Source organism: Salmo salar, chromosome ssa17, assembly GCF_905237065.1.
Source record: "Salmo salar chromosome ssa17, Ssal_v3.1, whole genome shotgun sequence".
Classification (NCBI taxonomy): Eukaryota; Metazoa; Chordata; class Actinopteri; order Salmoniformes; family Salmonidae; genus Salmo; species Salmo salar.
The window spans coordinates 12,892,268-13,036,446 of record NC_059458.1 but is presented as its reverse complement, the minus strand read 5'-3'; the positions used below and the strand labels follow the sequence as shown (position 1 = coordinate 13,036,446).

Below are 144,179 nucleotides of genomic sequence, written 5' to 3'. Positions count from 1 at the left end.
CCAGGAGCCCACACTACGCTGTGCGACTTTGGCTAACCCTTCCTCCTGGAGTGCTTAGCTACCCTGGATGGAATATGCTCACAACACCCTCACCAACGCCTCATCAGGTATTTCACCCTTTGAGTGTGCTCTGGGTTATCACCCCCCTTATTCCCCGCCCAAGAGGTTGAGGTTCTCTCAGTCCATGACCATATGCGCCATTGTCATCACACCTGGAGGAAGGCCAGGGCTGCCCTTCTTCGTGCCTCCGCCAGGACCCAGTCCCAAGCCAACCGTCGCCGTGCCTCAGCCCCATTCTACACTCCAGGTCCAAAAGGTATGGCTCTCATCGAAGGACCTGCCATTGAGGGTGGCTTCTAAGAAACTTTCCCCCCAATTCATTGGTCCCTTTGAAATTGATAGTATCATTAACCCCTCTGCTGCGCGCCTGAAACTCCCAGCCTCTCTCAAGATCCACCCTACCTTCCACGTATGCCTGATCAAACCTGTCAGTTCCAGTCCCTTGTCTCCTCCTGCAGCAGCTCCTCCACCCCCTCGGCTCATCAATGATCATTCTGCTTATTCCGTCTGGCAGCTTCTGGATGTGAGCAGTCGGTGCTGGCACTACCTGGTGTACTGGGAGGGCTACGGACCTGAGGAGCGCTACTGGGTTCTCCGCCATCATATTCTGGATCCCCATGCTGCAACCTGTTCCATAATCAAGACCTCTACAAATACTCAGCCCTGCCACTTCCATGCTGCCATGTCGTAACCTCTGCTCAGTCAGTCTGCATCTTTTTGCCGTTTGTTCCTGCTTAGATCCTGTTTTCGTGTTATGCCTGTTTTCCCTTGCCTGACGCGGTTTTCCTCTCCACTACAGTTCTGCCCACTGACTTTGGCCCGTCTCGTCAGTCCTGCTACTCTGTGCTGGACCCCCCCCCCCCACACACACTTCACTGCATCTTTGGATTCCTCTCCAGACCTGCTTACCCAGTCCCAACTCTGCTCGCTCCAGCCTCGACCTCCGCTCCGGGCTTCCTGCAACCCACCCGAGCTTCCCCTTGTGTTTCAATAAATACCTTGATTACCACATCCCAGTCTCCTCGTCTGAGTCTGCTCTTGGGTTCACCTGTTCCGCTCCGAATGCCAATTGGATCGCTGAAAAATGTAACTTTTACATTACCATGTAGTTTACCAATAAAATGGTCTGACGAGGATGTGGACATATTCAATATACATATCCGGAAATAAATTATCTTACTCCAATATATTTTTAAAGAACGATGGCAAAAATAGATCTTGCTACCATGGAAAGGAAAATACCTTTCTATTTGTGGTAAAATCACCCTGATAAACTGGGATATGACTAAAGAGTTAAACTATTTGCTTATGTTTTTGCCTAAACCTAGGGACCTGTTTTATTTTTTAACTATATGAGCAAAAAATATTCAATTTAATTTGGAATGGCAAGCCAGACAAAATTAAAAGGGCCAATTTATATAATGAATATGGATTCGGAGGGCAAAAATGATTACATATTAAAGCCTTAGACCTCTCACTAAAGGGGTCAGTCATACAAAAGTTAACCTTAAATCTGAACTGGTTCTCTAGAAAATTAGTAAGAATGTCTCACTCCATGTTCAAGAATGGCCTTTTTCCCTTTATTCAGATAACAACCGCAATTTCAGTTATTCGTCATCGAAATCGTCTCCAAAATATCGTTATTTTTTAAACAAGCCATAGAAAGTTGGTTGCAATTTCGGTTTGATTTCATTTAAAAAAAGGTACAATCTTTGTAAATGATATCATAAATAGGACTGGTGGAGTTATGTCACACATGCAGCTAACACAAATATACGGAAATGTCTGCTCTACCCAAAATTACAACCAACTAATTGCAGCATTACCGCAAAAATGGAAGAGGCAAGTGGAAGGAGGAAAAAGTAAGGAACTTGTCTGTCGGTCCTGCATTAAAAACCAAAATTGATTAAAGAAAATTGTGATGAACAAAAATATATACCAAATAAAATAAAATGTTATTTTTCACCTTACAGAGAAATGCTTATTTACAAGCACTTAACCAACAATGCAGCTTTAAGAAAAATAAGTGGAAAGTAAAAAAGAATTAAAGAGCAGCAGTAAAATAACAATAGCGAGGCTATATACAGGGGGTACCGGTACAGAGTCAATGTGCAGGGGGCACCGGTTAGTCGAGGTAATTGAACTAATATGTACATGGAGGTATAGTTAAAGTGACTATGCATAGATAATTAACAGAGTGGCAGCAGCGTAAAAGAGGGGGGGCAATGCAAATAGTCTGGGTAGCCATTTGATTAACTGTTCAGGAGTACTGCTTGCCATGCAGTAGCAGAGAGAACAGTCTATGACTAGGGTGGCTGGAGTCTCTGACAATTTTTAGGGCCTTCCTCTGACACCGCCTGGTATAGAGGTCCTGGATGGCAGGAAGCTTGGCCCCGGTGGTGTACTGGGCCATACGCACAACCCTCTGTAGCGCTTTGTGGTCAGAGGCCGACCAGTTGCCATACCAGACAGTGATGCAACCAGTCAGGATGCTCTCGACGGTGCAGCTGTAGAACTTTTTGAGGATCTGAGGACCCATGCCAAATCTTTTCAGTCTCCTGAGGGGGAATAGGCTTTGTCGTGCCCTCTTCATGACTGTCTTGGTGTGTTTGGACCATGATAGTTTGTTGGTGATGTGGACACCAAAGAACTTGAAACTCTCAACCTGCTCCACTACAGCCTCATCGATGAGAATGGGGGCGTGCTCGGTCCTCCTTTTCCTGTAGTCCACAATCATCTCCTTTGTCTTGATCACGTTGAGAGAGAGGTTGTCCTGGCACCACACGGCCAGGTCTCTGACTTCATCCCTATAGGCTGTCTCATCGTCGGTGATCAGGGCTACCACTGTTGTGTCATCGGCAAACTTAATGATGGTGTTGGAGTCGAACAGGGAGTACAGGAGGGGACTGAGCACGCACCCCTGAGGGGCCCCCGTGTTGAGGGTCAGGGTGGCGGATGTGTTGTTACCTACCCTTACCACCTGGGGACAGGAAGTGTTTAGTTGCAGAGGGAGGTGTTTAGTCCCAGGGTTCTTAGCTTAATGATGTTCTTTGAGGGCACTATGGTGTTGAACGCTGAGCTGTAGTCAATGAATAGCATTCTTACATAGGTGTTCCTTTTTTCCAGGTGGGAAAGGGCATTGTGGAGTGCAATAGAGATTGCATCATCTGTGGATTTGTTGGGGCGGTATGCAAATTGGACTGGGTCTAGGGTTTCTGGCATAATGTTGTTGATGTGAGCCATGACCAGCCTTTCAAAGCACTTCATGGCTACAGACGTGAGTGCTACGGGTTGGTAGTCATTTAAGCAGGTTACCTTAGTGTTCTTGGGCACAGGGACTATGGTTGTCTACTTGAAGCATGTTAGTATTACAGACTCATCAGTCAGGGACAGGTTGAAAACGTCAGTGAAGATACCTGTTTAAATATTTGCATGGCTTACACGTGTTTTGGAAAAAAGTGTGGACACTCATTCATCCATGTGGAATACATTTTTAATTGACTATGCGTTAATGTAATTTGCTACAGAAAGCTGCCAAAGATTGGACATTTGGATACTAGGATCTATTACATTTTTATGTGACTCGTCCAGAAAGAGAGGTGCTGTGGTGGAGGGACTGAAGACTGATGCACACAGGCCTTAAAACACAAATCCACTTTACCCTGATGTCCCTCTAATACAAACAAATGAGCTGCCAGCGTCGGGAGAGACACTCTGGGTGAACGTTGCCGACAGATTAATTAATCATAATCAATCAACCCACTGATCAATCATCGATTCCAACCAACGCCGCTCCACTCCCGGCTGACGCTTTGCTGTTTAGGTTGGGTGGGTTGGGTGGTGTATAATCTGGGGGAGTCGTGTCTGTAAACGGCACAGTGGTAAATTTAGCCACCAGAGCACGCCATGCATTTACCTAGCAGGCATAACAAGCCTACAGTCAGACACCTAATTCAGCCGTCCTTCAGCATGCCAAGGGGGGGAGAGATGGAGCGAGGGAGCACTAGTTATGTGTTCTAAAGCACAGAAACAGAAGGGGAAGACTGCATCTCTTTCCTCTCTCCAACCATTAATCTTGCCGTCATCCTACGTGACAGGACGACGGCGTGTTCTGTCTAACAGGACTGTGGATAGCATTTTAATATTCTTGTTTAGAAATCACTGTATGATGAAAAAAAAAATGCATGAAATGAAATGTATGCATTCACTACTGTAAGTCGCTCTGGATAAGAGCGTCTCCTAAATGACAAAAAATGTAAATGTAAAATGTAAATGGTTATGAGGGAACTGACAATGAATAAAACCAAGGCCTTAAAAGTATTGGTAATATTTCGGCATGTATCTTGTCAAACATGTTTTGTTCTATGGTTAAATCAAATAACCACAAAGCTTTTGGTTCCACAAAATATTAGAGTTTTTATGATGATGAGCACAGAATGTTGGATAATATTGGATTTTTTATACAGGTAATTTGCCTGGAAATGGTCATGTTTATTTAACCTATTCATTTTTTCTATCTTTCTCTCCTGTTGAGCCAAAAAGTGAAATCTAAAAATGTTACAGTAGTGTAAAAGAAGCTATGTGATTTGCATTGTGAAATTTTGATGTATGATGCTGTAAAGAACCACAAGTGACCGCATAACTGCCCACAAAAATGAGCAAAACCCTCTTAGCCCTCTGTAAAGTTATAGAACAAATCAAAGAGGACTTTAAAAAGGTTGCTCAAAAAACAGAAGTAGTTTGCATGATTCATCTTTAGAAATAATTTTTGTGTTTCTAATTTCTCCAGCTGGGGCCAGACTGCAGTCTAACATGTGTACCTGACAGGGGCTTTTATGAGAACCAATTTCGCTGTCTGTGCCTGTCAAAATGCCAGACAGACACCAACAGGTGGCTAATATAATCTACTCATGAATGAACACGCAACATATATGTGTGTATGTGTGTGTTTTCCTACATGCAAGTATGTTACAATCTTTCTTGTTTTGTACAACAAATATTAAGGCCATTAAAACTGAATTACGCTGACTACCTTCAAAATGGAGTAGGGTAAGAATCCAGGATTTCCCTAAAGCTGCATTTTGACACTTCTCCTTATGTCCATAGCCTGAAAAAAGAATAACAATAACCTTGTCTTTCTCTACAGTTTAGTTTGAGATTAGGCTCATTCTCTTAGCCTTCATTTATTAGTATCCTACCTTCCATACTCTATTCCCTGGGCGAAAACAACAGGTGCAGAGAAGGTTCTTCAATCTGGCCCCTGTAACACGCATCTTTCTTCTATGGATGCTCATCCCTCTTGTGTGCAAATTCTTCTAGTGTTGCCTTGACAACAGTGAGGGGTTTCAGGCTGTGCTCCTACTGCCAGATCATGAATGTAGATGTGACATTCTCTCTCTCTCCATCCCTTTAAAGGTGTTGCTTTACTCAGAGGACGCATCCCTTTAAGTGTGTTTTTCTCACAGGACGTACAGCTAATGCAAAAGGGAGAAAAACAACTTAAGATAAACAGGTACAGATATTTATTTAGCCTGGTAGATCATTCTGTTGGCTACTAATGGTAACAGCAACAGTAGCCTAAGCCAATGAGAGAAGTATTGAGGATACTTTGGTTTACTTCATTTTGGTTATATTTCTTTATATTTTATTTTGGTCACAGTGCTACTAAATTAATTTTTAGGCTCTGTAGAAATGTATATTGTTACTTGCCATGGGCGCATTCAGCAGGACGCAATGTTTTGGAATGTTCAGATAGAAATATGTTATATGGAACAAACGTGCCTCTACGACATGTAGACCAAGGAATTATGTTGGCTTGAATCATTGTGTTTCTCTCTTCAATGTTTGACAACTGAACGTGGCCCTGCATTCTGCCCTGGACTGAAATGGACTTATAACAGCAGTCAGCACTGGATCAGACAACCCTAACATAGTATCTCTATCCTCTCTCAATTCAATACAATTCAAGGCACTTTATTGGCATGGGAAACATATGTTAACATTGCCAAATCAATTGAAGTTGATAATATGCAAAAGTGAAAAAGAACAATAAAAATTAACAGTAAACATTACACTCATAGAAGTTCCAAAAGAATAAAGACATTTCAAATGTCATATTATGTATATATACAGTGTTGTAAGGATATGCAAATGGTCTCTCTCTCTCCTCTCTTGAGTGTAATGGTGGTTGGAATGGGCTAGTGTGATTGACAGGTATTGTTGAAGGCCCAGTCAGCATATCTGATAATTGCCCATTGATGAAAGGGAGCGAAAGGGAGATTCTTGTCGGTGACAGGAGAGAACCCTCTTGATTCCATAGCCTTTATTGTCACCTAGCATGACCTTTTTTTGGGACATGTAGCTTCCCCAGCACAGACACACTGTCATGTGTGTAGTGTGGGGTGTGTGTGCCGGCGCGCGTGTGTGTGTATGTACCTGTGTGTGTCCCGGACGCACACGTGTGTGTGTGTGTGTGTATGGCGTGAGCGACTCACACCCTCATTAGTTTGAATGAAGTCGGCTGGGTAACAGGGTGACTGGGTGTCCTGCCCTTGACTTCACCACTGCCATAACCTCTCAACAACAGTACTGCCAAAGTCTACCATACTTCAGAAATTAACACAACATAAAACCCTTTTTTCCCCAGTAACATAAACAAAAGGATTATTGGGTTATATTGATATCATTACTACTAGAACAAACAGTTGGCTGCCTAGCGTGTTCGTGTTTAACTGTGTCTGTCTGTCATTGAAAAAGCGAAATAGGAACGAATCCACCTCCATCTCTCTCTGTCTGTCTGTTCACCCACTAATTACATTGGCATTAGTATTGTGGACCGCGCCCTCTCTTGAGGTGTGTGTCGCCGCCCACGCATGTGTCCCGCTGCCGACCCCTTTCTCCCTCTCTCTCTCTCTCTCTCTCTCTCTCTCTCTCTCTCCTCACTTTACCTCTCCTCTCTGTCTGAGTGGGTGAGATGACATGCACTAATGACAGGGCCCTTGTTTCCTACTCAAATTACCATGCAAAGGAGGCTGCTGCATCAGCCTGCAGCCCTTGGCTCCCCTCTCCTCCACTTTCCTCTCGATGAGGATGGGATGCCATTTCTGTCTCAGAGATGCAGCCCCGAAGATGGCTCTTCAGTGAAACTCAAACACCAGGGTCGAGTGACACGGTGAAGAGGCATCATCTCGCTCCCTCTCTCTCTCTTCCTCTTTTACCCTCTTTCTCTCCCTGCCTCTCTCGCTTGTCTCTATTTCTTTCTCTCTCTCCCTCTCTCCCCCTTTCCTTCTCTCCTATCTCTTTCCACCTCTCCTTCTCTCTCCCCCTTTCCCCCTCTCCTTCTCTCTCGCTCCCTCTATTTCTCTCTCTCTCCTCCTCTCTCCCCCTCTGTCGAGAGGCTCATTTCAAGGAAATTATTCATGAACCAGCCGATGTACAGTAATCACTTGCTCAGTCCCTCAAAATATACATTTGTTGTAAGTGTCTGTAAATTAATTTCTTAGATGGGTGCTATGAAGTGGCAATATTTGCAAGGAAATTCACATGCAGTATAATCTGGCCACGATGCCTCTTTGCGCACAGTGTAGCCGTGGTCTGAGGGGGGGGGGGGGGGGGCAGGATCCCCGTCTTGTTCCATTGAAGCATTTGATTTGGTTCTATTTCTGGCATTGAAATTATCCCTAGTGCACTGTTTGATTATAAAATATGGGGCTTAGGAGCCCATTTGTGTCTTGACATTTTAATTCCAGTGATGGGCACTTTGCATCAAAGGGAACTGAAGAGTCTATATTCATAAGATCCAAAGGACAGTTCAGATTTATTTGAGCATTTCATATTAGCATGGGGCACTTGTTTGTAGTGCAAAAGATTAGTGTGATCTGTGATCCTTGTTGTTTCAAAGGGTTGTGAACGCAAACACGAAGCACACACATACACACATACACACACACACACACACACACACACAACAAAAAGTAGTTCAAGGTTGATTCAAAATTATTTAATAGATTATAACAACTGTTGACTCAAGCAGCTGACTCACTGAGCTCCTTATCCTACTCCCAATAGCAGTAGCCTCATATTCATCTCTTCATCAGACTCTGATCAGAGTGTGTGGGATGCTGCTGCTTCTTTCGAAAAACTCATGAAGCCGTCTTTGAAAAAAGGAGCGCGAGAGAGCGAGAGGGAGAGAGAGCGCGCGAGAGAGAGAGAGAGAGAGAGAATAATTTATCACATGGAGGAGAGGGAATCTGTAGGTGAGAACTAATGAACTTTAAATGAACAAGAACAGAAATAGAAGCAAGGGAATTTGAAAATAAGAGACGTCTGATGGAGAACGAGGTAAAACAGAGATGAACGTTGAGTCTATTCCCAAAATGGAAACACAAAAGGAAGACCTTACTCAGGTCCCCATGGTAGTATGTGTTCCAGACATATCAGAAAAAACTATATTAACAGAAAAGCACTTTCAGTTCAAAGCCTTTTAAAATGTTACCTACGTACAGACATTGCATTTTTGAAGACGGGTCTGATGGGTGCACTTGAGGTTGACACAGCCATATATGAACTCAGCTAGCCAACATGTTCATCTAAACTGACTAGTGGGTACACCTAAAACGAGCGATTGTAATAATTACACATAAAATTGCCCTTTTGTGCGGTGGATAAACCGTCATTATTTGTAAAGCATTGTGTCATTTTAATGATTCACATCTCACTGAGGTTTATGTCTTTAAGAGAGAGAATTGCTACACTAGTCTCCCAGTAAGATCATCATAATATGATATCTAGGGTCTTCAGAAGAAATATACTGTATGTACACTTGACTGACTCTGAATGGAACTTTAAATGACCAGAATATGCATGGAGTGTTCGAGGGTCATGTACTGTAGAGATGTGGAGGGTATAACATTTTAGTCCTAGGCTATATGACCTTTGCAGTGGCTCATTAAAGTCGAAGGAACTGAGTAGCTGGCACAGTCCGGGAAATCTGTATTTTTGTGGTATTTTTACTTCACTCGCTCTTACCCTATTTGATCTATAGATGTTTATTAGGAAGATATAGTTAAATATGAGTCACTGCACTTCCAGCTGTTTTTAGATGTATTGCTTTTTAATTGTTACCCTCTCCCTCCTCCCCTTTCCTCTTCCTCTTCCCCCTCCTCCCCCTCTCCTGGGATTTACTGAGTAAGAGATGTTAAACCGAAATGACACCAAAGGGAGAGAAGAAAGATAAACGGCCATAATGGAGGTAGGTGTTTGACGAGTTGAATTGCTTTCATGTCCCTCCTCCCATCAACAGCACTGATAAATCTGGCATATTGAGCTGCTATTTATGCCCATGTTCAATGCATCACAACAGAGAAAACAAGACCAAGGAGGAACACTATCCAAGTCACAAAAAGCTAGTTATCAAAAGCGACTGCATGTCTCAGAGTCAACTACGTAGGCTGACTACACACACAAATCACAATTTTCAGTGTGAATAGTATTTTTTTTTTCTTAGGGGGTAAACCAGCGTGAATATTGCTGATAGATTGTAGCTTCCATCAATGTAATTGCCAGCATCATTTCCAAAACCCCATATATTAATTTGGGTAAATATATTTACACATATACACATACAGACACCCATATATACTAGAACAAATATATATATATAGTTGAAGTCGGAAGTTTACATACACCTTAGCCAAATACATTTAAACTCAGTTTTTCACAATTACTGATATTTAATCCTAGTAAAATTCCCTGTCTTAGGTCAGTTAGGATCACCACTTCATTTTAAGAACGTGAAATGTCAGAAAAATATTTGAGAGAATGATTTATTTCAGCTTTTATTTCTTTCAGCACATTCCCAGTGGGTCAGAAGTTTACACTCAATTTGTATTTGGTAGCATTGCCTTTAAATTCTTTAACTTGGGTCAAACATTTCGGGTATCATTCTACAAGCTTCCACAATAAGTTGGGTGAATTTTGGCCCATTCCTCCTGACCCAGCTGGTGTAACTGAATCAGGTTTGTAGGCCTCCTTACTCACACAGGCTTTTTCAGTTCTGCCAACAAATTTTCTATAGGGTTGAGGTCAGGGCTTTGTCATGGCCACTCCAATACCTTGACTTTGTTGTCCTTAAGCCATTTTGCCACAACTTTGGAAGTATGCTTGGGGTCATTGTCCATTTGGAAGGCCCATTTGCGACCAAGCTTTAACTTCCTTACTCATGTCTTGAGATGTTGCTTGATTTCTTTTGATTTTCCCATGATGTCAAGCAAAGAAGCCCTGAGTATGAAGGTAGACCTTGAAATACATCCACAGGTACACTTCCAATTGACTCAAACGATGTCAGTTAGCCTATCAGAAGCTTCTAAAGCCATGACATCATTTTCGGGAATTTTCCAAGCTGTTTAGAGTCAGAGTCAACTGAGCGTATGCAAACTTCTGACCCACTGGAATTGTGATACAGTGAATTATAAGTGAAATAATCTGTCTGTAAACAATTGTTGGAAAATTACTTGTGTCATGCAGAAAGTAGATGTCCTAACCGACTTGCCAAAACTATAGTTTGTTAACAAGAAATGTGTGGATTGGTTGTAAAACGAGTTTATAACTCCAACCTAAGTGTATGTAAACTTCCGACTTCAACTGTATATCGCACAGCTGTACATTTTTTGGTCCATAAAATTTAGATGCTGTTATGTTGGTGAAAGCCATCACCAGACAACAATCAAATTTTAAGACAAAAGTTTCAGCTGCCTGGTCTCGTGAAACCAAAATAGGCTCCTGTTTATCTGACTGTCCAGCAGTAGTATTGAACATTAAAGGTGGATATGATCAGTCAGTGTACGTGTTGATAATGTCAGTCAGATCTGTCGGTTAGAGGAGCTCGATGCCTCCCCAGACTGCTGTACTTTCCTGATATCTGACCTTTATTGTAATCTACCCATCTTTAATTGTCAAAGTGAACGTTATCTGAAATAGATTCATTATTGTACCCCTTCAGTTCTCCAGCCATCTCTTTTCTCTGGCGGTGATGTATATCGATATCTTCAGACGGCACCGGTAACCCTTTTTACAGTTTATTTTTCCAGTAACTAAAAAACTGTCTGAGAGTGAAAATGTTGGTCAATTTCTCTGTAATTATTTGAATTTCAATTCTGTCCTTAAATTGACTGAGTTGACTGAATGTAAGTGAATGCAATGTGTCAGTCATAGTAAAGTTGATAGAGTTGTTTGTAGTATCTTGGTAGTAATACATGAGTTTACCTCTTCGACACTAAGGGCAAACCCCTGACTTGAGATTTACACACACACACACACACACACACACACACACACACACACACACACACACACACACACACACACACACACACACACACACACACACACACACACACACACACACACACACACACACACACTTACCACTTCACGCACTCCTGTACTTGCCAAACACACGCTTATTGACACACACACACACACACACACACATGATCCTGTGCTGACGGTTGAAATCCCATTTGGTTTTTCTTTACCGTTTCCCTGTTGAGCTTCCATATGTAAAGCCTGCAGACATTTCTAATTTAAAACATTTATCTCTCCAGAAATAAGTCTCTCACTGTTGCCGCCTGTTATAGACCCCCCCCCCCCCTCAGCTCCCAGCTGTGCCCTGGACACCATATGCGAATTGATTGCCCCCCATCTATCTTCAGAGTTCGTTCTGTTAGGTGACCTAAACTGGGATATGCTTAACACCCCGGCAGCCCTACAATCTAAGCTAGATGCCCTCAATCTCACACAAATTATCAAGGGACCCACCAGGTATAACCCTAAATCCGTAAACATGGGCACCCTCATAGATATTATCCTGACCAACTTGCCCTCCAAATACACCCCTGCTGTTTTCAAACAGGATCTCAGCGATCACTGCCTCATTGCCTGCATCCGCTATGCGTCCGCGGTCAAACGACCACCCCTCACCACTGTCAAACGCTCCCTAAAACACTTCTGCGAGCAGGCCTTTCTAATCAACCTGGCCAGGGTATCCTTGAAGGATAGTGACCTCATCCCGTCAGTAGAGGATGCCTGGTCGATCTTTAAAAGTAATTTCCTCACCATCTTAAATAAGCATGCCCCTTTCAAAAAATGTAGAACTAAGAACAGATATAGCCCTAGGTTCACTCCAGACCTAAGAGCACAGCCATGAATAAAGAAAGGGTCAACACCTCAAATATTGACTCTTTGCATCAACTTCATGTAATTGTCAATAAAAGCCTTTGACACTTATGAAATGCTTGTAATTATATGTCAGTATTCCATAGTAACATCTGACAAAAATATCTAAAGACACTGAAACAGCAAACTTTGTGAAAATTAATATTTCTGTCCTTCTCAAAACTTTTGGCCACGACTGTACATTTGTTTATTCCATGTGTAACTCTGTGTTGTTGTTGCACTGCTTTGCTTTATCTTGGCCAGGTCGCAGTTGTAAATGAGAACTTGTTCTCAACTGGCCTACCTGGTTAAATAAAGGTTAAATACATTTGAAAAAATGTATATAAAAATTTGTTTTGTTAACACGGCACGGTAAGATGCGGGTCTTTCTCGTGATTCCCCTGTTTGCGTTTTTTTCCCACCCCCTCTGGACATTATGTATACGCCAAGCATGTCAGCCAGTAAATGGAGCATCAAGGTCATCGTTAGATGCAGGAAGCCTACAGTAATGAACCTTACAATCTAGGATCTAGAACCAGAATGCCTCAGAAGGCACTGCATTCTTCTCACTACAGCATGTTAACCTTATAAACAGTCAAAATACAAAATAAGGTAAGACTTTATTTGGGGCTCCCGAGTGGCACAGCGGTCTAAGGCACTGCATCTCAGTGCTAGAGGCATTATTACAGACCCTGGTATGATCCCGGGCTGTGTCACAACCAGCCGTGATCGGGAGTCCCATAGGGCGGCGCGCAATTGGAACAGCGCCGTCCGGGTTAGGGGAGGGTTTGGCCAGGGAAGGGCATCATTGGAAAATAAGAATTTGTTCTTAACTGACTTGCCTAGTTAAATAAATAAAATAACACATTTGGATAGTCCATCTGTAGATGCTCTACAGACGATCAGAAAACATTTCAACTAACCATCTCTAACCCTTATTCTTTACCTAACCCTAACTGTAACCTTAGCAGCCAGTTGCTTATCAAAATATAGTGTGTTGATCGTATGACCATCTGTAGACCATCTCCAGATGGACTATCTGGATTATCCAAATAAAAAGTGTGACCAAATAGCAATTTTACAATGAATAGGAATATTTGTTTTAGCTAGTGAAAACGATGTAAACCATATGCCATGGCCGTCTCAGGCACCAGATCTCAACCTAATTGAACACTTATGGGAGATTCTGGAGAGGCGCCTCAGACATCATTTTCCACCACCATCAACAAAACACTAAATTATGGAATTTCTTGTGTAAGAACAGTATCGCATTCCATTTGTAGAATCTATGCGAAGGTGCATTGTAACTGTTCTGGCTCATGGTGGCCCAACGCCCTATTACAGTTTTTTACAATTGCTAACAAGCGTTTACCTATACTTATGATACTTTTTCTAAGCTCTTAACACAGAAACACACCTACATCACACAATTAGCCAAATAGTTCTCTGCTCAAAACCACATTTTGTTCATTAAATACCAACTCTACATTTCAAAATGCCAAAAAACGTTCTCTGCACACACTAACTCTATCAAAACACAGCAAAACCGACTCAATATCTAATCATTCTGTCAAAACACCAGCACATGTTTTCTATCCAAGAGGAACATATAGTCAGTCATAGCACAACGACTTTCAAAATACTAACGGTTGATGGCCTTACAAAAACTGCACTACTTTTCATGTTTCAGTTCTACCTGCAGACAATAGACAATATGAAATACATTGTTTTTTATAATTCAGTTTCCTTTTACTGTAAACCACTCCAAATGTTTTGGTTGATGTCACGAGTGCTCCCTCTCCGGCCTCTAGGTCACCAGGCTGCTCGTTATGGCGCACACCTGTCACCATCGTTACGTGCATCAGCGCATAATGACACTCACCTGGACTCCATCACCTCCTTGATTACCTGCCCTATATACGTCACTCCCTTTGGTTCCTTCCCCATGTGTCATTTTTTCTGTTCCTGTGTCATGTCTGTGCGTTGTTCGTGTTTTGGATTATGTTACGTTTGTTTATTAAAACACTCACTCCCTGAATTTGCTTCCCCACTCTTAGTGCACACGTTACAGTTGAATGTGTGCATTTTTGGCAACATACTATCTAAAAGTGAATGAGTCATCTTTACTTTATAGAATGTACAGTAGAAAAAAATAGTAAGTGACAGAATTGCTGCAGGAAAATCTTTATTAGCAACATGAAATTGCTACCAGTGATCAACAAAAAATCCAACATACATTGCCCTTGGTTCCAAATGTGTAAAAATGAAACATAATTACAGTAAAAAAGGCACAGAAGGGGAAAAAACACAAAAATGCACAGTCCTGTTCTAATCTATACGATTTTCAGCATTTGGCCACATGTTCTCGTCCACATCACATCTTATGTCGTCTCTCACTATGCACCTTGGATAGAAACGCTTGGTGTGCCTTATCCACCCCTGGCAGTCTTCAGCTGAGATGTCTCTGCAGCTGGCATCCATTGCGTCCATTTGGTCATGTGGCCGATGATCATACACTTTCCACCTCCAGGCAGAACAAAAACTCAATGGGGTTGAGGAAAGGCAGGCTTGGATGGGCTGCAAACCAGTTTGTGATTGCATGTGAATGGTGGAATGCTACATTGTCCCATGCAATCACAAATGTCCTCATGCTTCCTCCCACCTGTTCCCTTTCTGCTTCTGGCACCAGTTGTTGGTGGAGGTCATCTAAAAACAAAAGAAGGAGCTCACTGTTGTAGGGACCAATCTGACATTTCTGCAGGGCCAAACCAGCACTCGAGATTGCTGCACACATTGTGATATTTGCTCCTCTCTGACCCAGCACATCAACGGTGGCCCTTTTCCCAATGACGTTTCTTCCCCGCCTACGTGTTTTTTCCAGGTTAAACCATGCCTCGTCTACATAAAGGATTTCATGTGGGGTCTGATTAGCCTCCAACTCTGTGACTCTCTGAATGAAATCAAACACAGTATGCGTAAATGCTTTTCAGTATGTCCTACTGTATGTACTGTAACTCATTATAGAACGAGACATATTGGATAGACACCATACCTGGACGTATTGGTGCCGAAGTTCCTTGACCCCATAGTTTAAAACTCACTATAGAACAAGACATATTGGATAGACACCATACCTGGACGTATTGGTGCCGAAGTTCCTTGACCCCATAGTTTAAAACTCACTATAGAACAAGACATATTGGTTAGACACCATACCTGGACGTATTGGTGCTGGAGTTCCTTGACCAGCTCACTGTTCCTTTCAAAAGGAACTGTGTACTACTGTTTCATTCGAACTCTGTGTTTGGTCCGAGTCCGAACAATGGTAGTCAGGCTGATGCTTTTTCCACGTTGTGAAATACCAGGTTGTCCTCTACAATTCTGGTCTGAATTTCTCTCAGTATTATTGCATTGTCAGCAATGACCAATCCTACAATGGTCTTGGTCTTCACTGAGGAGCTTTCCTCTTCCCCCACAGGGAGAAAGACATTGCGTCCTTTAGAGGAACAAAAATACAACATATGTATGTGCATTGGGACTGGTGGCCTACAGTTACTGTGGGACAACAGTAATGATAGAAGAAGCCCTTATGAAATGCATTACATACCTGTTGGTTTGTTGAAAATTCCGGATAATGGAAGCCACGGTTAACCGTCTGAGATAAGGATATACCATGGTTTATCACATGGTCTATGGTGGTGGCTCTTATTTCATCAGTGACAACACCTCTTACTCTCCTTTGAACACCACCACTCATTCTTACTCCCCTCCCCCTACCTCTCCTTCTCCCTTGTCATGGTCCAACTACTCCTCTGCCTGGTCCAGCTACTCCTCTGCCTGGTCCAACTACTCCTCTGCCTTGTCCAACTACTCTGCCTGGTCCAGCTACTCCTCTGCCTGGTCCAGCTACTCCTCTGCCTGGTCCAACTACTCCTCGCTCTGGTCCAGCTACTCCTCTGCCTAGTCCAACTACTCCTCTGCCTGGTCCAGCTACTCCTCTGCCTGGTCCAACTACTCCTCGCTCTGGTCCAGCTACTCCTCTCCCTGGTTCAACTACTCCTCTGCCTGGTCCAGCTACTCCTCTCCCTGGTCCAACTATTCCTCTCCCTTGTCCAGACATTATTTTTTCTCTGTCTTCTCCTCTGTGTTGTTCTGGATCCACATTGAACAAAATAAATGCAAAGAGTCCCCTTTTCACTGTGTATGTCCATGTAATTGAAAGATCAACACCTGGCTATGTCACCGATTGAGATTGAAATCAGCTGTGGTTAGCCTATTTTACACAATTTACAGTAAATCAGCTATTTCTTAATGTTTCAATGATCTGTTAATTCAAAAATGCTTATCAGCTGTTTCAATATAGCTTTTGAGCTGATGTTGTTGCTGAAGTAGAGGCTTTATGCTATATTGAAGGTTTTGAACATTAGGTCTTCATTTCTGGCATGCTGTGTGCAAGCATTTGAAAATAAGACAATAAATATCCATAATTTTGGTATTGGGTAAACTTGTATGTAAAGAAAATTTAAGCATTTTAGAAACGTGTTAATTGACTGCATATTCTGTGAAAACAGCACGAATTGTAATGGTATGGTCCACAACAGACGGATGTTGTGCTAATTGTGTTTAGAGTTTTGAAAATGTGACTACAGATTGGACAAAAGGATGTTAGCGATTGTAAAAAAAAACTAACTGTAAGACACTTTATGTTGGTGTTTCCCTTCTTTTGGTAACCCAGCAAAGCAAAATTGGTTCTGTGAAAGTTCCCAGAACATTCGTTAGGTTGCGGCAAATATTCTCATAACAAAAAACCTGTCCAGTTGTGCTGATGATTATACAATGTTTGTATAAAACATTTGCCTGATGTTGCAAGAACTTTACCTGGATACCTAATAAGAATGTTTGGAGAATGGTGGTTACTCTCTGGTGGTTGTTACAGATGTTGCGCACAACATTTTAGTGAATTTTAGGAGAATGTTCCAAGTATATTTAATTTAAAAAAATTCCAGATGTATTTATTTTTTAATCAACATGTCACGGTTATCGTTGGTAATGGAGGCCCAAAACGCAGCAGGTAAGCAGGTAAGCTCATCTTGACGTTTATTTAACTCAGAATGAACATACAAAAATAACAAACAAGAGAACGAACGAACGAATGAACGATCAACAGACAGTCTGGCAAGGCACAAGGCTAAACACAGAACAATCTCCCACAAATACACAGACAAACACACCCAACTAATATAGGACTTCCAATCAAAGGCAACACCACACAGCTGCCTTCAATTGGAAGTCCACCCCAATTAACTCAACATAGAAATAGATCAACATAGACCATAACTCAAAACCCGGAAATAATAAATCAAACGCCCTCCTAACTAACACACCACCCTGAACCACATAAAACAAATACCCTCTGCCACGTCCTGACCAAACTAAAATGACAATTAACCCTTATACTGGCCAGGACGTGACACAACAACGTTATTTGAATGTTTTTAGGATGTTATCATCCTAATATTAGATAAAACCTTAACTTGAACTTAATGGGAACTTAGCTAATTTTCCAGGAATATTCACAGTTTGCTGGAAATACAGTATTCCCAAATGCCTCCTCTGATCTGATTTCTTTCAAGTGTGCCACAGTTACTACAACTACCACTGAGCCTTGAGCGGGTTTACTTGGTTGTTGAGTTGTGTTGCCGCACCAACAGATCAGTCAGGGAGCATTTACATTTCAGGGGAAGATCCCAGACAAGATTGACTTCATGACCAGCCATTCTGGCTCCGCAGCTCCCCAGGCAAAGCCAACATGGCCGTCAGTTTCCACACAGGAAGTGTCAGAACATGCCAGAGGGCAGCGACAGGTTGCCTGTCTGTCTGTTCCTTCTGCACCATTAGAGAGCAATGCTGCTCCCAGGGGCCATTTAACTCACTTTAAGTCTCACTGGCATGTGTGATACTGTGACCATGGTGAGATATCACCAGCAGCACTGCCACTGACTGAAAGAAGTACCACGTCATAGATGTGAGAAGGATTGTGTTGAGAGATCTTGAGAGATCGATCATTCATGTCCAGATTGAAATCATATAGTATGATAACCTGCACTAGTACTAGACATATTGCAACTGCTTTGTAAACCAAATGACAAACATAAATCAAATCAAATTATATTAGTCACATACACATGGTTAGCAGATGTTAATGTGAGTGTAGCGAAATGCTTGTGCTTCTAGTTCCGACCGTGCAGTAATTCTAACAATTAATATAACAATTTCACAACAACTACCTTATACACACAAGTGTAAAGGAATTAATAAGAATATGTACATATAAATATATGGATGAGCGATGGCCGAACGGCATAGTCAAGATGCAGTAGATGGTATAGAGTACAGTGTATATACATATGAGATGAGTAATGTAGGGTATGTAAACATTATATAAAGTGGCATTGTTTAAATTGACTAGTGATACATTTATTACATCCAATTTCTTATTATTAAAGTAGCTAGAGATTTGAGTCAGTATGTTGGCAGCAGCCACTCAATGTTAGTGATGGCTGTTTAACATGATGGCCTTGAGATAGAAGCTGTTTTTCAGTCTCTTGGTCCCAGCTTTGATGCACCCGTACTGACCTCGCATTCTGGATGATAGCGGGGTGAACAGGCAGTGGCTCGGGTGGTTGTTGTCCTTGATCATCTTTTTGGTCCCATCGGGTGCTGTAGGTGTCCTGGAGGGCAGGTAGTTTGTCCCCGGTGATGTGTTGTGCAGACCTCACTACCCTCTGGAGAGCCTTACGGTTGTGGGCAGAGCAGTTGCCGTACCAGGCGGTGATACAGCCCGACAGGATGCTCTCAATTGTGGATCTGTAAAAATTTGTGAGTGTTTTTGGTGACAAGCCAAATTTCTTCAGCCTCCTGAGGTTGAAGAGGCGCTGTTGCACATTCCTCACCATGCTGTCTGTGTGGGTGGACCATTTGTGTTTGTCTGTGATGTGTGTGGTGGCTAATTTCTGCATTACCAAATGAGGAGAGTTACAAACTTTACACACCAGTCAGAGTTATACTTAAACTACATCTTTAATAATTAAGAGCTTTTGCAAAAGCACTTTGACTTTCAATGATGCGCTATCTCTAATGAACCATTGAAAAGTGATTACACAAAAGTACAAAGATCTTTTATAGCCAAGATACACCCCTCTCAACGTACATGACAAACTACAGATACATAGAATGGGTCACAAGGTTAAGTTTTGTATGAAAGATATCTATAAAACATAGCAGACAGCAACTGCTGTGTCAACAGTTTTCATTGTATAGACCAGTGTCTGGTCCTCCTACTCCAAACTGGAACTGTCTCTCCCTGGTACGGTATAGAACAGAACCATTAGCTCATCCAATGGCATAAATCAATTGACAACTCTAGATAGTCCCATCTCAAGTAAACCCCCTCTTGACTCCACTCCTGGACAAGCTCACTGAGGGGAGTAAGCCTCTAGGTCATACACTATCCCAAGATAAGTGCAACATCAGAGGGGACGTACAATACTCCAGACACTGCCATACACCTTCCCCCAATGCCAAAGGAGGGAGTGACTTGCGCACAGACATTGTGGAGACAAGTAATTGGTTCCCCATTAATCACGCCATCCCTTCACATGGTTTAACAGATACATTCACATATGACAAGTATTTCACATAAGCATATTATGCAAATAAAACATCTTAATTATCTATGTTATCCAACTAATTCTGATTCATCCACCACATGTGTACGACAAGGAACTTAAAACTCTCCACCTTCTCCACTACTGTCCCGTCGATGTGGATAGGTGGGGTGCTCCCTCTGCTGTTTCCTGAAGTCCACAATCATCTCCTTTGCTTTGCTGACGTTGAGTGTGAGGTTATTTTCCTGACACCACACTCCGAGGGCCCTCACCTCCTCCCTGTAGGCCGTCTCGTCGTTGTTGGTAATCAAGCCTACCACTGTAGTGTCGTCTGCAAACTTCATGATTGAGTTGGAAGTGTGCATGGCCACGCAGTCATGGGTGAACAGGGAGTACAGGAGAGGGCTGAGAATGCACCCTAGTGTGTCCCCAGTGTTGAGGATCAGCGGGGTGGAGATGTTGTTTCTTACCCTCACCACCTGGGGTGGCCCGTCAGGAAGTCCAGGACTCAGTTGCACAGGACGGGGTCGAGACCCAGGGTCTCAAGCTTAATGACGAGTTTGGAGGGTACTATGGTGTTAAATGCTGAGCTGTAATCGATGAACAGCATTCTTACATAGGTATTCCTCTTGTCCAGATGGGTTAGGGCAGTGTGCAGTGTGGTTGCGATTGCGTCGTCTGTGGACCTATTGGGGTGGTAAGCAAATTGGAGTGGGTCTAGGGTGTCAGGTAGGGTGGAGGTGATATGATCCTTGACTAGTCTCTCAAAGCACTTCATGATGAGGGAAGTGAGTGCTATGGGGCGATAGCCGTTTAGCTCAGTTACCTTAGCTTTCTTGGGAACATAACATAACATTAACATATCAATTCTCATAACATCATGCATATCCATGCCAATACATGATTTTAGTGTTTTTTTTAATTTTGTATATATAATTTGCATCACACTACTCACAGGTATTTGACATAGTGACATGAAAGACTGAATCAAATAACCTCTAGATCTCTAACGTAGAAGGCAATCGTGTGTGACAGATTATTAATGAGATATGGCTTGCGTCCCAAATGGCACCCTACTCCCTGACCTTAACCCCCCGGAATTCGCTAACATTTTACTAAATTACACACGATAAACGTTCACAAAAAGCATAACAATTATTTTAAGAATTATAGATACAGACCTCCTCTATGCACTCGATATGTCCGATTTTAAAATAGCTTTTTGGTGAAAGCACATTTTGCAATATTCTAAGTACATAGCCCAGGCATCACGGGCTCGCTATTTAGACACCCGGCAAGTTTAGCACTCACCATAATCATATTTACTATTATAAAAGTTTGATTACCTTTTGTTGTCTTCGTCAGAATACACACCCAGGACTGCTACTTCAATAACAAATGTTGGTTTGGTCCAAAATAATCCATCGTTATATCCGAATAAGCGGCGTTTTGTTCGATGCGTTCCAGACACTATCCGAAATAGTAAAGAAGTGTCGCGCGCATGGCGCAATTCGTGACAATAAAATTCTAAGTATTCCATTACCGTACTTCGAAGCATGTCAACCGCTGTTTAAAATCAATTTTTACGACATTTTTCTCCTAGAAACAGGTTAACCCTATCGGCCCTGGTTAAAATTAGTGCACTATCAAGGGAATAGGGTGCCTTTTGGGATGCATCTACAGACAGAAGAATCACATGAATTAAGAACATGAGAGCAAAGAAGCTGCTCATTATCATTCAAGAGGAGCTGTAAGACAATGACCTTTCCTCTGTCTGCAAGCTAAAACCATGTTGTATTGCTAAATCACAAGTGGACAATCATTATTCACAGGTCCTTGAATGAAGAAAAACCCCTAGACTTTTACCATTGAGGATTACATTCAAGAAATCGTGGACCTTGTGATGAAGGCTTGTTTAAAGTGTATACTTAACCTAATATAGCGTCTTTTCTTTCTTTTTTTTCCTGATGAGAAAAAAAATCTGTCCAGGGAGGTTCTCTTCAGCGCTTTTCAACCAATTCAGTAAATATCGATGAAGAGTTAAGATGGAGTGTTGCCTTGTTACCGTCCAATAGTGGATGTAATTTCACAGGCTCTCTTTTACATTTCCCCTGAAGACCGGATGCATTCGGTCTCTGACAACCTGCTGAGGGTGGTGCATATGCTACCTAAGATGTTTTTAATTGAATTGGATGTAGGGACGTCAGTGCTGACATATCATTCTCTCCTTCAGAGAACCGAGGTTACTCAAGAGTAACCAATACGCTTTGGTCACCTGTCTGTTCTGTTGTTCTCAACCGTCTGAAACAAGTAACACAAAGCACCAGTGGACAAACTGGACCAGATCCCAGAGGAATTGAGTACAGCTTCAGTTTGGTCATCTCTAAGGCTGCCTGTCTAACCATACATACAGTGCATTCTGAAAGTATTCAGACACCTTCGCTTTTTGCATTTTCTTTTACTTTACAGCCTTATTCTAAAATGGAATAAAAAATAGTATTAATCCTCATCCATCAACATGCAATAGCCCATAATGATGAAGCAAAACAGATATTTTTTTAATTTAGCAAAAAAAAAATACCTTATTTACTTAAGTATTCAGACCCTTTCCTATGAGACTCGAAATTGAGCTCAGGTGCATCCTGTTTCCATTGTTCATCCTTGAGATGTTTCTACAACTTGATTGGAGTCCACCTGTGGTAAATTCAATTGATTGGACATCATTTGGAAAGGCACACACCTGTCTATATAAGGTCCCACAGTTGACAGTGCATGTCAGAGCAGCAAAAACCAAGCCATGAGTTCGAAGGAATTGTCGGTAGAGCTCTGAGACAAGATTGTGTCGAAGCACAGATCTGGGGAAGGGTACCAAAAAATGTCTGCAGTATTGAAGGTCCCCAAGAACAGTGGCCTCCATCATTCTTAAATGGAAGACATTTGGAACCACCAAGACTCTTCCTAGAGCTGGCCGCCCAGCCAAACTGAGCATTCGGGGGAGAAGGGCCTTGGTCAGGGAGGTAACCAAGTACCCGATAGTCCCTTTGACTGAGCTCCAGAATTTGTCTGTGGAGAAGGGAGAACCTTCCAAAAGGACAACCATCTCTGCAGCACTCCACCAATCAGGCCTTTATGATGGAGTGGCCAGACGGAAGCCACACCTCAGTAAAAGGCACATGACAGCCCGCTTGGAGTTTGCCAAAAGGCACCTAAAGGACTCTCAGACCATGAGAAACAAGATTCTCTGGTCTGATGAAACCAAGACTGAACTCTTTAACCTGAATGCCAAGCCATCTGGAGAAATCCTGGCACTATCCCTACGGTGAAGCATGGTGATGGCATCATCATGCTGTGGGGATGTTTTTCAGCGGCAGGGACTGGGAGACTAGTCAGAATCGAGGGAAAGCTGAACGGAGGAAAGTACAGAGTTTTTTTTATGAAAACCTGGGGCGAAGGTTCACCTTCCAACAGAACAACAACCCTAAGCACACAGCCAAGACAATGCAGGAGTGGTTTGGGGACAGGTCTCTGTATGTCCTTGAGTGGCCCAGCCAGAGCCCAGACTTGAACCTGATCGAACATCTCCGGAGAGACCTGAAAATAGCTGTGCATCGACGCTCTCCATCCATCCTGACAGAGCTTGAGAGGATATGCAGAGAATAATGGGATAAACTCCCCAAATAAAGCTGTTCCAAACTTCATACCTAAGAAGACTCGAGGCTGTAAATGCTGCCAAAGGTGCTTCAACAAAGTACTGTAATATTTCAATTTTTTTTATTTTATATACATTTGCAAAAATGTTTTTGCTTTGTCATTATGGGGTATTGTGTGTAGATTGATGAGGCAAATAAACAAATAATACTTTTAGAATAAGGACTAACAAAATGTGGAACAAGTCAAGGGGTCTGAAAACTTTCCGAATGCACTGTACATACAGTAGGCCTACCTTCCCATTCCCAGACTAATAACTCAGCTGTCAAGCAAGAGTTGACCTTTGGGTTACCTCAATTCAACCTATCATAGATTATGTGTGCCCCCTGCTAGCCTCCCCTCAGCCAGTAGACACCAGGGTCTGACGCTCACCCAATTATCCTCATTCTAGTAGTAGAGGTTGCCTGGTTATTTTTTTAAATGCCTTCCTCACCATCTTAACTAAGCATGCCCCATTCAAGAAATGTAGAACCATGAACAGATATAGCCCTTGGTTCTCTCCAGACCTGACTGCCCTTAACCAACACAAAAACATCCTATGGCATTCTGCATTAGCATCGAACAGCCCCCGTGATATGCAACTTTTCAGGGAAGTTAGAAACCAATATACACAGGCAGTTAAAAAAGCCAAGGCTAGCTTTTTCAAGCAGAAATTTGCTTCCTGCAACACAAACTCAAAAAAGTTATTGGACACTGTAAAGTCCTTGGAGAATAAGAGCACCTCCTCCCAACTGCCCACTGCACTGAGGATAGGAAACTCTGTCACCACCGATAAATCCATTATATTTGAGAATTTCAATAAGCATTTTTCTACATCTGGCCATGCTTTCCACCTGGCTACCCCTAATCCGGTCAACAGCACTGCACCCCCCACAGCAACTCGCCCAAGCCTTCCCCATTTCTCCTTCTCCCAAATCCAGTCAGCTGATGTTCTGAAAGAGCTGCAAAATCTGGACCCCAACAAATCAGTCAGGCTAGAAAATCTGGACGCTTTCTTTCTAAAATGATCTGCCAAAATTGTTGCAACCCCTATTACTAGCCTGTTCAACCTCTCTTTCGTGTCGTCTGAGATTCCCAAAGATTGGAAAGCAGCTGCGGTCATCCCCCTCTTCAAAGGGGGGGGACACTCTTGACCCAAACTGCTACAGACCAATATCTATCCTACCCTGCCTTTCTAAAGTCTTCGAAAGCCAAGTCAACAAACAGATGACCGACCATTTCGAATCCCACCGCACCTTCTCTGCTATGCAATCTGGTTTCAGAGCTGGTCATGGGTGCACCTCTGCCATGCTCAAGGTCCTAAACGATATCTTAACCGCCATCGATAAGAAACAATACTGTGCTGCCGTATTCATTGACCTGGCCAAGGCTTTCGACTCTGTCAATCACCACATCCTCATCGGCAGACTCAATGGCCTTGGTTTCTCAAATGATTGCCTCGCCTTGTTCACCAACTACTTCTCTGATAGAGTTCAGTGTGTCAAATCGGAGGGCCTGTTGTCCGGGCCTCTGGCAGTCTCTATGGGGGTGCCACAGGGTTCAATTCTTGGGCCGACTCTTTTCTCTGTATACATCAATGATGTCACTCTTGCTGCTGGTGAGTCTCTGATCCACCTCTATGCTGACGACACCATTCTGTATACTTCTGGCCCTTCTTTGGACACTGTTATCTACCCTCCAGACGAGTTTCAATGCCATACAACTCTCCTTCCGTGGTCTCCAACTGCTCTTAAATACAAGTAAAACTAAATGCATGCTCTTCAACCGATCGCTGCCCGCACCTGCCCGCCCGTCCAGCATCACTACTCTGGACGGTTCTGACTTAGAATATGTGGACAACTACAAATACCTAGGTGTCTGGTTAGACTGTAAACTCTCCTTCCAGACTCACATCAAACATCTCCAATCCAAAGTTAAATCTAGAATTCGCTTCTTATTTTGCAACAAAGCATCTTTCACTCATGCTGCCAAACATATCCTCGTAAAACTGACCATCCTACCGATCCTCGACTTCGGCGGTGTCATTTACAAAATAGACTCCAATACCCTACTCAATAAATTGGATGCATTCTATCACAGTGCCATCCGTTTTGTCACCAAAGCTCCATATACTACCCACCACTGCGACCTGTACGCTCTCGTTGGCTGGCCCTCGCTTCATACTCATCGCCAAACCCACTGGCTCCAGGTCATCTACAAGACCCTGCTAGGTAAAGTTCCCCCTTATCTCAGCTCACTGGTCACCATAGCAGCACCCACCTGTAGCACGCGCTCCAGCAGGTATATCTCTCTGGTCACCCCCAAAGCCAATTCCTCCTTCGGCCACCTCTCCTTCCAGTTCTCTGCTGCCAATGACTGGAACGAACTACAAAAATCTCTAAAACTGGAAACTCTTATCTCCCTCACTAGCTTTAAGCACCAGCTGTCAGAGCAGCTCACAGTTTACTGCGCCTGTACATAGCCCATCTATAATTTAGCCCAAACAACTACCTCTTCCCCTACTGTATTTATTTATTTATTTATGTTGCTCCTTTGCACCCCATTATTTCTATTTCTACTTTGCACTTTCTTCCACTGCAAATCTACCATTCCAGTGTTTTACTTGCTATATTGTATTTACTTCGCCACCATGGCCTTTTTTGCCATTATTTTGCCTTATCTCACTTCATTTGCTCACTTTGTATATAGACTTATTTTTTTAATATATTATTGACTGTATGTTTGTTTTACTCCATGTGTAACTCTGTGTTGTTGTATGTGTCAAACTGCTTGCTTTATCTTGGCCAGGTCGCAATTGTAAATGAGAACTTGTTCTCAACTTGCCTACCTGGTTAAACAAAGGTGAAATAATTACTTTTTTTTTTTATAAAAAATTCTGGAGCTGGCTGGATGATTGCCAGGCAGTAAAAGCACATATTTCTGGTCTTTATGCATATTAAGTACAAGCAACAAAAACATATGCAAAATGTTACAACAACAGAGTAATATCTTTCTAGCAGCCCTGTGTCACGTATTATTGTCCCCCTCAACATCCACATCTGTAATAATATTGGCCGATTGTCAACAAACTCTCACACATAGTGTTGTTGTCATTGATTTGGTGTGTGTGTGTGTGTGTGTGTGTGTGTGTGTGTGTGTGTGTGTGTGTGTGTGTGTGTGTGTGTGTGTGTGTGTGTGTGTGTGTGTATTTAGAACCCAGCCTCAGTACTAAGCCTTAATTTAACAAAAACTACCTCCTGTGGTAAGGGTGGGGTACAGTGTAGACACAGATGAAAGACGCTCTGTCCTACTTTGTTTGTGTTTTTAGTGTACATGTGTGTATTTGTGCCTGCCTGTGTGTGTGTGGCTGTGTGCGTTGTGTGTGCGCGTACATGCGTGAATGTTTGCATGCAAGTGAGTGAGTGTGTGTATTTGCCTGTACCTGTTTTCGCTTGAGTAGCTCAGGCAAGTAAAGTGTTGATTAGGACTCACACTGTGTGTCTCTGTAGCAATTAACCCATACTCAAAATTGCTAATTAGTCTGTTTCTCTCTCTCTCTCTCTCTCTCTCTCTCTCTCTCTCTCTCTCTCTCTCTCTCTCTACACACACACACATTCACTCGCTCTTGCTCTCATTCAGACTGGCAAGGACATCCAAGAGCTCAAGGCAAAAGAAATTGGCCACAAAAAAACAGATACAGTTCCTGAAATCTTTGGTTGAATTTTATTTGTCATGCCATGACTCAAAGGAAGTATATTTTTAAGAAAGGAACATTACTGAATTCTAGGGTACTGAAGACTGTTTCAGGAATCCCATACTCTACCTCTCTACCCTGTATGTTTTCTGCCACTGTTGCTATGGTTTTTGATGAATATCCCTAATGATAACGATATGGCGGTCATCTAAGTCAGAAAATGAAATATTCTCCTCTGCTTTGATTTATCGAGAAAGCACAGAGCATTTACCTACAATCCAAGGAAATATAATTCACTTCTACGGCATTACATGACATACAGCTCTCTTTTAATCAAAGGTCAAATAGGGGGTGCTTATATTTGTCCTGTTCCATACATGTAACACGACTCATGATAAGACCAAAATGCAGACACAGGAGGCAGACAGTTCGAATCTCAGATGTTTATTACAAAACAAGGGGCAGGCAAACGGCAGGTCAAGGGCAGGCAGAGGTCAGTAATCCAAGGCAGCGTCAATCACGGGCAGAACGGTAGGCAGACTCAGGGTAGGCAGAATGGTCAGAACCGGGAAGACTAGAAAACACGACCAGAGATACTGAAAACACGTTGGTAAGAGTAGACAAGACAAGATGAACTGGCAACAGACCAGAAAATGCAGGTATAAGTACACAGGGGATAATGTGGTAAAATTGGAGACACCTGGTGGGGGGTGGAAACAAGCATAAGACAGGTGAAACAGATAGGGGCGCCACCTGGTTTCCTACCCAGGCACATACCTGGTTGACAGAGGTGCCGGGCAGCTGGACTCAGCGATGAGGGTTGGGTCCAGGATGTTCCTAGTGGGGACCCAGCACCTTTTTTCTGGGCCATAACCCTCCCAGTCAACCAGGTACTGGAATCCCCTGCCCTGAGGTCGAACACTCAGGAGGCGCCACACCGTGTCCACCGGATGGCCACCGATGAGACGCGGGAGAGGGGTGGGAGACAAAGGCCTGTGAGACATAGGTTTAATCCTAGACACATGAAAAGTGGAATGTATACGAAGGGTGTGTGGCAACAGAAGAACAGCAAAGGGGCTAAGAATCTCCTTGGCTAAGGGCAACTTGGGAAGGGGAATGAAATTGGCGGCTTTGGAAAACCTATCCACCACCATAGGGATAGTGGTCTTGCCAACTGTTTGAGGGTGATATATGGGAGGGTGATATATGGGACCAGGGACGGTGAGGAACAGGGAGTGGTTGAAGGAGGCCAGCCGTAGCTTGCTGCGAAGTCTTATTCTGAGCACACACAGTGCAGGCGGCGATGAATGCGGAAACATCAGAAACCATGGTGGGCCCCCAACAATGTTGTTGTACAAGGGCCAGGGTCTGACGGAAGCCAGGATGATAGGCAAGTCAAGAGGAATGAGCCCATTCCAGGACCGGGGAACCAAGAAGAGTCTGGGACAAACATCCAGTTAAGGCCACAGTAGTGGATACACGGCGGGGGAGGCAGATGTACCTTTCCACCATGAAAACCTCAAAACCACGGGTACCTGAGGAGATTCGATGAACAAAAACTGCATAGACTCACAGTGGTTCCCTGACACTCGCATGTTGATAGGAACCGTATTGTGGGTGACACTGCCAATAGAGCGCCCATCCAGCGCTCTGACGTCCATGAGAATGAAGAGGGGTTGAGTTGGTATTCCCATCTCTGACACCAGGTAGTGTCCATAAAACTCTTGTCAGCCCCAGAGTCAATGAGTACCCGGAGAGATTTTGACCTGTCACCCCACAGCTGGATGGCATGGAGAGGGGTACGCGTAATGGGAAATTGGAAATCTCCCCATTGCCCACCAGCGTACTTGTACCTACTGATGAGCCTGGTCTTTTAATGGACAGGTAGAAATGTAATGACCTGTAGTTCCACAATACAGACAGCTCTTGTTGTCCAGTCAGCATAAACGTTCGACAGGAGGCAATCTAGCTCTGCCAAGTTCCATAGGCTCCGGAGGAGGCGAGTCGGGGGAACTTGGGGAACCTCGGATTATCTCGGTAATGTAGATGCTGGGGACTTCCGGGATTCCTCGGAGGCGAGGTGGGATCCTTGGACGAGCGAGTGTGACTGGGAACAGACCTCCTCTCCCTCCTACATTCCCGTAGACGCCCATCGATCCGTATGGTCAAGGCAATGAGAATCGAAATGCATGGGGCAGCTACTGGGCTGAGAGCTCTTCTTTAAACCTCTTACATCTAGACGTTCCGCTAGCGGAACACCTGCTCCAATATCCAATGATGGGCGTGGCGCGAAATACAAACTCCTCTAAAATCCGAAAACTTCAATTTTTCAAACATATTACTATTTTACAGCATTTTAAAGACAAGACTCTCGTTAACCTCTTACATCTAGACGTTCCGCTAGCGGAACACCTGCTCCAATATCCAATGATAGGCGTGGCGCGAATTACAAATTCCTCAAAAATACAAAAACTTCAATTTTTCAAACATATGACTATTTCACAGCATTTTAAAGACAAGACTCTCCTTTATCTAACCACACTGTCCGATTTCAAAAAGGCTTTACAGCGAAAGCAAAACATTAGATTATGTCAGCAGAGTACCAAGCCAGAAATAATCAGACACCCGTTTTTCAAGCTAGCATATAATGTCACAAAAACCCAGAAGACAGCTAAATGCAGCACTAACCTTTGATGATCTTCATCAGATGACACACCTAGGACATTATGTTATACAATACATGCATGTTTTGTTCAATCAAGTTCATATTAATATCAAAAAACAGCTTTTTACATTAGCATGTGACGTTCAGAACTAGCATACCCCCCCGCAAACTTCCGGAGGAATTTGCTAACAATTTACTAAATTTCTCACGATAAACGTTCACAAAAAGCATAACAATTATTTTAAGAATTATAGATACAGAACTCCTCTATGCACTCGATATGTCCGATTTTAAAATAGCTTTTTGGTGAAAGCACATTTTGCAATATTCTAAGTACATTGCCCAGCCATCACGGGGTAGCTATTTAGACACCCGGCAAGTTTAGCACTCACCAATATCAGATTTACTATTATAAAAGTTAGATTACCTTTTGTTGTCTTCGTCAGAATGCACTCCCAGGACTTCTACTTCAATAACAAATGTTGGTTTGGTCCAAAATAATCCATCGTTATATCCGAATAGCGGCGTTTTGTTCGTGCGTCCCAGACACTATCCTAAATGGTAAATAAGGGTCGTGCGCATGGCGCAATTCGTGACAAAAAAAATCTAAATATTCCATTACCGTACTTCGAAGCATGTCAACCGCTGTTTAAAATCCATTTTTATGCCATTTTTCTCGTAAAAAAGCGATAATATTCCGACCGGGAATGTCCATTTAGCTAAACAGAGGAAAGTAAACAAAGCTTTCGGTCGACGCGGGCACGAGCCTGAGTCTCACAGTACTGTAACCAGCCACTACCCAAACGCGCTACTTTTTTTCAGCCAGAGCCTGCAAAGCCACGATTCAGCTTTTTACCGCCTTCTGAGACCCTATGGCAGCCGTAGGAAGTGTCACGGGACAGCTAAGATCCTCACTCTTCAATAAACAGAGACAAGAAGAACGACACCTTGTCAGACAGGCCACTTCCTGCATGAAATCTTCTAAGGTTTTTGCCTGCCATATGAGTTCTGTTAACTCACAGACATCATTCAAACAGTTTTAGAAACTTTAGGGTGTTTTCTATCCAAAGCCAATAATTATATGCATATTCTAGTTACTGGGCAGGAGTAGTAACCAGATTAAATCGGGTACGTTTTTTATCCAGCCGTGAAAATACTGCCCCCTAGCCATAACAGGTTAATCTAACCACACTGTCCGATTTCAAAAAGGCTTTACAGCGAAAGCAAAACATTATATTATGTCAGCAGAGTACCCAGCCAGAAATAATCAGACACCCATTTTTCAAGCTAGCATATAATGTCACAAAAAACAAAACCACAGCTAAATGCAGCACTAACATTTGATGATCTTCATCAGATGACACACCTAGGACATTATGTTATACAATGTATGCATGTTTTGTTCAATCAAGTTCATATTTATATCAAAAACCAGCTTTTTTACATTAGCATGTGACGTTCAGGACTAGCATACCCCCCGCAAACATCCGGTGAATTTACTAAATTACTCACGATAAACGTTCACAAAAAACATAACAATTATTTTAAGAATTATAGATACAGAACTCCTCTATGCACTCGATATGTCCGATTTTAAAATAGCTTTTCGGTGAAAGCACATTTTGCAATATTCTCAGTAGATAGCCCAGCCATCACGGCTAGCCATTTAGACACCGACCAAGTTTAGCCCTGACCAAACTCCGATTTACTATTACAAAAGTTTGATTACCTTTGTTGTCTTCGTCAGAATGCACTCCCAGGACAGCTACTTCAATAACAAATGTTGGTTTGGTCCAAAATAATCCATCGTTATATCCAAATAGCGGCGTTTTGTTCGTGCGTTCTAGACACTATCCGAAGTGTAAATAAGGGTTACGAGCATGGCGCAATTCGTGACAAAAGATTTCTAAATATTCCATTACTGTACTTCGAAGCATGTCAACCGCTGTTTAAAATCAATATTTATGCCATTTTTCTCGTAAAAAAGCGATAATATTCCGACCGGGAATCTGCATTTAGGTAAACAGAGGAAAGAAAACAAAGCATTCGGTCGACGCGGGCACGCACCTGAGTCTCACAGTACTGTAACCAGCCACTACCCAAACGCGCTACTAAGATCTGGAATGCTTCCATAAGATTTCTAAGTAACTCCTCGTGTCTTCCGATGGTGACAGTGTTGCGGAGCTGGTCCGAGTCTGCTGGGTCAGTCATGCTAACACAACACAGAATAAGACCCAGATGCAAACACAGGCAGCAGACATTTAGAATCTCAGATGTTTATTACAAAACAGGGGGCAGGCAAATGGCAGGTCAAGGGCAGGCAGTGGTCAGTAATCCAAGGCAGCGTTTATCAAGGGCAGAACGGCAGGAAGGCTCAGGGCAGGCAGAATGATCAGAACTGGGAAGACTTGAAAACATAAACTAGAGATACTGGAAAACGTGAAAACAAGCTGGTAAGACTTGAAAAGACAAGTACACAGGGGATAATGGGGGAAAATCGGAGACACCTGGAGACAAGCACAAGACAGGTGAAACAGATTAGGGTGTGACAACATGTACAAATATGTAACCTGTACAAGTGTGTGGTGTGAAATGGAAATATGTGTCTAGCATATCCCACTCCCCCTGAGACACCCTCAGAGAGGGGTAATGCCTCTTTATCAGTGAGTGGTATTTATGCTGAACTGAAAGAATTGTGGGAAAGGATATTAGTGATTATAGTTATTACATACAGGCATGTAGGCTTTGTATGGTTATGATTGTAGAACATTTAAGATTTTAAAACATTTGCTGGGGGAAATATGGTCACAGATTTTTCAATGAATACTGTGAATTCAGAGGAGGCTGGTGGGAGGAGCTATAGGAGGACTGGCTCATTGTAATTGCTGGAATGTAATGACTCCGTTCCATTGATTCCATTCCAGCCATTACAATGAGCCTGTCCACCTATAGCTCCTCCCACCAGCCTCCTCCATGTGAATTGTAGGCCATTTCTGTCATACTGCAGTGTGACAAAGTCAACAAAGCTCCCAAGCTGCATATCCTTACACTGTGTGCTGAACTCCCCAGACATTTTCAGTGGGTACATGTAAGCCTTGGTGAGGGTACTCACACACCTATCTCTCAATCAATCGTAGGTCTAAGAGTACCATTCATGAACTACATTTTAAATGTACGTTATTTAGCAGACACTCTTATCCAGAGCGCATACATTTTCATAATGGTTCCCCGTGGGAATGGAGCCCACCACCCTGCCATTGCAAGTGCCATGCTCTACCAAGACTACTAACTTAAAATTGGCTAAACAAAATATCGGAAATTTAACAGCAAATCATATTCACCATATGGCCTGAAATCATAGCATGTAATTTTCCCTTCTTACTTTCCCAATCAACAGAATCTAGTGGAACTTTAAAGGGCATTCCATTCTGTGGTGCTATACAGCTGGAACAGGAGCTGGGAATGCAACGTCTTGATTTTAGTTGACAGGTTTCCTTCGCACTGCGGCGTGCTTTCCTTGTGAGCTGCCGTGGATCCCATGTTTATAGACCAGAGGTCTCTCTCCGAGCAGCTCAAGGACATTAGTTGGAGTTACAGCCGTTTATTCTGCTACACTGCTCCTCGATGGGTTCACTGGCGAGAAAAGCAGGCGCTGTGCTAAAGAGAAATCCTTTCTGGGAATTGTGTGTTATACTATGATTGGTTAAACGTTATACTACTACGGTGTCAGAGACATTAACGTTTGTGAACCAAATCAGGAGAGTTGTAAATCATATATATTAATATAGTACAATAAAATATTGTATAATTATACAGTATATAGCATATACAACCCATAATTATCCTTCCCTCTGCCATAAATAGAGCGTTTGACAAATACATTTACAAATAATGGAGATAATAGATCAAAAATAGATAATGAGTTAAAAGTGATCATATCAATGGAGCATCTGCTATTTGTTTAATCAACTGGGTCGGCTACATCCAAACCAGCTCATTCATATTTACACGTTATCCGTGGAGGGAAACCACATGATTGTAAACGTCCTGGTGTTATCATTTTCCTTCAGCAGATACACAAGAGGTGTATCTCGCACGGGGTGTGAAAATTTGATGGTGATGGTGAAGATGGTGCTGGGGGTTGATTCCTGACATACATTCATACATCTACCACTTTCAATTCATGTTGGGTTAGCACTTTTAATTTATTGGGTATACCTGTGAGACAGTGTTGTTTATTGCCTTCGCACGTCTCTTCGCTGCCATTTGTTTCCTACTGCATAATACAGGAGCTTTGTGTACATTAAACACGTAGAGGGATGTGGTGAACTGAAAATCAATACAATCTCCTCCGGCTGTCACTACCTCCCTGTCTTCCTCCCACTTTGACAGGTCTTTACCTGGCCCTGATTAGATCCCTTGGCATCCTAAGGGCGATGCTCGCTTGCATGATAATGTTGTCCACTTAGAATAGAGAACAGGGGCCTCAGGTGAAGAGAGAGTGAGAAAGAAAGAGAGAAAGAGAGAGACAACAACTTTGTCCTCTGTTAAGAACCTTTCAAATCATTTTGTTGGATTGCTGCTTGCTTCCATCTTCTCTCTTTATCTGGAGTCACAGGAAGGGGCACGGCGTTATATTAATGGCATGATAATTACGGGTGACCCCATTAACCAGAGGATAGTTCTATGGGAGAGAAGAAGAGCTCTAGATGATAATGTCCTTGCTAAGGGTTTTCAATGCGCTCATTAACCAATCCTAAAACTCCTAAACTTTAATTCGTAATGAAAAGGAGGAAATTAACATTACGTTTTAGGGGGATTTAATAAAGCATGTATTCCTCCACCTTTGACATAGCAATGCAAAATATTTCCCCCAATCCTAATTTTTGTTCAGTATCAATATTAAAACCAACTTAGTGTTCAATAAATATATCGGTCTGCATGTACTCCTGCAATTGGAACGCTGAAATATCAGTTGGGTATACACTATACTCTGCGACTAGAATACCAATTGTATTAGACTATCCATAAACCAAGCAAAAGCTGTAAACATGTGAACATGTAGCTTTCAATTACTGTGATAGAATTTAGAACATAGAACTGTTGAATGGAAGCCCTAGAACACAGGTATCAAACTCATTCCAAGGAAGGCCAAGTGTCTGTGGGTTTCCACTCCTCCCTTGTACTTGATTGATGAATTAAGGTGACTAATTAGTAAGGAACACCCCACACCTGGTTGTTTAGGGCTTATTAACTGAAAGGAAAAAACTCAAACCTGCAGTCACTAGGCCCTCCATGGAATGAGTTTGACACCCCAGCCCTAGAAAATAATCGAATCCCCTAAACATAACAGAGTATAATGGAACAACTGTAGCGAATGTAACTTGCATGATACAGCCTCTTATTTACAAAACCTATTTTACAGTAATAGAATTGGCCCTTTGAAATGAAAGAAAAGTATTCTAATCTCACAAACACACTACTCCCTCTATGGAGAGAGAGAGAGATAGAGACAGAGAAACAGAGCGAAAGAGAGAGAGAGAGCGAAAGAGAGAGAGAGAGGCTGCTGTGTGTAGTATAGACTGCGTGCAGCATAATCTTTAAGAACCCTAAGAGGATCGAAGTCAGGTAATTACAGATTTCTGATCCTGCAAATTGAAGTCAGTCACTGAGAGCACGGTCTATCAGATTTGATCAAAATATAGCAAATACGGTGTGAAAATAAGTGCCATATCATTCATTCACACCCAAGCCTCACACACAGAGAGGAGAGATTTGTTAGCCTGTAAGACCATGACAAATACTATTGTAATACCTGCAAATTTGGCGTTTCCCCTTCATCGGAACAATGAGGTGTGTTCATACAGAATTATGAAGCTAATCCACTACAGGCATTTGACTACCACAGTAACCTACTAGGGTTGATGCTGAGTTTCTGTGAAGGAGCTGTCCCTTGCTGCGGAAGCCTACATTAAGCAAATGTTGAAGTGGCCAGAATTCTAAATTACACAAGAGGAATTTAAACACCTCTCGAGGCCAAAGATACAGTAATACATGGTTAACGTTAGCTAGGCTAGGGGTTAGGTTTAAGGTTAGGGTTCATTTTAGGAGTTAGGTTAAAGGGTTAAGGTTAGTGTTAGGGGAAGGGTTAGCTAAAAGGGTCAAGACTAGGATTAGGGGAAGGGTTAGCTAACATGCTAGGTAGTTGCAAAGTTGTTAAAATTTGTTAATTAGATCACTCATCAAGACCAGTAACATAGGGCTGCTTGGAATCCATGTAGCTGTTTGATCTGTGAGATAAGCCCTTGGACAGATGATCACTGACTGCCTTGCATTTGCTCATGTCCATGTTACATTTGAGCAAAATGAACAGATATTGACATTTGAATGGAGAAAATAGTACAATAAATACCCATAACTTAATATTTTTATGGAGAGGATACTATAGTGAAGGTTAGAATTAATACGCTCGTCATTGTCGGTAATATGTTTTTCAATATGTGAAAGAAACGCCTCAATTTAACACCAATACCCAGCAACAAGCATTGTCCACAGATTACACACCAGCAAGGGCAAAAAAAATCATGTTTTTGAATTCCCGAAAGAGGCAGAGGAAAGATTACATTTTGTGTGGCCAGAGAGCTCCATGTCATCCCGCATTATTAAAATGACCTCGCGGGAAGGAGTGACTGATTGAATTTGTTAGCCTGAGACAGAACCCTTTGCATTTTGTGAGTAACCCAATTTTCTGTTGCATTTGCTAGGCCACTGAAAAGTTGTTCGCCGTGGTCTTGTCATCCTGAGATACAACATAAATCATTCTCACTGTGGAAAGCGATAGGGCAAAAAATAGTCCCTGGCGACCCTTTTGTCATTCAGTGTGTGCATTTTATGTGCACTTATACAGGTACTTGATTTTTATCACATCAGTATTGATTTGAATGTTTCCATCAAAATTAAACCTATATTAAGACACATTTGACTGATGTGTTAAGTTAAATGGTTATTGTTTAAAGGGCTAAGCATAATCTGTTTCGAAAAACTGCTGTGTCTAAGAATCAAATGGGACACACAAAACATCAACGAGAGCTCATCTGATGAGTGACATTCTTAGTCTCAGACAAACCTAGTCTCAGAGCATTTCGTATTATTCAGTAAGGAAATCCGAAAAAAAACCAATTTAGAATGATATGTTACGTTTCTTATGGCATGTATTAATTTGTGGATCCATTTCGTATGATATGTTATGAATTGTAATTCATACAATATGTTGTGAATTTGCAAAACATACAATATGTTATGAATTGGCAAGCGTATGATATGTTACTGATTCCAATTTGTTGTGGCTAACGTTAGCTAGGTGGCTAATGCTAACGTTAGCTGGCTGGCTAACGTTAGCTAGGCTAGAGGTTAGGGGTTAGGCTTAAGGTTAGGTTTAAGGTTAGGAGTTAGCTAAAAGGGTTAGGATTAGCTTTAGGGGAAGGGTTCGCTAACATGCCAAGTTGTTGCAAAGTAGCTAAAAAGTAGTAAGTCATTGAAAAGTTGCTAATTAGCTCAAATGCTAACGTAGTCCATGATGAGATTCGAACAACATTTTCATTATACTGCCACCCATTCACCCCGACCAACCACCCTAATTTCAATTTTGCCATAAGTAACCTTCTATCTTATGTAACATACCAAACATAACATATCATACACTGAATAAAAATATAAACGCAACATGCAACAATTTCAAAGATTTTCCTGAGTTACAGTTCATATAAGGAAATCAGTCAATTGAAATAAATTCATTAGGCCCTAATCTATGGATTTCACATGACTGGGAATATAGATATGCATCTGTTGATCACAGATACCTTTAAAAAAGGAGGGGCGTGGATCAGAAAGCCAGTCAGTATCTGGTGTGATTACCATTTGCCTCATACAGCACGACACATCTCCTTCACATAGAGTTGATCATGCTGTTGATCGTGGCCTGTGGAATGTTGTCGCACTCCTCTTCAATGGCTGTGCCAAGTTGCTAGATATTGGCGGGAACTGGAATACGCTGTCGTACACGTCAATCCAGAGCATCCCAAACATGCTTAATGGCTGACATGTCTGGTGAGTATGCAGGCCGTGGAAGAACTTTGACATTTTCAGCTTGTTTTGTATAGATCCTTGCGACAGGGGCCGTGCATTATCATGCTGAAACCATGAGGTGATGGCAGCGGATAAATGGCATGACAATGGGCCTCAAGATCACGGTATCTCTGTGCATTGAAATTGCCATCGTTAAAATGCAATTGTGTTTGTTTTCCATAGCTTATGCCTGCCCATTCCATAACCCCACTGCCACCATGGGGCACTCTGGTCACAACATTGACATCAGAAAACCGCTCGTCCACACGACGCCATCTGCCCGGTACAGTTGAAACTAGGAGTCATCTGTGAAGAGCACACTTCTCCAATGTCCCAGTGACCATCGAAGGTGAGCATTTGCCCGCTGTAATCGGTTACAATGCCAAACTGCAGTCAGGTCAATACCCAGGTGACCCTGGTGAGGACGACAATCACGCAGATGAGCTTCCCTGAGACGGTTTCTGACAGATTGTGCAGAAACTCTTTGGTTGTGCACATTTTCATCAGCTGTCCGGGTGGCTGGTCTCAGACAATCCCGCAGGTGAAGAAGCCCGGATGTGGGCTGGCGTTGTTACACGTGGTCTGCGGTTGTGAGGCCGTCTGGACGTACTGCCAAATTTTCTAAAACAACGTTGGAGGCAGCTTATAGTAGAGAAATTAACATTCAATTCTCTGGCAACAGCTCTGATGGACATTCCTACAGTCAGCATGCCAATTGCACGCTCCCTCAAAACTTGGGACATCTGTGGCACTGTGTTGTGTGACAAAACTGCATATTTTAGGGTGGCCTTTTATTGTCCCCAGCACAAGGTGCACCTGTGTAATGATCTTGCTGTTTAATCAGCTTCTTGATATGCCACACCTGTCAGGTGGATGGATTATTTTAGCAAAGGAGAACTGCTCACTAACAGGGATGTAAACAAATTTGTGCACCAAAAAATGCATAAATACGCTTTTTGTGTGTATGGAAAATTTGTGGGATCTTTTATTTCAGCTCATGAAAACATGCGTTTATAGTTTTATTCAGTACAATTAAGCGTCTCGGATTTAGTTTACTATGTTACGTCTAGTTTATGAGACCAGGCTGCTCAGACAGATATCCTCAAGAGCAGATGCAATTCTCCCGACTATAGAAATGCAAGAGCAAACCATAATAATACAGTCTATCTCTCTTTAACGCCTCACACATGTCTGCCATCCGCTAAGGCGAAAAGTTGGATCAGATCCATGACAGAGCTGCTTAGCACACAAGATGGCACTGCATCTGTGCTGTGAAGTCACACACTTCCAATTATGTAATTATGTTTCACCCCCCCTGAAAAAACGTTTCTCATTAATTCTCTCTCTCTCTCTCTCTCTCTCTCTCTCTCTATCTCATTATTTAATTGACTGGTATTAGTTGAATGTTGCTGTGATGTGACGGTGGGAAAGTTAAACATTGAGAGAAACGAGCTACATTAAGGAGGCACTGCTGTATGTCCAGATGCCCAGCGCTATAAGTCCCAAATGGCACCATATTCCCACTCCGTTTGAACAAGACCCACAAGGCTCTCATCAAAAGTAGCGCACTGTATAGGGAATAGGATGCCATTTGAGATGCATGCTCAATCTCTCAATCTTTCAGCAAAATGTCCTGCAAAAAGTATTTGCTCAACCTCACTACTTCCTACCAAGCAAATCAATACAACTGGAAATAAGAAGCTACTGCGTAGTCATGATAGTATACTTTCAGTAACAATGCTGTGAATAACAAGCGAAATCCTTGACCCAAAGCTCAAATATATTGTTTGTAAAGGAAATACAGTACTAGACACAAACAGGACTTGTTTTATTCACTTGTGAGTGTACAGTCACACTACTGTATAGAAACATACAGTATATACAGTGCATTTGGAAAGTATTCAGACCCCTTGACTTTTTCCACATTACAGCCTTATTCTAAAATGGATTAAATTGTTTGTTTTCCCTCATCAATCTACACACAATGCCTCATAATGACAAAACCCCAAAACGTTTTTGGGACATTTGTGCAACTGTATAAACAAAAAAAAGCGGAAATATATCATTTACATATGTATTCAGACCCTTTACTCAGTACTTTGTTGAAGCACCTTTGGTAGCGATTACAGCTTCATATCTTCTTGGGTATGACGCTACAAGCTTGGCACACCTGTATTTGGGGAGTTTCTACCATTCTTCTATGCAGATCCTCTCAAGCTCTGTCAGGTTGGATGGGGAGCATCGCTGCACAGCTATTTTCAGGTCTCTCCAGAGATGTTAGATCGGGTTCAAGTCTGGATTCTGGCTAGTTCACTCAAGGACATTCAGATACGTGTCTTGACTGTGTGCTTAGGGTTGTTGTCCTGTTGGAGATGAACCAGTCTGAGGTCCTGAGTGCTCTGGAGCAGGTTTTCATCTCTCTGTACTTTGCTCTGTTCATCTTTCCCTCGATCCTGACTATCCTCCCAGTTCCTGCCGCTGAAAAACATCCACACAACATGATGCTGCCACCACCATGCTTCATCGTAGGGAGGGTGTCAGGTTTTCTCCAGACGTGACGCTTGGCATTCAGGCCAACTTGGTTTCATCGCTTGGCATTCAGGCCATCTTGGTTTCAAGATGGCCTGAACTCTGGAGCTCTGTCAAACTCTGGAGCTCTGTCAGAGTGACCATCGGGTTCTTGGTCACCTCCCTGACCAAGGCACTTTTCCCCAATTGCTCAGTTTTGCCGGGCGGCCAGCTCTAGGAAGAGTCTTGGTGGTTCCAAACTTCTTCCATTTAAGAATGATGGAGGCCACTGTGTTCTTGGGGACCTTCAATGCTGCAGACATTTTTTGGTACCCTTCCCCAGATCTGTGCTTCGACACAATCCTGTTTCAGAGCTCTACGGACAATTCCTTCAACATTATGGCTTGGTTTTTGCTGCTCTGACATGCACTGTCAACTGTGGGATGTTATATAGACAGGTGTGTGCCTTTCCAAATTATGTCCAATCAATTGAATTTACCACAGATGGACTCCAATCAAGTTGTAGAAACATCTCAAGGATGATCAATGGAAACAGGAAGTACCTGAACTCAAATTTGAGTCTCATCAAATGTTCTGAATACTTATGCAAATGAATTTATTTCTGTTTTTTATTTATAATACATTTTTGAAAATGTCTAATAACCTGTTTTTGCTTTGTCATTATGGGCTATTGTGTGTAGATTGATGAGGAAAACAATTAATTTAATACATTTTAGAATAAGGCTGTCCCGTAACAAAATGTGGAAAAGGTCAAGGGGTCTGAATACTTTCAGAATGCACTGTATAATGGTGAATGATGGCAAACCAAAGAGAGAACATAAAGGCCTATAGGTATTTCGATATCACTTGGATTGACAGCACATCCAGTCACATCAACGTCTACGTCAGTGTAGTGCATTCTGTGTTACTCAGAGGCCTGTCAGCTAGGACGACAACAACAGGCAAGCTGGAAGGCCTCAATGAGACAGACAAAGCTATCAGGGTGTGTCATTAGTTTGCAATGCTGCAGATTTTAAAATAAAGACAACATACCAGTCAGAAACAGATGCGAATGCCAATGAAAAATCTTGCACACCCACGCACCATGCACATGCCTGCGCACGCACATCCACACATACACATACACACACTTACACTTGCACACGCACACACACACACACACACACACACACACACACACACACACACACACACACACACACACACACACACACACAGGTACCTGATGTATTACCATCTGCGTCATCAAACAGCACTCAGATCGCTAATGGTTATTCTGTGAGGGTGTGAGTGTGTTTGTTATGACAAAAGCTGCATTGATAGAATAAAGAAAAATCAAGAATAAAGAAAAATCTATTTACTTAAGGAAAGAAATTGGTAACAATTTACTTGACACCCAGCGTCATAACACGTTATGACACGGTCTTAACCATGTCATAATATGTCATAACAGCTGACATAACTTGTGATAACCAATTATAATATGGTCATGACACTGTCATGACACATATACTTAGACCTGTTCTAACAGAAATGGTTTTCTTTTATGACTGGTTATGACACCTCCAAAAAAGTGTCACAACCCATTAAACCTATCACACAAGGCAAAACATTCCATTACACCATAGCCTACGTGTCAACAGTATGTAAATTGACCATATTCAATTATCATTGTAATTGTGCACATATTGATGTTAGACATGGACCTACCCCAATGCTCTGTTGCTGATGACTGGGATGAATGCAGGAGCAGATTTCAGGAGCAGGACAAGACACCCTCTTTTTGACTGATGACTGATATGTACGTACGTGAAAGGCCTATCTGGCATTTAGATGGTCTTAATGCTTCTTGACAGTTTCATAAAGTGTATTTTCTTAGTCCAAGTAAAGTGACACAGGATGGTCAAAATGCTGCATGACAGTGTCAGAACAAAGAAAAGGAACTTGGCTGGAAAAAAACGAATTGGAATAAATGTCATAACCAGCCATAAAATAGCACAATATACGTCACAACAGGTGTAAATATATGTCATGACAATGTTATGACCATATTATGAAAGGTTATGACAAGTTATGTCAATTGCAATGACATATTATGACATGGTTATCAGGGGCGAAAATCTGATATCAACTTTGGAGGGGACAATTACATGACATTTTCTCAAGAGCAATTCCTGAGGGGGACACCAAAAGTAATGCTGTAACACATAGCCTACATTGTAATATGGTAAATGTATATTGAGGAACCAAAGAAATAAGGTGTTTGCCGTACTCCTAACTACCGGTACCCAAAACTACACAACTAATCACAACAGCAATACCATTGCCTTTAACAAATCTTAGTTCAGTCACCAGTTTAAGTTGAGAGTGGGGGTATCGATGGCATTTTCCAATTATGTTCCTATTTTACAAGTCAAAAAAATGGAGAACCTTTCATAATGTTGCCAAACAAAGACTCAACAAACTTACCTGAGACTCCCTGTCTCTGCCAGTCTGTCCCTGCATATCTGTCCCCAACTCTGCTGTCTGTGTGCCATCTGTTGCCTGCTCTGCCTAATGACATCATTGTGAAACATTTCCATTAGTATTTCACTTCTTTCTTACGAACATTTTATCAACTAGTCTTTGCGATATTATGCTACTGAGGTTCTTACTTTGCGTTTTGGTCAGGGGCGGAAATCCCGGGGGGGACGGGGGGGGACACGACCCCCCCATCCTGGGAAAAATATGATTTGTCCCCCCCAATATATCACTGAAACATAACTATGTAATTTAAATAATATTAATAATACGCAATGAAAGCAATTGTGCTGATTATAGACACTTAATAGCGCGTTTTTAAGTTTCAAAAGATTGCGACCCCCCCACCCTTTGCCTCACAATGGTTTGATCCACTGCCAGTTCCTTAGTTGGCAAGGTAACAGAGGGGTGGTATCCACTGTCTGAAAGGCACTCAATGAACGTAACTGATGTGAGGTTAATCCAGTCAATCGCGCACACACACTAGCTGAATATGCAGAGCTAGCGTGCAAATATTAACTATTAAGCTAGCTAGTACCTATTCCATTTATGTGGCCTCGTCAAAGATGGAATCTTTGCTATCGTCAATTTATTCCAAGATCAGCATGCAGATGATGTAAGTTAGTGCTTCAAAGTCCCTGTGATAAGGTTAGCGATAAACTGGAGTCCAAACTGAACAGAACTACACTCTCTTCTACCATTGTCTTAAATATATTTAATGGTCTCGTTGCAAAAGCTAAATTGTCGCAAGGGAACTTTTATTTATTTTATTTCAACTTTATTTAACCCGGGTAGCAAAGATTATAGCAAACACCACTGAAACAGAATTGGTGCTCGCTAGCTTTGCAAATTCAGCTATTGTTGGAAGCCAGCCAATATGAAACAAACTATTAAAATTACAAAAGGTTGCAGCATATGTTGTGTAAATGGTGAACTCATACAGCTGTCAACTCTTGTCATTTTAATCCGTTTCACATTTGCTAGCTACCTTTTAGATTGAAGCCCAAATAGAATGATAAAAGATAAGATGATAGAAGCCCATCTCCTACTGTAAATAACCTACACACTGTGTGTGTGTGTGTGTAGCCAGCCAGCCAGGTAGAAAAATGGCAGAAAAATAAAAGACGGACATCAGAGTATTATTCAGTACACCAAAACGCAAAGTAAGAACCCTAGTAGCCTAATATCTCAAAGACTAGTTGATAAAATGTTCATAAGAAAGAAATGAAATTCTAATGGAAATGTTTCACAATGATGTCATTAGGCAGAGCAGGCAACAGATGGCACACAGACAGCAGAGTTGGGGACAGATATGCAGGGACAGACTGGCAGAGACAGGGAGTCTCAGGTAAGTTTGTTGAGTCTTTGTTTGGCAACATTATGAAAGGTTCTCCATTTTTTTGACTTGTAAAATAGGAACATAATTGGAAAATGCCATGGATACCCCCACTCTCAACTTAAACTGGTGACTGAACTAAGATTTGTTAAAGGCAATGGTATTGCTGTTGTGATTAGTTGTGTAGTTTTGGGTACCAGTAGTTAGGAGTACGGCAAACACCTTATTTCTTTGGTTCCTCAATTTACATTTACCCTATTACAATGTAGGCTATGTGTTACAGCACTACTTTTGGTGTCCCCCTCAGGAATTGCTCTTGAGAAAATGTCATGTAATTGTCCCCTCCAAAGTTGATATCAGATTTTCGCCCCTGGTTTTGGTATACTGAAAAATACTCTGATGTCCGTCTTTTCTCTGCCATTTTTCTACCTGGCTGGCTACACACACACACACACACACACACACACACACACACACACACACACACACACACACACACACACACACACACACACACACACACACACACACACACACACACACACACACACACACAGTGTGCAGGTTATTTACAGTAGGAGATGGGCTTCTACCATCTTATCTTCTATCATTCTATATGGGCTTCGATCTAAAATGGATTGCAGTGACAAGAGTTGACAGCTGTATGAGTTCACCATTTACACAACATATGCTGCAACCTTTTGTCATTTTAATCATTTGTTTCATATTGGCTAGCTTCCAACAATAGCTGAATTTGCAAAGCTAGCGAGCACCAATTCCGTTTCAGTGGTGTTTGCTATAATCTTTGCTACCCGGGTTAAATAAAGGTGAAATAAAATAAATAAATAAAAGTTCCCTTGCGACAATTTAGCTTTTGCAACGAGACCATTAAATATATTTAAGACAATGGTAGAACAGAGTGTAGTTCTGTTCAGTTTGGACTTCAGTTTATCACTAACCTTATCACAGGGACTTTGAAGCACTAATTTACAGTAGATACGAACCCTCTGTTACCTTGCCAACCAAGGAACTGGCAGTGGATCAAACCATTGTGAGGCAAAGGGTGGGGGGGCGCAATCTTTTGAAACTTAAAAATGAGCTATTAAGTGTCTATAATCAGCACAATTGCTTTCATTGCGTATTAGTAATATTATTTAAATTACATAGTTATGTTTACAGTGATATATTGGGGGGGACAAATCATATTTTTCCCAGGATGGGGGGGTCGTGTCCCCCCCGTCCCCCCTGGGATTTCCGCCCCTGATGGTTATGACAGTGTCATAATGTGTCATGACACTAAAAGTGTCAAGTAAAGTTTTACAGAGAAATGAATTCTGCAAATTCCCCTCTCTCTCTCTGTGTCCCACAGTCATAGACTCTCTCTCTCTCACTCTCACTCTCTCTCTCGCTCTCTCTCTCTCTTTCCCTCTTTCCCTCTCTCTCACTCTCTCTCTCTCTCTTTCCCTCTCTCGCTCTCTCTCTCTCTCTTTCCCTCTCTCTCTCTATCTCACTCTCTCGCTCTCTCTTGCTCTCTCTTTCCCTCTCTCTCTTGCTCTCTGAATCATTGAAATCATAAATTGAACTTGCATTTCATTATTTGAAACTGAACTGAATGAATATTGCATTAAGTTTAAAAATAAAATTTACATTTAATTGAATATTTAAATGTAATATTTATATATTCAGTGTGCATTTAAAGTTTATCAACCTTTTATATTTTCAACTTCTCAGTTGCGTTCAGATTCAGTTTTCAAATTCAGTTCTCCAAATTCAGATTCAAAACCAGAGACAACATCCTGGTACTTTACCAGCTGGAAAGTCAAAATTAAGCTTCTGGTGGTGTCTGAAGCTAATGTAGCATGTACATTTTTTTCTTCCTATTAATTTGGCTCTAGTGTTTGCACCATTATGGCTATAAGATTTGATGTGTTTACCCCATTCCTGAATGCTACGACTCTCTAGAACGCGGACATTCCTTCTGTTCCCCGCTAAGATGATCACAGGTCACGCAGGACAGGTTGGAAGGGAGTGTCACAAAAAAAATTACGTAGCCTTTCCACTCCCTATTTAATATTTGAACTGACTGGATTGGAACCAGGTCTCCTGCATGTCACAAGATTGTGTTAGCCCACTTAGCTAAAGCCTATAAGGATAAGTTCAGGAAGTTCATGTAAAGGACGACATGCTGCTTGATTATCGAGTCACGCTTCCCCCTGATTCAGCTCATATCGAGGCTCGAACTCAGGACATCTGCCTCGCAAACACACGGCTGACCGCCCTCCTGAAGAGATCCAACCCACCGCGCTGTTGAAAAAGGCCTTCGTCAATTGCATAAGGGGCGACAGTTCAGGCTGATGATTTTCACAGATCCCATCTTCTACATTCACCCCCCCAAACTCACTCCACAGCAGTTCCAGGGGTTGAGCTGAGCGCAGTTGTAGATCCGAGTCCAGTGGCACCATTGTAAAGGACATCACACTGCCTGCTTATAGAGTACCGCTCCCCCTGCTTCAGCTCAAACGGAGACTCAAACTCAGGACTTCTGCCTTGAAAACACGTGACTGCCCTGCTGAAGTATTCCAACGCATCGTGCTATTTAAAAAGGCCTTCTGCAATTGCGTAAGGGGGGACACTTCAGTCTAAGGAGGGAGTTTCACAGATCCCCATCTGCTACATTAACAGTCCTCAAGATCCAGCAGGGTTATTCATCAAAAGAGCGCTGTTTGGTGATACGTACTTATGTGATGAGCAACCGGAAGACATAGTTTCAAGTCACCGTCAAGGGTAGTCATTATAAGGGTAACATGTTGTAAGGGACATTTTTATGTTTGTGCTATTCTTAGAACTACTAATATTCTTACAACTCATTTCTGTGTTATGTTCATGTGCCAGACTTATTATGGACCGAGTGCAACATCTGCTGTGGATGAGTCAGTGCCAACCCAGTTAATACATATTGATCCCTCCAAAGCATTACATATGAATCTTAAAATAATAAACATTTCATAAATATTGAAGAATATCCAACAGAGATTGGTAATAAAAATATTGAGTAACTTTTTGAAGGTGTACTAAAATGAAAACAATGCTTTACAATATGGAGACAGCTATCATTTTTGCTTTGTTTTGTTTTAAACCTTGCAGTAGGGAAAAAAAGCCAAATGTGGTTTGAGAGTGATCCGTGCGTATTAGGAGTATTGATTGAGAATGTTTTTTTTTCTACTGGAAAGAGTAGAAGGGTTTTAGTTGAAGGAAACAGATTATGGAGACTAGTGAATGTAACAAAGTGAATGATAATTGGCTTTCAGATAACAATCTAATAATACAATATCTTAGACATTTGAAGGAGTAAGACAGAGGGATTGAGCATTGGGACTGATATTAAATTAGAGGCTGCTCACTCTTCAAGGCCTGGTCTACTGCTCTCTTGTTTATGTCATCTGTTGTTTGGATTAGAGATAACCTTCCTGTGGAACAATAGATCGCCGCCAGTACACACTGAACTCAAACAGGCTGTGAGAGACACAGTGGGGAAATTTGGGACAGTTCGCACAGAATTGTATGTCAATGCAAAAGGTCAAAAAGATTAAGATTACAAGTGTTTACGTTAGAAGGTGCCCAATTCAGCTATACGGGGCACCGTATAGTTAGAGGAGAGACACTAGATTGTAGCTTGCGCTAACCTTGCAACAATCTCATTCTTAGCAAGTTTGGTGTGAAACTGTTATAACGTGTTCCCTTTCTCTTCCCTGTGAAATGTTATTAACATGCTGTAAGGCGATGTGCCTCTCTAGCTGATAAGATTTCAGCAGCTATTTTGTTTTCTACTCCTCCAGAGGATGGTGAAACAGTTAGATTGAAGTTTGTTTTCTTTTAATAAATTGAGGGTAAGGTCATCTAAACCCTTAACCTGTTTACATTATGTGGAACACTGAGCTGATGACCCAGCACCAACCTTTTGAAGGTCTTAGCAGAATTGTTAAACAACTGGGTTTTCTATTTGACTAGGTGGATGTCTCAGGGACAGTTACTGAAAACATAGGTTAATGCAACCCGAGAAATATGGAAACAATAGTTAACATCGAGAGATTTATTCACTTCTGAATCTACAGATCTGTTGTGTATTTTTGATACTCACTCCTATTAATAAAGTATAACCTTTATTATGAGTATAGTATTACCCTACTACGTGGATTGTACAACCCAGAATGAAGTGTTATAAATTATGTCTGTTTTTTTTCTGTGTTGATTTCCTTTACTTTAATGGAGTGTAGAATATTTTGATATAGAAGCTAAAATCTAAATTGAATGACTATTATCAAACCGAGTGATAAGCAGAGGGAATGTAAGGGAAATGTTCATGTTTGTTCTATTCTTATAACTAATAATATTCTTATAACTAATTTCTGTGTTCTTTTCATGTGCTATTCTATTAACCAATTTCTGTGTTCATGCAAGTGGCTGACTGTACAAATCACACCTATCAGTAGCTGCAATTTTGCAGTACGCCCAGACCGTGTTTTGAGAACGAATGACCGTGTTTTGAGAACAAAAGAAAGATATATCAGTTTCAAGGTCTCAGCGTAGAGAGAAGAAGCCTCGTGAGGTGTTGGTCTGTCACATGTTATGAAACAGTATTGGTTGGTCACATGAATGAAACAAAATGGTAATGAATCATTAATTATGCTAAATCATGCAAATATAACTTGTCTGTGTATAGCCATATTTTATTTATTTATTTATTTTTATTTCACCTTTATTTAACCAGGTAGGCTAGTTGAGAACAAGTTCTCATTTACAACTGCGACCTGGCCATGATAAAGCAAAGCAGTTCGACACATACAACAACACAGAGTTACACATGGAATAAACAAACATACAGTCAATAATACAGTAGAAAAAGTCTATATACAGTGTGTGCAAATGAAGTAGGATAAGGGAGGTAAGGCAATTAATAGGCCATGGTGGCGAAGTAATTACAATATAGCAATTAAACACTGGAATGGTAGATATATAAGACAACTGTTGGGACTGCCCCGACAGAGTGCATTGAGTTGGGTCTCCAGCATGCAGACAAATAAACAATGATTCATTTAAAATTGACTTTCAGTGTTCCTGTGTAAGAATTTCCACAACAATGTGATTGACTGGGTTAAGACTGTGTTAGCCTGCTGATCTAAAGCCGAGGCATTGGTCCTGTGACTTGGATGGGTCTCTTCAAGGAGGTCAAAGGGGAGTGAAATGTGAAACAGGTGGTTCGGTGACCACACTCGCGCGATGAGTTACTTTTCTGAGACCTGAAAAGTTGCATTGTCTGGCGAACAGGAGACCTGGGTTAGAACCCCATCAGTCAAACTAACACTTGTCCTCAGGTCTCAGGTATAGTTGCCCATTAAATGGGCTGCGCAGATCCTTCTGCTTCTGTTTGCCACAGAAAGTCATGTTGTTGGCCTGATTTCGAACCCAGTCAGTTATATATGGTGCCGTGATCTCGGAGTATGACGTGAAAAAGTGGTGAAATGTGGCCGAGATGGTTCGATGAACCACAATCTTTCATTAGTAACTTTGCTGGACACTTGAAGACATGTGTTACGTTCCTGAGCTCCTCCCCATGGGCTTTAGCTAAGTGTGCGAACACAGTCTTGTGACATGCAGGAGACCTGGTTCAAACCCAGTCAGTCACAAGAGCAAGATAAAATAGGGAGTGGAAAGGCTATCCTTAGAATGGCTATGACAGAGCTATTCAATTAAATTCTTATTGAGGCCAAATTAAATTTTGGGGGGGACATTTCCTTCTAACATGTCTTGCATGGCCTGTGATCATCATAGAGGGAAACAGAAGGCACGTCCATGTTCCAGAGAAGCTTAGCTTTCATAAATTGGGCCATATTAGCTTATACCCAAAACGGTTCAAACACTAAAACCAAATTCATAGGAAGAAAATCAATTCTACATGCCACATTGGCTTCAAAAGCTGCCAGGAGCTTCTGTTTACAACAGAGAGCATTTAATGCTATCTGTTCTCTACCTTTCCTGGTTGGAAAAGTACCCGGATTTTGTCTCTGGCTTTGAATCTGAATTTAGAGAGCTACATTTGTGATCTGAAACTGAATGCATCTGAGAAGTTGAATATATGGATTTTTGTTTTCTTTATATTACCAGGTAAGTTGACTGATGAACTTTAAATGATTGTTTGTAAACTTGATACACAGGTAATGAATGCAATATATACCATTTTGAAACAGACTATATAAATAATGATTTTGAATACTCAATTAAATGTGACCGACCGCATCGATTCGGTCTTATGTAGCAAAATTTGAAGTTGTGTTTTTTACATTGGATATTAGCCCCACTTTTGAGAAAATACCCCTTGAATGTTTTGGTACACCTACTGGAGAGCTCTTTTTTTATCTACACCTATTCCAAATCATTTACACCCTCTTAAGCCTTAGCTCCACACATCTCTTTAAGGATTTACATGTGAGGCCAAGTGCTAAACAGAGTGAGTAAGGTAATGTAGTAAGCAAACAACGTGGTGAAAGTAGTAGCCTACAATAAGGAAAAACTGCAGGTAAAAATACACTTTATCTAGTCCTTGGCCTATATTCCAATCTGACTTTGAAATTGTCCAGATACAAATAGATGGCCGTAATCACCCCCAGACACACCTGGCTATCTTGATGAGTCATGTAATCATTTGGCAAAGTAGACTATTTTGTTTATACTTGTAGCTAACTAGCTAGCTAAACAATGAACCATAATCCCAACCCATAGCTACAGTACAAACGGATTGTCATAGCTAGCCACCATGCATGAAATGCTGGAGTATGAATCCGCAGGTAGCTGAAGCTAACCAACCAGGTTCAATGTTAGCTAACTGCCTAACATTAGTCTATAACTAGGAATGCAAATGAGATACAAATAATATTACTACACAGATCATACACGTAACATTAGCTAGCGAGCCAGCAAGCAAACATTTGCTAGCTAGCTAACAGTACTCTTTAACTTTCAATGAAAATTACTTTTTGACAAAATTAGAAACATATAATATCTGAAAATGTTGTTAGACTTACCCGTATACATGGGTGAACACTTCAAGGCAGCGTGTCTTTTACGTTTGGTTTGTAGCTAGCTACAGCTTGCTTGGCCAGTTGTTGTGTCAAGGCACCCCGGTTCACACTGACCGTGTACAGAAAGTAGTCCATCTCAACTTTTTCCCACTGATCTTTGTCAATAGCGCCTGCTAAATTCTGGGCAGAAATGTTGTTGAGAGCAATAGCAACACTTTTGAGGTTCCCCATGGCAAACGTTATATCTTTCAAAAATGATACGGTAGCAAAGATTATCTACACATACAGAGAAGCTCACATTATAGACAGAAGCGTGCTACATGGCAGACCAATCTGAACTCATCTCTTGACATTATCTCAGCCAATCATGGCTAGCTGGAAGAGTCTTGTCTTTTTTCATGGCTAAACCAACTAGGCTCGTAATTTAACAATTTTATTCATATTTACAGATGGCATACAAGTTTGTTATTAAGGCACATGAAAGTCCACATGTTCCAGAAGGCATTTCTGCCTAAAAAAATTAAATACGTGCGACATACGCCTAGCTTCTTGAAACGGGACACACGTTTTTATTTCATTTTAAAACGAATTGCAATATTCATTCAAGCTTAATTTATGAATTCAATTATTACATTTGTGCATTACAAATTAAAAAGTCTTACATTCAAATGTAATACCCTAATACAAATTTAAAATTATGGAATTCTAATTCAATATCCTAATACAAATACTAAATTGTGGAATTCAAATGTAATATCCTAATATGAGATCGACATTATGGAATTCAAATACAATTTTTGTTGCCACTGAAATAGCTCCATATCTCTTTCTCTTTCTCTCTGCACAACTGATTTGAAAACTATTGACAAGCACTGAGAAGGAGAAAAGAGGACAATATTTTTCTCAAAGTAAAAATCATGAAAAAAGTAAAAGGGGAATTTTCTCTAGGCCATTATTATTACCTTGGCAGCCAGTCAGGTCTTCACCACACACAGATGAGAGTTCCTCTCCACTTAACTGTTCAGCATATATATTGGCTTAGAAGATTTCATATTCATCTATTAGGGTCCTGCCACCTAGGGAGGGAATGCAATCAACTGACTTCGATGCAAGAGGTATTTACCTGCATCTTAATTCATCGTTGAAAGAAAAACACCACACACAGCAATAATGTGAAGGGAGGGTGTAGTAGCAGCAATGGCCGTGTACTAGCGAGCTATAAGCTGGTTACAGTGGACTTTATGCCTTTATGGGCCCTTCCCCAATGGTAGTGAGTCAGACTCCTCCCTCATTCCTGCCCACTCTTTATTTGGTTTGCTACCTTTTCACCATGGCGATCGATATCACTCGGTAATGGCTGCTTGGAGAGCCGAGGGACTTGAATGACAGACGGTGGTGGGACCGAGCTGAGCATGTCCCAGGCTGAGCTGCCTGACTCTGAGCTGAGTGACGGAACGCTGTAGCCGGCTTAATTAACTTCCAGTCGAGTCTGGAGTATTCATGCTCAGTGAACCCCACCCCATTACCCCTAGCATAAACAACATGCCAATTAAGAAGAAGTGCTGTTTGCACTTCCAAAATGACACCCTACTCACTTTATAGGACCATAGGGCTCTTGTCAAAAGTAGTGCACTGTAAAGGGAATAGGGTCCAATTTGGGACGGAGCCCTGGTCTACTTTACAGACACACTCCATGCATGGTCCTGTGTTTTCACTGGTTGTCTTAAGATACATATTTTAACATGTAATTTGAGACATAACCAGACTAGACAGATCATGTAGCTAATGAAGACAACATATTAAATGATCTTGGCACTTTGCCAAAGTTTTTTTTATGCCTCATAATGACAGCAATTTTCTTTGCCCCCAACCTCTTGCATCATACACTGTAGGTCAACAAATGTCAAAGAGATTGTATAGAGACATCTACTTCACCCCAGGAACTGCAAAAAAAAATATTACAAATGTAGATTTTCCTTCTGTCAAGTTAGTTTGACGAGAGATCAATACATTGACCCGTGGGAAGGAAGGAGGGACAGTATTGCAAGGCAATGTTACGCCATACAGGATGCAAACCCTTGTATGCAAATACCACTAGAGACCCTGCAAACCCAATGCAGCTACACACTTGGCTATTCAGCTCATATGTGTGTCAATATTTTCTTTCCCCTTACTGAGCAAAGTGGCAATTTATCAAGTCTGCAAGTCAATGGATTTGGCTCGGCTAAACTATTTACAAATTCCAATATAACATTTTAAAAGTTTTGGTTGTTAAATTGCCAGCGTTGATAAACTCTAAATTGATAACTTCACGAGGATCATGAAGAGTGCATCTGCACAAAGTGAATAGGAGTAGAGGACGGAATTGCAACAAGACACAAGTATATCCATTTATATGGAAACGCATGTCTTCATTGTGTTAGACAGCAAATGAAGAAGGCGTCTTATTCAATAGCACGTGTTCCAAATCCTGCGTATCATCCAACATTTCTTACACAGACCGGCACACTCACATTTAAAAAAAATGTCCATGAAGCTTTTCTTTAGAAAATACTGTGATATTTTATTAAAAATGCTGCAGAAAATCTTTATACAGGTGTCCAGCCAGAAATATCATCTATCACTTAAGGCAAAACTGCAAACAATATCAGACAAACTAAATCATTTCAAATCCTACATCAAAAGCCTTGGTATCTTGACAGTTGATGGACCAATGGTAAGGATATATCTTTCATTGAATTTACAAACGTAGCATTATTATAAACCTTTTTATATGTACTTGCTTTACTTTTTTTCTGTAATAGGATGCAGAACGGAAATAATTTGGGTTAATGTTGACTTTATATTGTACTTATAATTGTTATTATTAATAATATCAATATCATTTATCATTATTATTATTTACACTCATTCACTTGTGTTGTAGTAACCCAACATATCAAAAGCCTGGCACAATACTTTACATATTGCTAGCATATGACAATTTGAAATATCTAACATATACTACTTTACAAACATATCCAACTAATATAGATACCAAAAACCACTGCCTTTTTTCTAAATAATACATTTCTGGTCACATTTGAAGCTCAGGCAGTGGTGAGATTGCAGCTAGACATAAAAAGCCTACAAACAAAACGATTAAAAGCAGAACAAGATGAATCAGGTGACAAAAAAATGGACTCAAGCTATCAAACCTCATTTTGAGACAGAATCAGAATGCTGTCGGAAAATGTAGATTATAAAGCAGTTCTCAGACATGCGCTGTGTCAGAAATGGATACAAAGGATACACAGGACAATATAATGGTTGTCTAGGCGATGCACAGTATTCTCCCAAAATGGATAGTGTTTTTTTTATCTGCTGCTGTGAAAACAATGAAACAAAGATTTTAATACAAAAAAATTAATAATGACTGATACTGTTTATTTACACGCACCTCAACAGAAAGAACACGCTTGGAAAAGCCATAGTTAAACTTAAACAACAATAGAAGTTCTTTAAATTTCTCTTTTTTGTTTATTTTCACTCACAACTATATACTGTTTTTAGTTTTTTTACAAAGTTTTCATAAATACATTTCAGGCTGGGGGGAGTTTTAAATTCAGTGCCCATGACTAGTCTGTCATACTTTACCAATGCAGTAGAGTGGTATTTCACTGTACAATTGTGTGTTATTGTCCTCTGATGTACTTAATGGCACAAAAAGCTTTTTGAGGAATCCTTGTCATCACTGTAACCCTTCATGTTTTGTATTGTTTATTCAAGCATTCTACAGCCGATTATTCCACTTGTCTTCAGGTGTTGCTCTTTTGGTAAAACTCTCTTCGATTCATTTGAGAAGCTTCACTCCGAAAACAGTATTACTATAGTAACATTCACTTTTCAAACATGTCATTAGAAGTTCATATTTGACTTTGATATACTGTTCAAGAAGGCATGGTAGCAAAATAACATCTCATCCACTGAGATGAGTTGTGTGTGAAACACAGTCAGTCACTCTTCTCTCTCTTCTTAGTGTTTGTCCAACATAGGCCAGGCCACATGGACGTCTGACTTCTCCACATTGAGCTATACCCTGGTGGTGGAGTGTCCATGGGGCAGGTTGGTACTGTTCTGACTGCCGCCAAAAGTGTTGAAGTTGTGAAGTGGCTGCATGGCGGCCAGCGAGTTGGGGATCATGGTTATGGTGCTGGGCGTCATGAGCGGGATGTCATCTGGCGACCTACGCAGCGTGAGGGTGTAGTCGGGCGGGCAGGTGAGGCGCAGTGTGTCGTGGGCCTGGAGCGACTCACACTCGTGGTGGTGCTCGTGGTCCATCTGCTGCTGCTGCTTCATCTGCAGGGACATCAGCTCCTCGCTCTGCAGGTGGGCGATGTCATTGGCATTGGCCGCTGCGTTGGCTGGCCCGGCGGAGATACGCTGTGGGCTTGGCCCGCGCCGGTTTGACTCATGTCGCCGCTTGTCCTTCTTGTAGTAGAGCGCCGCGAACGCCAGGATGTTGAGGAAGAGCAGTGAGGCTCCCACGGCGATGGTGACGCTCAGCTCCGTGGAATAGTCCCGTTTAGTCTCGATAACCACGGCTGATTCGTCGGTGAGGTCCTCACCTTTCCGCTGGTCGGTGGTCTGCTTGGTGTTAGCAGAGGGAACCCCAGGGTGGCGGGTGGTAGAAGGCCGATTCCCCGGGAAACGCTTGGTGTAAGGAAATGGAGTGGTGTCCTGCGGCGGTATCTTGGTCGTTGTGGATACATACTGGAACAACTCGTTTATGTTGTGGAGGTGTGGAACTAGTTCCAGCCAGAAGGCTACTTTGGTGGCGCGGTAGTGGTCCCTGACCCTGGGTTTCAGGCCGATGTGCAGGTAGAGCTGGTCCTTGGGGTTGTACTTCGACCAGGCAACCTCTTCAAAGCGGTTGGGTTTTGTATGGATGAACTTGGTGTCCTGAGGAACGGGCTGGTTTGGATCTCTGAAATAGAGAAGATTTAAAAAAAACATTTGTAATTATGAAATCATTATACAATTGTCCTTTTCAGGACAGTATTCTACAAAATGTTTAAAAAAGAGAGAAGAGAAGAGAGAAAAAAGGGAAGCATTCTGAATAATGGCCACCAAAGCACTATTTTATCTCCAGGCTTGTGAGTCAATGCTCGTGAAATTGAAAATTATAGACCCAAAATATTAAAATATACTAGAAATAAATGTTATGATATATTCCTCCCAAGTGAGTCAATGCGGTCATTATTACCTCTGTAATATATATTTTTTTATTTACTTTAAGCCCACTGAAGGGAATCTTCAGATAAAGTCACAAATGGCCACTAAAACGACCCATTAGATTCACTTTAGTGTCATCCTACTGTACACTTACAAGACTCAAATAATTGATTAATACAAAGCATATCCTGTGCCCCCATTTTTAACATTCATAACAAACACCTCTGTTATTCATAGAAAAAATCTGCAATAGTATGAAATGTCCCAATGTCCTAGATCATGTTAATATTTTACTGTAGTGTAGCCATTTTATTCTCCCATTGACATTTTAAACTAGACATTATAGTGCACTGCCTCAGAGTTCGAATCGAGCAAATCTCCTGTGACATTGTGACTGTGATTTCATTAACTTTCAAAGGGAGAGTACAAGGAGTACAGTCAAGACGACAACCTTGGAGCCTGACACTGTTGAGTGAGTGGAAGGGTAAGAGGAATGGAATGGGAAGTGGGAATGTCCAGCTGAATGCTGAACAGAAATGAAGGCCTCATCTTGAGTCATACACTGCACTCAGGCACCAGGGGACACTCAGTACCCATCAGACCATTCAAGATGACCTCGGATGCAGACATGGGTTCAAATACTATTTAAAATAACTGAAAATACTTTAGCTGGATTTGATTTAGTTTGCTTGACCCAATGAAACCGATTGAACGGGCGGAAAACAGCAAAACCCGCCCACCTGGCACTCCAGGCAGACTAGAGCCAACGCTAAAATATATTTGATGGACGTCAAAATAGCTATGTACCCAGAGGTCTGCTCTGCTTCCAAAACGAGCTCTTAGAGTACAGAGAGCCTGTGAGACTGGGAGAAGGCTGCTTTTATCACAGTTCCATCCATCCATCAGCCGGCCTACTAGATAACAGTGGTCTCAGGGGATCAGGATACATTTAACTGGCTAATCCAGCATGACAGTATCTCCGGTTGATGGAGCACTGTTTAATCCTGTCCTTACCGATCACAGCAGGATCTAAGTATGTCACCAACTGGTAAATGGAAGCATGGACAGAGAGAGAAAAAAATTGAAAATATGTCTGTGCATCCCTGGAGAGTGGGATTCAATTAGATCTGATGCAATATGCTATTGTTCAGTACAAAGCTAATCTTGTGTCATTTTGCTAAGTCATTCTATTTGAGAGAACTTGTATATTTGGTTGTATCACTCTTTGAACGTCATGGGCCACATTCACTATTATACAACTGCAAAGATGTAACCAAAATGGCTATATTGCTCACATTACTTTGTGTCAAACCCTAGTGCCTTGCTGACTATTTTTTGAACACTACATTCTTTGTTAGTAACATCTTCTCATTTGACATGTTTTACACTGTCAAAATGTCACTTCTGGGTAAATTAAGATAATCTCCCTGAAATGGATTCAGTGACTGTCTAGTAATAGTTACATACATAGTGTATGTGCATATGTTCCAGCTAGCATGTGGATCCCAGTACAATATCACTTTAAGGCCCGTAGCCCTGATAAAATCATATGGAAGCGCCTGCTGTGACAATATGCCATTTTCTCCAACACAAAAGACTTGGAATAAAGACAACACTCCAGCCATCCTGTGCCCATCAGGCTGATAAATACTTAGCAAGCTATTCACATGTATCTCAGAAGGTCCATAAAACATATGCTTCCACCATGCAGTCAATCTGTTTTGAGTGATAACAAGTACATTCAGATGGAAGGCTAGTCCACACCTCCTAAGAGACTTGTCGTCGCAGGTTTATGGAAATAGCAAAGTCACAGATATAAATAAACCGCATGTCGGTCTACCCAGATTCAGCTTTTTCACCAGAGGGAGGTGGCTTGCACATAATACTTTCATGTATCTACTCAGATACTCACAAATGTATTCAATCCTATCTCCCTCTGCTTGACACAAAGCCTCTCTTTGCAGAGGAAAAAAATTATTCTGCTTTTCCAGTCTGCCATGTGTTCCCAGCTGTCTTCATTTTTAGTTTTGGCTATAGCCTGTATAGCCTGTATAGTGTATACTAAGAAACAACATGCACGCACGCAACCATGCACGCATGGATACACACACGCCTCACTCATTGTTCAGGCCTCTATCCACTACGAATAAGAAGAAGGCTTACCTGTGTATTGTACTTTTCTATTTTGTATTTCACTCCATTTCAAAGGACTGAGATGCGTAGTTAATGATATGCCTCTCATCCCTCCGAATCCCCTGTCTATTGTTGGGAGCCTTTTTTTCTGAAAAACCCTCAATCTAGCGAGGAAATTGAGGATCGCAACGGGAGTGTTTGCCTGCAGTTGGAGAGACTCTTGTGAAAAACGGGCACCCTCGAAGCGATGAATTTGCTTTTGGTTCCTACTTTGTTTGAAGCAGCACTATGGGAAAGCAAAAAGCACTCAGAGTAAAAGAGCCTCCCCATGCCAATAACGTTGCCAATCTATCCCCTGCTGAACTGGCATCAGTTGGACACTAGCCAAGCCGGAGAGCTGGGGGAGGGAATTCTACAGCCTATGAAGCTTTTCAAGAATGTATTTATTCACCTAAAAATTTATTTTCAGTGTGACTGGGTCGCAAACATCCTGCTACCTGGCTAATCCCAGGGTTCAGGAAACAAAGACGTGATCCAAATATCAAGTGATATTTGCAAACTGCAATGCCTTAATGAAAACCAAAGCCTCTATAAGACTAGAAACACTGATTTGCTCAGTTTAGGTGAAGCTATGCTCCCATAACTTGCTACGTGTCTTCTCATCCATGACGGATATTTATCCACTTCAAATAAACAATCTGACAGACAGTAGTAAAAATAGAATTGGACAACCTACCCTGTCTTGGCGAAGTTAGTCCAGTAGGTCATAACAACCGCGCTGAGCATGACGTCGTTCTTGGAAAAGTTGCAATTGAACAGGTCCGTGGGTCCAATCATGGGGATCCCGAACACATAGGGAACCTCGTCCCCATGTGCCGAGTCAGCCCAGCTAGGCTTCATGTCGCTCTGGCAGTGGTGGTAGAAGGCGTAGAAATACGTTGGAGAACCATACTGGGCATGGAGGTCCGCTGTGGCTACGGCCGGCGCCACCCACTGGTGGTCGGTGAAGAGCGCAACTAACGTCTTCCTCCTTGTCTCAGGGTTCTCCTTGTCGGCCCAGTCAGTGTACATGAACTTAATGGTCTCCCTTAGCGTGTCCTTGCCCTCTGGGTAGCCGTAGAGGTGATCCACAAAGTCCGACACGGCAAAGTCGAAGTCGTTGGCCGAGACGCCATCCTCACTGTCCACGCTGCCCTCCACAAACTTGAACCCTTCGCCTTGGTTGACCCCCAGCATGATGTCGTAGTTGAGGAACTCGCCCTGCTCCATGAGGATCTGGGGGTCATCCGGGATGACGTCGCCGTCGATAACGGGGCCGAAGGCGATGTGGTACTTTGCGGGTAAGATGTTCTGTTCGATCAGCTCCTTGTAGTTCTTGCTCTGGAGGCACTCCACCAGGTCAATGGTGTCCAGCATGTTGCAGCCCACCTTCTCAGCCAGCATCCGTGTGTACTTGGCAGGCTGGTAGTTAACCGCCCAGCTGGACAGAGCTGTTCCACTCTGGATGATGGCTTTCTGGAAAAGATCTGAAAGGGTGAAAACTGATGTCAGACACAAGTCTAAATCTAATCTCACACATGGTGTTTGGTGTTTTTCACAAATGTAAAACATTTTTTGCAATAAAACTACTAAAAGAATACACACACCTGGAACAACCACATTGGTATTAACTCAGTATAGAAATAACTGGTATTTTCTGGTATTATTTAAGTAATTCTGATGTAACATCTTCAGTGAGTGCTATAGTCAGTAAAAAATGTTTTGCAAGATTATGCCTGTAACATCCACACAGATCCATCAGACAGAGATACATCTATACTGCATATTCTCCTATACTGACACAATATGCAGCAAAAGGATGATTAAGGACATGGACAGGGACACCACATCTCGTCAACGCTGGTCATAATAAATGAATCAGACTGAAAATAAAAGACACATTTGTTTATTCTGCAATGAGGCTTCGGGCCACTTATTCATCTTGAATTATGTTTACGATCTGTCTGCCACTGCCACTCTGCGAATAGGCCACAGCGCACTAGGAACACTTCTTGTATGCTACATTTCTTCCAGTATTTTCGAAGTTATTTTTATATCCTTGTGATGGTGACTCAAAAAGGACGACTTGAAAAGTATGTTTCCGAGCCACAGAAGATGTCTCCCGCAAGGCCTAGTTAGCAACAGAGGTTTATTTAGCTTTTCCTCTGGATGAAGAATATCAGTTTAAAGCCTGACTCACCAGAAGTGAATTTAAATATGTTGCATATGCCTCCTGTGTTTACCTCAGTCTGCTTGCTGAGGCGTGCCTGTGGAGCCGTGAAAGAGAAACATATCATGTCCTACAAAGGGAGCAGCGATGAGGGGCTACGGCTTCCATGCCACCTGGGTCTGGCTAAAGGGAGTGATGCAAGAACATAGCTGCCTGACTAACAACAGCCCTAGAAAATCCGATTCTATCACAACACCAATCCAGATGATAGGATACTGGGCTAACCTCGGTAACCCAGAACCAAATCTCATGAGAGGGATTATATTCCGGGGGGTATTAGTAAAATGTTTGGCCTAGTGTGAGTGATGGAACCAGGGTGGCAGATGTTAAAGTTATGATCCACTCAAAAACTATCTTTTATATTTGTTTCATTATTCCACTGATGATACAGTCCCAAAATGTTTTGCATGTCAGCGATCAAGTCTTCAAGATATAGAACTTTCAAAACGCGGTGTCACTTACTACATCATAAAGATGATGCAAAATGCATCACAAAATGCAAAACACATCATCATGACGATGTGGAAATTAGGATTTTGAAAGTTCTATATCTTGAAAAATTGATTGCTGACATGCATAACATTTTGGGACAGGATCAAAAGTGTACTAATGAAAAAAATATTCATTTAAGGAAAGACAACTACTGGGCTAAAAGGGACAAGAAGATCCCTGACTGTCTGGTAACATCTCTTCCCAACTTGAGTGTCTTTTTCCGTCCCTATAATCTCATATACTATATATATAAATATACAGTTGAAGTCGGAAGTTTACATACACCTTAGCCAAATACATTTAAACTCATTTTTTCACAATTCCTGACATTTAATCTGAGTAAAAAAATCCTGTTTTAGGTCAGTTAGGATCACCACTTTATTTTAAGAATGTGAAATGTCAGCATAATAGTAGAGAGAGTGATTTATTTCAGCTTTTATTCCTTTCATCACATTCCCAGTGGGCCAGAAGTTTATATACATTCAATTAGTATTTGGTAGCATTGCCTTTAAATGGTTTAACTTGGGTCAAACATTTCAGGTAGCCTTCCACAATAAATTGGGTGAAATTTGGCCCATTCCTCCTGACAGAGCTAGTGTAACTGAGTCAGGTTTGTAGGCCTTCTTGCTCGCAAACACTTTTTCAGTTCTGCCCACACATTTTCTATAAGATTGAGGTCAGGGCTTTGTGATGGCCACTCCAATACCGTGACATTGTTTTCCACAACTTTGGAAGTATGCTTGGGGTCAAAGTCCATTTGGAAGGCCCATTTGCGACCAAGCTTTAACTTCCTGACTGATGTCTTGAGATGTTGCTTCAATATATCCACATAATTTTCCTTCCTCATGGTGCCATGTATTTTGTGAAGTGCACCAGTCCCTCCTGCAGCAAAGCACCCCCACAACATGATGCTGCCACCCCCCGTGCTTCAAGGTTGGGATGGTGTTCTTCGGCTTGCAAGCCTCACCCTTTTTCCTCCAAACATAATGATGGTCATTATGGCCAAACAGTTATATTTTTGTTTCATCAGACCAGAGGACATTTCTCCAAAAAGTATGATCTTTGTCCCCATGTGCAGTTGCAAACCGTAGTGTGGCTTTTTTTACTTTTGTACCTATTTCCTCCAGCATCTTCACAAGGTCCTTTGCTGTTGTTCTGTGATTGATTTGCACTTTTCGCACCAAAGTACTTTCATCTCTAGGAGACAGAACGCGTCTCCTTCCTAAGCGGTATGATGGCTGTGCGGTCCCATGGTGTTTATACTTGCATATTATTGTTTGTACAGATGAACGTGGCACCTTCAGGAGTTTGTAAATTGCTCCCAAGGATGAACCAGACTTGTGGAGGTCTACAATGTATTTTCTGAGGTCTTGGCTGATTTCTTTTGATTTTCCCATGATGTCAAGCAAAGAGGCACTGGGTTTGAAGGTAGGCCTTGAAATACATCCACAGGTACACCTCCAATTGACTCAAATGATGTCAATTAGCCTATCAACAGCTTTTAAAGCCATGACATCATTTTCTGGAATTTTCCAAGCTGTTTAAAGGCACAGTCAACTTAGTATATGTAAACTTCTGACCCACTGGAATTGTGATACAGTGAATAATAAGTGAAATAATCTGTATTTAAACAATTGTTGGAAAAATGACTTGTGTCATATCCTAACCAACTTGACAAAACTAAAATTTGTGGAGTGGTTGAAAAACGAGTTTTAATGACACCAACCTAAGTGTATGTAATCTTCCAACTTCAACTGTGTGTATATATATATATATATATATATACATATATATATATATATATATATATATATATATATATATATATATATATATATAGTGTGTCTATATATTTTATGTGTATATATATATACAGTTGAATTCGGAAGTTTACATGCACTAAGTTGACTGTGCCTTTAAACTGCTTGGAAAATTCCAGAAAATGGTGTCATGGCTTTAGAAGCTTCTGATAGAATAATTGACACCAGTTGAGTCAATTGGAGGTGTTTCCAAACGCCTGAAGGTACCACGTTCATCTGTACAAACAATAGTACGCAAGTATAAACACCATGGGACCACGCAGCCGTCATAGCGCTCAGGAAAGAGACGTGTTCTGTCTCCTAGAGATGAATGTGCTTTGGTGCAAAAAGTGCAAATCAATCCCAGAACAACAGCAAAGGACCTTGTGAAGATGCTGGAGGAAACAGGTACAAAAGTATCTATATCCACAGTAAAATGAGTCCTATATCGACATAACTTGAAAGGCAGCTCAGCAAGGAAGAAGCCACTGCTCCAAAATCACCATAAAAAGCCAATCTAGGGTTTGCAACTGCACATGGGGACAAAGATCGTACTTTTTGGAGAAATGTCCTCTGGTCTGATGAAACAAAAATAGAACTATTTGGCCATAATGACCATCATTATGTTTGGAGGAAAAAGGGGGGGTCTTGCAAGCCAAAGAACACCATCCCAACCGTGAAGCATGGGGGTGGCAGCATCATGTTGTGGGGGTGCTTTGCTGCAGGAGGGACTGGTGCACTTCACAAAATAGATGGCTTCATGAGGAAGGAACATTATGTGGATATATTGAAGCAACATCTCAAGACATCAGTCAGGAAGTTAAAGCTTGGTCGCAAATGGGCCTTCCAAATCGACCCCAAGCATACTTCCAAAGTTGTGGAAAAATGATTTAAGGACAACAATGTCAAGGTATTGGAGTGGCCATCACAAAGCCCTGACCTCAATCCTATAGAAAATGTGTGGGCAGAACTGAAAAAGCGTGTGCGAGCAAGGAGGCCTACACATCTGACTCAGTTACACCAGCTCTGTCAGGAGGAATGGGCCAAAATTCACCCAACTTATTGTGGGAAGCTTGTGGAAGGCTACCCGAAATGTTTGACCCAAGCTAAACAATTTAAAGGTAATGCTAACAAATACTAATTGAGTGTATGTAAACTTCTGACCCACTGGGAATGTGATGAAAGATAAATAATTATCTCTACTATTACTCTGACATTTCACATTCTTAAAATAAAGTGGTGATCCTAACTGACCTAAGAGAGGCAATTTTTTACTAGGATTAAATGTCAGAAATTGTGAAAAACTGAGTTTAAATGTATTTGGCTAAGGTGTATGTAAACTTCCGACTTCAACTGTACATACTGTACCAGTCAAGGGTTTTTCTTTATTTTTACTCTTTTCTACATTGTAGACATCACAACTATGAAATAACACATATGGAATCATGTAGGAACCCAAAAAGTGTTAAACAAATCAAAATATATTTTATATTTCAGACTCTTCAAAGTAGCCACCCTTTGCCTTGATGACAGCTTTGCACACTCTTGGCATTCAATGTTTGAATTGGACTTCTGAGAGAATGACGATGAAAGAAAAATTCATCGTGGTATGTTTTTTATTGGACATAATTCAGAACTAGATGTTTTCCCCTGAGGCTACTCTCGCTGTTGTCACTCAGTAGCAACAGCGGACATGGAGAGGAATTAAAAGTCCATTGACGAGTGCAAGACATGTCCATTTCCTGCCATAACTGATATTGATTGATATTGACGGAAATAAAGTCTGAAGTTGCGAGATGTGCCGGTTAAGATCTATCTGGGATTTTGCCCTATGGAGACTAATTAGGTAATGCTGTTTTCACAGCCATTTACTCAAACAGCTCCTGGTGAGATTCAGCTGCAGAGAAAGAGAGCGAGAAAGAGTACAGCTAGCTATTCAATCGTCTATCTCTGGGTGCGTCCCAAATGACATCCTATTCCCTATATATTGCACTACTTTTGACCAGAAAAATGAAGTGCACTATAAGGAATATGATAATATTTGGGACGCAGACTCTGTTTTGCCTTTCTACAATGAGAGGTGCACTGGGCTGTAGGAGAACAACAATGACACTTAATGACACTCACATTTCTAGGATACTACTTTCGAATGGTAATAAAAAAAACTACGAGATATAAATGTACTATAATGTTACGGCGGTGAGCCATTCTAACATTCTTGATACCCACCTACCACTTTTCTCTGGCTGGTCACACAAATATCTAGTGACTGAGGTAGGCAATATTTGACACTTGAGTGAACCTGTGAACACACTCTAGTTGTTATCCCTGCCATGTGGCAATGAAATGTGACGCTACATGTTCTCTGAAAAGTCATGATGGTGTATTCTGACTGTTGAAATAAATCATAGGATGCGTCCCAAATTGAACCGTATTCCCTACGTAATGCGGTATGTTTGATCAGGCGCCATAGGACTCTGGTCAAAAGCAGTGCACTATGTAGGGAATAGGGTGCTATTTGGGACACCACCATACCCTCCCAGCGAGAGAGATATTGCTGTTTTAAACAAAATCCCTCTGAAGATATCTATCAAATAAAGCAATACATATAATAAAACATTTCCCCACAGGTATTTATTTCATTACTACATTCTAAAATGATAGCTGAAGTTCATAAGACTATATGAATTGAATGAATAATAATTCATTGCAGTGTATAAATCTCACAGTGGATGCCGAGAATGATTCATTTTATGATTCATTAAACATTAAAAAGGAATTGTATTCACTGACTTTAAGTACTTAAAAAATATAGCCTAATCTCAATGATTTCCAAGGAGGTAAGGGAACATTTGTGGGGACTAAAAATACCCTATACATACCTTCTGAGTAGTGAGAGAGTGTGAGCAAGCTAACACACGATGCCCCTGCACCAGAGCCGAAGATTGTCACTCTCTTTGGATCTCCTTTGAAGGCCTGAATGTTCTCTTTGATCCACCTCAGGGCTTGGATCTGGTCCAGCAGTCCATAGTTCCCCTTGGCTGCCTGGTCCCCTGTGCTTAGGAAGCCTGTGTGAACAACAAGAGACAAAACAAACTCATTAATCACCTCCTTCTTGATCTCCCTCTAAAAACAGCTTGTCATTGAAACAGAGGGGAGACAGGCGGAAAATTCATATTGGACAATATTCTGTACCTGGTGGTGATTTAGAAATGTATCATAAAGCAAATTACATAAATAAATAAAGCATAACGTGTAAATACAAGCACATTTAATTGAAATGAATACATTATTGCACCTGCTAACACTTTTCATTGTTGATATTGTTGTCTTTGGGACCATGGGACAAGGAAACACAGTACAGTTACCGTCACACACACACACACACACACACACACACACACACACACACCCAAAGAACAGTACTTACACCCCTAGGAGGTGACTCAAAACATACAGTGATAGCCCGTCTTACACTATATTTCTCACCCCAACGGATGGAGGTAAATGTGACGTGAATGCATTGACGTAAGTTCCAACGATCAGTGAAATAATGGATGACCTCATCCAGGTAGAAATAGCCTGTACAACACAACACAAAGGGACCGGAACCCTCCTCATGGAACCAATTGTTACTGTTCTATTGATAAGAACTGAAGCCCTCAGCGAGTCAGCAACACCTGCGTGCTTCCAGTCTTATTATCCAGTCAAATAGCAAAACTCTTCAGTAAGTCGCAGTAGTTCCTAATGACCTGGGAATCATCACTTGCTGTTAAGATCAAGAGAATAATGTAGGATAATGTAGGGTTGTACTCCCTCAGTCATTCAACCTGAGATGGCTGGAGTGCTTCTAACCGAACCACCATTATACTGAGAAGACAGAGCGGAAGAGACAGAGAGAGGCGAAGCTCCTTTTCATAGTCAACATTTACTTGGTTTGGCTTCAACTATACAGTCGAATATGCAGATAGAGAGACAGACAGAGAGAGAAGGCAAGTTCCTTTTTCATAGTCTGAATTCAACCACATGGCTTTGACTTGGATTTGACTCTATACAGCCGAGTGTCAGGCCAGACAGACAAGCTTGTTGATATGCTTGTCAAAATCAGAAACTTGTTGACAAATTAGCTGATTTGTCTAAACCCATTAGGTGGTGGGCCTTTAGAGCCTGCGAGGGACGGCCACCGGGGTGTCTGGTCCTTGCAAGCGCCAGGCCTTGGATCTCTAAGCCGAGCCCCTGGCACAGACAGCCCCCGGGCAGTGTCGCAAATGGTTCCCTATTCCCTACATAGTGCACTACTTTTGACCAGAGCCCTGGTCAAAAGTAGTGCACTATGTAGGGAATATGGTGTCCTTTGAGACACATGCTCAGCTCTCCGCTTCCATCACAGGGGGGAGAGACCAGACAGAGCAGTCTACAGGCTACAGGACAAATCGGATGAAAGGATGGAGAGAAGGAGGAAAAGGAGGAGGAGGGAGAAAAGGAAAGATGTCCTGTGGCCCTGTGATAGGGAGCAGATCGAGTTAGTCATGGTCTGACTGTGAGGTGGAGGGGATAGAGGCATGGAGGGATGAGGAGGGGTGGAAGGGTTGGAGGAGAGGTAGAGGGGATAGAGGCATGGAGGGATGAGGAGGGGTGGAAGGGATGGAGGAGGGGTAGAAGGGATGGAGGGATTGAGGAGGGGTAGAAGGGATGGAGGGATTGAGGAGGGGTAGAAGGGATGGAGGGATAGAGGGATAGAGGAGGTGTTGAGGGGATAGAGGGATAGAGGAATGGAGGAGGGGTAGAAGGGATGGAGGAAGGGTAGAAGGGATGGAGGGATTGAGGAGGGGTTGAGGGGATATTATTAATAGAGGGATGGAGGAGGGGTAGAAGGGATGGAGGGCTTGAGGAGGGGTTTAGGAGATAGAGGGAGGGAGGAGGGGTGGAAGGGATGGAGGAAGGGTAGAAGGGAGGGAGGAGGGGTAGAAGGCATACAGGGATGGAGGAGGGGTGGAAGGGATAGAGAGATGGAGGAGGGGTGGAGGGGATAGCGGGATGGAGGGGGTAGAAGGGATGGAGGAGGGTGGAGGGGATAGGGGGATGGAGGGATGGAGGAGGGGTGGAGGGGATAGGGGGGATGGAGGGTGGTAGAAGGGATGGGGAGGGTGGAGGGGATAGGCGGGTGGAGGGATGGAGAAGGGGTGGAGGGGATAGGGGGGATGGAGGGGTAGAAGGGATGGAGGAGGGGCGGAGGGGATAGGGGGATGGAGGGATTGAGGAGGGTGGAGGGGATAGGGGGATGGATGGAGGGAGGAGTGGTGGAGGGCATAGGGAGATGGAGGGATGGAGGGGATAGGGAGATGGAGGGATGGAGGAGAGTGGAGGGGATAGGGAGATGGAGGGGATGGAGGAGGGGTGGAGGGGATAGGGAGATGGAGGGATGGAGGAGGGTGGAGGGGATAGGGCGATGGAGGGATGGAGGAGGATGGAGGGGATAGGGAGATGGAGGGATGGAGGAGGGTGGAGGGGATAGGGGGATGGAGGGATGGAGGAGGGTGGAGGGGATAGGGAGATGGAGGAGGGTGGAGGGGATAGGGAGATGGAGGGATGGAGGAGGGTGGATGGGATAGGGGGATGTAGGGATGGAGGAGGATGGAGGGGATAGGGAGATGGAGGGATGGAGGAGGGTGGAGGGGATAGGGGGATGGAGGGGGAGGACAGACAGACAGGTGGTGGAGGTGATAGCAGCAGAGGGTGTTGAGGGATTACAAGGCCCCTGGCAGGACTCACACTCCTGACTTCCAGGCCTTAGCTTGCTCCTCTCTCTCTCTCTCTCTCTCTCTCTCTCTCTTTCTCCTCTCTCCCCCTCAATCTCTTTCTCTCCTCAGTCTCCACTCACCATGTCTGTCTGAGAAGAGGAGCTGGGGCGAAGGGGAGCGGAGCAGAGAGGATAGCCCACCAGTAACTCCTCAGGGTGTGTGAAAAGATTAGTGAAAGCTTCCATGTCAAGAAGCTGCTGCGGATATTACCGAGGAGAACATTGCATTAAGATGTATTATGGACATGAGCTTTGAAGATATTTCTACTATTTGAACAGATATTGATAACTGCTATAACTGCTATTGCAAAGCTTGTAAAAACACACTATGCTAGTATATTTAACATCAATATCAAGGGTTTGCATGGAAGAAACTATCTTCATCTGTATCAAAAGAAGTGCAACACAATGCCTGATTAAATTCACTGTCACAGACAACACATCTTAAACCTCCATAAAAATGTAGCTAATCAAACATGCTCTTCAGAAATAAAATATTCCTTCCGCAATATATTTCACAAAGTATTTTAGTATTGATCTTACTCTGCCTGGGAATGCATCTGAGTAAAATGTTATTTGCTGAATGTTAATATTGTAACAACAATATCACAGGGTCGACGCAGAAATGACAATGTCCTTCCAATGCATTTTTTACGTCTCAGGCTTAAGGCATCCACATGCTTCCTAGCCGAAACAGTTCGGAAGAGTTTGCATATATTATGACGACATTGTGTGACGTTTTTGTTCGTTTTGGACTTCGGTGAGGGATTTTTCGGCTGTTCGGGCACACAACGTTTTTTCTCGAGGCCAGCCGAAGTTCAGGAACCGAACATCTTAGTTAGATGTAAAGTTGCGTGACTTAGATCTCGACAAAAACGTAACAATGTATGACAGATTTCTTGAGTTATCTTCGATTAATTCAGACTATTTTGAGAAAGTGTATACCGGCTACGGTGTCTCAAAATGGCCAAAGAGTACTATTGACACTTTTTAAAATTGTTTTTCAAGCAAAGGTCTTTTAAGAGAGTATGCAAGCACACTAGTTTGGTTTGCCTAGCTGCCAGCCGGGTTTGAATGGCAGCTGTGACATAAGAGGTCTGCTTGGCCACACTGTCATTTAATGCCACTTGGAACGGCAAGGAAAGGGCTCCGTCCGTGTTACCAAGCATGTAGCGGCTTTGATACTGTGTGTGCAAAAGGCCTACAGTATGATACAGGACTATGACAAATGCATGTACTCTCATTGAAATGTCAAGATACTGTAGTCAGACACACACATCCCTTCCATGTCCAGGCCATTTGGAGGCTGCTGAGGGGAGAACGGCTTTTAATAATAGCTGGAACGGAGAGAATGGAATGGCATCAAACCATGTGTTTGATGTATTTGATGCCATTCCACTGATTCCGCCCCAGTCATTACCACGAGCCAGTCCTCCCCAACTAGGGTGCCACCAACCTCCTGTGGTGGACACTTTACTTAAATGGTATTGATCCTGTGGAACCATGCTGTACATTGACAGGACGACTCCACCGATTACACACCATGGGTCTGCAAGAGATTTTCCACATAATGTGCTAGCCTATTGGTAGGCTAAGAGCACAACATACACTGAGTGGACAAAACATTAAGGACCCCTGCTCTTTCCATGGCTTAGACTGACCAGGTGAGTCCAGGTGAAAGCTATGATTCCTTATTGATGTCACTTGTTAAATCCACTTCATTCAGTGTAGATGAACGGGAGGATTTGTAAGCCTTGGAACAATTGACACATGGATTGTGTACAGCATATGTGCCATTCAGAGGGTGAATGGGCAAGACAATATATTTAACTGTAACGCTGCTGGGTTTTTCACGCTCAACAGTTTCCTGTGTGTATCAAGAATGGTCCACCACCCAAAGGACATCCAGCAACTTGACACAACTGTGGGAAGCATTGGAGTCAACATGGGCCAGCATCCCTATGGAATGGTTACAACGCCTTGCAGAGTCCATGCCCGGACGAATTGAGGCTATTCTGAGGGCAAAAGGAGGTGCAACGCAATATTAGGAAGGTGTTCTTAATGTTTTGTACACTCAATGTATAGTACACTGCTGTATCACGTCTGTAAACGCATGGAAGTCAATGCACAGAGAATATGAAGTAGCTATATTTCTGGAGCAATATATTTCGATTTGACACCAAACATTACAGTGTTTTTTTCAAGCTTCTTGCCACCAGCTGGTGCTTGCCTCATAGCCTGTATCTACAACTTGATCTGACCAATTAATAGCAACGGCCTTTCCTATTGTACGCCTCTCTTAATAGAGAGAGACAAGTCTTTTCATTTTCCCAAGCCTTGTCTTTCACCAAGACAAAACAAACCATAGTTGGTATTGAATTGACAAGCCTGACTTTCTTTGTATCAACAGAACACACAGGAGCAAGGAAGAAAAAGCTCTGACCGGCGTCTATCCATCTATCCAGACATTCATTGTAATAGTGTCTAACTGTGCTCTCTGTCCAGGGAATAATCTGCCCCGTGGCTCTCAGATGAAATGGTAATTATCAAAGGGAGAGATGTGAGGGGTAATGTTTGGAATTAGCTGCTCAAGAAGGTCAGGTCACAGCTACAGCTAGCTCAGTGAAAGCCAGTGATTGGCTAGCATCCCAAATGGCACCCTATTCCTTTTATCTCACAGGGCTCTGGTGAAAAGTAGTGCACTATATAGGGAATAGGGTGCCATTAGGGATGCTGACATTGAATCTCAACCTCTGTCTGTATGTCTGTCAAAAATGATTTCCTCTGGCGAGTCCCGGGGAGCTGGGAACTCTCACAACTTTGTTGTCACTGGCCAGTCTGTCATATCAACCCTCAATATGTAAATGGTTTATAATCCTTTATAGATGTACGTTTGCAAGCCACCAAATAACCCCATCACAATGAAAGACATTGCATCCACTATAGACAAATGTAGCCTATCTTGTTAAGTGGGTATGTTGAAGTAGAGCCTGTATCTGTTCGTTTGATATAGCAACGGAATAATGTGTGTGAAAATGTGGACTTGTGCAAAATGGGGACATAATAGATGAATCCATACAAAGGAAACAGGCGTTGTCCTGCTATCTATCTCATTCAGTTTGAGTCTATAATCATGGTACAGAATTAGAGTACATCAGAGGCAGGTGAGCTGGTTACCCATAATCCTCAGTGATTGACAGACAGCGACCCGGGGAAGCAAAACATAGCAGCTGTCAAAGTGCATTCACTGATGCTGGTAAATTTGGCCATATTAGTGGTGGCGGATTTAAAATGACAGCAGAGCGATTACTTACACTCCAAATGGCATTATAATTATGAGTGAAAAAGACACATTTCCTCCCAGTTCTTTTTTCTCTTCTCCTCCCTGGCCGTCATAGTTTGCACATTCAGCAGGCTGTGCCCTAATGTGGTTGCTGCTGCGCACGTGCACGCGCACGTGTGTGTGTGATCTGTGTGCGCAGGCAGGCCAGGGGCTATACATAATCATTTGGTTTAAAGCTGACTTATTAGAGGTTTGTGATGAGGGGGAAAAGTACAGGTCACTCTGGGTTGTCAAATCAGTAGCTAAGTAAACAATTCATACTATTAACAATAAATGACCAAAAAAACATCCTGTCATGGTGTTCTGCTTTGATGGAAAGTTGGGATTGATGATTGATTCATTAACCTGGAAAACTCTCTTCCTAAGAGTTACATTATTATTGTGACATGTGGATGTGGTTATTTCCGGGAAGCAATTTGATGTTGCTGAACAATGCATACCTGATATGGGTTTTTGAAGAAACATCTTTTGATGAGAGCTGGCTTCTCTCTCAGTATGAAGCCACGTGGTCAAAACAGCAGCATTTCTGTTACCTTCGTGAAAATATATGGATTTGGCAACATCAAAGAATGCCGCAACATTAGGTTCACGGCGTTCAAATGGGAAATTAACATTTTGATTAGCTTTTTGACTGAATTAATAATATTAATTCATTTGTACTTCTTAATGAACATTCATTCAATTCAAATGTGACAATAACTCTTGCAGTACAATCTCTCTCTCTCTCTCCTCTCTCCTCTCTCCTCTTTCTCTTTCTCTTTCTCTTTCTACCTTATTAGAAAGTTACCGATGTAGGATCTTGTTTGTTGCTGAGAATTTCCCTGCACGGCAGGAAATGCAAATTTGTAGTGTATTCAAGGTTTAAAAAGGCTTCTAAAGTTTCTAATTTCCACTTTAAAATGTCAGACTTGATTTGCCCTAATGAAAAATGTGTCAACCCCTACAAAAATCTTCCATTAATTATAATAAACATAAGAATTCACATTTCCTGTTGCTGCAGGATTATATCCCTGCTGTAGCAAACTGGCTCAAATTAAGATCCTACATATGTACCATTAGAACAGCTCATTTGAAATAACTCAGAATATCAATGAGATTTGAGCACCTTTCCTCCCGCCAACAATCAATTAAGTTCCATGAGAGAGAGAGAGAGAGAGAGAGAGAGAGAGAGAGAGAGAGAGAGAGAGAGAGAGAGAGAGAGAGAGAGAGAGAGAGAGAGAGAGAGAGAGAGAGAGAGAGGGGGAGACAGACAGACAGACAGACAGACAGACAGACAGACAGACAGACAGACAGACAGACAGACAGACAGACAGACAGACAGACAGACAGACAGACAGACAGACAGACAGACAGACAGACAGACAGACAGACAGACGTTTCTCCCAACCGCGAAGAGTGCAATTGGTTCCATCCACGGAGTTAGGGTACAACCCCTGTGATCCACCAGCGTATGTTCATTAAATCGTGCGGAGGTAATTAAAATCTATCGGACACCATACCAGAGACATTTGCACCGCTTGCAGAGTTCATAACTGCACAGACATTCCCCAGGCCCCACAGCGCTGAACTGCATTACAGTAGCAACTGTTTTACAGGAAATGCTGTAGTATGAGGTACGACACAAGAATAGTGTTAAGTACTTCTTTCTGTACGCCTACTGTGAATTTATTTTAAAAAATAACAGTATGCCACCCCTGACGATTTGACACGTCTGTCTGTTTCCAAGTTATATGACTTTTCAAGTGTTGCCCACTCTAAAAACAGCCATGTAAAACAAGTATTGACCACCCTGCTGCTATTTGCCTGAGTCAATGCCACGTCCTACTTATGGCTTGTCATTCTGCGGCTGCATGGCATCTATGACACATCCATTACCCCCTCAGCCTGAGGCAGGGCTGTTGCTCTCCTCCAACTCTGACTCACATCATATCATTAAGTCTTGTGAGATCATCAGTCTCAGAAATGCACTCCATGTGACAACATTCTGGAATCATCCGAGTCACAGCACCCCACGTGACTGATGATATTCTGCCGGGAGACCCGAGAGCATGAAGTATGTAGTATCTCTGACAAACCTCCATACATCCAAACACGATCACTGAAGAGGAAGGAATGGCCTCCTTCACCCACCCACTTGTCCGACTGACTCTACCCTGTTACGGAAGCCCTGGCCCTGGCCCTCTAACATGCTAGCCCTGTCTCTTTTCCATAACATCGGGGGTATGATGCTAGCTGGTTAGTCATATAGATAGAAGGACATTTTGGACCTTCCACAAGGACACAGAGATGATTGTGATGATTTGGACGGTACCATACCATGCATATCTGTGCTATGAGTTTTGCATGGGTAATGGCCCCAAAGTCTAATAAAATGATAATCTCTATCTAGCTGTTATTAATCCCTCAGTAAAAACAATCCCAAACAGATCTCAATACTTAGTGTCATTTTTAATCTAGTGTACATAGATGATGGTAGATAATGAATAGTTAATGACATGCATGAAAACATGGAAAGGGTTTACAATATAAATCTCCATTGGCATCTGTTTCGTTTAGTTTATTGTGCTTGTCCTTGTGACATGATAAAGGTTATCAACCATTCTGGCCAGGTGATGCGCTCCATGAACACACTGTGACTGAACACAGCTTCTCCACGTGTTCAGTACATGTTGTCTTAGGCTGTAGCTACAGATGGCATGTACTGTATGACAAAACAGTAGTGTAGTATGACAAAACAGTAGTGTAGTATGACAAAACAGTAGTAGTGTAGTATGACAAATCAGCACTGTAGTATGACAAAACAGTAGTGTAGTATGACAAAACAGTACTGTAGTATGACAAAACAGTACTGTAGAATGACAAAACAGTTCTGTAGTATGACAAAACAGTACTGTAGTATGACAAAACAGTACTGTAGTATGACAAAACAGTACTGTAGTATGACAAAACAGTACTGTGGAATGACAAAACAGTTCTGTAGTATGACAAAACAGTAGTGTAGTATGACAAAACAGTACTGTAGTATGACAAAACAGTACTGTAGTATGACAAAACAGTACTGTAGTATGACAAAACAGTAGTGTAGTATGACAAAACAGTAGTGTAGTATTACAAAACAGTAGTGTAGTATTACAAAACAGTAGTGTAGTATGACAAAACAGTAGTGTAGTATGACAAAACAGTACTGTAGTATGACAAAACAGTACTGTAGTATGACAAAACAGTTCTGTAGTATGACAAAACAGTACTGTAGTATAACAGAGGTGCTAAAGGTATCAAGCCTCTGGGCGTGTTTTGGGGTGGGGAGTACAGTCGTGGCCAAATGTACTGTGAATGACACAAATATTAATTTCCACAAAGTTTGCTGCTTCAGTGTCTTTAGATATTTTTGTCAGATGTTACTATGGAATACTGAAGTATAATTATAAGCATTTCATAAGTGTCAAAGGCTTTTATTGACAATTACATGAAGTTGATGCAAAGTGTCAATATTTGCAGTGTTGACCCTTCTTTTTCAAGACCTCTGCAGTCCGCCCTGGCATGCTGTCAATTAACTTCTGGGCCACATCCTGACTGATGGCAACCCATTCTTGCATAATCAATGCTTGGAGTTTGTCAGAATTTGTGGCCTTTTGTTTGTCCACCCGCAGATGCACTCACACCTGCCTGCTGCCATTCCTGAGCAAGCTCTGTATTGGTGGTGCCCCGATCCTGCAGCTGAATCAACTTTAGGAGACGGTCCCCCGCTTGCTGGACTTTCTTGGGCACCCTGAAGCCTTCTTCACAAAAATTGAACCGCTCTCCTTGAAGTTCTTGATGATCCGATAAATGGTTGATTTAGGTGCAATCTTACTGGCAGCAACATCCTTGCCTGTGAAGCCCTTTTTGTGCAAAGCAATTATGACGGCACGTGTTTCCTTGCAGGTAACCATGATTGACAGAGGAAGAACAATGATTCCAAGCAACACCCTCCTTTTGAAGCTTCCAGTCTGTTATTCGAACTCAATCAGCATGACAGAGTGATCTCCAGCCTTGTCCTCGTCAACACACACACCTGTGTTAACGAGAGAATCACTGACATGATGTCAGCTGGTCCTTTTGTGGCAGGGCTGAAATGCAGTGGAAATGTTTTATGGGGATTCAGTTCATTTGCATGGCAAAGAGGGACTTTGCAATTAATTGCAATTCATCTGATCACTCTTCATAACATTCTGGAGTATATGCAAATTGCCATCATACAAACTGAGGCAGCAGACTTTGTGAAAATGAGTATTTGTGTCATTCTCAAAACTTTTGGCCACGACTGTACATAGAGAGAGAGAGTGAGAGAGAGAGAGAAATAGAGAGAGAGAGCGATAGTGAGAGAGGATGACAGACTCTGTGGAGTGACATGTCGTCCAGGTAGGGGACAGCTGTGTGACAGTGATGGAGGAGGACGGATACAGAGCAGCTCAAGCACACAGACACTCTGCCACACTTCCCAGATGTCACACACCCACATGCACAAATACACACACAAACACAAACACACTCACAGCTGTCCCAGTCACTCCTCCCTTCAGCTTCACCATTTCATGCACACACACAATGTCTATGTCACTCTTCATTCACATTAATTTGAGCCTCACCACACACACACACACACACATGCTGGAGAAACATCACTGCTCAGTGCAGATCTGGGTCATGAAGCATTAAATCCCCTTGTTTATCAAGTACCGCCCTTCCACCACACACACCACAGCACAGCCACAGCCTATCACCTCCATGCACACCATCTGTCCTCCAAAGCTGGGCTACCAAATCCAATAGGGCTTCATGCCACGTTCACAACATTTCGGAAACTTGGACATTTCCGAATTGCTTACTCGTTGTAGAAAGAAAGATAATACCATGTTTCCCACTTAAGAAGCATCAGAATCAACCAATAGGAAGCTCTACGCAAATGACTTACTTTAATTTTAACTTGGAAGGTCCGGGTTTCCAACATGACGTGAAGGCTGCATCACAGACAGGTCTCTCTCCCTCTACAGGAACGGACCACATGAACCAGCCATCTGACAGACACCCTGGGCTCTCTGGTAGCCATGCTACGGCTAAAACGACTCGGAACTATCTGTTAGCCGCAGTGGTGCAGTGGTGCCTGGAGAAGTGGGTATACTCTAATTTGGAAAAAATTATCCAAACGGACCGCCTGGTGAAGGAAAGGTGCCCTCTGTGAAACATTCTATGACAAACAGTGACATACACTCTGAATGAATGTAAATGATAAATCCCATATATTGGTCTGGTCTGGGTACAGCTAAAACTCCCTGACCCCTCTGTTAGCCATGCTACAGCTTAAACTATCCTGACCCGTCTGTTAGCCATGCTACAGCTTAAACTATCCTGACCCGTCTGTTAGCCATGCTACAGCTAAAACTCCCTGACCCCTCTGTTAGCCATGCTACAGCTAAAACTATCCTGACCTCTCTGTTAGCCATGCTACAATATACAATGCCAAAATAGTCCACTTTCCCAGTTATAGGTACAATTTGCAATATTTCGAGCGGTGCAATAGTCAGTTCAATAGGATATACACCCACTGAGTGTTGAAGAAAACGAATTAAAGAGCATCATAAGGAGAATCCACAGCTCTATTAGCCATCCTATTGCTTTCCATTTAAAGATCAATAACTACATAGTGGAAACCATCACACTCTCCCAGGCTTGTACATAGGAAGTCTCTTAGTTGGTATAAGTTAAACTATTTAATCCAGAAATACAAAAACACAGTAAGTCCACACTCAAAAAGCATTGCAAAAAGTGAACTTAAATGTACAATTTGTGTAATGTTTTTTTTCTGCATCATATTGAGAACCAGCACAGCCTCATTATCTTGCAGCTCAAGCTCAACAGCATGGGGGAGTTCAGTGTCTCTGTCACCCTTCAAAGCTAACAGGTTTGCAAGCCAACCAGCAGAGTAAGATGGTTAATGATTTAGCGGCACATAAACACATCGGAGGAACTCCTATGGATTGTCACCCCGCCTCAGCTCAAAGAGAGATAAGGGATTCCAAATGTCCTTCCTTGGGAATTGAAAATGGAGTATATAGGGTACAGCAGTTAAACATCTATTTGTTTGAGTCAGGATGAGGCGAGTGAGTTTTAGAAAACATAAAACAACAGTGATCACTATCTTTTCTATACAGACAAGACTATAAGACGACACAGTTTTGTCTGCAACCAAATTATACATTTGCTGTACATAAAATGCTGTTTGACAATGGCGTACTGCCAGTTAGCTGTGACTGGTCCATCCATCCAAACCCTTAACACAGAAATACATCTGCTTTTCCTCAACCAGGCATTGGCCCAAGTACTGTAGATGCGTAGCCCCAAGCAGCATGCTGCCAAATAATGTGTTATAGCACTATTACAGCACCTTCTGAGTGGTTCGCCAAGACCCACACTGAGCATGATTTACCCCAAATAGTGTAACCAATAAAAAACATCAAGACACCCCTGTATTAACTAACTGTCTGCAAAACATAAAGAAATACGACCAAACTGTTTATCTAAAATGGGAATCGTTAAGGATAACACAGTCAAAGGACCCCAAAGTGGCAGTGATCGAAGAGTGTACGTGTCATTGGTTGTTGCAGTATTTTTTTATTGGCTTGCCTGGCAACACATAGGGTGCTACTCCACACATCCTCTCCACCAATGTTTAGTCAACAGAAGTAGGTGCCTGGGATCGAGGCAGAGAACACATTACACAGGGAATCGATACTAAGCAAATACGTAACCATGTCAAGAAGTGGATAATCCTTTTTGTCTACAAGAGGCACAGCTCTTACAGTAACTCAATCCAACAACAACACTGTCTGATGGCTGACTTGCATCCCAAATGGCACCATATTCCCTACGAAGTGCATTACTTTTGACCATAGCCCTATTGAACCTGGTAAAAAGTAGTGCACTAGGGACTAGGGTGCCATTTGGAACGGAACGAGCGCTGTGTGTAAATGAGGTGAAGAGGAGGCTTCCAAAAACCCTCTCTAGAAAATCAATGTGCCACAGTGCTCTAATTGGGTGATAAAAAAGCCTGTCATACAGTAATTGCATAGATTGTTATTTGTTTATTTTGTTGTTTGTCCTTGGTTTCCCCTTATGACATGTTTAAAAAATAGTAATTGCCCTTCAATAATCAAACCATAATTTGTCAGAAAAAACACCCTGTCTTCTCTTGCTGTCAGTTAGATGTTGCCATGGTGACATTCCAGTTTTCTTTGAACACCTCATTCTCTCCTCCATACAACCTTTGCACTGTTTTGACTGTTGCTTTTGACAACCTTTGCCTTGTATATGACAACTGATGAATTCTAGGCTCACTTATTGCTATGACTAACTCGCTGTCTGTGAATAAGAACATGTTATTACGTTGAGTAATAATAATAATTTATTCAACTTTTATAGCACTTTCCATTGCAGACAGAATCTCAAAGCGCTTGTTAAGCAAAATAAACAACAAGTAGCAATTTCAAAATAAATATAGGCTACAACAGTAGCTAGATCTGCTAGATCAAGTCTGTTTGGCTGAGCATAGATGCCTTTCCTACAGTCACATGACCAAATTGCCCTCTAGTGGCCTCATGGATGGAATGTTATTAATATTTTTCTTAATTTCATCATTAATAAACATTCTCTTTTTTTAAACGTTGAAAATCTGGTGGTTTTTTTTTCAAACGGTTTTGTTATATTTCAGTCTTCTGTGATGTATAGAAAGTGTAATATTGGGATGCAAACTCAAAATGTAATACATTTCAGCTCTATATCTGACATGGTACAGGTGTCTTCTTTTATTAAGCCCATAACCATGTGTGTGAGGTGTAAACTTCTGTTTCAAAGTAGATTTATTAAAGACCACCAGGAAACACTCTGTGACCCTGATTTAGCCCACTGCAGTGAAAAGATAAATACAATTTTAGAAATATGCTTTGTTTGTAAAAGAGCAGATTTACATGAGTTCCTAACCAAATTTGTACATACTATGTATGTATGCGCATTCATTTGGATTCAGTCTGGTTAATTAGGGAAAGTACAAACAGTCTCTGAACATCAAAGACTCCACGTTTGGTGGTTAGCCTCCCTTTCTCTCTCTCTCTCTCTCTATCTATCCTCCCTTTCTCTATTGCTCTCTCTCTCTCTGTATCTTCCCTCCAGTTGTTGAACAACATTACATTTTAATAAGCTTTTCATCTGGGGAGGAGAATTCTACCCTAAAGAAATCTGATGCAAATGAACCCAACCCAAAACTCTCTGCTTCATTGATTCCTTAATCTGAGGAATCACTGTGGCAAAGACTGTAGTGGATTGGTACTCAAAGTTTCATAGTTTCAGGTTATATCTTTGTCATACAGTATTGCTAAATATACATACTGTATATACTATATCCAGCTGTGTGAGGACACTATATCATAGGTTGGTTGCACAGGTTAAGTTGACCAATAAGAGAGTTCTTGTGTTATTCCCCAGCCTTAGAGGAACAGAATTGTACCCCTTAACCCACCAATTCAGCTCTGGGCACAGTGTGGTGGCCTGTTTGAGCTTCCAGCTGGATGGAGCGAAAGTGATCCGACGCTCCTCTCCAGAGAGGTGTCTGGCGGGTGGACACACACACACACACACACTCACATGCACACACACGCACACAAACACAGTGTGGGTGGCCACCTGGGTCAGTGAGCACGCTCACATTGGTTTGTTGTGCCTCCCCCTTGTCTATTCTCAAGTCTTAGTGGTGTGTCTACGGCCAATAATAGCCAGCCCCAGCAGAATGTACTGGCTAATGCTCCAGACAGAATAAAGCCATGACCTCCTAGACATTCCTATCCTTATAGGAAGAGCCTGAAGAAATACAATATAATGTCCTTTCTGAAGACATTATAAGACAAAATGGCCCTGAAATTTCAGAGCAGTATGAGGCAAAGAGAATTGTGTAGCCTATGGTTGTTTAACTGTAGGGGACAGTGTGGACCATTAGATGTTATTTTACAATGTATTCAAAGGTTTATTTGGGGGACATACTGTATATACATATTTTTAAGACCTTTCTTTCAGATTATACACATCTTGTACTGTTTGTGCCCAGTTCATGATCACATTTTACTCATTGAATACAGTGGTAAAGGAAGGAACAGACTAGCAGAGATAACATTTACAAGGAAAGACTGGAAAGCCATAAACACACAGTTGATTCATGTTGATTTATTGCAGTAAACTAGCATCTGTATTTAGCTGTCAGAAAAATACAGTTTGTTCCATACTGGGGTTAAAATGTTGTTGCTTTTTATTTCCAAGAGAGATAACTGGTAAATGTATATTTTTCAAAGTGAAATAAAAACAGTAGGCATATCTAAAGCGTCTGCAGTATATCATTGAGTTAGTGCCCAAATGCTATGCTAAAATCTGTCACCTGAAGTAAACAACATAGCATTTGGAATATTTTTAAAGCGTGCAAAGAGAATATCTCAAGTGTTCTTAATTAGCAATGTAACGTGGTCCTTTAGCAACCAGACATAAATCCATGTTCTTAAACTTTGTCTTAAATCATCTTTTCATTATGTTCTTCATTAAAAAAAAATGTGTACCTAATCTAAAGTGTTCTCCCTCCATCTCAACAAGTAGCTTCTTTGAACAATACTTAAAAGCCTGCAGGATCAATATTTTCCAGCATGCATCCAGGAAAAGTGCTAATCGGATTCCAGCTCATGAAATTAAAATGACTCAGCAGGCTGTAATTAGTGTCAAGCTATTAAATTTCTTTTATATGTCTGTTAACTGAATACTTAAACACTGACTTTACTTTAATCATGAACATCATACACAAACTGTATAGCAATATAGACTTCATTTTAATCAGTGTACCATACATGTCCTGCATCGATATGTGTTATGAGAACACATAAGGCACATCAACTATAATCCCCTGACATGGGAATACCACTGCTCATCAACAAATCAAACACATCTTTAACCAAGCACGATCTAGAAAAATCAATTTTCTGCAAAACAGTGAATGTTCGACACAAAGCTGAAGTGCCTGTTGCATCTCCCTGGTATTTAAGTGTCATAAAATTTCATATATCAAGAATAATCAATTCTCTCCTCATTTCCAGAGTTATACAGCCTGGCCGTACTGCGTGTGGCTTTGCTGTCATTAAAGTGCTCATCTAGGTGGTATTGTACTGTCATAATTCAAAATGTCTTCATCCCTTACTTGTGTAGAACATCACAGCAACGTTGACAACACTCTTAGAAAAAAAGGTGCTATCTAGAACCTTAAAGGGTTATTTGGCTGTCCCCGTAGGTACAAGTACAGTTGACAACATGATCAAATAATCCCTGTGGCTATATGGCTATGGCAGGAAACATCCCTTCTTTCCTGTTTCTCTCTCGCTCACGCTACCTACCTCTCATTTCCATACTACTTTCGCCTGAGTGTAGGAATAAGCGTGAACAGATAAGAGCATTTTCGTAATATCCTCTAAAAGAAGCTTAAGAAGTCTACACTGGATGAAGTGCTGTGTCTCTGATGTTACCAGGGGCACAAGTGGGGGGGACATAATTGTAATTTTTCTTATCTAGTCGGATAAACACTCCAAACAGCCTACCCGACCGCTCGGAGGCGTCCGCATGGTCCTAAAGCACACCGTTGCCTCGTTTTATATCACATTCCAATTATAAAACAGGTGGGGGACAAAATTGAAATTTCTGAATGTGGGGGGGACATGTCCCCCACCATCCCCAGTGAAAGTTACGCCCCTGCATGTTACGGAAGAAGGAGACTATTTGAAGGACTTTTGTGTAAAATTACATTATCTAGTCTTGCTCAATTCCTTTCCTCAGTATTATACATTGCCAGTCTGTTACTGTTAAAGTGAGTCTTCATCACCACCTCAGGAACTGAAGCATATTAACACCTTGAGCTTTGCAAATAAACAAACTCTGAACATGAATATGCAAAACATTTGACTAAATCGTGACGCTTAGAGGCTCCCAAAACCTTTAAAAACAGAATACTGTGTAAGAGAAGGTCAAACACTTTTACAATAAGACTACAGCACCGCTGAGCAGAAATGAACAGCATCAGTGCTGGTACTACACTGCGAGTTGACATCATCATAATAATAATAATAATAATAATAATAATAATGATGATGATGATGATGATGATAATCATCATCATAATATAAAATAACAAAAATATGACCACTTTTCTTCGCTATTCATCTATATTCAGTGGGGGGGAAAGTATTTCATCCCCTGCTGATTTTGTACGTTTGCCCACTGACAAAGAAAGGATTGTAATAATTTTAATGGTAGATTTATTTGAACAGTGAGAGACAGAATAACAACAAAAATATCCAGAAAAACGCAATGTCAAAAATGTTATAAATTGATTTGCATTTTAAAGAGGGAAATAAGTATTTGACCCCCTCTCAATCAGAAAGATTTCTGGCCTCCCAGGTGTCTTTTATACAGGTAACAAGCTGAGATTAGGAGCACACTCTTAAAGGGAGTGCTCCTAACCGCAGCTTGTTACCTGTAAAAAAGACACCTGTCCACAGAAGCAATCAATCAATCAGATTCCAAACTCTCCACCATGGCCAAGACCAAAGAGCTCTCCAAGTATGTCAGGGACAAGATTGTAGACCTACACAAGGCTGGAATGGGCTACAAGACCATCGCCAAGCAGCTTGGTGAGAAGGTGACAACATTTGGTGCGATTATTCGCAAACGGAAGAAACACAAAAGAACTGTCAATATCCCTCGGCCTGGGGCTCCATGCAAGATCTCACCTCGTGGAGTTGCAATGATCATGAGAATGGCGAGGAATCAGCCCAGAACTACACGGGAGGATCTTGTCAATGATCTCAAGGCAGCTGGGACCATAGTCACCAAGAAAACAATTGGTAACACACTACTCCGTGAAGGACTGAAATCCTGCAGCGCCCGCAAGGTCTCCCTGCTCAAGAATACATATACAGGCCCGTCTGAAGTCTACCAATAAACATCTGAATGACTCAGAGGACAACTGGTGAAAGTGTTGTGGTCAGATGAGACCAAAATGGAGCTCTTTGACATCAACTCAACTCGCCGTGTTTGGAGGAGGAGGAATGCTGCCTATGACCCCAAGAACACCATCTCCACCGTCAAACATGGAGATGGAAACATTATGCTTTGGGGGTGTTTTTCTGCTAAGGGGACAGGACAACTTCACCGCATCAAAGGGACGAAGGACAAGGCCATGTGCCGTTAAATCTTGGGTGAGAACCTCCTTCCCTCAGCCAGGGCATTGAAAATGGGTCGTGGATGGGTATTCCAGCATGACAATGACCCAAAACACACGACCAAGGCAACAAAGGAGTGGCTCAAGAAGAAGTACATTAAGGTCCTGGAGTGGCCTAGCCAGTCTACAGACCTTAATCCCATAGAAAATCTGTGGAGGGAGCTGAAGGTTCGAGTTGCCAAACGTCAGCCTCGAAAGCTTAATGACTTGGAGAAGATCTGCAAAGAGGAGTGGGACAAAATCCCTCCTGAGATGTGTGCAAACCTGGTGGCCAACTACAAGAAACGTCTGACCTCTGTGATTTCCAACAAGGGCTTTGCCATCAAGTACTAAGTCATGTTTTGCAGAGGGGTCAAATACTTATTTCTCTCATTAAAATGCAAATCATTTTATAACATTTTTGACATGCGTTTTTCTGGATTTTGTTGTTGTTATTCTGTCTCTCACTGTTCAAATAAACCTACTATTAAAATTATAGACTGATAATTTCTTTGTAAGTGGGCAAACGTACAAAAGCAGCAGGGGATCAAATACTTTTTTCCCCCACTGTATACAAGTGTATGGCCATATTTCAGTAAACTGCAACAGGAAATCATATCTGGGTTGCAACTCATGTGGCTTAATATACCTGTAATGTCACAGATATTTTGAATCTGTATTCGTATTCAATTCAGAGCCACTCCAATAAAGAAAGTCAAAAAGCCTGGCTCTACAGTAAAGTCCCATACCGTGGAAACATAACATTGAGCGATACAAGTTTATTGTTGCTTGGTTGGGTGGGTTTTGATTAAATCTGTCTCTTGATGTCTTCTAAACCTCAACAGACTCACTGTAATCTCAGAATAATAGTGATCGTCAACTGATGTCAGATGACGTGTTTGCTATGTTAAGTCCTTCTTGTGTTTTTTTAAGCAATTTTTGTTACTATCTGACAATTATGTTCATATATAAAACTGTAAGAGATAAACTATATATATATATATATTTGGCAACTATAGCAAACAGTATCCACAAGAAACAGGCAGGCACACCCACCCACCACACTCTCCTAGGCTTCTACTGCTTCACATTACAGCTGGTATAATAAGCAATTGAACCTGAAAAGTGTGGGTCGTGAAATGTGCGACCTCCAAACATGGAGGGAGTCACGGGGAGAAATAGACTGTGATGACCTGGTGTTGTTCAGCCACACAGTCCGCCAAACTGGTTAACCCAGAGGTGGAAACATTGCCACCATCCTTACCCGTTCACTAGCCCCCAGCAGAATCAAATCAACTCCCCCATTGTGTAGTGACTGTCAAAACTAAACAGTTATTATGGCCACCATGCCACTCTACTTAGCCATTTGCAAATCAGTCATTTTTCGGCAGTCTGAGTCTCATTGATTAATGTTTACCGTGGCTTTTCCATCCTGTCTCATTATCCACCAGACTGGATAGCGGAGGCTGAGGCTTTCTTAAACCATGGGGGGAGATGAGCGTGCGATGCTCGGTCATCTCAACCGCTTGTAATTGCCAAAATTCAATGCAGCGTGCAATTACATTCACTATACTCTGTGTACCAGGCCACTTACTTAAAACAAACTCTACAGGATAAACAATGCATTAGGGAGAGGAGAGGAAGACAGAGAGGGTGAGAGAGGAGGGCATCATTTGCCGTTTGCAGTCATCCTCTGGCGTAAATATAGGATGCTTTCAGTAACATGGAGATTTACTGAGCCACTGACCAAATCCATTTAAAATTCCACCCAGCTTTCTTTCTTTTTATCATCCCTCGATCTTTCTACTCTTCTGAGATTCAGTATTTGCTGTTATCAGTACATCACACACACATATAGACACACACACACACACAGAGACTCTTTTGTCTTTGTGTGTGTGTCCTGTGTGTGTGTGTGTGTGTGTGTGTGTGTGTGTGTGTGTGTGTGTGTGTGTGTGCGTGCGTGCGTGCGTGCGTGTGTGTGCTGTGTGAGGTGTGGTGTGGTGTGTGTGTGTGTGTGTGCCGTTTGTTTGTGCGTGAGTGTGGACGTGTGTTGATCCACACACTGATGATGTCCAAGTCCCCTCTCCTCTCCATCTGGGCCTGTGTGGCACTACCCAAATCTCTCCAGTGCATCTAGTGTACTGTAGCTTTGCTTGACACAACTGTGTCAGCTCTGTGTGTAGCTCAAGCAGCTCAAAAGCTAATAAAACACTTAAAGGTGAATGAATGTGAATGTGATAAAATATATCTATAAGGTGGTCTTGGAGAGAGCCTACAGTACATGCCTTCTTCCAGAAAAACATAGCTGGCTTGTGTGTTTAGATACTGTCCATTTTCATATTTACAGTATGTGCCTTATGAGGACATGAAAATAATGGCCACTATTTTTGGCCAAGTACTTTTTTCCCTGAAAGGAACATTTACAAACCACAGAGAAGAGAAAGAATACATCAATACCAATATCAATATATTTCAGTGTTTTGTTTACAATTACAATGGGTGCTCTTCTACCGAACCATCATGACAACAATGACCTTTAAAAGTTAGCCTGTCTGCTATCAGCCTTGTTTTGCTAAATATTGTTACAAAAAGCAGGACGTGAAAAGCTCAATCACATCCCTCCTCTAAAGGTCTTCCAAACCAAAACGAGCTATTCATATTCACGATAAAAGCCAACTTTAATCCATAATGATCTGACAATTTCTCAACAGAAATTACTAGTAATTTGTTTCGTTTCTGATTTGCAAAGTCATTTTTAACAACACCTTTGTTGTTATAGTCATATGCTTTTCTCATTCTTATCTAAAAGGTAACTGTTCCAAAAAAATTGTCATAATGAATTGTTATACAAGGATCTGAATCAACCATGAAATAATAAACAAACAGTCAACATGACGTCCATGCCATTTTTATTGACACTTATTTTACCAGGTAAGTTGACTGAGAATGTACTCTCTTTTACAATTATTTACCACTACTACAGTTTAAGTCCAAATCAACCAGTGTGAAATAAAGAAAGAACTAGCCTAGTGGAACACTAAGTCAAACACTAAGTCCTGTGTGGCTCAGTTGGTAGAGCATGGTGTTTGCAACGCCAGGGTTGTGGGTTCGATTCCCACAGGGGACCAGTACGGGGGAAAAAAATGTATGAAATGTATGCATTCACTACTGGAAGTCGCTCTGGATAAGAGTGTCTGCTAAATGATTAAAATGTAAATGTAAAATAGCTCAATGTCATCTATAACACACCATAAGAGAGGAAAAACTCTCACTCACTGAAATATTAAGTTTGAATGTCTTCAGAATGTTCCGACCTATGCTGCTGCAAAAAAAAAATACATTGCAACGTAAAGAATATTTAACTGAGTGAAGGTTTTGACTTTCTTCCAGGATGTTCCTTTTGAACCCGGCACACAAGGACTTGTTACGACAAACTTTTGAGCTGAGCACGTCAACTCCTCTTTCTATCTATCACACACCGCCATCTTCCCTGAGACACATCAGAGCTGAATCTGATATTAAGGCTTTGTGTGGAATAAAGGGTAGCTAATAGCAGTCAGAGTGGCGACTGTTCATTCGTCAAAGTAGGCATGAGACCGGCGCACATCGTCAAAAGGAGCAGAGTGAGAGAGGACCATTTGTCATGCTAATGAATGCTTTGCTCTCGTTTTCTTGCCCCGGCCCATTCCTTGCGTGTACAGGCCTAAAGGAAATGTATGTTTGTTTGTTAGTTGTTCTACATTTTAAATGAGCTGGGGCTATTTGAAAGAGAGCTGACCAGGCATCAACACTGGGGCATTGGGCTGACTGTGTTCTCTTCTCATCTCTGTCACGTCAAAGCGGCCTCTCCTCTCTCCTTTCCGTGACTCAGAATAAGTGTGTTTATTGTACAGTATATGTCATGAACAGCCTCTCAGCCTTCCAGTCCCTCCAGTTTACACATATATTCTCTTCCCAAACAAGGGTGATACGGCCGACATGTCTCCACCCCTCACTAGCTGGGGGAAATCAACAGGGAGTTCAGATCTGACCTCCTCCTGGCACTAGCTGTCCTTGGCCCAGTGTGAGTGGAGTCAAGCAGGGTCCCCTTTAGGCCCTCTGGGGGCCCCTAGGGCCACCACCAAAGACTAACAATAGCCCTAATAAAACATAACAGCATAGAAAAAAAAACACAAAAAACACAGCAGTATATCTGTAGACAGTAGAAACACAAATACTATGACATGTTGTTGTGAGACACATCATTCACTGTCTCTCTCAATTGTTGATGTGGCCAGTGGTGTCTGGTACGCAAATGCTTCTTTACGTTCACAAACAAACTGAATAAATGACAGAATCTCAGGACATTGAAATTCTGCTTTGTCAATATTAAGAAACCAGGAACTGACCAGCATCTTTCTTATGTGTCTGTCTCAATATCACTGATGCCATGGCCACACTAATACAGCAGCCTATAGACTATTGAAATCTACAACCTACAGTAAAACCTTCATTATTGCTTAATCTTGTTTTGATTAATTGATGAATAGAAGCAGTCAATACTGGTGGTCTGTATCCAAATCACCATTTTACATACATTTAAAACATTAACATAGACATTACAGACTTACAGTGCATTCGGAAAGTATTCAGACGCCCACATTTTGTTAGGTTACAGACTTATTCTAAAATGGATTAAATAAAAACAAAATCTACACACAATAACCCTGTCGTAACGCTCCCGTGACGATGTAAAGTGTGGGTCACAGAGAGACCCGTGGACATCAAAAGTTTGAATAATTAAACAATATTTATATTTTTGAGAACGTGGGAGTGGTCCGTGGACACTTAAGGGACAGTCATGACGAGTGTGTTTCATTTGGTGATCTCATGAATGACAGAAAACACTCATTACTGTGTCTTTGGTTGTGTACACTTCTTAATTATGGGGTTTACATCTAAATATTGTGACACGTATGTGATTAAACATGAAACTAACCTTCTAAATGAGAAAAAAATGGGTTTTCTTATAAAGTTAACCAAATCAGTGGCCATGCCCACGTGAGCGTAGACATTACACCGGCGTCATGGACCGCCCTTTTCTCAGAAGTGTATAAAACCCACTCTTGACGAAATTAACATTAGACTAGAAAACATGCAGCTGGCGCTACATGTTGAAATGGTTAGGAAGTACAACTCTATAGGCCCAGGAGACCAGACAGCGTGTAGTGTTGGCTACACGGCTGGAAATGGTTAAACTCTGAGACTATCGATCACTACAGAATAAGAGCAAATCCTAGACGTAGAATTACTAGTCTGCAGCTGGAAATTACGTAAGTCTAGTACGAGAATACCAACAATCGCTGAAGCATACTATGGAACAACCATCTGTAAGCCTGACGTATCCATTACAACAGATACTATCCAGAGCCGCGGAGAAAGCTACAACCATGAAAGACATTGTGACTTCTGGGGAAGTTAACCAGAGACTCTCTGATGAACTGACTCTCCAGCAGACAGACTGGCGATTCCAATAGAGAAGACAATAACGGCATACGGGCGTAAATATATACATTGCAATTATTTTCAAATGAGCGACCGTTCATGTGCAAAGGATTAGCATTTCAATTAATATAATTATCAACTCTGTGTAGTGAATCCATTTAGTCATTCCCGCTTTTTTATCTGTCCCCACCCCTTTCCAATGTCTACCAAGCCGTCATACCGGTTTAACCCATTAGGGACTTATCAATGCATTGTGTTAGTAACCAATAACTATATTGTTTGATTATGTATTTCTGTGATTTGTTTAGTTAGTAAATAAATAATTACGCCAATTTGTATATCGCTGATTCATTTTGGAGACTAGGGTTCGTTCAGTAATGAGAACTGATGAGGTAATAATACATTAATGAGAATGACTAATCGATATGACATGAAAATATTTGAAGAGTCAATTCGGGAAATAGAGACTCTAGAAATATTTTCCTGTGGTGCCCCAACTTCCTAGTTTTTAAAGTTTACATGACTAGTTGAATCACGTAATATCACGTAATTATTACACATAGAGTATTGATTTGATAAAATAACAGTCTTCACATGTAATGATAGTCACAGACACGACACCCCATAATGACAAAGTGAAAACAGGTTTTTAGAAATTTTGGCAAATGTATATAAATATCTACATAAATATTCAGAACCTTTACTATGAGACTCGAAATTGAGCTCAGGTGTATGCTGTTTCCATTGATCATCCTTGATATTTTTCTACAACTTCATTGGAGTCCACCTGTGGTAAATTCAATTGATTGGACATGGCTCAAAAGGCCCACACCTGTCTATATAACATCCCGCAGTTGAAAATGCATGTCAGAGCAAAAACCAAGCCATGAGGTCGAAGGAATTGTCTGTATGGCTCCAAGACAGGATTGTGTCGAGGCACAGATCTGGGGAAGGGTACCAAAACATTTCTGCAGCATTGAAGGTCCCCAAGAACACAGTGGCCATCATTCTTAAATGTCAGACGTTTGGAACCACCAAGACTCTTCCTAGAGCTGGCTACCCGGCAAACTGAGCAATCTGGGTTGAAGGGCCTTGGTCAGGGAGGTGACCAAGAACCCAATGGTCACTCTGACAGAGCACCAGAGTTCCTCTGTGGAGATGGGAGAACCTTCCAGAAGAACAACCATCTCTGCAGCACTCCACTCCTCAGTAAAAGGCACATGACAGCCCGCTTGGAGTTTGCCAAAAGGCACCTAAAGGACTCTTAGACCATGAGAAACAAGATTCTCTGGTCTGGTGAAACCAAGATTGAACTCTTTGGCCTGAATGCCAAGCATCACATTTGGAGGAAACCTGACACCATCCCTACGGTGAAGCATGGTGGTGGCAGCATCATGCTGTGGAGATGTTTTTCAGCGGCAGGGACTGAGCGACTAGTCAGGATCGAGGGAAAGATGAACGAAGCACTGTATAGAGAGATCCTTGATGAAAACCTGCTCCAGAGCTCTCAGGACCTCAGACTGGTTCATCTCCAACAGGACAATGACTCTGACAATGACTCACAGCCAAGACAACGCAGGAGTGGCTTCGGGACAAATCTTTGAATATCCTTGAATGGCTCAGCCAGAGCCCGAACTTGAACCCGATCGAACATACTGTATCTGGAGAGACCTGAAAATAGCTGTTCTGCGACGCTCCCCATCCAACCTGACAGAGAGGATTTGCAGAGAGGATTTGCAGAGAAGAATGGGAGAAACTCCCCAAATACACGTGTGCCAAACTTGTAGCGTCATACCAAGGAAGACTTGAGGCTGTAATCGCTGCCAAAGGTGCTTCAATAAAGTACTGAGTAAAGGGTCTGAATACTTTGTAAATATGATATTTCAATTTTTTTATTTTAATATATTTGCTAAAATTTCTAAAAACCCGTTTTGGATTTGTCATTATTGGGTATCATGTGTAGATTGACGATGGAAAAAATACAATGGGATCCATTTTAGAATAAGGCTGTAATGTAACAAAATGTGGGAAAAGTCAAGGGGTCTGAATACTTCCGAATGTACGATACAGTATATACATAAAAAGAATACAACAATAGACACAATTTTACATTACATTTCCTTTGATATAATAGTATTGAATAAATGTAATGCTCTCTCTCGTAAACCTCTTCAGAGTGCAGGAAACTGCAGTTAAATATGTGTCTGCTGACAAAATCAGCAGGGGCAGGGAGGAATAGAGGCTTCAAGCTGTTTAAGATCCACGGACACTGACAGGTCAGGCTGAGGCAGAGTCTATCCTAATATGGACACTGTATCAAGATCAATCAGCTAAAATACTATTGTACTAAAATTGTTCTACTCATCTGACTGAATAGGCCAAGAATGTGGGACATATCGTGTTCCGAAAACAACATTTCCATTCCATTACAGATTCACCAGTAAAACAAACTTTTGGTAATCCCCGTTATATTTCCAGACCTTGTAAGGGTGTAAAAACCCTTATCTGGACCTATATCTGGACTGGATTAAGTTGGTATCAAATTGTATTTTAAGACCTAGATGCCAAACACTCAGAACCTGCGTTTACCAGGCAGAGAGAGAGCAAGAGAGAGAGAGTGAGAACAAGAGAGAGAGAGAGAGAGAGAGAGAGAGAGAGAGAGAGAGAGAGAACGAGAGAGAGAGAACGAGAGACAGAAATAGAGAGAGAGAGATAGGCAGAGAAGGTGTGGGGGAAGGTAAGAATGGGAAGGGTTAAGTGAAGGCAGACAAGACACATGCGTCTGTATCAGGGAGACATCAGCAGGCCCCTCACGTCTCGCCATAATAGGATGGAGAGAGGAGGAGAGGAGCGGAGTGCCATGTGGCTCTGACACATCCCAGCTCAGAGTAATGGAGCTCAGGGAGAGCTCGTCACACAGATCGGCCCATGTGGCGCTTGGACACAGATGGTGCAGTGTTACGAAAGCAGCGTGGAGGCATGGCATGGTACCAATGCGGCCACAGCCAGGGCCAGCCACTGGATACAGAGCCGGAGATGCTGCAGACACATACACGCACATGCACACACACACACACACACACACACACACACATGCACACTGCACAGATGACCCACTGACTGCTTTTGATTCCATCTCACACACACTCTGTTGCACGGACACCATGCCATCCTTCTGTGCGTTTGTGAGATTAAGAGGCTAAAGATACCATCCGTCACCATGATAGATGGTTACATAATATAGCACTGGTTGGTTACATAATATAACACTTCTCTTGTTTATAAAATGAATTGAATCTTCAAACCCAGCGGAGTCATGAGTTAGTTTGAATTAATGAATCAATACAGTGTGAAAGTGCATTGAGTTCACAAAATGAGGACGTTTTCTTTTCATATTTCAAAATGCAAAGCTTTGCTGTTTACTCCTGGTAAATGTGACCTTACAGGAACCCAACACACCGTTATGACCTGAGATTATCTGATCACACTATTCAGACATTAGACTACCTGAATAAACTAGTCAGACATCAGACTACCTGAATAAACTATTCAGACATTAACCTACCTCAATAACGTTATCAGACATCAGACTACCTGAATAAACTATTCAGACATCAGACTACCTGAACAAACTATTCAGACATTAGACTCCCTGAACACACTATTCAGACATTAGACTCCCTGAATACACTATTCAGACATTAAACTACCTGAACACACTATTCAGACATTAAACTACCTGAACACACTATTCAGACATTAGATTACCTGAACACACTATTCAGACATTAAACTACCTGAACACACTATTCAGACATTAGACTCCCTGAACACACTATTCAGACATTAAACTACCTGAACACACTATTCAGACATTAGACTCCCTGAACACACTATTCAGACATTAAACTACCTGAACACACTATTCAGACATTAGATTACCTGAACACACTATTCAGACATTAAACTACCTGAACACACTATTCAGACATTAAACTACCTGAATAAACTATTCAGACATCAGACTACCTGAACACACTATTCAGACATCAGACTACCTGAATAAACTATTCAGACATCAGACTACCTGAATAAACTATTCAGACATCAGACTACCTGAACACACTATTCAGACATTAGACTACCTGAATAAACTATTCAGACATCAGACTACCTGAATAAACTATTCAGACATTAAACTACCTGAATAAACTATTCAGACATTAAACTACCTGAATAAACTATTCAGACATCAGACTACCTGAACACACTATTCAGACGTTAGACTACCTGAATAAACTATTCAGACATTAGACTACCTGAATAAACTATTCAGACATTAGACTACCTGAATAAACTATTCAGACATTAGACTACCTGAATAAACTATTCAGACATTAGACTACCTGAATAAACTATTCAGACATTAGACTACCTGAATAAACTATTCAGACATCAGACTACCTGAACACACTATTCAGACATTAGACTACCTGAATAAACTATTCAGACATTAGACTACCTGAATAAACTATTCAGACATTAGACTACCTGAATAAACTATTCAGACATTAGACTACCTGAATAAACTATTCAGACATTAGACTACCTGAATAAACTATTCAGACATCAGACTACCTGAATAAACTATTCAGACATTAGACTACCTGAATAAACTATTCAGACATCAGACTACCTGAACAAACTATTCAGACATTAGACTACCTGAATAAACTATTCAGACATTAAACTACCTGAATAAACTATTCAGACATCAGACTACCTGAACACACTATTCAGACATCAGACTACCTGAACACACTATTCAGACATCAGACTACCTGAATAAACTATTCAGACATTAGACTATCTGATCACACTGTTCAGACATTAGACTACCTGAATAAACTATTCAGACACTAGCCTATCTTGCAGAGACTGTCCAATGTTCTGGGAGAGGAAGGTGGTGAGTGTCTGAGGAGAATTAACCTCCTGGTCCTTATCTTTACCTGGGATGAATATATTTCTATTTACATGGGAGAATAGAGACCATGTAGATGAGGGATGCTCTAGCCTGAACCTCTACTCTGCGAGACACACAAACACGCGTGCATGTATAGGTACGCACAAATATGTACACGCACACACACACACACACACACACACACACACACACACACACACACACACACACACACACACACACACACACACACACACACACACACACACACACACACACACACACACACACACACACACACACACACACACACACACACACACCCCTCATCTCTCTCCTCAACCAGTCTATCAAAGAAGCAGAGATACAGACTCAAGGAGGGCCTCCTTTCTCCTCTCTCTACGTTTTTTCCCCTTTCTTCCGCAGTGCACACTTTTCCAGAACACCTTTTCCCCCTGGCTCTCAATCGCGAAACTAAATATAGCGAGTGGTGCAGACAGCTCAGTTTCATAACAAATGGAAAGCAGAGCAGCAGTGGATACCGGGGTGTGAATATGAATTGAACACCCTGGACGTAGCTTTTTATTTTCTTATGGGCTTAGCAACACTTCAGCATCTTGGTCTCCATGAAACTGCCAGGTATAGTCTCAGCTCGTCCCCAGGCTCAATTATTACCGTGTATAGACAGTGAGGTGTTGTACTTATAGACAGAGAGGTGTGAAAGAGACAGAGCCAGCTGGTGGATGAGATTAGGAGTCTATTTGAACACTGCAGAAAGAACAACGAAATGCACTGTACAGTGGATTTAGAAAATAGACATGGATAAATCTTCCAGATGCTTCTAACTAATATAGCTGTTGGTAAAAATAGATACAGGGACCAAGCATAATGTGGCACATATGAACTGGGATGACAAAGCCTATCAGGTTGATAACCTCTCCGACTCCATTATCCCCAAAGTTCATACTGGAGTTACAGGAGTTGATATGCTGGGGGAAAATTGCTTAATTCCATGTCTGAACATTTAACGTTGTTTTACCAGAAACCTCTCCTATTGTAAATATTCTCTCCTACTATCGCATTCTCCTCTCTTGTACTATTAGAGCAATGATATTTGAGATGTAAACTTCTGCCAAATCAGGTAGAAGTAAAAGAAAAATCTTAAAATCCTCATCTTATTTACTCCCCATTCAATTTGTATGGGTTTATTTCCTGCTGTGCCATCGGTTGAGAAAATACTGAATGAAAAATACAAATTATACCCCATAAACCTCCCAATTTGAATCGCCAGCATTTACAGTACTACAGCCAACCAAAACACACATCAAACACACAACATGGATGAATCCACCAATCCATAGAAAACACATCACAAAGCGCCAAGAAGACCCAAATGGTATGCTGTGACATACCTAACACTCCGAGCCTGTAGTTTATGGTGATTACGATGACGTTTCCGTAGCTCGCCAGGATACTCCCATCGATCATGTTCCCCGTTCCCTCCATGTAGGATCCACCATGGATGTACACCATGACCGGCTTCAGCCCGTTCTCATCGTGGATGTCTGGAAAGAAGAGCAACAAGCATGAGCACCTGTAGATAACACTGAGTCTGGTAGTACGTCCCAAATGGCATCCTATTCCCTATATAGTGCACTACTTTGGACCATCGCCCTATGGACCTCCTACATATGGAATAGGGCGTCATTTTGGGTGGTTAGGAAGGAGCCAGCCACATCCTTTACTTTAGATGCTTACGTTTTTTACATTTTAAAAATTAGCAGCCAATGGAATATGGGTAGTTCAATGTGGTTGTCATATGTAAACGCTTTTGGATGCGATATGTTCACTGTAAGTACTGTAGTATTGGAGACACTGTAAGAGGAAAAACTTGCTCTCTTTAAATATGTGATAGCGCCATCATTCTGCAGATATCTGTACAGGGACTATGTTCTTGGAATAACACCAACACACAAGGACTGTTTCCCAAATGGCACCATGTTTCCTGTATAGTGCACCACTTTTGACCAGAGTCTGTATAAAGGGAATAGGGTGTAATTTGTGACGCAGACAAACATGACTGCTACAGTACAATTAGGTAGAATGAATACCTTATTATGGAGCTTCCCTACTCTGATTAGTACATGTGCAGTTGTTCATTATAAATTAAGAGGGTAGATTCTTAGTATGAGAGAAGATTGGAGAGGGATGTCATGTTCCATGAACAACAGCCTGCTAGCAGGATAAATCAACACTCAGTTCAGTCAGCAGTCACAGGCCTCATTAGGGTGTTGTTCATTGACTTACAGTTGATTCCTATGGGTCCATCATTTCAGAAGTCATAGCTCAGCATTCTACCACTGCTTTCCACATTCTACCTCCTTAGGACATGGTGGAGAAGCAATGAGTTTGGAATCAGTGATTTGGGGAAGGAGGGATTTTTCAAGGATTTCATTACTTAAATAAAAAATAGAAGGTGTTCTTCTAGCCTCTGGGTAGAAACACTATACAGTGCATTCGGAAAGTATTCAGACCCCTTGACTTGTTCCACATTTTGTTAGGTTATAGCCTTATTCTAAAATGTATTAAATTGTTTTTTCCCCTCATCAATCTATGCACAATACCCCACAATGACAAAGAAAAAACTGGTTTTTAGAAATGTTTGCAAATTTATTTAAAATTAAAATGGAAATATCACATTTACATAAGTATTCAGACTTTTACTCAGTAGTTTGTTGTGGCACCTTTGGCAGTGATTACAGCCTCGAGTCTTCTTGGCTATGACGCTACAAGCTTTGAACACCTATATTTGGGGAGTTTCTCCCATTCTTCTCTGCAGATCCTCTCAAACTCTGTCAGGTTGGATGGGGAGCGTCGCTGCACAGATATTTCAGGTCTCTCCAGAGATGTTTGATCAGGTTCAAGTCTGGGCTCTGGCTGGACCACTCAAGGATATTCAGAAACTTGTCTTTGTGATTGTCTCCACCCCCTCCAGGTGTCGCCCATCTTCCCCATTATCCCCTGTATATTTATACCTGTGTTCTCTGTTTGTCTGTAGACAAGTCAACCAGCATTTTTGTGTCAGCTCCTGCTTTTCCCCAGTCTCTCTTTTGTCATCATCCTGGTTTTTGACCCTTGCCTGTCCTAACCCTGTACCTGCCCGCCTGACCACTCTGCATGTCCCTGACCCTGAGCCTGCCTGCCGTCCTGTACCTTTGCCCCACCTCTGGATTACCAACCTCTGCCTGACCGGACCCTGACTGCCATCTTGTACCTTTGCCCCTGTTGCTGTAATAAACATTGTTACTTTGACACGGTCTGCATCTGGGTCTTACCTTGATACCTGATAGTGACGTAACAAAATGTGGAACAGGGAAGAGGTCTGAATACTTTCCAAATGCACTGTATATACAAAAGTATGTGGACACCCCTTCAAATTAGTGGATTCGGCTATATCAGCCACACCCGCTGCTGACAGGTGTATAAAATCGAGCATACCGCCATGCAATCTCCATAGACAAACATTGGCAGTAAAATGGCATTACTGAAGAGCTCAGTGACTTTCAACGTGGCACCGTCACAGGATGCCACCTATCCAACAAGTCAGTTCATAAAATTTCTGCCATGCAAAAGCTGGTCAACTGTAAGTGCTGCTATTGTGAAGTGGAAACGTCTAGGAGCAACCGTTGAGCCACGTATTGGTAGGCCACACAAGCTAACAGAATGTGACCACCGAATGCTGAAGCATGTAGCGAGGAAAAATAATGTGTCCTCGATTGCAACACTCCCTACAGAGTTCCAAACTGTCTCTGGAAGCAATGTCAGCACAATAACTGTTTGTCGGGAGCTTCATGAAATGGGTTTCCATGGTCGAGCAGCCTCACACAAGCTTAAGATCACCATGTGCAATGCCAAGCGTCAGCTAGAATGATGTAAAGCATGCCGCCATTGGACTCTGGAGCAGTGGAAACGCGTTCTCGGTAGTGATTAATCATGCTTCACCATCTGGCAGTCCGACGGACGAATTTGGGTTTGGTGGATGCCAGGAGCACGCTACCTGCCCGAATGCATAGTGCTAACTGTAAAGTTTGGTGGAGGAGGAATAATGGTCTGGGGCTGTTTTTCATGGTTCGGGCTAGGCCCCTTAGTTCCAGTGAAGATGTAAAGAGCCCTCACCTCAACCCAATCGAACACATTTGGGATGAACTGGAACGCCGACTGTTAGCCAGGCCTAATTGCTTAACATCAGTGACCGGCATCACTAATGCTCTTGTGGCTGAATGGAAGCAAGTCCCCTCAGCAATGTTCCAACATCTAGTAGACAGCCTTTTCAGAAGAGAGGAGGCTGATGTAGGGGGGACCAACTCCATATTAATGCCCATGATTTTGGAATGAGATGTTCGATGAGCAGATATCATCAGACCACATCATCAGGGCTCTATGGAATTCTTTAAAATATCGCCAAGGATGAGAGCATCAACGAGGGAAAATCAAACCCCTCTACAGGTTTGGATAACAGCCAATGTGAGTGTGCGTATGTGTGACTCACCAATGTATTTTTGAGTATGTATGATGATCCTCAATGTGAGTATATGTGAGATAATGTTTGTCAGCGTGTACAGCAATGTAAATGTGTGTGAGCTGCAATGCTATTTCAAATCATGGAATTCCAAATAAATAAGATTCCACTTGGTCTAGCGTTGCAGGGACCAAAGCATTGGTCATAGCAGGCAGCGTGCTAAACGAGTCAGGGTTTACCCAGCCATGACCCGAACTATGTAATTGGTATTCAACCAAGGCTCTCTCAGTACACTCCGATTATTGGTTTCTGTTGCATCCGCCGTTGGCTGCTGCTGAAAAGGGGGCGGGCCAGCTGCCTGGCTGGCCTCTAGGTCACATTGCTTCTGCCTCCGCAGGCTTGGCAGTGAGTAGCAGGGCCTAAGGGCAGACAGACGACTGCCTTGCATTGGAGCTCAGCTGTGTGTGTGTGCGTGTTTGTGTGTAAGCTTGTGTGCGTGCGTGTGTGTATATCGCTTCCCCTCCTACGCAAAAAAAACAACAATATATAGAAAGGAGAGGTGGAAAACAACCCACAGTGGTTATTAATCTCTGCTGTGCTCTGAGTGGGCGCCTAGTGCTGCGATAATGTGAATGTATCTATTTCACAACTCCTCACATGTTAGCACCAGCCTAGCCTATACAGTGTGTAGCCTGCAGTCTGCTGTTGTGGCCGAGGCCGTCTTGAGAAGGACCCCCTCTTCACCTCTGCCACGCTCCTCTTGGGCAGACAGCCAAATACATTGCACTTCACAGATAGACTGGGTCGACGAGATGAGTTGGAGGAAGGGTAACTAACTCATATCTTCTAACTTATTTAATGGGCCACTTTCAACATTCCATGCTAAGGTTCTTATTTGAATTTATTAGTAGGATAGGAGCTGCTGAAACCAGGTGGAAAATTCCAGATGCCCATTAAACAGAGGGGCAGTACATGAAGTTGTCAGGCTCACAGAATAAATTAGAGGAAAAACAAAATGGAAGAACTTATTCAAGAAAGATCCAGTGTAATATATTATAAAAATAAAGCGAACTGGATGGAATATGGGGAACAATGCACCAAATTCTTTTTCTATCTTTAATATAGAAATGCTACCAAAAAAAATGTATTGAAACTTGTTACAAATGATGGAGTCACGCATGATTCAGAATATGTTTTCGTTTCAGTCTCCACCATCTTCACTAACCAAAGCTAATTGTATGGATTTTTTTCCTAATAATAATGTAAAATTAACATCTGTACAGAAAGACTTATTTGAAGGCCAAATTACAGAGGAGGAATTTCTTGATGCAACTAAACTCCAGGGCTGGGTGGCATACCAGTGGAAGTACACCAAACTTTTTTTGATACACTCAGAGGACCATTATTAGCATGTTTTAACCACTCCTATATAAATGGTAGATTATTGGACACGCAACAAGAAGGTCTGATATCATTATTACTGAAACAGGACCCATATAAAGATCGAGTCCATAAAAGAAATTGGAGGCCTCTTACACTTCAGTGTTGTGATGCAAAAATCCTAGCTAAATGCTTGGCGCATAGAATTTAAAAAGTATTGTCAGATATAATTCCTCCTAATCAGACAGTTTTTTTTACATAGACGATACATTGGAGATAATATAAGACAAGTACTGGAAACAATAGAATACTATGAAATATCGGGAACACCAGGCCTGGTTTTCATAGCTGATTTTGAAAAGGCTTTTGATAAAGTACGACTGGAGTTTATATATAAATGCCTAGAATATTTCAATTTTGGGGAATCTCTTATAAAATGGGTTGAAGTTATGTATAGTAACCCTAGGTGTAAAATAGTAACTAATGGCTACATCTCAGAAAGTTTTAAAATGTCTAGAGGAGTAAAACAAGGTTGTCCACTATCGGCATATATATTTATTATTGCCATCAAAACGTTAGCTGTTAAAATTAGATCCAACAATAATATTAAGGGATTAGAAATCCGTGGCTTAAAAACAAAGGTGTCATTGTATGCAGATGATTCATGTTTTCTTTTAAAACCACAATTAGAATCCCTCCGCAGCCTCATAGAGGATCTAGATACTTTTGCTAACCTCTCTGGATTAAAACCAAAACCAAAAACCAAAAAAATGCACATTTTACATTACCGTGTCTGACAGGGATGTGGACATACTCGGTATACAAATCCCAAAAGAAAGAAAGGATCTTACCCCAATACATTTTTATAGAAAGTTAGCAAAAATACATAAGAACTTGCTACCATGGAAAGGAAAATACCTGTCTATTTGTGGAAAATTCACCCTTATTAACTCTTTAGTCATATCACAGTTTATCTATTTGCTTATGGTTTTGCCTACACCTAGTGTAGTGTTTAAATTATATGAACAAAAAATATTCAATTTTATTTGGAATGGCAAGACAGACAAAATTAAAAGGGCCTATTTATATAATGAATATGAATTCGGAGGGCAGAAATTATAAAATATTAAAGCATTAGACCTCTCACTAAAGGCATCAGTAATACAAAAGTTATACTTAAATCCAAACTGGTTCTCTAGTAAATTGGTAGGAATGTCTCACCCCATGTTCAGGAATGGCCTTTTTCCCTTTATTCAGATTACAACTGCTCACTTTCAGTTGTTTGAAAAGGAAATAATCTCCAAAATATAGTTATTTTTTAAACAAGCCTTAGAAAGTTGGTTGCAATTTCAGTTGAATCCACCTGAAAAGACAGAACAATTGATTTCGATGAAATGTTTCAAAAAGGTATAATTTTAGTGAATGATATCATAAATAGGACTGGTGGAGTTATGTCACACACGTAGCTAACACAGACATATGGAAATGTCTGCTCTACCCAAAATTACAACCAACTAATTGCAGCATTACCACAAAAATGGAAAAGGCAAGTAGAAGGGGAAAAAAGTAAAGAACTTGTCTGTCGGCCCTGCATTAAAGAACATAAATGGTTAAAGAAAAGTGTGATAAATTAAAACATATCTAGAAAAAAGAAACGCACACCTTTAAAGGCGAGGTGCTGGCTAGCGGAGTAGAACACTAGAAAATAAAGGAAAGCCGCACACTCTAAGAGCTCAGATGCAAAAATTTAATCACCAACGTTTCGACAGCGAAGCTGTCTTCATCAGGGTATCATCAAATACTGCGAGATGAGTCATTTATATAGTGTCAAGAGACACACAGGTGTTTGTAATCATGGCCAAGTATGGCCTAATATCATTGGTTAACTCAAATACACTCTGATTTACCACCCCAAGATATTCCTGAACAACGTCTATTTGCGCCCATACTGAATGGAAATTACAAGTGTAATGGCTGTGCTCAATGCAATGGCACTTATAAATGTAGATCCTTCAAACACCCCCAAACAGGGAAATCTATCCCAATTAAAGGTGTTATTACGTGTTCCACTAAGGCAGTTATTTATCTTATAACTTGTCCTTGTGGTAAAAAATGATGTGGGTAAAACAAAGCGTGAATTAAAAGTACGTATCTCAGAGCATCGTAGCACCATTAGGTGCAAAAACTTAACTTACCCAGTTGCGGCCCACTTTTTGGAAGCAAACCATCCGATTTCGTCTCTGCGTTATATTGGTATCGAACATGTCACCCTCCCGAGGAGAGGGGGTGACCTTGATAATTTATTGTTGAAACGAGAGGCTGCCTGGATCTTTAATTTAAAGACCCTTGCTCCCTTCGGTCTCAACATAGACTTTGATCTGAAGCCATTCTTGTGATAATTGTGATTTTGCCATTGGAATTGTTTGTTAGATACATTTTAGACTACAAATGCTATGATCGTATGCTATCCATTTGTTTGTCTTTTTGTATGTTCTTTGTATGCCATTTTTTTAAATATTTGAGTTAACCAATGATATTATATTTATATAGTGTCAAGAGACACACAGGTGTTTGTAATCATGGCCAAGTATGGCCATGATTACAAACACCTGTGTGTCTCTTGACACTATATAAATGACTCATCTCGCAGTGTTTGATGATACCCTGATGAAGACAGCTTCGCTGTCGAAACGTTGGTGATTAAATTTTTGCATCTGAGCTCTTAGAGTGTGCGGCTTTCCTTTATTTTCTAAAATTAAAACATATACCAATTTTATTTAAGGACCAAAAAATTGACAGCTGTGTCATATAAATTGCTTAATAGTTGGGAAGAGATTTTTGATGATGAATTGTGAATTGACACGCAAAACAACGCCGGATTTAAAACCAATAGAATGTTATATATATATATGGGGGATACAATCTTCCCAGCTCCGCAGATTTTGCTGTGAGGAGGCAGAGTCATTAGATAATTTATTTTGGTACTGTCCATATGTAGCTCGTTTTTTGTCACAGGTCCAGGAATGACTGAAGAATTGTAACATTTGCCTAGAACTAACGATGCAGATAGCAATACTGGATGATTTGAAAAGCCATAGTCAATCAATCAATAATATAATATTTATTTTAGCAAAAACGTTTACCTTTAATTTACAATCTGTAGAAGCTATGAGAATAGAAAGGTTCAATACTTTTGTGAAACATCACAGCACAGTTGAAAAATATATGGCAAATAGAAATCCAAAGTGGATGGTATTAAGAGAAAGATGGGAGGGGTAGAATGGAGCTGAAGGGTGGGACTAATAAGATAACCAATGTAAAACATACGGGTCTATCAAATGGATTTAGGTTAAAACATTTTGTGAAATAACACAGTTACAAATAGAAATCAAACTGGGTGGACATCAGAAATAGAGGAAGGACTAAAAACAAACAAAATATAACTATTGTAAAATAGATTGCGTCTGTAAAATGTGTCTGTATGTGTCACAACGTCCACAGACGGTGGCGCCTCTCCCCAGTCGGGCGGTGCTCGGCGGTCGTCGTCGCCGGCCTACTATCTGCCACCGATCCATGTTTCGGTGTGTTTTGATTATGTCTGTTTTAGTCTGCACCTGTTCATTGTTTGTCATTAGTGGGGGGTATTTAGTTTGTCTATTTCGTTTGGGATTCATGCGGGATTGTTGCTTGTCATGTTTCTGAGGTGGGCAGGATTTTTTCATGTATTGTGTTACGCCGCGTATCTTGTTAGGCATTAGGGTTGCCGGGCTGCGCCCCATCAGTTTGGATTTTGGAGTTGTCCTCCTGCCTTATTTTGATTGTGTACCCTGCCTTGTTGCGGCATTTGCTCTTTGGATTATTAAACGTCTGTTCAACGGACCTCAGTCTCCTGCGCTTGACTTTACCCCTTTCCTGCTATCAAAGGATAACGTGACAGAATCCCGCACCAAAACCAGATGGAGTCAGCAGGAGCAGAAGCGCCATCCATGGCTGAACAGGTGTCCCAACATGCCAGCCTCCTCCACCACGGCCATGGATCAGGTGCTAGCCCGTTTAGAGAGCTGGAAGAGAGTTGCTCCCCCACCCACATCAGCGCCTATTCACCACCCTGCGCCCCTACCGGCACCCACAGAACCCAGCACGAGTGGGATCAGGATCAGCCTCCCAGGGAGTTCGATGGGGCGGCCGCTGGGTGCAAGTTTTTTTTTTCCTCCAGTTAGATCTGTACCTGGCGACCGTCCGCCCCCCTCCCTCTGATGAAGAGAAGGTGAGCGTCCTCGTCTCATGCCTCATGGGTAGAGCCCTAGAATGGGCCAACGCAGTCTGGGAGGGCCCAGACTCGGCTAGGGGCGACTACCCGGAGTTCACCCGCCACTTCCAGGCGGTATTCGATCATCCCCCGGACGGCAAGGCGGCGGGTGAGTGATTATTCCACCTGAGGCAGGAGATGAGTAGAGCTCAGGACTTTGCCCTGGAATTCCGGACTCTCGCCGCAGGATCAGGGTGGAATGAGCGGGCCCTGATCGACCACTACAGATGTAGTCTTCGTGAGGACATCCGCTGGGAGCTGGCTTGCCGGGACAATACTACCACCCTGGACCAGCTCAGGCTGGACAACCTGCTGGCTGCCCAGGGGCATTCCAGTCGGGGCCTGTTTGTTCCACCTCCCAGCCCTCCTGCTCCAACGCCCATGGAGATAGGAGGGGCTGCAGCTAGGAGGACCGGAGGGGGGGCCTTCATGGAGGCAGAGGGCTCTTAAGGGGTGGTCGAGGGAGTGCTCAGGCAGGTGTATAGGAGTTTCCATCGGTGCGACCATGGTGGAAAGTCCAGACCCAGTCTCCACCGTGCACATTCCCTCAGAATATGCCGATTTGGCGACTCAATTACCCCCTCATTGACGAGGGGATTGTGCGATAAACCTCCAGGCTGACGCGGCCCATCCTAGGAGTCACGTGTATCCTCTGTCTCAGGAGGAGACAGCGGCTATGGAGACATACGTCGCTGAGTCCTTGAGACAGGGACACATTCGGCCATCTAAGTCACCCGTCTCCTCAAGTTTTTTTGTGAAGAAGAAGGAGGGAGGTCTGCGCCCGTGCATTGATTATAGAGGTCTAAATTCCATCACGGTGGGTTTCAGTTACCTGCTACCTCTCATCGCTACGGCAGTGGAGTCATTTCACGGGGCGCGCTTCTTCACAAAACTAGATCTCAGGAGCCTGGTGCTTATCCGAGCTGGAGACGAGTGGAAAACCGAGTGGAAAACCGCATTTAGTGTTCACGATCGTCTGATCCGGTGGTCGCACACTCTACCCTCCTTGGGTCATCCTGGTGTTGAACGGACAGTGCGGGGCCTGAAAGGGAAGTACTGGTGGCCCACTTTGGTTAAGGATGTCAGGCGCTATGTCTCTTCCTGTTTGGTGTGCGCCCAGTGTAAGGCTCCTAGGTACCTGTCTCGAGGGAAACTACAGCCCCTCCCCGTTCCACAGAGACCGTGGTCCCACCTGTCGGTGGATTTCCTCACGGATCTCCTGCCTTCTCAGGGGAACACCACGATCCTGGTCGTTGTGGATCGGTTCTCAAAGTCCTGCCGTCTAATCCCTTTGCCCGGTCTTCCTACGGCCCTACAGACCGCGGAGGCCCTGTTTACGCATGTCTTCCGGCACTACGGCGTGCCCGAAGACATCATCTCTGATCGGGGTCCCCAGTTCACGTCCAGGGTGTGGAGGTCGTTTATGGAGAGGCTGGGGGTCTCGGTCAGTTTGACTTCGGGTTTTCACCCTGAGAGTAATGGGCAGGTGGAACATCTTAACCAGGATGTGGTCCTATTGCCAGGACCGGCCAGGGGAGTGGGCGAGGTTCGTGCCATGGGCCGAGATTCTGCGCCACTCCTCTACTAACCTGTCGCCCTTCCAGGTGGTGTTAGGGTATCAGCCGGTCCTGGTGCCATGGCATCAGAGCCAGACGGAGGCTCCTGCGGTGGAGGAATGGGTCCAGCGCTCGAAGGAGACCTGGAGTGCCGTCCAGGAGTGCCTTAAACGAGCTGTAGGACGGCACAAGGAGACCCCTTACCGCCGCCGCAGTGAGGCCCCCGTGTTCAACCCGGGGGACAGAGTCTGGCTCTCGACCCGGAACCTGTCCCTCCGCCTACCCTGCCGGAAGCTGGGTACGCGATTTGTGGGGCCGTTCAAAGTCCTGAGGAGAATGAACGAGGTGTGTTATAGATTACAACTTCCTTCATATTACCGTATTAACCCCTCGTTTCATGTGTTTCTGCTCAGGCCGGTGGTAGCTGGTCCACTGCAGGACGCTGAGGTGCGGAAGGTCCCTCCGCCTCCCCTGGACATCGGGGGGGGGGGGGCCTGGCGTACACAGTCCGGTCCATCTTGGACTCCCGACGTCGGGTAGGGGGCCTGCAGTACCTCGTGGACTGGGAGGGGTATGGCCCGGAGGAGAGGTGCTGGGTCCCGGTGGGGGACATTCTGGATCCAGCCCTGCTGCAGGGATTCCACAGCCTCCAACCGGATCGCCCTGCGCCTCGCCCTTCGGGTCGTCCCCGAGGCCGGCGTCAGCACGCTGCGGGAGTCGTGCGTTGGGGGGGGAAGGGGGGTACTGTCACAACGTCCACAGAAGGTGGCGCCTCTCCCCATTCGGGCGGTGCTCGGCGGTCGTCGTCGCCGGCCTACTAGCTGTCACCGATCATGTTTCGGTGTCTTTTGGTTATGTCTGTTTTAGTCTGCACTTGTTCATTGTTTGTCATTAGTGTGGGGGGGTTTTAGTTTGTCTGTTTCGTTTGGGATTCGTGCGGGATTGTTGCTTGTTTTTGTGGTGGGCAGGATTTTTTCATGTATTGTGTTACGCCGCGTATCTTGTTAGGCATTAGGGTTGCCGGGCTGCGCCCCGTCAGTTTGGATTTTGGAGTTGTCCTCCTGCCTTATTTTGATTGTGCACCCTGCCTTGTTGCGGCATTTGCTCTTTGGATTATTAAACGTCTGTTCAACGGACCTCAGTCTCCTGCGCTTGACTTTACCCCTTTCCTGCTATCAAAGGATAACGTGACAGTATGTGTATAAACTGAAGGTAGAAGCCTAAGTGTTACTGTTTATTAGTTTACTCCAATAGGGGGAAGGGTGGTAGGGTTTGTGGGGAATAATAAAGGTATATTCTAAAAAAAAGTATGTATGTCTATATACAGTTGAAGTCGGATATTTACATACACTTATGTTGGAGTCATTAAAACTCGTTTTTCAACCACTCCAAAAATGTCTTGTTCATTAACAAACGATAGTTTTGGTAAGTTTGTTAGGACATCTACTTTGTGCATGACACAAGTCATTTTTCCAACAATTGTCTACAGACAGATTATTTCACTGTATCACAATTCCAGTGGGTCAGAAGATTACATACACTAAGTTGACTGTGCCTTTAAACAGCTTGGAAAATTCCAGAAAATTATGTCATGGGTTTAGAAGCTTCTGATAGGCTAATTGACATCATTTGAGTCAATTGGAGGTGTACCTGTGGATGTATTTCAAGGCCTATCTTCAAACTCAGTGCCTCTTTGCTTGACATCATGGGAAAATCAAAAGAAATCAGCCAAGACCTCAGAAAAAAAAATTGTACACCTCCACAAGTCTGGTTCATCCTTGGGAGCAATTTCCAAATGCCTGAAGGTACCACGTTCATCTGTACAAACAATAGTACGCAACTATAAACACCATGGGTGTCACGTCCTGACCAGTAAAAGGAGGTTATTTGTTATTGTAGTTTGGTCAGGGCGTGGCAGGGGGTGTTTTTCTGTGTGTTTTGGGGTTATATTCTATGTCCTTTTTTCTCTGTTTTGTATTTCTTTGTTTTGGCCTGGTATGGCTCTCAATCAGGGACAGCTGTACTTCGTTGTCGCTGATTGGGAGCCATACTTAGGTAGCCTGTTTTCCTTTGGGTTTTGTGGGTGGTTAATTTCTGTTTAGTGTTGTTACCTGACAGAACTGTTTTGGCTGTCGTTCGTTTCTTGTTTTGTTTAAAGTGTTCCATTAAAATATTACGATGAGCACTAACCATGCTGCGCCTTGGTCTACTCCATTCAACAGCCATTACAATGGGACCACGCAGCTGTCATACCGCTCAGGAAGGAGACGCGTTCTGTCTCCTAGAGATGAACGTACTTTGGTGAGAAAAGTGCAAATCAATCCCAGAACAACAGCAACGGACCGTGTGAAGATGCTGGAGGAAGCAGGTACAAAAGTATCTATATCCACAGTAAAACAAGTCCTATATCGACATAACCTTAAAGGCCGCTCAGTAAGGAAGAAGCCACTGCTCAAAAACCGATATGAAAAAGCCAGACTACGGTTTGCAACTGCACATGGGGACAAAGATCGTATTTTTGGAGAAATGTCCTCTGGTCTGATGAAACAAAAATAGAACTGTTTGGCCATAATGACCATCGTTATGTTTGGAGGAAAAAGGGGGAGGCTTGCAAGCCAAAGAACACCATCCCAACCGTAAAGCACGGGAGTGGCAGCATCATGTTGTGGGGGTGCTTTGCTGCAGGAGGGACTGGTGCACTTCACAAAATAGATGGCATCATGAGGAATTATGTGGATATATTGAAGAAACATCTCAAGACATCAGTCAGAAAGTTAAATGGATCTTCCAAATGGACAATGACCCCAAGTATACTTCCAAAGTTGTGGCAAAATGGCTTAAGGACAACAAAGTCAAGGTTGCCATCACAAAGCCCTGACCTCAAGCCTATATAAAATCTGTGGGCAGAACCAATTTGTAAGTCGCTCTGGATAAGAGCGTCTGCTAAATGACTTAAATGTAAATGTTAAATGTAAACTGAAAAAGCGTGTGCGAGCAAGGAGGCCTACAAACCTGACTCGGTTACAACAGCTATGTCAGGAGGAATGGGCCAAAATTCACCCAACTTATTGTGGAAAGCTTGTAGAAGGCTACCCGAAACATTTGACCCAAGTTAAACAATTTAAAGGCAATGCTACCAAATACTAATTGAGTGTATGTAAACTTCTGACCCACTGGGAATGTGATGAAAGAAATAAAAGCTGAAATAAATCATTCTCTCTAATATTATTCTGACATTTCACATTCTTAAAATAAAGTGGTGATCCTAACTGATCTAAGACAGGGAATTCTTACTCAGATTAAATGTCAGGAAAAGTGAAAAACGGAGTTTAAATGTATTTGGCTAAGGTGTATGTAAACTTCCGACTTCAACTGTATATGGATATATATATTTAGTAAAAAAATATATGGGGGATTGGAAATGATGCAGACAATTACATTGATGGAAGCAACAATCTTTCCACAATATTAAGCTGATCCACCCCTAAAAATGTTTTTACAAATGTGAAGTTTTCAGGCTCTTCTTTAAAGCTAGGCTCTGAGTTCTATGTTCTGAGATGGAATTTGGCTGGCCTTCGATCAAACATAGAAGGCAAATTGGCTGTCACTCTACATCTCTAATGTTGACTTGCTCTGGGGATGTTGAACTGGAGGAGACTAAGACAGATAAGCAACTTTGATCCAATTCTAAAAAACCATGGCAGATTTTAGGAGCATGGATTTTATTTTTAATATTTTCGGAAGGGGTCGTCTTAGGTTCTCCTTGTCCCAGCGTGTCCCCACCCGGTCACTGCAGAGCACTTAAAACAGAAATCGAGAGAGGGAGAGGGAAGAGAGTGGAGACAGAGATAAAGGAGAGAGAGCGACACAAAAGAGAGATAGAAGATAGTGGAGAAGAGTAGAGAACACTTTTCTCGCTTTCTCTTCCCTCTACCTATCTCTCTTCTCATCCCTCTTACCCCTCCCCCACTTTCTCTCTCTCTCTCTCTCTCTCTCTATTCTCTCTGTGCTCTGTCTCTGTCTCTGTCTCTGTAAAGGAGCTGCATGGAGCTGCCTAGCAGAGAGGTCCCTGGCTGGGTGACTCCGCAGTGAGCATGCCCTAGATATTCATCACTGCCATACCGGGCTGGGGGGATAATATATTCCTCCATGGGCACAGCGGCGCCGCACACATTACTCATCTCTATATGGAGCGGGAGAGGGAGAGAGGAGGGAAAGAAGAGGGAGAGGTAAGAGGGAGCGAGAGAGAGAAGGGAGAGAGGGAGAGTAGGGAGAGAGGGAGAGGAGAGAGAAAGGGGGAGAAGGGAGGGAGCGAGTAGGGAAGGGTGGGTCATCAGAATTTTCCATTGGTTTCAGCATTTTCCAAGTGTTAGTAATGGGATAGAGGGATGAAAGGGAGGGATGGAAGGGATGGAGGGATGGGAGATGGCAGTTAATGACCATACAGGGGGAACAGTGAGCTCCTCCAAACCCACAGTCAGACAGGAAGTAGCTGGTCACACTTCCTGTTCCTGTTTGATAGAGCTGGGTCGTAATCATTAGAGCACATCGTAGCAAAATGTTTCGCAACCGTAAACTGGTGTTTCTTATTGGACAAGTTGAGGTAATCCCTCCCCGTTTCAGTAAAAAAAAAAATCTCCAGTTTGGCGTCGATCTGGATACAATCTTGCTTTAACATAATCTCTACACACGTCTTTATGTGCCATACAGAGACCTGTCAAGGAAAACAGAAGAGCAATTAACAAAAATAAAATTGTGCAGAGCTTAGTGTCAGATGTCTCAAAGGCATTATATTAGCTACCACACTATAGTTTTGAAGTACGGACGTATACACTCCACACCTCTAATGTACTTAGACATGGTCTCAATTACAGAGACATTTCAAATAATACCCTTTCTTTCTTACTCCAAACTAAGTCATGAAATAATAAGGATATATTTGATCGCTCATTTCAAAGTTTCCTTGAGGCCAAAGGGGGAAAAAAATGGTTTTCAAATGCAGCCATTTAAAACTTCCAAGAGAACAGGAATACGCCTCTATCTCATTTAAGCCTTAGGTGAGTGTTTTTAGTGAGGGAACTGCAGCAGAGAAGGTAGTAGTTAGAGGAAGGAGGGACTCAGTGAGCTGTGTTGTGTTGTGAGCGAAGTGCGCATGCGTGCGTGTGTGTGTGTGTGCGTCCCTTCCGTGCGTCAGTGTGTCTGTGTGCGCATGTGTGTGTGCGTCCTTTCCGTGCGCCAGTGTGTGTGCTCGCGTGCACGGGAATGCGTGCATGTGTGCGGGAGGTGTCTCTGTACTCTATGGCAGCAGAGTTATAACCTCAGGGGGACGGGGGTGGGAGGGGGGGGGAGTAATTCATTGCCAGTTCAGATGTTCAAACAGTCAGTGAGCATCGATCCTGCACTGGTAGTAGCACTCTTGAAAACACAGGCGTGGGTTTGACACGACACGGCAGTACTTCTTAAATTGAGGTACTGCCGTGTACTTTTGAAATGGCTGGATGGATAAAATGTTTTGTCCAGGCATTTCAAAATCTGAGTGCTGCTTTCTTCAACAGAAACAGTCTGAACATTTAGTTAAACTTGTGCATCTGTACACACAGAGAGAGAGATTCTTACCCAGCTGATCAGACAATACACACTGAGAAAACAGTAAAGGCATTCATGGCAATTACCGGTTGATTCTAAAGGGGACAATATATACTTGAAAAACGTTTGACGATTTCTGAGGGGTACAAAAAGAACAAATAAACATGTCTGATAATGACATGAGAAAAAGGTTATGAAGAAAAGTTAATGCACACAGCATGGCCTTTAGCAATCTCCGCTAATAGGGATTGAAGGTGAACCTTATTTCACAGCTTTCACTCCTACCTACCTATGCCTATTACCTTTTCACATTATCAAGACGGCTATAAGGCGGCAATCTGAATTTTCTACAGTACGTCATTGAGAGGTAGAAAATGCCTGGATAAAGCCTGGTATGTTCTGAGGAGATAAAAACAACACGTTCTAGTGTTGCAGCTTTTGAGAAAGAGAATGCCAACCGTTGTAGCACAGTGATCTAAAAATGTCAGAGCTCTGCCCTTTGATTTTAAAACCATGAAGACAACCTGTGCCTTATCGTCACTGAAACATTTCCCCAGTGCTTTCACTCATCTCCTAGCCATCCCCAGATCTTTAGAGAAACACAATCGAACCACCATTTTGGGTTAATAGTACCAAGCACAAGAAAGCGAACAGAAAACATATGACAGAGACTTTGACAGAGTTACAAATGAACAAGGTTTCCAACTGTCAAAACTGAACAAACGTGGGTTAGTGTAGTGTTCATGCTTCACCGAGCAATGAAGGAAAAGAAAGAAGAAAATAAACTAAAGGGAAAACATGACTGTTTAATAACTTCACCTCCGAGGAGGCCAGAGAAAATACATGCAGAGTTTCAATTTAACATCTTTCACTTTGCAGCAAGTTGGGAGTGAGGCGGGAGATTCTTGTAAGTGGTGACTATTGGAGCGTACACCTCATTCCCCATATATAGGTGACCTTTCACCCTTAGTACACAACCTTCTGATTCGCTGTAAATTATGATCTGCATCTCCAAAGAGGAAAGAGGTTGTTAAAAAAAAGGAAGATCCAAGATGTGCCCATTGATATGCACTTCAAGGGATAAAAAGGGAAAAAACAAAACAAAAAACTTCACAAAAAATGTATCTAAAAATAGTTTTGTACATGCATGAATATCAGGCTTTTCTTTTTGGGGGGTCAAAAAGAGAAAAAGACGGAAAAATACCTTTGTCTTCGTCACCATCATTATTGGTGAAATCACCTCCTTGACTGTTTGAGTTGGCTCCTACGGTCAACAACAGGAGGGAGAAAAGTAGAGGGGATGAGGGGAGACAGATATGTAAAAAAAAATAATACAAAAACAGGCTCTTGGAAAAAAAAACTAAAACAAATACTAAAAATGCATTGAAAACTTTCCATATCTTTGGCGTTTGTGTTGAGAATAAAATTATTGTGGAAACATATTCATTCTAACAGTAAGTGGTTCAACCAATTGGATAGCATGACACAGAAAATTAGAAGCACCAACACAGCATTCTGATAAGAACAGTTCACAAAACACAGCTGTTTAGTACAGGTAAGAACAGTTGAAGTCGGAAGTTTACGTAGACCTAAGCCAAATACATTTAAACTCAGTTTTCACAATTCCTGACATTTAATCCTAGTAAAAAGTCCCTGTCTTAGGTCAGTTAGGATCACCACTTTATTTTAAGAATGTGAAATGTCAGAATAATATTAGAGAGAATTATTTATTTCAGCTTTTAATTCTTTCATCACAATCCCAGTGGGACAGAAGTTTACATACACTCAATTCGTTTTTGGTAGCATTGCCTTTAAGTTGTTTAACTTGGGTCAAACGTTTCGGGTAGCCTTCCACAAGTTTCCCACAATAAGTTGGGTGAATTTTGTCCCATTCCTCCTGACGGAGCTGGTGTAACTGAGTCAGGTTTGTAGGCCTCCTTGCTCGCACACGCTTTTTCAGTTCTGCCCACAAATGTTCCATAGGATTGAGGTCAGGGCTTTGTGATGGCCACTCCAATACCTTGCCTTTGTTGTCCTTAAGCCATTTTGCCACAACTTTGGAAGTATGCTTGGGGTCATTGTCCATTTGGAAGACCCATTTGCGACCAAGCTTTAACTTACTGACTGATGTCTTGAGATGTTGCCTCAATATATCCACATAATTGTCCTGCCTCATGATGCCATCTATTTTGTGAAGTGCACCAGTCCCTCCTGCAGCAAAGCATCCCCACAACATGATGCTGCCACCCACGTGCTTGCGGTTGGGATGGTGTTCTTCGGTTTGCAAGCCTCCCCCTTTTTCCTACAAACATAACGATGGTCATTATGGCCAAACAGTTCTATTTTTGTTTCATCAGACCAGAAGACATTTCTCCAAAAGTACGATCTTTGTCCCCATGTGCAGTTGCAAACCGTAGTCTGGCTTTTTCATAGCGGTTTTGGAGCAGTGGCTTCTTCCTTACTGAGCGGCCTTTCAGGTTATGTCGATATAGGACTTGTTTTACTGTGGATATAGATACTTTTGTACCTGCTTCCTCCAGCATCTTCACAGGGTCCTTTGCTGTTGTTCTGGGATTGATTTGCACGTTTTGATCCAAAGCACGTTCATCTCTAGGAGACAGAACGCTTCTCCTTCCTGAGCAGTATGACGGCTGCGCGGTCCCATGGTGTTTATACTTGCGTACTATTGTTTGTACAGATGAACGTGGTACCTTCAGCATTTGGAAATTGCTCCCAAGGATGAACCAGACTTGTGGAGGTCTACAATTTTTTTTCTGAGGTCTTAGCTGATTTCTTTTGATTTTCCCATGATGTCAAGCAAAGAGGCACTGAGTTTGAAGGTAGGCCTTGAAATACATTCACAGGTACACCTCCAATTGACTCAAATGATGTCAATTAGCCTATCAGAAGCTTCTAAAGCCATGACATCATTTTCTGGAATTTTCCAAGCTGTTTAAAGGCACAGTCAACTTAGTGTATATAAACTTCTGACCCACTGGAATTGTGATACAGTGAATTATATGTGAAATAATCTGTCTGTAAACAATTTTTGGAAAATGTACTTATGTCATGCACAAAGTAGATGTCCTAACCGACTTGCCAAAACTATAGTTTGTTAACAAGAATTTTGTGGAGTGGTTGAAAAACCAGTTATAATGACTCCAACCTAAGTGTATGTGAACTTCCGACTTCAACTGTATGTACACATTATTAAAGTGGCATTATTTAAAGTGACTAGAGATCCATTCATTGAAGTGACAGTGATTGGGTCTCAATGTAGGCAGCAGCCTCTCTGAGTTAGTGATTGCTGTTTAGCAGTCTGATGGCCTTGAGATAGAAGCTGTTTTTCAGTCTCTCGGTCCCAGCTTTGATGCCCCTATACTGACCTCGCCTTCTGGATGGTAGTGGTGTGAACAGGCAGTGGTGTGGGTGGTTGTTGTCCTTGATGATCTTCTTGGCCTTCCTGTGACATCAGGTGCCGTAGGTGTCATGGAGGGCAGGTAGTTTGCCCCCGGTGATGCGTTGTGCAGACCGCACCACCCTCTGGAGAGCCTTGCATTTGAGGGTGGTGCAGTTTCCCTACCAGGCTGTGATACAGCCCGGCAGGATGCTCTCGATTGTGCATCTATTAAAGTTTGTCAGGGTTTTGGGTGACAAGCCAAATTTCTTCAGCCTCCTGAGGTTGAAGAGACGCTGTTGTGCCTTCTTCACTACACTGTCTGTGTGGGTGGACCACTTCAGTTTGTCTGTGATGTGTACGCTGAGGAACTTAAAACGTTCCACCTTCTCCACTGCTCTCCCTTTGATGTGGATAAGGGGTTGCTCCCTCTGCTGTTTCCTGAATTCCACGATCATCTCCTTTGTTTTGTTGACGTTGAGTGAGAGGTTGTTTTCCTGACACCACACTCCGAGTGCCCTCACCTCCTCCCTGTAGGCTGTGTCGTCATTGTTGGTAATCAAGCCCACTACTGTTGTGTCGTCTGCAAACTTGAATGCTGAGCTGTAGTCAATGGACTACATTCTTACATAGGTATTCCTCTTGTCCAGATGGGATAGGGCAGTGTGCAGTGTGATGACGATTGCATCGTCTGTGGACCTGTTGGGGCGGTATGCAAACTGAAGTGGGTCTAGGGTGGCCGGAAAGGTGGAGGCGATATGATCCTTGACTAGTCTCTCAAAGCACTTCATGATGACAGAAGTGAGTGCTACGGGGCGGTTGTCATTTAGTTCAGTTATCTTTGCCTTCTTGGGTACAGGAACAAGCATGTGGGGACAGTAGACTGGGATAGGGAGCGATTGAATATGTCCGTAAACACACCAGCCAGCTGGTCTGCGCATGCTCTGAAGACGCGGCTAGGGATGCCGTCTGGGAGGGTTAGCAGTCGGCCATGGAGAAGGAGAGGTGAGGGGGGGCGCAGTCCTTGTTAGCAGGCCGTGACGGTGGCACTGTATTATCCTCAAAGCGGGCAGAAGGTGTTTAGTTTGTCTGGAAGCGTGACTTCGGTGTCCGTGATGTGGCTGGTTTTCTTTTTGTAGTCCGTGATTTCCTGTAGACCCTGCCACATACGTCTCGTGTCTGAGCCGTTGAATTGCGACTCCACTTTGTCCCTGTACCGGCATTTCGCTTGTTCGATTGCCTTGTGACAAATAACATTTGATTTGATTTGATTTAGTAGTGTTATGACCTCAAGGCATTAGAGACACTGAGGTGATTTCCATCGCCAGCCCAGTAACAGTGTGTGATTTATGAATACAGGGGCTGTATGGGTTGTAATAGTGTCTGTACTGTACTGTGCAGGTAGTGTTAGACCCGTTCTCTACAGGGGTCTGATTTGGGTCTTATGTTATTTGAGATGGACGTGTTGTTAAGATGATGTGATTAGCCATTGCTAGATCTACAACTGGACCGTTAGCCTGCTGTGGTGTGAGAATACCTGGTTGATTATAGACTTCATTCTCAGATAGGCACTGCAGATTGACTCACTGACAGACCCATCAGAGTAATAACGATGATCATTAAGATTACGACAGCTGAGACAGGAGTAGCATCCTGTAACATTGAGTAGCCACTTTGCTGGTCTTAGACTGTGGTTGCATCCCACCTGCCTTCAAGAGAAACCACGATTAGACATGTGGAAGATCATATGATTTCGCATGTGAAATCGTGTGAAAACGTCTTTTTGGAACACTTTGCGTTCCACTGGGCACGCACTGGTTGAATCAATGTTGTTTCCATGTCTTTTCAATGAAATGACGTGGAACCAAGATGGAATAGATGTTGAATTGACGTCTGTGCCCAGTGGGATGCAATCACATGTTTTCACGTGTAGTTTCATGTGATCACATGTTGCTTTACACGTTATCACATTAACTTCACATGAGATCACGTGATCACATGAAAACATGTGTTTTTGGAACACTTCACGTGTTCACGTGAAATTCATGTGATCTTTCCATAAGGGCCTATCCTCTATATAGTCCACTATATTTGACCAAAGCCCTATGAGCCCTGGTGACAAGTAGTTAACTATACAATGTATAGGGTGCCATTTTGATTGCATTCTAGTTCCAATTAAAATATTATCTCATTTAAAGAAAGCAAGAAACATTGCTATGATAACTGTTTGTTTTGACACTATGTTGGTCTGGTGTCTCTGAGCCACTTGATCGCTAGCTGGTTAGTACATAATGAGGCCTAAGGCTTGACACACACACACGCACACACAACTGAACAGGCCTGTAATCTCACAGTTAACGGTATCTCAAGCTGTACAAACAAAGGCAAGTGGCATGTCAGTTTAACGCAGCAAAGCATAAACTCCCACATCTGTCCTGTACAGAATGTCCATACACACACCCACACGTGTGCACGCACACATGCATGCGCTCGTGCACACACTCACTGCATGACCATCAGACAGACACCCAGCACATCTGTCAGACCAGATAAAAGAAGAATCCCGTCTCTGTGTTTGACTGAGTCTTGATTTGTTTGTTGCCCTTGAAAAAGTCAAAGGGAAAACTGAGAGCATGCAGGGTTGTCCAAGGTTTGTAGTGATGCACGTCGTTGGAGGTTGCATCCCAAATGGCACCCCATTCCCTATAGTGCGCCACTTTTGACCAGAGCCCTCTTCCTCTTCCCTAAAAAGGTACCCTAGTCCCTATAGTGTACCAACTTTTCAACAGAGCCTTCTGGGTGCCATTTGTGCTGTCTCATGACCTAGCCTGGAGATATTGTCCTCTCTCTGCCTGCCTGGCCTTGCCTGCCTCTCCATGCGTATGACTGGCTGTCTGAATCACACACTCACCACAGACAGACTGGCAGCTAATAGCTCAGGCTCCAGTGCTGTGAACCCAACTGGGATTGGCAGGCTACTTATGCTCAGAGAAGGGCCTGCGTCCCAAATGGCTCCCCATTCCCTTTTAGTGGACATTCCCTATAGGCCCTGGTAAAAGTAGAGCAATATATAGGGAGTAGGGTGCCATTTGGGAAGGGTCCAAAGAGCACGGCTCTCTCTTACACAAGCCACTCACACAAGAAAAAGCACTAGGGCAAGGTAAACCTACTATAATACTGTATTGAGCTGTCATTCAAGCCCTGTCAATGTATTTGTTCTCTTTCTTCCATGTACTGTAGATTTTCTCCCTCTTGTGTTTCTATGCAAAGGAGAATTTGATTCATAATGAAATACAAGAATACAGGTTATCTGCTGCACTATGCCATTGATGAGTGTGAGTCTGAAATGGCACCCTATTCCCTATAAAACGCACTACTTTTGACCAGAGCCTCATGAACAGGGGGCCCTTTTGCATGTGCTGTAGCCAAGGTGTGGGCCACAGCCATACACCCCTATAACCAACAAAGATCTGATAAATCACAGCTCGCCATTGAATTGTAGAGGCCATTACCTCTGGGAGCACACATGTAGGTAACAAGCAATACATTTATTGTAATTTCTGCTTTCTATTTCTGTTCCAGTGTTGAATAGTAAAACAGAACTAATGTAGGAGGGTGTTCATAATTAAAGACGGAGAGAGAAAGAGATGAGGCCTGGGATGTATCCCAAATTGCACCCAATTCTCTGCATAGTGCACTACTTTTGACCAGAGACCTATGGGCCCTGGTCAAAAGTAGTGCACTGCATAGGGAAAAGGGTACCATTTGGGACACGGTCCTGGTGTGGTATTGTCTTCTCACCCAGAAGAGCCCTCAAGAGGCTCCATATTCACTCTGATTAATTCACAATAAAACAGGTTTACCTCCCGGGTCTCTGCAGTAGTACCCAGTCTGCAGCCACTGCGGAGGCTGATAAAGCCAGCTCCAGCAAAAGCTCCAGGAGCTATCATGCACACACACACACACACACACACACACAGACACAGACATACAAAAACACACAGACAATGCAGCTTTTTGTCTGCACAGACAAACCTAGCACCTAAAATTAAAGGAGCTCTGGCATTAAAATACAATACCAAATGTACCACTTTTCACAAGCCAACCCTTGCTAGTCAAAACAGAATTCCCCACCCACACTGCACAATCAAAAAGGATACAAAAGAACAGAACTTGTGCAGGTTATCAATATTTAACTATATATGGCGAAGTCTTATGTACTTAAATCAGACGACACAATGGAAGGCCGTTCTTAATCTGTCAGTCCATTTCAAGAGGAGAACTATAAAACTATAAGCCTTCTTTTCTGGTCCCGGGCTGTCAGGAAGTCTCCACATTACACAGGATTTGAAAAGGCCAACTCTGAGGGCGTCTGTAAGGATGACGGGCAGCCGGCAGTATGGAGGAGAAGGTGATGAACAGAACAGGGAGAGAGAGTTGTCTTCCATGAAGCACTGACTGACTCCTCAAGAGGAGACAGAGGCTGTGTCCCAAATGGCAAACGTGGTGCACTATGTAGTAGGGAATAGTGCCCTGGTCAAAAGTAGTGCAGTATGTAGGGAATAGGGTGCCATTTGGGATGCACTCAAAAAGAATATGGAGAGAGTTGTCTTCTTGACTCCTGTTGAGTTTTTCCTTCAGGCCAATTTTGCCTTAAGCTAAGAACTGTAGCGTTAGTTCAGGAGATTTTTAATACATCAACATTCATGGCCTGCATTCATACATTTTAATGCCAGCAAACGTATCGTAATATACTGATACTGAAATTGCCTTCTAACGGTAATTGACATCTATGAATTCAGGTTAAAAGGCATAATGTATCCAAATGAAAGATACCTGAGGCTAGTTATATTACCTGAGGGTCTAATATTACCAATACACAGACCAAGGAGTTCAGAGGCCTCTGCTAAACCAGCAACTGTCTGTCCACCAGAATTCTAACCCTTGATCCATCCACTCCACTTCTACAACCATATCTTTCCTATCACATCATTGGTAAAGCCACACTACAACAGAAATGACTGGATAGAATGGATACACTTGGACATCCTACTTATTTGAGTCCAGTTGCCTACATGTAAATGAAAAATTGCACACAGGGAATAGAGATTTCAGTGCACGCCAGTGATTATAAGAACTGTTCTTATAATTCTCTGGAGATTGTGGAATAGCACGTCAGAGTAATGACCCAGGCTGTGCATCCGGACTGGGATTGTCAGATTATCTATCGCTTTCTGTGGTATTTAATCTCGCAAGAGCTCAGACTAAATGTAGCATAGAGAGGTGTAGAGTTCAGTATGAATACATTGGAGAATTCTCCTCACATTGACCTTCATAGACCGGAAAGAGTCTGTCTCTTCAGAAGAGACAGCGACAGCCCAGCGACAGTTCATGGTTGACCAGTTGCACTGTTAACCAACTCTTTATTTTCTTTTATCTTCCTGTAGGAGTCTGACAGTGGGGCCTGAAGGGGGTAAGTGCATTACATCAGTGTTGTAAGTGTCAGGACTACTCCGAGTCAGGAGTGCTCACTCAAACCTCAAACGGTACCTCTGCACTGAACCCAATCAACAGGAGAGAAGGTTGACTGCTACAGAACAGACAGGAGTGGGACATCCTACGCCCTCAGACAGTAGGGAGGTCTTAATATCTATTTTCTCTCTCTATTACACCACATACAGTAGTCCACATTCATTTCAAGCCTTCAGTCAAAAAAAGCATTGTGCCCTTTGGTAAAAGTATTGCACTTTGATCAAAAGTACACCACTGTTTCTGGTTCAAGGAGTTATCCCGGCCACTTTGAACTGCTTCAGAACAAAGTGAAATGCCAAAACAAACAAAAAGGCAAACAGAGGATAACAAGATATTTGTGTTAATCAAGGTGTGACATACCATCCTCAGTTGGCACGTAAATGTTTAGGTACAGGCAGTCCTCGTTCTGATCCTGCATATAGGTTACCACTGTATCCAAGTTGGCTGTGAACCACACCGGCAGCATATCGTTGAGTAACTTTTCCTCCAGGTACTGTGGACACACAGGGGCGAACTGGGTAGCATTCCTGATCCCAGGCCATGACATGGGTGGCTCTGGGGGCTGGAAGCGTCTCTCCCCTGTAGGGGCCAAAGCGTATGGGATCCCCAAGTACTGCTCCACGGGCCCTAGGATCTCATTGGGCAGCGTCGTCTTTAACCCCCGCAGCTTCCCGTAATTTGTGGTGACAACAGGGTGGACTGGGGTCTGAGCCACGACCGGCAGACACACAGACGCTAACAGGAAGCCAATCCATAAGAGAAGGCAGACCTTGGATAAGTAGACCATCCCCAATCCATGGGCTATAGTGGCTCCTCCAGAGCTCAATGGAGAGGTACTGGTTCCCCCTGGCCTGGCTCCCCTCAACATGCTCCTGCTGCACTCAGCCAAGCAGATTGCGGTCCTGGAAATTCCGGAACTCCTCTCCCACCCCCCACAGCAGCCCAGACCAATAATCTGCTCCTCAGGCTGTGATTGACAGCTGACAGACAGAGCTCCAGCCAATCAGAGCAGTTTTGTGCAACTCGGTGCCCCCCATCCCAAGAGAGTGGGTCTACGTGTAGGTCATTGGTCGGGGGTGCAGTGCCTGTATTTGTCTCCAGATGTCTTTGCTCGTCGACCCAGTTCCAGCTTGGTTGGTTACCCTGCAGGGAAGACAGAATGAGACATGGAAGTTAATCCTCGACACATCAAAGGCTACATACAGTATGATGTCCAAATCCCTTCCAATAGTTGAAATTGTATCTTTCTAACAAATCAATAGCATGGAATAGACAACAACATAAAAGTGTGGTTTCGAGTGGAATCAACAACAGAGATATTATATTGGCAAACTGCTTTATTACCTTGTGTGACATCATCATTATGGTCAGGATAATGTTGCACATAGCGGCAGTTTCAATAAAAGAAAACTCCAAGGCTGCATCCCGATGATTCTCCCTAAAGTGTGCACTTGCACACTTGCCATTATGGAGTTAACAATGGTGGAAACTCTCTAGTCAATGATTACACCAATCCAATGCTTGTAAATTCATGACAGGAAGTGCGCAAGTACACACTTCTGGAAAAGGGGGGAGAAAAAGGATGCAACCCAAAATTTGACATCACACAAAAAAATACTACAGTTTACTATAGAATGCTACAGTACTTACTATAGAATTATGTAGTTAACTGTAGGATACTGTAGAATACTATACTACACAATGTAGTATCTGTTGATCATGTGTACTGTAGTACTTAGTATTTTTTGTGTATTGTTGAATACTATAGTAAATACTACTGTCACGACTTGATCTATTTCACCGGTCCATGTGCTTGTCTCCACCCCCCTCCAGATGTCGCTTATTATCCCCAGTGTATTTATCCCTGTGTTTCCTGTCTCTCTGTGCCAATTCGTCTTGTTTTGCCAAGTCAACCAGCGGTTTTTCCTAGCTCCTTTTCCAGGTCTCTGTTTTTCCTAGCCCTCCTGGTTTTGACCCTTGCCTGTCCTGACACCTAACCCGCCTGCCTGACCACTCTGCCTGTTCTGATCTCGAGCCTGCCTATCCCCTTGTACTGTTTTGGACTCAGACCTGATTACTGAACCCCTGCCTGTCCTGACCTCAAGCCTGCCTATTGCTGCCAAACTAAACCTGATTCAGATGACGATCCTACCCATGCTAGATTACGGAGACATCATTTATAGATCGGCAGGTAAGGGTGCTCTCGAGTGCTAGAAGTTCTTTACCATTCGGTCATCAGATTTGCCACCAATGCTCCTTATAGGACTGCACTCTATGCTCCTCTGTAAACTGGTCATCTCTGTATACCCGTTGCAAGTCCCACTGGTTGAGGCTTATTCATAAAACCCTCTTAGGCCCCACTCCCTCCTATCTGAGTTATCTACTGCAGCCCTCATCCTCCACATACAACACCGTTCTGTCAGTCACATTCTGTTAAAGGTCCCCAAAGCACACACATCCCTGGGTCGCTCCTCTTTTCAGTTCTGCAGCTAGCGACTGGAACGAGCTGCAACCAACACTCAAACTGGACAGTTTATCTCAATCTTTTCATTCAAAGACTCAATCATGGACAATGTTACTGACAGTTGTGGCTGCTTTGTGGGATGTATTGTTGTCTCTACCTAATTGACCTTTTGTGTTGTTGATTGTGTTGTTGATTGTTCGTCCAAATTGTTCGTACAATGTTTTGTACTGCTACCATGTTGTGTTGTCAAGTGTTGCTGCCTTGCTATGTTGTTGTCTTAGGTCTGTCTTTATGTAGTGTTGTGTTGTCTCTCTTGTTGTGATGTGTGTTTTGTCCTATATTTATATTGTATTTATTTATTTTAATCCCAGGCCCCTGTCCCCGCAGGAGGTCTTTTGCCTTTTGGTAGGCCGTCATTGTAAATAAGAATTTGTTCTTAAATAAAGGTTAAATAAAAAAAGAATTGCCTGGTACTGTTTGGCTCTGACCTGGTTTATGAACTCTCGCCTGTCCCCGACCTGCCTTTTGCCTACCCCTTTTGTTATAATAAATATCAGAGCTCAACCATCTGCCTCCTGTGAAAATGATGTCATGGCTTTAGAAGCTTCTGATAGCCTAATTGACATCATTTGAGTCAATTGGAGGTGTACCTGTGGATGTATTTCAAGGCCTAACTTCAAACTCGATGCCTCTTTGCTTGACATCATGGGAAAATCAAAAGAAATCAAGACCTCAGAAAAAAAATTGTAGACCTCCACAAGTCTGGTTCATCCTTGGGAGCAATTTCCAAACGCCTGAAGGTACCACGTTCATCGGTACAAACAATAGTACGCAAGTATAAACACCATGGGACCACGCAGCCGTCATACCGCTCAGGAAGGAGACGCGTTCTGTCTCCTAGAGATGAATGTACTTTGGTGAGAAAAATGCAAATCAATCCAAGAACAACAGCAAAAGAACTTGTGAAGATGCTGGAGGAAACAGGTACAAAAGTATCTATATCCACAGTAAAACAAGTCCTATATCGACATAACCTGAAAGGCCGCTCAGCAAGGAAGAAGCCACTGCTCCAAAATCGCCATAAAAAAGCCAGACTACGGTTTTGCAACTGCACATGGTGACAAATATTGTACTTTTTGGAGAAATGTCTTCTGGTCTGATGAAACAAAAATAGAACTGTTTGGCCATAATGACCATTGTTATGTTTGGAGTAAAAAGCTGAAGAACTCCATCCCAACCATGAAGTACAGGGGTGGCAGCATCATGTTGTGGGGTTGCTTTGCTGCAGGAGGGACTGGTGCACTTCACAAAATAGATGTCATCGTGAGGTAGGAAAATTATGTGGATATATTGAAGCAACATCTCAAGATATCAGTCAGGAAGTTAAAGCTTGGTCGCAAATGGGTCTTCCAAATGGATAATGACCCAAAGCATACTTCTAAAGTTGTTGCAAAATGGCTTAAGGACAACAAAGGCAAGGTATTGGAGTGGCCATCACAAAGCCCTGACCTCAATCCTATAGAAAATGTGTGGGCAGAACTGAATAAGCATGTGCGAGCAAGGAGGCCTACAAACCTGACTCAGATACACCAGCTCTGTAAGGAGGAATGGGCCAAAATACACCCAACTTATTGTGGGAAGCTTGTGGAAGGCTACCCAAAATGTTTGACCCAAGTTAAACAATTTAAAGGCAATGCTACCAAATACTAATTGAGTGTATGTACACTTCTGACCCACTGGGAATGTAATGAAAGAAATAAAAGCTGAAATATATCATTCTTTGTACTATTATTCTGACATTTCACATTCTTCAAATAAAGTGGTAATCCTAACTGACCAAAGACAGGGACTTTTTACTAGGATTAAATGTCAGGAATTGTGAAAAACTGAGTTTAAATATATTTGGCTAAGGTGTATGTAAACTTCCGACTGCAACTGTATTCACGCTTGAGTATTTTTTCATATGAGAATCACTCCACAGTGTAGGAAACATTTCCTCATGGTTATCCATATAAAACCAGAGCACCCCATTCACAAAACGAGCCTACCTAGATCCTCCTACACTTCAATACAATCTATCAGCATTCTGTTAGTAGTATCGTAGCCAAGCAAGGGGGGGGGGGGATATACTCCAGTCTACTGAGTAGATTATTTCTCTTAGGGTACTTTACTCCACCAAGGAGCTTACGTGTGAAGCCTCATGAATAGGAGCGCTGGCCGGTTAAGAAGCCTCTCACAGACATTTGTGTCAGAAGCAGATGGCTTATGCATGCAGCAGGTCATTTCATTTCATTTCGGAGGAAGAAGAGACTCTCCTCTCTTGCCTCATTCCGCTGCATGCCCTCGGATGGTGTTGAGACTGAGACGATGGTGGTCTGCTTGTCAAATCAGTGACGTCGATGAATTACTTTCCCACTCTTGTAACACAGCATGAGAATGACACTCACACTGCCAGGGGGATTACATCGGATGCCTAACTGCCATTGTTGACTTCGTATATTCTGTTTGACATCAAAAATTGAATAATTCAATAAATAAGTAAAAGTTGAATGTAAGAAACAGAACCAGATTCTAAACAAAGACAGGATAAAGAATGTGATCCAAGATTATGGTCCAGTTTAATGTTGATTGAGGAAATAATAAGGTGGAATGGACTATGTTCATATATTTCAGCAGTTCCTGTATAAACGCAATACATATTCAGTCTGCCTTCTTACCAGTAACACACCAGAAAGAGAGAGTGAGGAGAAAAAGAGGGAGATGGATTATGAAGAGATGAAAGAGATGGAGAGATGGGGCATACTATTCTCACTGTCTGTATGATTACAAGAGATAAGTCTTTTGAATTTCAATAAAGGCTGAATCCATCATTTGCATTTTAATTATTATAAAACATGTGGTTCAGGGAGCTGTATCTCCTCACTGAAATAGGTAGTCGGTAGAAAATGTCCTTGAACGGACAAAAAATAAAACATCACTAAGCAACGTCCCAAATGGCACCCTATTTCGTATATAGTGCACTACTTTTAACCAGGGCCCATTGGGAATAGGGTGCCATTTGGGATGCGAACCAAACAAAACTCAACATCAACTTTACTTGACCTTCTCGTGATGCACATACAGGACATCTTTTATTGGCCTCTTAAAGATGGTCATGAACACTACACAGGGGCCTTCCCTGTAGCTCAGTTGGTAGAGTATGGTGTTTGCAACGCATGGTGTTTGCAACGCCAGGGTTGTGGGTTCGATTCCCACGGGGGGCCAGTACGAAGAATAACTTTTTTATGAAATGTATGCTCTGGATAAGAGCGTCTGCTAAATGACTTAAATGTAAATGTAAACAATAGAAAGGAAGCCAGACTTCCTCCCTCACTAAAATGAGATAGAGGGCCAACAGAGATCCTTGACAACCAATAAAGGATTGATATTTATCAAAGTTGACAGTACTGAACACGAAGATATTGTCAACCGCTGAGCTGGAAAAAAGTATGTGTGTGTGCGCCATTTGTAATGATAGTTTTGTTGACAATTCATGTTGAACTTGGACGGAGCAAATACTTCTTTTTTTTAAAACAGGATTGATTTGATAAGGATAGCTCATGACGTTGTGATACTGTAATAACCTTGCTCTCTGTAACCATGCCAGCAGACATGGGTAAAATGTGTATTCCAGTAACATCCAAATATCAATTTACTAAATGGTATGGGACGCATGTAACAAAGTGCTGAACTATTGAACTTTACTTCAGTAGGCTAACACAGTGTAGGTCCTGTGTGGCTCAGTTTGTATATCATGGCACTTGCAATGCCAGGATTGTCGGTTTGATTCCCACTGGGGCCACCCATATGAAAATGTATGCAGGCACAATAGTCACTTTGGAGAAAAGTTTTGCTAAATGATTGATAATTGTATATTATAATAATACAGTTGTTTTATGCGGTCTTACAGTGAATGGCTATGCCTACTATTGGATTCCAAATTGAAATGCTGTCCAGTGTATTTGGATAGGTGTTCTATTTTGACACTTATGCCATGTTATACCCAGAATGTCGTCTATAGGCCTGTCACCCATAGGCCTATTCTTGAGGAAAATTGCACAAGTGAGGTAAAATGTCTCCAATTGTGATTTATTTATTTTTTTCTTCTGATGGGTAGGCCTGACTGACTGACTCAAATAGGCCTATAATGATGTCACCAACTGGGAGAGCTATGATAACAGTGTGTCACTCCAAATATGTAAAGTGAATTTGAAATAGGCCTAATGTTCAAATCATGTAAAAAGTAAGCCTATTTGGTAACACTTTCCATAAAGTACATACCTATGAAGCTTTATAACGTCTTTTGTAATGCATTAATACACTTACATTGTGTTATGACAATATAGACCAATTATTTACAATAAGTATTTGGGTTGAGACCTGATGCCCCTCCAAAGCCTTCAGCCTACCATCACATCTAATCAAAATGCACGCAGGCCTATTAGGGACCAGAATGTTGACCTTTCATTCATTACAAATAATACAGTTAAACCCTGTTACATTTCTGACAATGTCTATAATATTATTCTCGGTGTCAATTCGAATAGCACACGCCTATTTATAATCTGGAGGAAGGCAAGGGGTTGGTGGAATAGACATGAAGACAGCTTGAAGAATCATTCATAGGAGAGTGACAGCCTTCTCTCTAGCTTGTCCGCCTGCGTACTGGAGGTACAGCCTACATAGACATGAGAATATGATATCTTGCTTTCGCAAAGACTAAAAATCTTAAAAATCTTAAAATGCAACCAAGATTTAAAAAAAGGGCTTACAGTTTTCAAGGTAGCAGAACATAGCAGGATTCATTTAAGGTGAATGTTCAAGACAGTAGTCTACGCATTTTTTCCAATTTGTCTCGTCCCCAAATATCTACCAGATATCCACAGTACCATCTTGTGGTTCTCCGCTGAACTCACTCTGGTGATGTGGTGCCAGATTCAGCCTGGATGGGAATCTGCAGTCTACAATGCACCTCACACCTTTTGATAGGTATACGGAGGTGTTCAAGCTATGCTTAATGGTGGGTCAAACACACATTCACTGCAAGACGCTCCTCTCCCATTCTAAAAGCCTGCTATTATGTGGAATATAGATGACAGACAGACAGACAGACAGACAGACAGACAGACAGACAGACAGACAGACAGACAGACAGACAGTGGACCTGGCCCTTCAACACTGGTGGTGAGTGTATGGTTACAGTTGCACTTATAGCCAGCCTATATACTTAAATGAAATTAATTATGGCATCTCCATAGCAGTGCTGCCAAGAGCCGCTTTGTCATCTGCAGGGATTAAATAGCACTGGACATCATGGGTGCTGCTCTCTGTTCAAACACAGATAGCCCTTTCCAAGGGCTTGTGTGAAATAATGTGGCCACAGCCGATTAGGGTTGTGAATGGCATGTCCCTTAGGCTATAATACGTTTTTGCGCGTTTTTCTCCATGGTCAATTTGTCATTATCGAATCCAACGCATGTTGCTGTGGCCCTTTACATAAGAAGCGAATAAACAACAATTTGATCATTCTGGCTTTGAGCAAAGAAACCCCTCAACACGTCTTTAAAGTGCGTAGAGCATGGCTCAATCGTCTTTGCAATGCCAGGCGATTTCGTTCAACACATGGCTTGTTTTCATTATTACATTGAATAATGATCATACACATTTCTGAAAAACAGGTTGCGCGCCACGCACTTTAAGCAAATGACAGAAATTAATTCCCTGTGGTAGTCAAGCTCTTCTCAAAATGTCTGCAGCGCGAGTCCGGACAAGCCATATAATCGGAAAGCCGCCAGAAAACAGCCAGAAAACAAACAAATTATAGGTGGTCTAAATTAAACTAAACTGTGTGAAAGAGAAAATGGGTTTACTGACTATTTGTAGGCTAATAACAAGACTTACCTTTGCGATATTCCCACTGTGTGAATTTTGCTCGTAGTCCTGACTTCAAGGGATGTGATAATAAAATATACACCACCACACGGGAAAAAATAAAACTCCACAGTGTGCGCTCCTCTGAAAATCCCAACGTGACAGTGGGGTCCAGATAAAAACAGTCAAACTCTGCTTCAGGTTCTATGCAGAAAATACAAATTGAGGTTTCCGGGTGTTAATGACACACGTCGCCTATGATGTAATTTCGTAAGTCACTGTAGTAGCACGGTCAATTGTGCTGCATCTAATTTCCGTAATAGAGAGAAAGCGAGGAGAGATCGGACAGCAAAGACGAGAGATTAAGGATGGAAAGACCAGGGTTGTTCAGTCGGGCGCCCCCCTCTCGCTCTCTCTCTCTCTCTCTCTCTCTCTCTCACTCTCTCACTTTCTCCCTCTCTCTAGCTCCAGTTGCTATTGGACTACACTAAATGAAATGTACAAAGCCTGCAGCCAATGGATTGCCGCATTCTCTCCATCACTGTTAACCAGCTGCCAGTATGGACCAGTTTTGGCATCCGTGAGGAAAGGACAGGAGGGTAGCAGGTGTAGTGCGGCATACTGTAGTTTTGTTTTGCTGATCATATTCACCCAGGCTGGCTGTTCGACCCATGTAGGTACCTGTAATGAAACGTGTATCAAATATCTATTAACAAACTCTTCAGCTATACAACGAGCCAATTCAGCTTAAGCAAAATTGAATTCAGCTTAAGCAAAGTTTCGATCCAGTAGCCAAGCACTGGCGTATCTTATTTGAACTGTTAGTGTTTTCATATATATTTAATGAAGCTTAAATGGAGGTAATCTGCCCTTAAACTGGCTGAGACACCGTGCCCTATAGCTATCAACAACTGAATAATAACACGAAGTGAAAAAGTTCTTTGGGATTTTCAACCAGCAGAGTGAAGCCAACTGTGCCAAAACGAAAGAAACAATTATATGGAAACATACATTTACATTTTAGTCATTTAACAGACGCTCTTACCCAGAACGAATTAGAAGAGCAATTAGGGTTAAGTGCCTTGTTCAAGGGCGAATCGGCAGATTTTTTATCTAGTTTCGAACAAGCAACCTTTCAGTTACTGGCCCAACGCTATACATATTTTTATCCTGCATTGCAGAGAAAACATGTAAAAGTTAACTACAGTATGCATTATCCCACACATGCCGATAGACAGACATGATTAAAGGGACCAAGAGATCTCCCTCTGAGTTCTGTTTCCAGCATAGATGAATGTGGTCGCCTCCGGCAGCCTAACGTAAATTCTGATAACCAAGTTTGCTTTGCCCTCATGTTGGTGCTAGCAAGCTAGCAAGCAGGCTAGGTAGTGCTAGGTATCAACAGCCAATCCATTAGGGGCTGGAAACTATAGTGAGCTTCGATTGGTCAATAGCAACGCGATGTCACGGAGTATTTGTATAAAGTTCAGCTTTCCCCAACTTTGGTCACACGCTGTTCACTCTGCCGTGCCCATGCTTGCTTCACCCAGCTTTATTGAGACGAAAATAAGGAAACCCTCACTAGCTCACCGAACCTATGTCAAATCATTTGACATTTCTGTCTATTTAATGTAGAGATTAGCCTACAAAGTAGCCTAGATGTAAATTCATTTTGTATAAGTCAGTCTTTAATTCACCAAGGTGTATTAGCATGTAGCCTGTGCTGAATGATTTTGTGAAAGGCAAAGACTTCCTGTGTTTCTGTTTAGGGATCCTCTGGCAGCACCTTACGGTCGCTGTCCAACGTCCTTTGGTGCTGAACATTAGATCGCGGGATCCAAATTGTACCGCTGTCCGTGGTGCTGAAATAACCTCTCGGCGCTATTTGCTTGTCTGTTAAGGCCAACACATTTTAACTTTCTACGCACGAAAACGTCACTATAGTAGGCTAATAAATTGCCTTCAAGTCATGTTTACCATTTCCCTTAGGGTTGGGTTGCCAAATTCCTCATAATCACTACAACACCTCACCACAACATGGTGTCGTCAGTCAGAGGCCAGTGTGGACAGAATCACATAGTTGTTTTCCTAAATGGCACACTATTCTCTACATATTGCACTATTTTTGTTAGGGATTTTGGCACTGAAGCCCTTAATCTACTTCCTCAGAGTCAGATTAACTTGTGGATACCATTTGAATGTCTCTGCGTGCAGTTTGAAGGAAGTTGCCAACTAGCATTAGCGCAATTACTGGAAACAGCTAGCATGAAAGGGATAGTTCTACCTCTCTAACTTCCTTCATACTGGACACAAAGTTAATCTGATTCTGGAGAAGTTGATAAAGGGCATCATTGCCAAAATCCCTAACAATCCCTTTAATCTCAAAGCCACTGCCGAGCACCCATTGTTTTAAAACATAGAGGTGACAAAACATCACTGAATGTATTATTCTAATCTAGGACCACACACACACACACACACACACACACACACACACACACACACACACACACACACACACACACACACACACACACACACACACACACACACACACGCCTGAACAGTCTATGTAAGGTAAGTGTCACGCAGAACCATCCAACATTCTAGTCAGAAATACAAACATTCTCATCACATGTTAACGATGACATTCTCATTTTTGTTATTTTTATTCATACACATTTCGATGTGTTCTGGTCCTCTTTTTAGCCAATTAACTGCTGTGAAACGGAAAGTTTGCCTAGTCTGTAGAAGACAACCATTCTCTCTCTTGACATTTTGAACGCACTATTCTTATCTCAATATAGCTTTTCCTCTTCCTGAAGTTAATGTAAAAAGGCAGAATCTATTAGGTGTGTCCCAGAGGAGGCTGGTGGGAGGGGCTATAGGAGGACGGGCTCATTGTAATGGCTGGAATGGAATCAATGGAATGGTACCAAACACGTCAAACAAATGGAAACAGTGTGTTTGACTCCCTAGAGCTCATTCCAGCCATTATAATGAGCTCATCCAATAGCTCCTCCCACCAGCCTCTGGTATATACTGTATCAACCACAAAGCGTAGATTCACTCATACAATATTTGTGATGTTTGAGTTTCTCTGAGAAATCCAGCATTTCCAACGGCATTGCCAACCGCATTGTGAGTACATTTAAAAACTTTTTCCTTTTGTCTTTTTCCTATTTTGGAGGAATGATTTACATTAAACAAAGACCCCAATTCTGTCTCCACAATAATGTTTGGAAAAACTTCCAACATCTGTATCATTTGGGTTGAGCATTGAACACCACACTGCACACCAGTCTAAGTTATATGAAACAGGAATTTCTTACTGTCACGTCCTGACCATAGAAAGCTGTTATTCTCTATGGTAGAGTAGGTCAGGGCGTGACAGGGGGGGTTTTCTAGTGTAGATTTTCTATGTTGTTATGTTCTAGTTTTTGTATTTCTATGTTGGGTTTTGTTTGGGATGATCTCCAATTAGAGGCAGCTGGTCATCGTTGTCTCTAATTGGAGCTCATACTTAAGTAGGTGTTTTTCCCACCTGGGTTTGTGGGAGATTGTTTTTGAGTTAGTGTATGTTAACTCTTCGTCACGGTTTGTTGTTTATTTGTTTATTCAGTTTATTTTGTATGTATGCATAGTTTCACATTTCAATAAAATATGTGGAATGATAATCCCACTGCACTTTGGTCCGCTTCATCCTACGACAACCGTGACACTTACAGTCTTTAGTTTGGGTACCTACTTGGCTTAGTAAATATATCAAATCAGAGTTGCTATACGAATATTAACGTGTCTGTTAAATAGGAATTAATTCATGATTAAATCATTATTTAATAACTCGCTCTGCCTAGATAAATTAAAGGGGATTCTTTAAAGCAAGATCACCTTCAACAGTTACAGGTTTCTTTCGGATTATAATGTTATGCAAATTATTTTAAAAAACGTTACTGTCACGACTTCCGCCGAAGTCGGTCCCTCTCCTTGTTCGGGCGGCGTTCGGTGGTCGACGTCACCCGCCTTCTAGCCATCGCCGATCCACTTTTCATTTTCCATTTGTTTTACACACCTGGTTTCAATTCCCCAATTACATGTTCATTATTTAACCCTCTGTTTTCCCCATGGTTTTTGTGCGTGATTGTTTTATGTATGTTCGGTCCGTTATTGTGGGCTCGGTATTACGACATGTTATTGGAATATTTGAGTAAAGTTACTTGTCTTACTCATCTCTGCTGTCCTGCGCCTGACTCCTCTGCACCAGCTACACCCAGACCACTACAGTTACTGGAGGAAAGAGTTGCTAAAACTACTGTAATAATGTAATATTCATGTAATTTTCATTTTAAAATGAACAGGAACACAAAAGGTCATTGGTCACACTGGTAGACATACAGTAAGGAGCTAAGTGGCATTGGAAACTGTTTGGTATCTGCCGCTGCATGTCAGTGGTCTGTTTACTCTACAAGACAAAGCTATTGCTGGAGGAAAGTGAGGAAAGTTTGGTGCCCAGACGACTCTGAGCCTCGTGAACTTGGAGTGATTTTATGCCCATAGGGGTTGCCCCAGCCCCACCTCTGTACATGGAAAGTCCAGACCTTTTGATCAAAATCATAAATGGGGGCTGCCACAGCAAGTGAGCACGATAGACAGAAACAGTTTGTTATACACTCAGAAAGAAATAGGTTTGGTAGATATCCAACATAACAAAAGCCCCCGATCACAATAATGAAGAACGGTCAAAGTCCTCTGACTATCGCTGTTAGGTATTTCTTACCGGATTCTCTCTCGTCATTTACTGTACCACTGATCCCCTTTAGCCGCATCTATGATGTCTTGACTATAGTGTACATGTTGGTTCCTGGTCATCTATGACCTCTACTGACTCACCATTTCCCAATCAACTTGGCTATGATCACCACAAATCATCTCCGGTCACACCCTCTTCTTCGACTGAATCTGGATGCTACAGTAACATACTGGATCCCGGTGTGGTGAATTAATGAAGTTCTCTGTATGTCTGGTCTACAGTAAAATGGCCCTCAGCTAGATTATGATGATCTGTAACACAGTGGGGAGGAGTGTGAAATTCCTCCATTCTGAGGCTGATTAGGAAGTCTTTAGCCTAGCTAATTTGTCAACGAGAGGCCCCTTCAACGGTTGGACTGTGAATAAGGCCTGGGATGCTCAATAAAGGACTCTGTTAATCAGGGGAATGAGATGACGAGGACTGTTGGATTCCCAGTGGATTCAAAATCCCCTCCTAAATGGGGTTTATGATGATTGACTGGACTCGGGAACAGATTGTAAATCATTAGCAGCAATGACTTCTGTTGTCACAGGGGTTGGCCTTCAATCTTTCTGCCTATCCATATTTTTGTATAGTATCATACTTTGTTTTTCGAACATTACTGTAGTGTAAAATGTAAACCGGCCTCTAAAAGTAATGTTTGTGCTATACCTTTGTACCTTACACTTCAGTTGGTGATTACCTAACAGAACATGCGATGCTCTCTTACCTAAGCCCCTAAGTCACCTCTTGTCCTGGGTGGCTGTGGAGTGTGGATTGTGGAAAGCACAGGAGGCCTTAGGTTCTATCATGAGGAGTCTTTGCAGAACACCTGAGCCCGTACACATAAAACAGTGTGCTGATCTAGGATCAGGTCTTCTCTGTCAATATAGTCTTATTCATTATGATCTAAAAAGGCAAAACTGAGAGGGTCTTACATAGTGGGCTTCGGTGAATGACGGCTTCTTTCAACATTTATCCACAGAGTTCCTGTCTTTCACTGTTTTAGGGAACGGTTTCTCAGACCCAGAGTAAGCCTAGCAAGAAGCATATTTCACGGGTTTTTGCCATTTAAAATGCTTTTTACTCTAGGATTATGCTTAATCTGTTTCTGGCAAACCGGCCCTATAGTTTGTTTGTTTAAGTGTGTTAGTTTGGATCAGTAGCATCGATGTCAAGATCATTGAGGGGCAGCGGGACAAACATGGCAACATGGAGTGTTTCCTGACAGGCTGCGGCCTGGGCACACACACACTGTTGTTGGAAATGCTCATGTACTTACCCTCGGCTTTATGCAAAACATGTTATGATTGCCACTGCCATGAAAAACAAGGGTATTTTATGTATTTATTTGCCTTGGGCAATCTGAAAGCTCATTTGTTTGAGCAGCCTATTGTTGGTGTCTATCTAGGGATGTCAAAATGCTGCAGCTGCTGAATTAAGTAGCAAAACAGCTATACTTATGCATTGATTCATTCATTTCACATTTGTGAACACCGATACACATCAGAGAAATGCGCTAGACATTTTAAAAGTTAACATTTTTTCCAAGCCAAACCAAAATACAGTATGAGCACCAAACATGGTTAAATACATGGTTTCAATTTGTCATCTGCCGTAATTGTCTGTTTTGGCAACACTATTCCAGTCATTGAGAAGAAACCCATTACCTATTATGAAAGACAGACATTACATAAAACAATTACTGCTAAATCAATGACTGTGTCAATTTACAGTGAAATATCATGAAATATGGGACTGAAGCTACAGTATATTTAGATATGAGCACCAAGCATGAAATCCTTCACCAGCATGTGTTTTTTTGCATTGGGACTAATAGTCTCTCCATGAAAACGAACCGTCACCCCTCAACCCCTTCTTGTCATGTATTTCACTCAAAGTCACACTGTGAACTTGTTAATGGTAAGGTTTGAGGCATTCCCATACTGTATACTCTTCATGTAGGAGTCCATCTCACTCCCATTTTTTATACGTGTTGTCACAGAGACCTGTGTAATAGGCTGCGTTTGTGTCTCAATGGCACCCTTTTCCCTATTTAGTGCACTACTTTTGGTCAGGGCCTATAGGGAAACCCATAGAGCTCTGTTCAAAAGTAGTGCACTACATATGGGATTTTGTCACGCAACCTGTGCTTTTACATATGTCTTCGTTTGACCAGAACATTCTGACCTGGTCTAATACTCTGTCGCACAAACTCAACTGCAGTTCTCTTTGCTGCAGTCGAACACACAGGGAACCAACTTTTTATTTATAAAATGCATTTTGAAAAGAGCAGATAGTTGGTCATGTATGACATCACCAAACCAGTTATATCACCCACAATTCATCTTCAAGACTTCAACTGTGAACCTCTTTAAGGTAGAGGTCTAGCGGGCTCATGGGTTCTGGTCTTTAAAGCAAAGCTATAGCATAATAGTAGCCTAGTGTATCAGTGAACTGATGACGGTCAGTTAACTAAAACATAACAACCAGCTAACGGACTACAGTAGCTGAGGATTCAACTCACACTGCTCTTCTACATGGCTTGGTAATGTGAACATGGCCAGCCAAGGTGCACCTGGTGCACAGGGTCCAACCCATACACTTTTCCCAGAAGTTCTCTCTCTCCCGCTCTCTCCATTTGTTTTTTATTCATCATAAATTCTCTGAAACCTCTTAGAAGGTCTTCCATGGGTCTGGGACAATGCAACTGTAGTTGTGTAGCTCTGGGAATTCATTGGGTTTCTCTTAAAGTTGTTGTTGTTGTTATTTTGGTTGTTGTTGTTGTTTTCTCTAGCTCTCATACTGTGCATGACGTGAGGACATGACTGACCCATGACTGGCCCATGACTGACCCATGACTGACTCATGACTGGCCCATGACTGACCTATGACTGGACCATGACTGACCCATGACTGACCCATGACTGACCCATGACTGGCCCATGACTGGCCCATGACTGACCCATGACTGACCCATAACTGGCCCATAACTGGACCATGACTGACTCAGAGCCATCCAGGCCGTGAAAGAGAGAGGCAGAGAATGCCCAGCCCTCACTTCAGGCTCAGAGGCTCTGCTTTGGGCAACACTCCCTCTGACATGCAGCATCCATCCACAACCAATGGCTTTCCACACACCATGTAACTGGCACGCAGCATCAGCACTGCCCCACTTCTCCCTCCTGTTGTGAAAGCATTACCGGATGGCGCCCATCCGCCTCGCCCGCCCGCGCCGAGAGAGGACATGCATAAAACAAGGCTGAGCTGAGCCCCTGAGGTTAATGTGTGGACGAGCGCACAGATGCAGAAGGATCACTGACACAGAATACCTCTTATAAAACAAGAGAGGAAAGGATACGCTGCAGGACATGTTGAGAGTTGTATGCAGAGCGCAAAAAAAACATCATTTTTTACGCCTTTGCGTGTATTTGTTTCTATATTTCATGAGGAGTGTACTGGGTATTTCTGTTGTTGAGTACATTATATGTAATGTATTGTATGTAGTGTCTGCAGTAATATGACATCTTGAGGTTAGATATTATACACGAGAGTCGTCTTCTGTATGTTTGTGGATATTACTCTAGGATCACAGAAGCTGATCAAGGTAGGAGAAAAATCATTCATCCAAACGCATCAAAGAAGGACAGGATAGCTTGGCTTGTGTCCTTTATGATGTACAGCAGAGTACACATCAGTAAGGGACAACAGATCACAGAGGCTGAATCCCAAATGGCACCCTTCTCCCTACATAGTGCACTACTTTTAAACAGAGCCCCTTCATCCCCTTATGGGCCCTGTTCAAAAAGTAGTGTACTATTGTAGTGCCAATTGGGACGCATCCAGAATGAGCCATAAACAGGGTGTTGGATCCATGGGACATATTCTTGGAATGACTTGATGGGTTTCGGTTCGGGTCGATGCAGTCACCACCTGCTGCCCATCTGGAATGTATTGCTAGCTCCATCCCTCACGTCAACACCTGTGTGCCGCCTCTCTAACCCTGCAGCTTCTCTTCTCCCTGTCCAAGCGGTTACAACTTCCTCTGCTAAGAGGGCAATAGGGGGGTCAGAGCGGTTTATAGCCTTAATGTATAGTCATGGATCTGGATGTGGTTATCACGCCTACTCCCGCTCCGCCGCTCATCGTCGCCGGTCTGCTAACCACCGGCCCTCAGTAGTCTCAGTCTTCAGGCGGTATTGGTTTCATTTTTAATGTCCAGTACGCTTCTCTTGTTTTGTATAGCTTCACGTTCCTTGTTCTTAAACCCTCCAACTGCACTTGCTTCCTGACTCCCTGTGTCTTTGTTACAGTGGCTCCTGTTTTGAAGTTGTTGTTGTTCTGTCTTGTGCGTTCACAATCAATCTTGGAAAAATAAAGTAAGAAAAACGATTCATAGTTTATCTTCCATTATTGAAATGAGCTTCTTTTAAAATGTGACATATTGACAAAGCTACTTAACTACATTTGAATGGGTGTCAGATATATTAACCATTTGATGGGAGGGAGGCCTTGACCCCTGAGCTAACCTAGCCAATACAACGTCTCCATTCTGCTGTGCTAGGAAGGGGGCCTTAGCTTGGACCGTCCATCAACTCTACCAGGCTCTCTTTATAGGCTACAGGAGCCTATGTTGAGGGAAGCAGTAGTAAAGTACACTACTTCCATCAAGATGCGTTCAGACTGAGGTGCTCTGGTGACTTCTAGACCAGAAATGACAGAAATGAACCATTCATGCCATAATGAAGCTTCTGAATTAGCCAGTTCTTGTTATCTCTAGAGAAAAACAAATCTTCCCTCATTGACATTTTTAGAAGGAAACAGACATCGCTATAACAGGAGAGTGTAGAAGTCATGCGATATAAATCAAGAACATCTTAACATGGTTCTGATTGATTGATCATTGTAGACACCAATGGTTGGGAGAATCAATTAGGTATTGAACCAGCCTCTGGCTAATAGCTACCATTTAACTGGGCCTAAACAGCGAGACTGGTGATTGCATAAATCACAATATCAACATCTGTTTGTGTGTGTGCGTGCTTGCATGTGTGTGTGTCCCAATCCTTCACAGGCATTACTGATTACTCTATCCAGCTCTAGCCACAGGATCATAAGGAGAGGCTGACTATAGTGTCCCCAGATACATTGTCCCGTTCAGTAATGGTCAGTCATTGGCTCTATCTGGAAATACTGTGGTGGCAGTGCAACCCATGGGGACGCTGCCAACGATGGCCTCATTTGAAGGTGGAAATTGTGTGTGGAGATTAGAACAGTCACCTCTGTGTGTGTGTGTGTGTGTGTGTGTGTGTGTGTGTGTGTGTGTGTGTGTGTGTGTGTGTGTGTGTGTGTGTGTGTGTGTGCGTGCGTGCGTGCCACTGAGTAAGTTCCATCAGCTTTCTTGTTCTGTGTCTATAAAGTGTAACATGTAGGTATACTATGTGAAAAGTCTGTTGATATTACATGAACTCGGTTCAACTGTGCCTGGAACTGCCCATGCTCAGGTGTTCCAGTGAGACTTACTCAGAACCCTACGGGCAAATAAGTCATTGGATCACAGGTGTAAAACAAATCCCCGCGTGGACTATAGTAGTTGCTAGGCGGATATGTCAACAATTACGGAACATGTCCTGAATTTGACAGCCATGAAGTAGGGTTATTACAAAAGACAAACAGGCAGATGCTGCCTCCCCCTTCTTCCTGAAATGTCTTCCACAGCCAAGGACACATCTGACAACGCAATTAAATAATCAACACATCATTTATTTGGAATTATACTCAAAATGATTCAATGCTTTTTGTATTATTATGTTACAGTGAATAGACAAATGAGTCATCACAATTCAAGAGACCGTCCTTTAAATGATGATGCTTCAGGTTATAATCATCAAATGTTTATTTTAATTGTGCTCAAAATGATCCCATGCTTTTCCTCACGATGAAGTCATAGTGAATGGTTGACAATAATATCTCTGAGCTGGACTGTTGGCTGACAGTAGTGTTGCAGCTGGTCTCTCTCTCTCTCTGTTGAGCTGAGCTGCCTCTCTCTCAGTCTAACTGTCACAGTCTGAACGCTTCGTTCTCTTCCCCCAGCTCTCTCTCTCTCTCTCTCTCCTCTCTCTCTCTCTTCTCTCTCTCTCTCACTTCTCTCTCTCTCTCTCTCTCTTTTTCTGGTGAAAGCTATGATCCCTTATTGATGTCACTTGTTAAATCCACTTCAATCAGTGTACATGAAGTGGGGGGAGATGGGTTAAAGAAGGATTTTTAAGCCTTGAGACAATTGAGACATGGATTGTGCATGTGTGCCATTCAGAGAGTGAATGGGCAAGACACAATATATAAGTGCCTTTGAACAGAGTATGGGGGGCGTGCAACTCAATATTAGGAAAGTGTTCCTAATGTTGGTATAATCAGTGTAGGTCAACTTCAGATCCTACACCTGTGTAGCTCAATTGCAAGCATAGTGCTTGCAATGCTGGGATCATGGGTTCAATTCTTTCCACCAATAGAAAAAGTACTAATGTGGACTAATGTGCTTTGCGATCTATTCTTTATTTCAAAGTAACTATCAAGTTCATCCATCATCACATTAAACTCGACTCAACCCTGTAAACGTTCCTGCAGTATTCTAATTGTTAATCAAGCTGAATAAAGTGAATTGTAATAGGCTTTTAATTGCTATTGATCTTATGGCTGTCTGCATTTGAGAATAATTCAATTTGGCTTGGGTACCATGTTCCACCAGCTGGTCTCTAAACTAGCCTAGTCTCAGACCAACAAATGACTCACAAGCCAACAATATGTTATTTAGCTTGTAAAGAGAAGAAAAAAACTACGGATATTCATTTGCTTCATTATACTATTAAGTTACAGAATAGCCCAACGGAAGTATTTCTGATTCTGAATGATAATTCATTAAAGCCGGCCCATTTTATTCTCCTTCGAATATCTATTTCAAACTCTCAGAAAGAAGACTATGAACTATTTTGCTCATTCGCTTTGCATTGTTCTCCATCTGCAACAGTGTGAAACGCCTCCCCAAATCCAGCGCTCTCCGGCGTTAAGCCTGTCTAATTCAGTCCGAGTTAGAGCATGAGGCTGAAGCAGAAACTGCAGACAGTGTCTATAAACACAATGGGTGCCATTTGGTACACAGCCTATATCTGAACAGTAGCCTAGCTATCTGGCCGATGGCACAAAACTCATTTGTAAGCCATGAATGAACATTGGCTTTTTTTTCGGAGCAGATCAGGATTTGGCACAGAGTATGCCATATGTGACATCGGTGAGGAGGTTTAAACAGACTGGATTCAATTGGATGTTTGATGAATGGTCTGTACAGTGAAAGGCATTTGACGTGACTCAAACTTGAAGAGGAGGTGGAGATGGGCTATGTGTGTTTGTTGACTGCAGTGATCAAGTTTGCTTACAATTTCTACACACACCATACTTCAAATATATCCAGTCTTGGTCATGAATACAACATGCATTGTGTGTTTTGCACATTGAAAGCCAATGGCTTCTGCAGACACCAACAAAGACTCAAGGTCTCTATCAATACTGAAGAAAACATTTGCTACCCAAAAGTGCACAATGGAAAAATATGCAATCTGAGTTTGGAAAAGTAGATGTAGCCATGATTCATTGAAACAAATGATAACTACATGTCAAACAATAAAACATTTTACACCATGATATCAAGCACTATCTGAAAAGACTTATAAATAGAAAGACAAGCAAATGTGCTGTTTCCTGGACACAGATTATGCCTAGTCCTGGACTAAAAAGCAAACTCAATGGAGAATCTCCACTGAAAGCAAACTCAATGGAGAATCTCCACTGAAAGCAAACTCAATGGAGAATCTCTACTGAAAGCAAACTCAATGGATAATCTCCACTGAAAGCAAACTCAATGGAGAATCTCCACTGAAAGCAAACTCAATGGAGAATCTCTACTGAAAGCAAACTCAATGGATAATCTCCACTGAAAGCAAACTCAATGGATAATCTCCACTGAAAGCAAACTCAATGGAGAATCTCCACTGAAAGCAAACTCAATGGAGAATCTCCACTGAAAGCAAACTTAATGGAGAATCTCCACTGAAAGCAAACTCAATGGAGAATCTCCACTGAAAGCAAACTCAATGGAGAATCTCCACTGAAAGCAAACTCAATGGAGAATCTCCACTGAAAGCAAACTCAATGGAGAATCTCCACTGAAAGCAAACTCAATGGAGAATCTTCACTGAAAGCAAACTCAATGGAGAATCTCCACTGAAAGCAAACTCAATGGAGAATCTCCACTGAAAGCAAACTCAATGGAGAATCTCCACTGAAAGCAAACTCAATGGAGAATCTTCACTGAAAGCAAACTCAATGGAGAATCTCCACTGAAAGCAAACTCAATGGAGAATATCCACTGAAAGCAAACTCAATGGAGAATCTTCACTGAAAGCAAACTCAATGGAGAATATCCACTGAAAGTGTTTTTTAGTCCAGGACTAGGCTTAATCTGTGTCCAGGAAAACCGGTCCTAACTGTTCATCGATAAAGGCAAAGAGTATTTGTTGTTCCCCACTTCTAAAACATGAAACTCCTCTCCTTGGATTACCCACCCACACCATTTGAAGGAGGGAAAGAAAGGAGGGAGGAGGTAGGAAGGAGGGAGATAAAGGAGGGAGGAGGGAGGATGGAAGGAGAGAAAGTAGGGAGTAAGGAAATAGGGAGAGAATGGAGGGAGGTAGGAGGGAAGAAGGAAGGAAGGAAGGAAGTAGGGAGAGAAAGGAGGGAGGAAGGAAGGAGGGAGAGAATGGAGGGAGGAAGGAAGGAGGGAAAGAAAGGAAGGAGGGGAAGAGGAAGAAGGAGGGAAAGAAAGGAGGGAGGAAGGAGGGATGGAGAGAATGGAAGGAGGGAAGGAGGAAGAGAAATGAGGGAGGGAGGAAGGAAGGATGGAGGGAAGAAAAGATGCTCCACTTGAGCTGGGCTCACACAGGGAGAAAACTTTTAATTAAAGATAATTTCTGCATCATTTATGAAGGCACCCTCTCTGCTGCCCAGGTTCCTGAGTTGGCTTCTTTCTTCTGCGTCCCAAATGGCAACCTATTCCCTATGTAGTGCGCAACTTTTGACCCGGGCCATTTGGAACACGGGTGGGTGACGTGACGTGACGTGACGTGACGGAACACAGCCCATTGGAAAGAACTCCTTTCAAAACAATACATGGTTTAAGCATTAGCACAGAACAACTCTCTACTCTCCTGCTGTTGCCTGAACAATGAACAAAGAGAGAGAGAGAGAGAGAGAGAGAGAGAGAGAGAGATAAACCAAATTACAACACAGTCAAAACAAAACTA

The 144,179-nt window shown here is 42.3% G+C and overlaps 1 protein-coding gene across 2 annotated transcripts; it reads right to left on the bottom strand.

The window, feature by feature from the left end:
• Positions 1 to 54,972: 54,972 nt before the first annotated feature.
• Positions 54,973 to 130,450, bottom strand: LOC106575199 (neuroligin-4, X-linked-like). Of its 2 annotated transcripts, XM_014151534.2 has the most exons (7): positions 130,068 to 130,450; positions 122,024 to 122,806; positions 113,939 to 113,998; positions 96,797 to 96,949; positions 66,361 to 66,546; positions 59,655 to 60,444; positions 54,973 to 56,537 (listed from the first exon to the last, which is right to left on the bottom strand). In XM_014151534.2, the coding sequence occupies exons 2-7, from the start codon at positions 122,529 to 122,531 to the stop codon at positions 55,643 to 55,645; spliced, it is 2,592 nt and encodes an 863-aa protein (XP_014007009.1). In that variant the 5' UTR covers positions 122,532 to 122,806; positions 130,068 to 130,450; the 3' UTR covers positions 54,973 to 55,642. The 2 variants fall into 2 exon arrangements, with proteins under 2 accessions (XP_014007009.1, XP_014007010.1); XM_014151535.2 differs by lacking the exon at positions 113,939 to 113,998 and having other exon boundaries at positions 130,068 to 130,449.
• Between the last annotated feature and the right edge of the window lie 13,729 nt (positions 130,451 to 144,179).

What these genes read in the sequence shown, in the direction of transcription:
- LOC106575199 (XM_014151534.2), bottom strand. Translation starts at nt 122,531, where the DNA reads ATGTTGAGGGGAGCCAGGCCAGGGGGAACCAGTACCTCTCCATTGAGC. An exon ending in TTACGTGCCAACTGAGGATG is followed by an intron (nt 113,999 to 122,023) that starts GTATGTCACACC and finishes TGTTGACCGTAG; the next exon opens with GAGCCAACTCAAACAGTCAA. An exon ending in TGATGGTGACGAAGACAAAG is followed by an intron (nt 96,950 to 113,938) that starts GTATTTTTCCGT and finishes TCTTCTTTCCAG; the next exon opens with ACATCCACGATGAGAACGGG.